The sequence below is a fragment of the Pongo pygmaeus genome, chromosome 2 (assembly GCF_028885625.2).
Source record: "Pongo pygmaeus isolate AG05252 chromosome 2, NHGRI_mPonPyg2-v2.0_pri, whole genome shotgun sequence".
In the NCBI taxonomy this organism is placed as follows: Eukaryota; Metazoa; Chordata; class Mammalia; order Primates; family Hominidae; genus Pongo; species Pongo pygmaeus.
In genome coordinates this window covers 121,006,365-121,150,543 of record NC_085930.1, presented here as the reverse complement: position 1 = coordinate 121,150,543, position 144,179 = coordinate 121,006,365, and the positions used below count along the sequence as shown (strand labels likewise).

General features: G+C 43.3%; 1 protein-coding gene, 1 long non-coding RNA gene and 2 pseudogenes across 7 annotated transcripts; 3 read left to right on the top strand and 1 right to left on the bottom strand.

The window, feature by feature from the left end:
- Positions 1-23,105: 23,105 nt before the first annotated feature.
- On the top strand, positions 23,106-113,291 carry CNOT10 (CCR4-NOT transcription complex subunit 10). 6 transcript variants are annotated; one of them, XM_054481259.2, is made up of 19 exons: positions 23,106-23,439; positions 43,899-43,993; positions 44,839-45,000; positions 48,682-48,832; positions 53,239-53,381; positions 56,233-56,319; positions 57,163-57,246; positions 60,140-60,257; positions 65,202-65,351; positions 67,411-67,613; positions 72,839-72,960; positions 74,216-74,392; positions 76,845-76,925; positions 98,852-98,965; positions 102,147-102,277; positions 103,861-103,896; positions 104,088-104,215; positions 109,299-109,374; positions 112,875-113,291. In XM_054481259.2, the coding sequence occupies exons 1-19, from the start codon at positions 23,418-23,420 to the stop codon at positions 113,027-113,029; spliced, it is 2,235 nt and encodes a 744-aa protein (XP_054337234.1). In that variant the 5' UTR covers positions 23,106-23,417; the 3' UTR covers positions 113,030-113,291. The 6 variants fall into 6 exon arrangements, 5 of the variants coding, with proteins under 5 accessions (XP_054337234.1, XP_054337236.1, XP_054337235.1 ...); XR_010125755.1 differs by lacking the exon at positions 112,875-113,291 and adding an exon at positions 107,415-107,555 and having other exon boundaries at positions 23,153-23,439; XM_054481260.2 differs by having other exon boundaries at positions 23,153-23,439; positions 76,848-76,925.
- LOC129033174 (uncharacterized) lies at positions 51,390-137,476 on the bottom strand. The gene is made up of 3 exons (XR_010125756.1): positions 137,296-137,476; positions 98,714-99,249; positions 51,390-52,203 (listed from the first exon to the last, which is right to left on the bottom strand). It is a non-coding gene; the product is annotated as an uncharacterized LOC129033174 (long non-coding RNA).
- On the top strand, positions 92,103-93,593 carry LOC129033171 (protein SGT1 homolog; annotated as a pseudogene).
- Positions 125,089-125,555, top strand: LOC129033173 (large ribosomal subunit protein uL23-like; annotated as a pseudogene).
- Positions 137,477-144,179: the final 6,703 nt, after the last annotated feature.

Below are 144,179 nucleotides of genomic sequence, written 5' to 3'. Positions count from 1 at the left end.
AAGCTAATCACCATGACAGGAAGTCAGATAACAAGCCTTGCCAGTCTACAAGTGCTTTGGGACAAGATGTAGGGACAGCTGAGTGGGATTTCCCAGCATTTCCTGCAATTGAGCAAGGTCCAACTGCTTGCAAGGTTAATGAAATATGGCTAGTCACCAAAGGAAGTTAAACAGTAGCAAAGATCGAAAACAAAGTTACCTGCAGGACAAGATACCTAGGTTTATTTCCATTTGCATTATTTGCTATAAATAGTGAGGCCTTGGCCTCCTCGTACCACCCTAAGGAAAAGGACTATTGTTCTTTCTTTGGTTTTATTGATAAATGAAAGGGCAAAGGTAGAAGGTGTACTCACAGTCGGTAAACTTCTCAGACTGAACCAGCTGGACTGAGGAAGAGAAACAAGAGATGGTATGCATAGGGATATCTGGTAGTCCAGACAGAAGTAAGTGAGAGAAGAGATATTTCTTCTCTGAGATATATCAGAAAGATAGTAGCTAATCCATCACAGACACAACAAATACAGGTTGAGTGAAGGAACACAGACCCCAGTCAGTCTCACTATGTGGTTACTTATGTATGTAGTTCAGCTAAGTTATTTACATTCATGTTGGAACTGGACCCACAAGGTTTAAACCTGACAGTTTTGAGAGAGACATTATCAGACACTCAAAAAAAGAAACCTGTTTAAAAATGCCTACCCTGGCTGTAGAATAACTTGTGATATGGTACCACCTAGTGGTCAATGGTAAATGTATGTTTTCAAGTTAAGCATGCACAAGCAAAGGCACAAAGATATTCAATACATATGTAAAATGCATGTCCACAAGGATCACTGTCCTTTATAACCTGATGGTCAATGTTTTGAAAACCATTGTTTTTCATATATATTTTCCCCTTTTAAATTGTTTTCTCTACCTTTTCCTTAATGGTAGTTAGTATTCCATGGTATGGCGTTGTCTTCATTTATTTAGCCAATCTTCCACAATGATCTTGTGAGATATTTTCCAATTTTTTGCTATTTCAAAGAATGTTACAACCACCATCTTTTTACATGTAACTTGTCTTCCTTTACATGATAACTGTGCAGACACATGTCAATAGAGGGCTCTGGCCGGGCCCGGTGGCTCACGCCTGTAATCCCACCATTTTGGGAGGCCAACGTGGGCGGATCACCTGAGGCCAGGAGTTCGAGACCAGCCTCACCAACATGGTGAAACTCCGTCACTGCTAATAAAACAAAAATTAGCCAGGAGTGGTGGTGCACGCCTGTAATCCCAGCTACTTTGGAGGCTGAGGCAGGAGAATTGCTTGAACCCAGGAGGCAAAGTTTGCAGTAAGCCAAGTTCGCACCATTGCACTCCAGCTTGGGTGATGAGCAAAACTCCATCTCCAAAAAAAAAAAAAGTTCATTTCTTTCTTGTGCAGAAATAAAGTATAACACATACAATTATGTACAGCACATAATACTTGGTAATGATATTTTAAAATTATGTTACTAGTTTATGTATTTACTATGCTATATTTTTTTTCATTATTTTAGAGTGTACTCTTTCTACTTATTACAAAAAAAAATTAACTGTAAAACAGCCTGAGGCAGCTTCCTCAGCAGGTATTCCAGAGGAAGGCATTGTTTTTGTTTGTTTGTTTTGAGACAGTCTCGCTCTTTCGCCCAGGCTGGAGTGAAGTGGCACGATCTCAGCTCACTGCAATCTCCACCCCCCAGGTTCAAGCAACTCTCCTGCCTCAGCCTCCCAAGTAGCTGGGACTACAGGCATCGCCACCATGCCTAGCTAATTTTTGTATTTTTAGTAGAGACAAGGTTTTGCCATGTTGGCCAGGCTGGTCTCAAACTCCTGACCTCAGGTGATCCACCTGCCTTGCCCTCCCAAAGTGCTAGGATTACAAGTGTGAGCCACTGCACCCAGCCAGGCACTGTTATTATAGGGTTAACTAAGGTTAATTTATCATTGAAGATAAATTTCTGGACAGGTGCAGTGGCTCACACCTGTAATCCCGGCACTTTGGGAGGCTAAAGTGGGAAGATTGCTTGAGCCCAGGAGTTCGAGCCTAGCCTGGGCAACATATTGAGACCCTGTCTCTTTTTTTTAATTAAAAAATTAATAAATAGCCCGGGCGCGGTGGCTCACGCCTGTAATCCCAGCACTTTGGGAGGCCGAGGTGGGCGGATCACGAGGTCAGGAGATCTAGACCATCCTGGCTAACACGGTGAAACCTCGTCTCTACTAAAAATACAAAAAATTAGCCAGGCGTGGTGGCAGGCACCTGTAGTCCCAGCTACTTGGGAGATTGAGGCAGGAGAATGTGTGAACCCAGGAGGCGGAGCTTGCAGTGAGCCAAGATTGCGCCACTGCACTCCAGCCTGGGCGACAGAGCGAGACTCCGTCTCAAAAAAAACAAAAAAAAACAAAAAAAAAAACAAATAATGCCAGGTGTATTGGCTCACGCCTGTAATCGTTTCACTTTGGGAAGCCAAGGCGGGTGGATCACCTGAGGTCAGGAATTTGAGACCAGCCTGGCCAACATGGTGAAACCCCATCTCTACTAAAAATACAAAAATTAGCTGGGCGTGGTGGCATGTGCCTGTAATCCCAGCTACTCAGGATCCTGAGGCAGGAGAATCACTTGAACCCGGGAGGTAAAGATTGCAGTGAGCTGAGATCGTGCCACTGCATTCCAGCCTGGGCAACAAGAGCGAAACTCTTGTCTCCAAATAAATAAATATATAAATAATACAGAGAAAAATTTGTTTTCTATAAATGTAGTGTAGTTTAAGTGTACAGTGCTTATAAAGTCTACAGAAGTGTACAGCAATGTCGTGGGCTTTCACATTAACTCACCACTCACTCACTCACTCACTCGGAGTAACTTCAAGCCCTGCAAACTCCATTCATGGCAAGTGCCCTATAAGGGTGTACCATTTTTTATCTTTATACTATCATTTACTGTGTCCTTTCTATGTTTAGGTACACAAATATTTACCATTGTATTACAATTGCCTACAGTATTCAGTAAAGTAACATGTTGTTCAGGTTTGTAGCCTGGGAGCAATTGGCTACACCATAGCCTAGGTGTGTAGTAGGATATACTATCCAGGTTTGTGTAAATACACTCTATGATGTTCACACAATGATGAAATCACCCAATGACATATTTCTTAGTAGGTATCCCTGTCCTTAAGCAATGCATTGCTGTATTTCTGTAATATCCTTTCCCAAAATGCATAACCTTATTCTAACCATGAGAAAACATCAAACAAACCCAAATTGAGGGGCGTTCTCCAAATTTCTCCAAACTGACCAGTAGTCTTCAAAAACTGTCAAGATCATTGGAAGATAAAGAAAGACTGAGGACGTTAGAAGACACTCAGAGCCTGGGCGGTATGGCAAGACTCTGTTTCTCAAAAAAAAAGGTTTGAAAAAATTAGCTCAGCATGGTGGCATATGCCTATAATCCTAGCTACTAGAGAGGATGAGGCAGGAGAATCATTTGAGCCCAGGAAGTCAAGGCTGCAGTAAGCTATGATTGTGTGACTGCACTCCAGTCTGGGTGACAGAGCAAGACCCTAACTCTAAAATAACAGCAACAAAAGACTAGGAGAAGGCTGGGCAACAAAGTGAGACCTCGTCTCCACAAAAAAAACAAAAAAATGAGGTGAGTGTGGCGGTGTGTGCGTACAGTCCTAGCTACTTGGGAGGACTATAAGCACACACCACCACACTCACCTCTTTTTTTTGTTTTAGGAGGCTGAGGTGAGAGGATCACTTGAGTCTAGGGGTAGAGGCAGCAGTAAGTCACGATCATGCCAGTACACTCCAGCTTAGGCTACAGAGTGAGGCACTGTCTCAAAAAAAAAAAAAAAAAACACTAAAGAGAAATAATAACTAAATGCTATGTGAATGTGAAATCCTGGAACAGAAAAAGGACATCATTGGAAACACTGCTGAAATTTGAATAAGTTCTATGCGTTAAATAATAGTACAGGCACACCTTGGAGATATTGCAGGTTTTGTTCCAGATCACTGCAATAAAGTATTACAATAAACGAAACCACATAAATTTTTTGGTCCCCCAGTGCATATAAAAATTATGTTTATACTATACTTTAAGTCTGTTAAGAGTGCAATAGTGAGCATGCCACTGCACTCCAGCCTGGGTGACCAGCGAAACCTTGTCTCAAGAAAAAAAAAAATACTTTATTGCTAAAAAATGCTAATAATCATTTGAGCCTTCAACAAATTTGTAAATTTTTTGCTGTTAGAGGATCTTGCCTCCATGTGGATGGCTGCTTACTGATCAGGGTGGTTGCTACTGAGGGTTGGAATGGCTGTGGCAATTTTTAAGGTAAGACAACAATGAAGTTTGTCACACCAATGGGCTCTTCCTTTCATGAAAGGTTTCTCCGCAGCATGCGATGCTGTTTGATAGCATTTTACCCCACAGTAGAACTTCTTTCAAATATGCCACTTCTTTATTAACTAAATGTATGTAATATTCTAAATTATTTTTTGTCATTTCAACAGTGATCACTGGCCGGGTTACAGTGGCTTATATCTGTAATCCCAGCACTTTGCGGAAGCTGAGGCAAGCAGATTGCTTGAGCTCAGGAGTTCAAGACCAGCCTGGGCAACACTGTGAAACCCTGTTTCTACAAAAAATACAAAAATTAGCCGGGCATGGTGGCATGTGCCTGTAATCCCAGCTGCTTAGGAGGCTGAGGCAAGAGAATTGCTTGAACCTAGGGAGGTGGAGGTTGCAGCGAGTTGAGATCACACCACTGCACTCCAGCCTGGGCAACAGAGCAAGACTCCATCTCAAAACAAAAAACAAAACAAACAATGTTCACAGCATCTTCACCAGGAGTAGACTTCGTCTCAAGAAACCACGTTCTTTTTTTTTTTTTTTTTTCCTCAAGACCGAGTTTTGCTCTGTCACCCAGGCTGGAGTGCAGTGGCACAATCTCGGCTCACTGCAACCTCCACCTCCTGGGTTCAGGTGATTCTCCTGCCTCAGCCTCCTGAGTAGCTGGGATTACAGGCGCCCACCACCATGCTGGGCTAATTTTTGTATTTTTAGTAGAGATGGGGTTTCGCCATGTTGGCCAGGCTGGTCTCAAACCCCTGACATCAAGTGACCTGCCCGCCTCAGCCTCCCAAAGTGCTGGGGTTACAGGTGTGAGCCACCATGCCTGGCCAAGAAACCACTCTTTACTCTTCCGTAAGAAACATCTCCTATCTATTCAAGTTTTATCATGAGGTTGCAGCAATTCAGTCACATGTTCAGGCTCTACTTCTAATTCTAGTTATCTTGCTATTTTCTGCCACATCTGCAGTGACTTCTCACTGAAGTCTTGAACTCCTCAATGTCTTCCATGAGGGCTGGAATCAACTTCTCCCAAGCTCCTACGAATCCTGATATTCTGACCTCTTTCCATGAATCATGAATGTTCTTTAATGGCATCTAGAACGGTGAATCTTTTCCAAAGGGTTTCAATTTACTTTGCCCGAATCCAGCAGGGGAATCACTATTTATGGCCTTACAAAATGTATTCTTTAAATAATAAGACTTGAAAGTTGAAATTACTCCCTGATCCATGGGCTGTCTGAATGTTGTGTTAGCAGGTATGAAAACAACATTCATCTCCTTGTACATCTCTATCCGAGCTCTTGGGTGACAAAGTGCATTGTTAATGAGCAGTAATATTTTGAAAACAATCTTTTGTCTGAGCAGTAGTTCTCAACAGTGGGCTTAAAATATTCAGTAAACCAAATGTGTAAACAGATGTGCTGTCATCTAGGCTTTGTTGTTTCATTTGTAAAGTACAGACACAGTAGATTTAACACAATTCTTAAGGGGCTTAGGATTTTCAGAATAGTAAATGACCATTGGCTTCAACTTAAGGTCACCGGCTGCATCAACCCCTAACAAGAGAGTCAACCTGTCCTTTGAAGCTTCGAAGCCAGACATTGACTTCTCCTCTCTAGCTATAAAGGTCCTAGATGGCATCTTGTTCCAATATAAAACTGCTTCATCTACATTGGATATTTGTTGTTTAGTGTAGCCATCTTCACCAATGATCTTAGATCTGGGTAACTTGCTGCAGCTTCTACAAAAGTACATGCTGCTTCACCTTGCACTTTTATGTTATGGAGATGACTTCTTTCCTTTACCTCATGAATCCACCTGTGCTAGCTTCAAACTCTTTCCTGAAGCTTCCTCACCTTTCTTAGTCTTCATAGAATTGAAGACAGTTAGAGCCTTGCTCTTGATTAGGCTTTGGCTTAAGGGAATATTGTGACTGGTTTGACCTACCCAGACCACTCAAACTTCCTACGTATCAGCAATAGGGCTATTTTGCTTTTTTAGCATTTGTGTGTTCACCAAAGTAGCACTTTTATTTATTTATTTGCTACTATTTTTTGAGACAGAATCTCGTCCTGTTGCCCGGGCTCATATGCAGTGGTGTGATCATAGCTAACTGCAACCTCGAACTTCTGGGCTCAAGCTATCCTCCTGCCTCAGCCTCCTGGGTACCTGGGACTACAGGCTCATGCCACCAAATCTGGCTAATTTTTATTTTCTATTTTTTGTAGAGATAAGATCTCATTATGTTGCCCAAGCTAGTCTTGAACTCCTGGGCTTAAGTTATCCTCCTGCCTTGGCCTCCCAAAGCACTGAGATTACAGGTCTGCACCACCATCCTTGGCCTGGAGTACTACTTTTAATTTCTTTCAAGAACTTTTCCTTTGCAATCACAACTTAGCTAACTGTTGGGAGCAAAAGGCCTGGCTTTCAGCCTGTCTTGGCCTTCAAGAAGCCTTCCTCACTAAGCTTAATCATTCTCACTGCTTATGTTCAAAACTGTACTGAAAGTTCCAACTTTTGGTTTAAAGTGAGAGATGTGGGACTCTTCCTTTCACTTGAGCACTCAGAGGCCATTGCAGGGTTATTAATTGGCCTAATTTCAATATTGCTGTGTCTCAGGGGACAGGAAGGTCCAAAAAGAGGGAGAGAGAGCAGCAGTCCCCACCTTTTTGGCACCAGGGACCAGTTTCATGGAGATAATTTTTCCATGGACTGGGGGATGGGGAAGTAGTTTTGGGATGATTCAAGCACATACATTTATTGTGCACATTATTTCTATTATTACATTGTAATAGGTAATGAAATATTTTTACAACTCACCATAACATACAATCAGTGGGAGCCCTGAGCTTGCTTTCCTGCAGCTAGATAGTCTCATCTGGGAGTGATAAGAGCCAGTGACAGATCATCAGGCATTAGATTCTCGTAAGGAGCACACAACCTAGATCCCTCACATGTGCAGTCCACAACAGGGTTCACACACCTACGAAAATCTAATGCTGCTGCTGATCTGACAGGAGGTGGAACTTAGGAAGTAATGTGAGCAATGGGGAGTGGCTGTAAATACAATACAGATGAAGCTTTGCTGGCTCGCCCGCCTCTTACCTCCTGCTGTGCAGCCAGGTTCCCAACAGGCCATGGACTGGTACTGGTCTGTGACCCAGGTGTTGGGGAACCCTGATATAGGGGAATGGCCAATCCATGACGCAGTCAGAACACACATATTGATCAATAACCTTGCTGCCCTATGTGGGCACAGTCCATGGCACCCCAAAACAATTACATAGTAACATCAAGCATCACTAAATACAGATCACCATAACAGATATAACAATAATACTAAGGTTTGAAATATTGTGAGAATTACCAAAACGTGACACCATGACAAAAAGTGAGTACATGCTATTGGAAAAATGGTGCTGATAGACTTGTGTGATGCAGGGATGCCAGAAACTTTCAATTTGTAAAAAAAAAAAAAAAAAAACTATTTGCAAAGCACAATAAAGCAAAGTACAATAAAACAACGTATGCCTGTGTTATACCAAGATTAATTTCCTGGTTTTAATGACTGTACTATGGTTATATAAGAAGGTAGCATTAGATGAAGCTGGTTGAAAGGTATATGGGAATTCTCTGAACTTTTTTCTAAGTCTGAAATTAGATAAAAATAAAAATTTTTTTGGTTTTGTTTGTTTTCCTGAGACAGGGTCACTCTGTCGCCTAGGCTGGAGTGCAGTGGCGTAATCTTGGCTCACTGTAACCTCCACCTCCTGGATTCAAGCAACTCTCCCACCTCAGCTTCCTGTGTAGCTAAGACTACAGGCACACACTAAGCCCGGCTTTTTTTTTTTTTTTTTGTATTTGAAGTAGAGATGGGGTTTCACCATGTTGGCCAGGCTGGTCTCCAACTCCTGACCTCAAGTGATCCGCCTGCCTTGCCTTCCAAAGTGCTGGGATTACAGGCATGAACCACCACATCCAGCCAAAAATAATTTTTTTTTTTTTTTAAAGGTGGCCAGGCACAGTGGCTCACGCTTGTAATCTCAGCACTTTGGAAGGCTGAGGCGGGTGGATCACGTGGTCTGCAGTTTTGAGACCAGCCTGGCCAACATAGTGACATCCCGTCTCTACCAAAAAAATACAAAAATTATTTGGGCATGGTGGCAAGCGCCCGTAAGCCCAGCTACTCGGGAGGCTGAGGCAGGAGAATCGCTTGAACCTGGGAAGCGGAGGTTGCAGTGAGCCGAGATTGCACCACTGCACTCCAGCCTGGGAGACAGAGTGAGACTCCGTCCTAAAAAAAAAAAAAAAAAAAAGTGTGCGTCTACAAATGTCAGTACAGGATTTGATGTAAAAATATTGAATACAGAATGTCAATATTAAAGCCAATAGTTATTTCATATTCTTTTGCACAGGTTTTAAAAAGTATTATGTTTCAGTAAGAAAACATATATGAACTCCCAAAATACGGGAATGGAACTAAGAAATTAGCTAAAACCGCTGCCAACCTGGTGTGACAGTGGACACGCAGCTTTTTCCATTCAGGAGCAGCAGTCTTTTCTCCTGAGGAACTTGACACAGTGAGGGGAGGCAGGGAGAACAGACTATCCTAAATTAATCTAGCCAGCCACTAAATAAATAAACAGAGGAAGGGGACAGTATACAGAGTTACTACAATGTATTGTGTCCGGAATTGTTTCCTTCCAGTGGGTTCTTGGTCTCGCTGACTTCAAGAATGAAGCTGGGGACCCTCGCAGTGAGTGTTACCGTTCTTAAAGATGGTGTGTCCAGGGCTTGTTCCTTCAGATGTTCAGATGTGTCCGGAGTTTCTTCCTTCTGGTGGGTTCGTGGTCTTGCTAACTTCAGGAGTGAAGCTGCAGACCTTCGCTGTATTACAGCTCTTAAAGATGGCACGTTGGGAGTTCTTCCTTCCTCCTGGTGAGTTCGTGGTCTCACTGATTTCAGGAGTGAAACTGCAGACCTTCGCTCTGTTACAGCTCTTAAAGGTGGCAAGTCTGGAGTTGTTGGTTCCTCCCCGTGGGTTTGTGGTCTCGCCGGCTTCAAGAGTGAAGCTGCAGACCTTCGTGGTCAGCGCTACAGCTCATAAAGGTAGTGCAGACCCAAAGAGTGAGCAGCAGCAACATTTATTAGGAAGAGCAAAAAAAACAAACCACCCACAGCCCGAAGGGGGACCCAGGTGGCTTGCAGCCGCTGTCCCGGGTGGCCTGCTTTTATTCCCTTATTTGGCCCCACCCACATCATGCTGATTGGTCCACTTTACAGAGAGCTGATTGGTCCATTTTACAGAGTGCTGATTGGTCCGCTTTGACAGAGTGCTGATTGGTGTGTTTACAAACCTTTAGCTAGACCCAGAGTGCTGATTGGTGCATTTACAATCCTTTAGCTAGACAGAAAAGTTCTCCAAGTCCCCACTCAACCCAGAAGCCCAGCTGGCTTCACGTCTCAGTATTACTAAAATGTTTCTGACGAAAACAATTATAGAACATACAAAGAAACAAGAAAGTGTGATTCACTCTAGAAAACAAACAACAAACAAAAAAATACAGGCAACAGATACTGCATGTGAGAGCAACCAGACTTCAGATTTAACAAACAAATCCTTCAAAGTATAATACTTGTTATAGATATGTTGGAACAAACTAAAGGAAACCATGATTAAAGAAGTAAAGGGGCCGGGTGTGGTGGCGCACGCCTGTAATACCAGCACTTTGGGAGGCCAAGGCGGGTGGATCATTTGAGATCAGGAGTTCAAGACAAGCCTGGCCAACATGGGGAAACAGCATCTCTACTAAAAATACAAAAATTAGCTGGGCGGTAGTGGTGTGCACCTCATCCCAGCTACTCAAGATACTGAGGCAGGAGAATCGCTTGAGCCTGGCAGGCCAAGGTTGCAATGAGCCAAGATCATGCCACTGCACTCCAGCCTGGACAGTGTGAGACTCTGTCTCAAAAAAAAAAACAAAAAACAAGAGAAGAAGTAAAGGAGACTGGGCCCTGTGGCGCTTGCCTGTAATCCCAGCACTTTGGGAGTTCGAGGTGGGTGGATCATTTGAGGTCAGGAGTTTGAGACCAGCCTGGCCAACATGGTGAAACCCCATCTCCACTAAAAATTCAAAAAAAAAATTAGCTGGGCATGGTGGCATATGCCTGCAATCCCAGCTACTTGGGAGGCTGAGGCAGGAGAATCGCTTGAACCTGTGATAAGGAGGTTGCAGTGAGCTGAGATTGGGCTACTGCACTCCAGCCTAAGCGACAGAGCAAGATTCTGTCTCAAAAAAAAAAAAGTAAAGGGGTTGGGAGCAGTGGCTCATGCCCCTAATCCCAGCACTTTGAGAGGCTGAAGTGGCTGGATCACCTGAGGTTAGGAATTCAAGACTAGCCTGGGAAGTATGGCAAAACCTCGTCTGCACAAAAAATTTAAAAATAAGCTGGACATGGTGGCACATGCATGTAATCCCAGCTACTCAGGAGGCTGAGGTGGGAGGATGCTTGGGCCTGGGAGATCGAGGCTGCAGTGAGCCATGACCACGCCACTGCACTCTAAGATGAGTGGCAGAGAGAGATCCTGTCTCAAAAAAAAAAAAAGGAGTTACAGACTAATAAGTCACACCTGTAATAGGTGTGAGCCACCGCACCTGGACTAACCTGCATATTTCTCAATAAAATATCCCAAGGAAATTTGGCAAGCATTGAGCTTTGTTCAATCTGGGTTGTAAATAGACTTGCCATATTATATTCTGTACTTTTCAGTGTTTTGAAATATCTCATAATGATGATGATGATAAAAACATTATTCCTCAAATTCCCCATACTTATAGTTGAAATAATTTATTGGATTTATGTTTTAAAGAGTAATAAAAGTATATCTAAAATATATATTTTTTTCACAAGTAAATTTAAAGTGTCCACAGGAGATGGCACCAATAGATCATTGAAAAACACTCTTCATTGGTAATTGGACACAGAATTACAAAATACAGACACAACAGTGAAAATCCCATTATACTATTAATACTTCTATTAACAATATATATTTTTTTGAGACGGAGTCTCGCTCAGGTGCCCAGGATGGAGTGCAATGGCGTGATCTCAGCTCACTGCAACCCCTGCCTCCCTAGTTCAAGCGCTTCTCCTGCCTCAGCTTCCCGAGTAGCTAGGATCACAGGCACCTGCCACCATATCCTGCTAATTTTTGTATTTTTGGTAGAGATGGGGTTTCATCCTCCTGGCCAGGCTGGTCTTGAACTCCTGACCTCAGGTGATCCGCCAGCCTCAGCCTCCAAAACTGCTGGGATTACAGGTGTGAGCCACTGCGCCCTGCCTTTTTTTTTTTTTTTTTTTTTTTTTTTGAGACGGAGTCTCGCTCTGTCACCCAGGCTGGAATGCAGTGGCGTGATCTCAGCTCACTGCAACCTCCACCTCCCGGGTTCAAGCAATTCTCCTGCCTCAGCCTCCAGAGTAGCTGGGATTACAGGCACCCACCACCACGCCCGGCTAATTTTTGTATTTTTAGTAGAAACGGGGTTTCACCATGTTGGCCAGGCTGGTCTCGAACTTCTGACCTCGTGATCCACCCGCCTCGGCCTTCCAAAGTGCTGGGATTACAGGCTTGAGCCACCATTCCCAGCCTATCAACAATATTTTGTATCTGCATAGAGATACAAATTATAGGGTGCTGTGACTCACACCTGTAATCCCAGTCCTTTGGGAAGCCAAAGGCAGGCTGATAGCTTGAGCTCAGGAGTTTGAGATCAGCCTGGGCAACATAGTGAAACCCCACCTCTACCAAAAATACAAAAAAAAAAAAAAAAAAAATCAGGTGTGAGGCTGAAGTGGGAGGATCACTTGAGCCTGGGAAGTCAAGGCTGCAATGAGCCGAGATGGAGCCACTGCACTTCAGTCTGAGTAACAGACCGAGACCCTGTTTCAAAAAAAAAAAGAAAGAGGGGGAGGGAGCAGGGAAGGAGAGGCAACAAAAGAAAAGAAAAATGATAAAACCACAGACCCAAATGCCACCAAACATTGTAAGACATCTCTACAAAAAATAAGCAAGCTCTCTCAGGAAGCCTTGGGATGAAAGAGGAGACTTATCTGTTAATATGTTTTTTCTAAGTCTTTTGCCAAAGAGTTATATCAGTAAGGATCTAGCCAGGAAAACAGAAACCACTCTAAGCATTTAAAAAACACTTCAATACGTTTTTTTTTAATTAAAAAAAAAAAAGAAAGAATTGAGCCAGACGCAGTGGCTCACGCCTGTAATCCCAGCACTTTGGGAGGCCGAGGCAGGTGGATCACGAGGTCAGGAGTTCAAGACCAGCCTGGCCAAGATGGTGAAACCCTGTCTCTACTAAAAATACAAAAATTAGCCGGGTGTGGTGGCAGGTGCCTGTAACCTTAGCTACTCATGAGGCTGTGGCAGAGAATTGCTTGAACCCAGGAGGCAGAGGTTGCAGTGAGCAGAGATTGCACCACTGCACTCCAGCCTGGGCGACAGAGTGAGACTCCATCTCAAAAACAAATTAAAAAATTAAAAATAAATTAAAAAAGAAGGAATCAAATAGTAGAAATTGGATGGAAGAACTGAGAAACGAAGCAAAGGAGTAAAGCAACCCAGGCCTTAGCAACAGAAGAATACCACCACCACCCTCAGCTACAGGAGAAAGGGAAGGATGGAAGAGATGTTTCTGACATCCAAGGACTGGGGTCACTGAACAAAGCCAGAACCATCATGGGACTGTTTGGGGATAAAGCCTTTGCCAGAAAGACTTCTGAGGCAGACATAGAAAGGGAGAAACACTTTGCCCTTCCTCTTGCCCTGTAATCTCTCACTGATGCCTTCTGTTGACTGAATTTCACTGAAGCCAGCTGACATGGGAGCCTGGGAAGCAGCCTAGAGGAGTGAGCCCTGTGCTACAGAGCAGAGCAGAGCACAACAAGGACAAAATGTAGAGCCAAGGGCAAAGGAAATCCCTCCCATGAGTTATAACCTTATAACTTATGGCTGAACTTTTTTTTTTTTTTTTTTGAGACAGGTTCTCGATCTGTCACCCAGACTGGAATGAAATGGCAAGAATACTTCTCACTGCAGCCTCGACCTCCTAGGCTCAAGTGATCCTCATACCTCAGCCTCCCAAAGTGTTGAGATTACAGGTGTGAGCCACCACACCCGCCCCCACCTACCTTTAAAAACCCTTACTTGCAAGCCATCAAGAAGGTTGGATCTTAAGCATGAGCTGCCCAATTCTCCTTGCTTGGTGCCCTACAGATAAACACTCCTTTCTCTCACCACAAACCCTGGTGTGGGTATTTGGCCTTACTGTGCCAGGTGAAGGGACCCTAGTTCAGTTAGACAACATAAATATTTGCAGTGCATGTGTACTACCCAAGTACATGACTTCATTGACAAATACGTATAATCCCAGGGCTTTGGGAGGCCAAGGCAGGTCAAACAAAATTTACCAGACTTGGGTCCAACAGTTACTACCACACTTTAAGTTAGCAAATAGCTTTCCCTTGGAAGCTTGATTTGAACAGCCAGTGAAAGAGAAGCACAGCTGGGCCAGGGGCTTGATGTCCCTGGGTATGTTACTGCTTTGGAAAAAGGGGCAGAAATTTATGCTTTTGCACCTTTGTAGTATTTCTTGGTAACAGAGTGTTCCTGTGATGAATCAGTTGCAAAACCATTTGTAGTTTCCATCTAAATCTTGATTATGGGAATAATAACACCTTGATTTAACCCTCAGGGACCTAGAAAGAGTCACATCTAGAGTCCAAGAACTCTTTTCAAGTTCTAGTTCTAATACTTACTAGCTGAGCAAGTTGATCTACTGATTTACTTTTCGGAAATCAAAAAAAGCCCCAGTTTCCTTATCTATAAAATGGGTATGAATATCCGTATCACAGGAATGTTAAGGATAAAAAGAGAAATAATTGTACAAACTCTGTATGAAACCACCAAAGGCCATACAAAAGTAAAGACTAACACCCCGATATAGTGAGGAATTATATTTTAAAGTTGTGTGCTTACAGATATTGTAGTGCTTACTACGCATCGGACACATATACAAATCAATGGAAATACAATATTGATAATATTTAAAGGCAGAATTTGGAGATTACAGTTAGAGTGGTGGCAAGGGGATTCGTGCCAAGAGATTGTCCCCAAAGTGTAATAGAAGATTTGAAAGATGTTAGTACAGTCTTTTTTTTTTTTTTTTTTTTTTTGAGATAGAGTCTCGCTCTGTCGCCAGGCTGGAGCGCAGTGGCACGATCTTGGCTCACTGCAACCTCTGCCTCCCAGGTTCAAGCGATTCTCCTGCCTCAGCCTCCCGAGTAGTTGGGACTATAGGTGCACGCCCCCACACCCAGCTAATTTTTGTATTTTTAGTAGAGACAGGGTTTCGCCATGTTGGCCAGGATGGTCTCAATCTCTTGACCTCGTGATCCGCCTGCCTTGGCCTCCCAAAGTGCTAGTAATACAGTCTTTGGCAGTCAAAAAAGTCTTCTTGGGAAAATGACACTCGTCCTTCCTTGGAAGGTGATGGCATTGGCTACACAAGAGAGTGTGTGGCCGGGCGCAGTGGCTCACGCCTGTAATCTCAGCACTTTGGGAAGCCAAGGCAGGTGGATCACCTGAGGTCAGAAATTCGAGACCAGCCTGGGCACATGGTGAGACCCCATCTCCATTAAAAATACAAAAATTAGCCAGGCATGATGGTGCACACCTGTAGTCCCAGCTACTCAGGAGGCTGAGGCAAGAGGATCGCTTGAACCCAGGAGGCAGAGGTTGCAGTGAGCTGAAATTGTGCCACTGCACTCTAGCCTGCGTGACAAAGAGACTCAGTCTTTAAAAAAAAAAAAAGGAGCATGTGGAGTGGAGGCTAAAGAGGATTATAGACAAATGCCACGGCAAATGCAAAAAACAATATGGTGCCTCTGAGGAACCCCAGTAATACGGCCACAGTGGGGAGTATGGAGACATGCTCCCCAGAGGTCACAGCCAGATTGTGAAGGCCCTTAAAAGTCCTTGTAGGTCGGGCACAGTGGTTCACACCTATAATCCCAGCAATTTGGGAGCCCAAGGCGGGTGGATCACCTGATATTAGGAGTTTGAGACCAGCCTGAGCACCATGGGGAAACCCTGTCTCTATTAAAAGTACAAAAAATTAGCCAGATGTGGTGGTGGGCACCTGTAATCCCAGCTACTCCAGAGGCTGAGGCAGGAGAATCACTTGAACCCGGGAGTTGGAGGTTACAGTGAGCTAAGATCTCGCCATTGCACTCCACCCTGGGCAAGAGCGAAACTCCGTCTCAAAAAAAAAAAAAAAAAAAAAGGCCTTTTAAGGAGTTTGGACTTGGTACTAAGAGCATTGAATTGTCTTAAATGGGTGTGGATATAATCCAATTCATATTTCTAAAAATCTTTGGCTAAATGGAAGCATTCTGGAAGAAAACAGACCAGATGACAAGGTTGAAGTGGCATTAGTCTCAGTTGGGATTTAGGCTTAGGAATGGAGTAGCAGTGAGAATGGGAAGATCCAGCCTATTTAAGAAGTAGAATGCACAGACCTTGGTTGGTTGAACTAGATGGGGAAATGAATTAGTAGATGTTTCAGTTACCTGTTGCTGCACAACAAAGCATCTTCAAACTTAGCAGTTTAAAAGAATAACATGGGCCAGGCGCGGTGGCTCACGCCTGTAATCCCAGCACTTTGGGAGGCCGAGGCAGGCAGATCACGAGGTCAGGAGATTGAGACCATCCTGGCCAACATAGTGAAATCCTGTCTCTACTAAAAATACAAAAAAATAGCCCGGCGTGGTGGCGGGTGCCTGTAGTCCCAGCTACTCGGGAGGCTGAGGCAGGAGAATCACCTGAATCCAGGAGGCAGAGGTTGCAGTGAGCCTAAATGGGCCACTTAGAAAATTGACGTTTGGGCCAGGTGCAGTGGCTCACGCCTGTAATCCCAGCACTTTGGGAGGCCGAGGTGGGTGGATCACCTGAGGTCAAGAGTTTGAGACCAGCCTGGCCAACATAGTGAAACCCCGTCTCTACTAAAAATACAAAAAATTAGCTGGACTTGGTGGTGGGCACCTGTAATCCCAGCTACTTGGGAGGCTGAGGCAGGAGAATCACTTGAACCCAGGAGGCGTAGGTTGCAGTGAGCCGAGATTGAGCCAGTCCACTCCGGCCTAGGCAACAATAGTGAAACTTCGTCTCAAAAAAAAAAAAAAAAAAGTTCATGGAAAAATAGAATTAAAAAGATAAACTTCATTTCTTAACATAAGCTTCATTGAGTTTAAGACACTTATAAATGATGATACCAGATCACTTGTGGTAAGGAGTTTGAGACTAGCTTGGGCAACTTGGTGAAACCCTCTCTCTACTAAAAATACAAAAATTAGCTGGGTGTGGTGGCACACACCTGCAATCCCAGCTACTCGGGAGGCTGAGGCATGAGAATGGCTTGAACATGGAAGGTGGAGGTTGCAGTAAGCTGAGATCATGCCCCTGCACTCCAGTCTGGGCAACAGAGGGAGACTCCATTAAAAAAAAAAAAAAAAATCTTAAAGGGCACCCATTTTTATTCAGCTAAAAAACACATGCATTGACATGGTTAAATCCCCAGGCCCCTCAGTTCTTTAGTGATCTGCCTGCCTTAGCCTTAAGGTTAGAAAAAAAAAAAAAAAGAAGAAGCCAAATCATGACTGTAAGGTGGATGCCTAATGATTTCCCACTGAAACTCTCAAAAAATTGCCCTTGTTTGATGAGAGGAATGAGCAGGAGCATTGTTGTGGTGGAGAAAGTCTCTCTAGTAAAGCTTTCCCGTGTGGTTTTGTTTCTTTTCTTTTCAGTTTTTTTGCTTTTTTTTTGTTTTGTTTTGGGACACAGTTTCACTCTGTCACCAGGCTGGAGTGCAGTGGCGTGATCTTGGCTCACTGCAATCTCTGCCTCCCTAGTTGAAGCGATTCTCCTGCCTCAACCTCTCAAGTAGCTGGGACTACAGGCACACGCCACCACACCCAGCTAATTTTTGTATTTTTTAGTAGAGACAGAGTTTCACCATGTTGGCCAGGATGGTCTTGATCTCTTGACCTCGTGATCTGCCCACCTCGGCCTCCCGAAGTGGTGGAATTACAGGCGTGAGCCACCGCACCCGGAATTTTTTTCTTTTTTTCCTAAAACTTTGGCTAACTTTCTTAAAACACTCTCATAATAAGCAGATGTTATTATTCTTTGGCCCTCCAGAAAGTCAACAAGCAAAATGAGTTGAACATCCCCAGTAACTGTTGCCACAATCTTTGATCTTGATTGGTGTGCTTTTGTTTGACTGGACCCCTCCCACCTCTTGGTAGCCATTGCTTTGATTATGCTTTTTCTTCAAAATTGTACTGGTAAAGCCATGTTTCATCTTCTGTTACAATTCCTAGAAGAAATGCTTAAGAATTTTGATCCCATTTGTTTAAAATTTCCATTGAAACCTTTGCTTGTCTACAGCTGATCAGGGTGCAACTGTTTGAGTAACTATTTAATGGAAATTTTGCTCAACTTCAATTTTTTAGTCAGACTTGTGTAAGCTGAACCAATTGAGATGTCTATGGTATTGGCTATTGTTTCTGCTGTTAATCGTCTGTCTTACTCAATTAGGGCACAAACCAAGATAGATTTTTTCCTTGAAAATTGATGTGGATGATCTGCCACTTTGCACTTTGTCTTCAACATTGTCTCATCCCTTCTTTTTTTTTTTTTTTTTGAGATGGAATCTCACTCTGTCACCCAGGTTGTAGTTCAGTGGCACGATCTTGGCTCATTGCAGCTCCACTTCCTGGGTTCAAGTAATCCCCCTGCCTCAGCCTCCTGAGTAGCTGAGACTACAGGCACGCCCCACCACGCCTGGCTAATTTTTGTATTTTTTCAGTAGAATCAAGGTTTCATCATTTTAGCCAGGCTGGTCTTGAACTCCTGACCTCAAGTGATCCACCCACCTCGGCCTCCCAAAGTGTTGGAATTACAGGCATGAGCCACTGCACCCGGCCATCTCATCCCTTCTTAAAACAAGTTATGCATTTGTAAACTAATGATTTGTGGGGGGCATTCTCTTTATAAACCTTTTATAAAGGATAAATTATTTCACCATTCTTCCATCCAAGCTTTACCAGAAATTTGGTGTTTGTTCTTGCTTCAATTTTAGCAGAATTCATATTGCTCTGAAAGGGGCTGTTTTCAAACTGATGTCTTATCTTTCTTAGTGCCTCAAACTGGATCCTATTTTGACATGTTATAATAAGTTAGTATGAATTTATTTTGGTGCAAAAAGAGTTTGAAATTCATGCATAGTTTTTTCATAATACATATTTTCCATGAACTTTTTGAAGACTCCACATATACAATACATCATCATCATCATCATTATTATTATTATTATTATTATTATTATTATTATTGAGACAGGATATTGCTTTGTTGCCCAGGCTGGAGTGCAACCTCCAGCTCCTAGGCTCAAGCAATCCTCCCACCTCAGCCTCCCGAGTAGCTGGGACTACAGGTGCCTGCCACCACACCTAGCTAATTTTTGTATTTTTTGTAGAGACAGGGTTTCACTATGTTTCCCAGGCTGGTCTCAAACTCCTAGGCTCAAGCGATCCACCTGCATCAGCTCCCCAAAGTGCTGAGATTACAGGTGTGAATCACCACACCCAACCTTACAATACATTATTATTAACTATAATCACCATGCTATACATTGGGTTCGACTCCACCTCCTGATGGATGGGAGAAGCAGCACGTGCGTATTGAGATGGTAAGAATTGTCAACCAAGAAGCTAGATGTAAAAGGTCACATATTGTATGATTCTCTGGAGGCAGTCTTCCACAAGCAGTAAGAATCACATATAGGCCAGGCACTGTGGCTAACGCCTATAATCCCAACACTTCGGGAGGCCGAGGTGGGTGTATCGCTTGAGTCCAGGAGTTTGAGAACAGCCTGGGAAAAATGGCAAAACCCGGTCTCTACCAAAAATAAAAAAAATTAGGCCAGGCGAGGTGGCTCACGCCTGTAATCCCAACACTTTGAGAGGCTGAGGCGGGTGGTTCACCTGAAGTCAGGAGTTCGAGACCAGCCTGGCCAATGTGGTGAACTAAAAAAACAAAAATTAGCCAAGCACGGTGGCTTGTGCCTGTAATCCCAGCTACTCGGGAGGCTGAGGCAGGAAGATTGCTTGAACCCAGGAGGTGGAGGTTACAGTGAGCCAAGATCGCGTCACTGCACTCCAGCCTGGATGACAAGAGAGAAATTCCATCTCAAAATAAAAAAAAATAAAAAATAAAAATAACAAAAATATAAAAAATTAGTCAGGCATGGTGGCCTGCACCTGTAGTCCCAGCTACTTGGGAGGCTAAGGTGGGAGAATCACCTGAAACTGGGAGTTAGAGGCTGGAGTGAGCCATGATTACACCACTGCACTACAGCCTGGGTAACAGACGGAAACCTGTCTCAAAACACAGACACAAACAAACAAACCACATACAGTCTAAAGTACTGTGAATGGATAGTGGTATCATTATTAACTGGAGGTAAAGTGACTCACCATAGTTTATGACGGAGCAAAATCCTACTGAGTTTTTCCACCTCCCCACTCCTGAATTAATTATCTTTCATTGATGTCAGCCTGACTGTGAAAAAAGGGAGAGCTGCTGATATGGAAAGTAGAGGGAAGAGAGCCCAAATATCTTCAATATAATAGCAGATCCTAGAATCTAGAATGTAGTGGTTAAGATAATAGCCATTTACCAGTCTTGTGGCTTGGGAAAGTGGATTAACATCTGTGCCTCAGTTTCCCTATCTATGAAATGGGGGACAAGAACCAACATAGATGTGACCACATGTGAGAAAGTGAAAAGGGGACTAAGAAAATAAAAAAAAAAAACAAAAAACAGTTCTGTTAGTAGAATGTTCCCAACTGGACATAAACAGCACTCACAGAATATGAACAATGTTCATAGACAGTTTCACCATGATCGTGTTTTGGACAAGACAGAAACAAGGCCCTCAACAAACACAAAAATGGGAAAACACCCCCTTCTTCTAATATAAGTGATCCTGCTTTTTTTTTTTACCAATGACAGCTCTAGCTTGCTTTGTTCCTCCTTCTGTTTAGATAAAACCAAGACTGAATTGCCTGTTTCCTGACAGCATCCAATTCAAATTTGGCCTCCTACTTTCCCAATCCCTTTAGAATAAGCCCAAATTCTATAGGAGATTCCTCCTAATTTCTTTTCATTAAGAGGCTCCCTACTACACTTCAGGTGTGCCTTTTTATTATTTATTATTATTTATCTATTTATTATATTTATTTATTTATTTATTTTTGAGATGGAGTTTTGCTCTTGTTGGCCAGGCTGCAGTGCAATGGCATGACCTCGGCTCACTGCAACCTCTGCCTCCCGGGTTCAAACAATTCTCCTGCCTCAGCCTGCCAAGTAGCTGGGATTACAGGCACCCATCACAACGCCCGGCTAATTTTTGTATTTTTTTTTAGTAGAGACGGGGTTTCACCATGTTGGCCAGGCTGATCTCAAACTCCTGACCTCAGGTAATCTGCCTGCCTCAGCCTCCCACAGTGCTGGGATTACAGATATTAGCCACCGTGCCCGGCCAAGTATGCCTTTGCCCAGCCAGGTATGCCTTTTTATGGTGGGCACATATTCATCAAAAGTCATACTAGAGTAATCATATTGGCCCTATTCAAAATAGATAAAATATCCAAATGCTCAACAATAAAATGAATACATAAATGAAGGAATATTCACATAATGTAACATTATAATATATAACAATGAGAAACAAATACAACTTTATTCAACAATGTGAATGAATCTCATACTATCGAGCAAAAGAAGCTAGACCCTAAAAAACATATTGCATAATGTATATACATTAAGTTTAAAAGCAGGTGAAGCTAATCCATAGTGTTAAATGTCAGCATAATGATTATCTTTGTGGAGAGATGGGAAGAGGCATGAGGGGAACTCCCAGGTACGGGTAAAGCTCTGCCCTTTCTCTGGGTGCTAGTTATATGTATGTGTTGAGTTGATGAAAAGTCAATAAACTGTACTTATGATTCATGCACTTTTCTTTGTGTATGTTAGCCTGAATTAAAAAGTTTAAGAAAAAACAAATACTTTTTTTTTTTTTTTTGAGACAGAGTCTCACTCTGTTGCCCAGGCTGGAGAGCAGTGGGGCGATCTTGGCTCACTGCAATCTCCGCCTCCCGGATTCAAGGGATTCTCCTGCCTCAGCCTCCCAAATCGCTGGGATTACAGGTGCACACCACCACGCCCAGCTAATTTTTGTATTTTTAGTGGAGACAGGGTTTCACCATGTTGGCCAGGCTGGTTACGAACTCCTGACCCCAAGTGATCCACTCGCCTTGGCCTCCCAAAGTGCTGGGATTGCAGGTGTGAGCCACCGCGCCCGGCCAAAAACAAATACTTTTTTAAAAGAAAGTTTAAAACAAAAGTTAAAAAAAAAAGAAAAAAACAGGTACAAACCTGAAAAATCTCCCAATTAACAAAGCTGGGACAATTTTAGCAACAAAATAATGTAGTATTGGAATGTAACCATTATAAGATAAACATCCATGAGTCCATACTGATATAAATAGCTAAATGAGGGAGAAGAGGCAAACTTCCCTTGGGGAAGAAAATTTATGTACATACTCCCCACTGCAGGAGGTAAAGCTTAAACACCCCGCCTTCCCACCTTGAGTGTGGGTTGCATTTATTGACTTGGTTCCAAAGTAGTGAGGAAGGGTAGGAGGAGTAACTGCACAGTAGAGAAAACTGGCAAGCACTACCTTAGAGAGGTAATCAAGGTTAACATAATCAGTGATGTCATTTTGACAGCATGTACCCTTGATTCTATGTGATGAGAACAGCCAGTCACCTTGTGGTCTTCCTCCTAAACACCCAAAACCCCAGTCTAACCGTGAGAAAAACATTGGCCAAACCCAAATTGAGGCACATTCCACCAAATATCTGAGGAGTAACTCTTCAAAACTGTCAAGGTCATCAAAAACAAGGAGAATCTGAGAAACTGCCACAGCCAAAAATAGCCTAAGACGACATCATGAATAAATGCAATGTGGTGTCCTGGACAGGATCCTGGAACAAAAAAAAAAAAAAAAAGGACATTGAAAGCTGGTAAATGTGAATAAAATGTGTAGTTTAGTGAGTAATAGTGCACCAATCAAACTGGTTTCTTAGATGTGATCAACGTACCATAGTAAAATAATTAAGATGTTCACAATAGGAGAAACTAGGTGAGGAGACAGGAACTCTAGGTGTCATCTTTGCAACTTTTCTGCACAACTACAACTATTCTAAAATAAAAGGCGTTTCTTTTTAAACGGGAATCCTCAACAGCGCCTCTCTCATGGGGTTGCAAGAAATCAATGAGATAGTACAGACCAAGTGCAGGGCTCAGTGCTTAGCACATAAATGTCAGATGTGGCTATTGTAATCTTATGTAACACTGAGGGACAAAAGCTCTGACACCTCGGTGTTTTAATTAGAATAAGCAAAGGACAGAGGCGCGTACGTCCCACCGCGTCCGCCCTGCGAACTTCCAGAGGTTCCAGCCAGAGTACGTCCGGCCGGAGGCGGGGCACGGAGGGGACGTCGGCGTGGGGCGGGGCCAGCAGCAGTTCCCACGCCGGCGCTCCAGGCGCGGCAGGTTGCCGCCCCCGGAAGTAGTGGGTACCGGGACGCCGTGAGGCGGAAGCTGTGTATGGCGGGAGGCTGTGGCGGTCCCTTGGTGGGGAAGCTGTTGCTGTTGCTAGACGACGGGAACTAGCTCTCGTCACTTCCTCAGCCCGCCGTCTGCCCACTCCTCTAGCCGGAACCTGGGGGCCCGGAGCACAGAGTTGTCCTCGGAGGTCCAGGACAGCGGCCAGCCCGGCGGCGGGAGTCAGGGCCACGCCACCTGCAGGGAAGAACCCGAGCCAAAGCGGGAAGATGGCTGCAGACAAGCCTGCAGGTAGGGCGCCAATATCCCGAGCGACGAGACGGCGGGACGTGCGGGGCCGGGCGGACCCTGAACTCGGAGGCGGCGGGGCCCGGGGTGGGGACTCCAGGGCGACTTGAATTTGGGCGTGCATTTCTTTACCCCATCCTCTGTCTCGGCTGTCGCTAACATGAGTCTTCGGGCCCCGGGTCCAATAGTTGTTTTACTCAAGTGCACTATGAAGTCGCCACTGGCCGCCTTTGCCCTGCTCTTCAGAATAACTCCGGCCCAAAAAGCTTAAATGTATTTTGCCGCTTCGCAGAATTTTCCGCTTCTTCGTGGGAAAAGCAGACAAGAGAAAGTCACCCTGGAGCACACATCTGCCTATAATATCGCATGGCTGAGGCTGGGATTCACCTGGGCTGTTTTGACCACATGTGGCTTCCTCTGGTCATTGACTCCTGTGAAATTAACTTTGTAAAAAACACTTTTTTTTTTCTTGATAGAGACGGGCGGGGGTCTCGCTATGTTGCCCAGGCTGATCTCGAACTTCTGGGCCCAAGCGATCCTTCTGCCTTGGCCTCTCAGAGTAAACCACTTATTTAAATAGGCATAAAATCCCGTTGTCTCTCTACAGTCTGTGCTCCTAAAATCTTGCGTTTGGTACCTAATTGCTCTAGTTCCTCGAAATTACTTAATCTCGATGGTTTTCTTTATGGATTATTGCTCCCATCCCTAGAATCTTCCACATTTAGGAATATAAAATTATTTCCTGACCATGTCAGGAATGTTTTCCGCAGGAAATTAATATTCTTTGTGGCATCCAGGTTTTATTGGAAAGAACTTAAGTGACAGGATTTAAAAGTGATGGAACTTAAAATTTTTACAGTGAATTTAATTTAAAATTAAAGAAAAACTCAGTGTGCTGTGGATTTTAGTAGGTTCTGATCACAATAACTGACAAATGAACTTCACTTGGAAATTAAAGTAAGCCAATTCTATTTTAGGTACAGAGGAATAAAAATCATTAGAGGATCTCTTCAATAATCTAAGAAGAAAAACAACAGAACAAAGGCCTTGAGAGGGTATAAGGAATGTGCTGTGAAATTTTGGATAGGTTGGTCAGGGAAGGCCTCTGGTGAGATGATATTTGAGCAGAGATATGAAATAAGTGAGGGAATGAGCCGTATGAAATGAGGAAAGGTGGATGAGGGAGAGACTATTAGGAAAACGGCATGGCCTGTCCAAGGCTGGACCGGGGGACCAACATCTTCCTCCTTATTTTAGAATAGTGTCTGTGTTCCCCGCATTTACCATTCCTACTTGCTCATACCATTGCGCTTGCCCGAAATCACCCTTTTAGACCTAAAGCCCATCCAGTTTTCACATCCTCAGTCATAAAGCCTTCTACTTGTTCATTTATTCATTCGCAAAGATTGAGTGTTGAATAATGGATATGACACACTCCCTGCCTTTGAAGACCTGCTGTTCAGTCTGTTGGAGGAGACACACATATCCTAGTTGCACTCCTGTTTGATAAGAGCTGTGTGGTGTGTGTAGTTGAAGAATAAGGTCCACAGTGATTAGGGGACTGTTTTTTTCATTGGTTTAAGTTTATAGGCCATATTGAAGGAAACTTCCTACTTCAATATAAGATTAAATTTGTATAAAATAGATGAGTGTTTAGTGTAGCTCCTTTGAATCTCTGCTCATCTCCATCTCAATTGCTGTGTTTCTGGCCTTTATCTTTTAATATGATCTATGTCGCATTGAGTATTCTTCTCACTGGTGTTTGTCTCTTGTCTCTTCCTATCCCATCCATTTTCCTCACTGTCGCCCCCCCCTTTTTTTATGTCCTAAGACATTCATTGAATCCTGTCATTCCCCTTCCGATAAAGTTTCTGAGACTACATGCTTTGGGCATCAAGTCATCATTCTTTTAATTTAATTTTTATTATATTTTCTTTCTCCTTTTAAGTCCTCACTGTTTTGTTTTTTTTTTTTGATACGGAGTCTCGCTCTGTTGCCCAGGCTGGAGTGCAGTGGTGCGATATCGGCTCGCTGCAAGCTCTGCCTCCCGGGTTCACGCCATTCTCCTGCCTCAGCCTCCCGAGTAGCTGGGACTACAGGCGCCCGCCACCACGCCCTGCTAATTTTTTTGTATTTTTTAGTAGAGACAGGGTTTCACCGTGTTAGCCAGGATGGTCTCGATTTCCTGACCTTGTGATCCACCTGCCTCGCCCTCCCAAAGTGCTGGAATTACAGGCGTGAGCCACTGCGCCCTGCCGTCCTCACTGTAATGTGGTTTGTGAGCATCTTCAAAATCTATTTCCAGCTGGTTTTTCTGTATCAATCCACCCAGCTCTTCACATCATAAATTACTGTTGTAAAGCATTGTGTTTTTTGAGCTTCTGAGCCGTAGGGTCCTTTCTCTTCTCCGTCTGGTGAACACTATTCATTCAAAGTCTGTCTTACATGCTGCTTCCTCTCTGAGCTCATGAGGTCAGGATATTTGTCACGGAGGGTCTTGTGTGTGTATTCTTCATCAGGTAAGAAAAAAGGGTCATGAAAGGACTTAAGGTGAGTGATCTGATCACACTGACTGTTGTAGGTGGTGGATTTAAATGAAGTAAGATAGGAAGCCTAGAGACCACCTAAGATGAGTTAATGTTGTGATATTAACTTATTCAGTAAATATTCACCAATGGCCTGTTTTGCCAGGTACTACTTTAGGAACTGGGCAGGAACAAAACAAAGTCTGTGTTCTGGAGCTTATGTACTATGAAGGACAGATAAGCATGTAAACAAAATGAAAAATAAGATGATTTCAAGTTGTGGTAGATACTCTGAAGAAGGCCGAGTGCGGTGGCTCACACCTGTAATCCCAGCATTTTGGGAGGCTGAGGGGGGCGGATCACCTGAGGTCAGGAGTTCAAAACCAGCCTGACCAACATGGTGAAACCCCATCTCTACTAAAAATACAAAAATTAGCCGGGCATGCTGGCGCACACCTGTAATCCCAGCTAGTCGGGAGGCTGGGGCAGGAGAATTGCTTGAACCCGGGAGGCAGAGGTTGCAGCGACCCGAGATCGCGCCACTGCACTCCAGGCTGGGTGACAGAGTGAGACTCCATCTCAAAAAAAATAAATAATACTCAAGAAAAAAATGAGTAAGAGAGGCTGTCTGCAGTTGCTCACACCTGTAATCCTAGCACTTTGGGAGGCTGAAGTGGGAGGATTGCCTGAGGCCAGGAGTTTGAGACCAGCCTGGGCAGCATAAGTGAAACCCTGACTCTAAAAAATGAAAAGCCAGATATCGTGGTGTGTGCCTATAGTCTCAGCTCCTAGGGAGGCTGAGGTGGGAGGATTGCTTGTACCTAGGAGTTCAAGGCTGCAGTGAGCTTTGATCACGCCACTGTCTGGGCAACAGAATGAGACCCTCTCTCAAAAAAATAAAAGGCCGGACGTGGTGGCTCACGCCTGTAATCCCAGCACTTTGGGAGGCTGAGGTGGCAGATCATGAGGTCAGGAGATCGAGACCATCCTGGCTAACACAGTGAAACCCTGTCTCTACTAAAAATACAAAAAAATTAGCAGGGCCTGCTGGCGGGCACCTGTGGCTCCCGCCTGTAATCCCAGGACTTTGGGAGGCCGAAGTGAGTGGATTACCTGAGGTCAGGAGTTCGATACCAGGCTGGCCAACATGGTGAAACCCTGTCTTGACTAAAAATACAAAAATTAGCTGGTCGTGGTGGCAGACGCCTGTATTCCCAGCTACTCGGGAGGCTGAAGCAGGAGAATCACTTGAACCCAGGTGGCAGAGGTTGCAGTGAGCCAAGATCGTGTCATTGCCCTCCAGCCTGGGCAACAAGAGCAAAACACCATCTCAAAAAAAAAAAAAAAAAAATTAAGAGAATAGAGGATGACTGAAGGCCTTGTTTTTCAGATAGATTAGAGAAAGGCTTTCTTAGAGTTGACATTTAAACAGAAACCCTAAGGATAAAGAGCCAGCTGTGTTGGGAAGAATGATCCAGGTAAGAGGAGCAACGAATGTACAAAGGTACAGAACCCTTGCTTGGAAAATGTTTAAAGAACATCAAGCAGACCCCTTGAATACAAGCTCCCTGAAGATAGAGACTTTTGTCTGTGTTAGTCATGTTCTAGCTCTAGTCCCTAGAACAATATCTGACAAATAAGAGACACTCAACACATAATTTAAGGCTGGGCATAGATGCTCACACCTGTGGGAGGCTGAGGTGGGAGAATCGCTTGAGGCCAGGAGTTCAAGACCAGCCTAGGCAACATAGCCAGACTTGTCTCCATAAAAAATAAAAAAATTAGCTAGGCATGGTAGCGTGACCCTGAAGTCCTAGCTACTCCAGAGTCTGAGATGAGAGGATGGCTTGAGCCCAGGAGTTCAAGGTTGCAGTGAGCTATAATTGTGCCACTGTACTGTAGCCTGGGTGACAGTGAAACCCTATCTCAAACAGAAAACAAAACAAAAAAGCCAATACACACATAATTTATAGCATAGTGAGCAAAGGCAACATGGCAAGAGATAAAGTCACAGTTGTATCAGGAGTTGGTGTATGTGGGCGTTATAGGCCATGGAGGGAGTTTGAATTCATTTTAACTAATGGGAAGCGAGTGGAAGTTTTCAGTAAGGGCATGATGGTGTGATCTGATTTATATTTAACTGATCCAGGTAAGGAATGGTAAGAGTTAAGAATAGGGCGTTTGAAATCAGATAGTTTAGGTTCATCCTAGCTGTACTACTTGGTATTTGTGTGACATTGGGCAAATTTCAAGAAGCCTTTTTTTTAAGCTTCAGCTTTCCTGCGTGTAGAATGAGAATGATGAAAGTATCTACCTCACAGGTGTGGTAACAGGTTAAATGATATAATCTCAGGCCCTGAGTTTTTTGGGTTTTTTGTTTTGTTTTGAGACAGGGTCTCACTCTTTCACCCATGTTGGTGTGCAGTGGCACCATCATAGCTCACTGCAGCCATGAACTCCTGGGCTTAAGCAGTCCTCTTGCCTTAGCCTCTTGAGTAGTTAGGACTACGGGGGTATACTACCATATCCAGATTTTTATTTATTTTATTTATTTTATTTTTTTTTGAGACAGAGTCTCGCTCTGTTGCCCAGGCTGGAGTGCAGTGGTGCAGTCTCGGCTCACTGCAAGCTCCGCCTCCCGGGTTCACACCATTCTCCTGCCTTAGCCTCCCAAGTGGCTGGGACTATAGGCGCCCACCACCATGCCTGGCTAATTTTTTTGTATTTTTAATAGAGACGGGGTTTCACCATGTTAGCCAGGATGGTCTTGATCTCCTGACCTCGTGATCCGCCCACCTCAGCCTCCCAAAGTGCTGGGATTATAGGCGTGAGCTACCATGCCCAGCCCGTACCCAGATAATTTTTAAATGTTTTGTAGACATGGGGTGTTGCTACTTTGCCTAGGCTGGTCTTGAACTCCTGGCCTCAAGCGATCCTCCTATCAGTTCTTGGTGTTTTCTAAATGCTGACTAATATTACTTTAGTGTAGTGGTAGGATGGAGAGGAGAGGCAAATGGGAAAAATGTTTAAAGATTAAAATTGGCAGATCTTGATGACTGATTAGAAAGCCGTGTGCCTTGGAAAAGGGTATTAATTGAGCCTCAGTTTCCACATTCATAAAATGGGGATCCTAATAGCTTTCAGTTGTATTTGCTTCACGGGGTTTTTAGCTTGTAAGGTTCACCCGAGGTAAGTTGTATGTTTTAGCCCACATCCTCTGGGAAGCAGAACTCAATGAAGGTGCTACCTTTTTATTTGAAAGATACAAACCCGGCCTAGTGAAAGTGAGGGAGAGAAGAACGTAAGGCAGAGGAAGACACAGTAGGTTACATCCCTGGCTACTGCTTCACTTTGAGCTGTGAAGAGACATAGCAGGTCACTTGTGTGTGAGAGTCTTCTGGAGGGATTTTCAGGAGAAACTTCAGAGAGAAGGGAGGGATGATTTATCTGTCTAGCTTCCTCCCATTTTCGGTTGCCAGTTGGTTAGGACTCACCCCATGGGGAACTAATTTACCTGTGCTTCTGTGTTGCATGCTTTCCCAGTGATGTATCACCCAGCTGATCCCACACCGTGAATTGTATTTCAACCAAAACCTACAGGGAGGAGTGTCTTAGGGTGTAGGTAGGTGCACCAACCAAAAACAAAGGAAGGTTCACAAGGTTTGTGTCTCTATATAACATGGAAAAGTAATATGAAACCAGTGTCATTCTTGACTAAGGAAATAAATACCAACAGTGTTTTAGGATTTTTTTTTTTTTGGTGCTCTTTAGGGTTATTTGAAAAGAGAAAGTAGCTGGAGTTAGGACACAAAATCCCAGATTTGAAGTTATCTGAGAATTTGCACTAGGAAGATGGTGATGGTAGTCTCAATAAGAAAAGATTGATAACATTATGAAGAAGGGAAAAACAGAACCAGATGAGTAATAAGAAATCAAGACAAGAGTACTTTATGATGTTGGTCAGGCATGGTGGCTCACGCCTGTAATCCCAGCACTTTGGGAGGCTGAAGTGGGCAGATCACCTGAGGTCAGGAGTTCGAGACCAGCCTGGCCAACATGGCGAAACCTCGTCTCTACCAAAAATATAAAAAATTAGCCAGGTGTGGTGGCATGCACCAGTAGTCCCAGCCACTCAGAAGGCTGAGGTAGGAGAATCGGCATGAACCCGGGAGGTGGAATTTTCAGTGAACCGAGATCACGCCACTGTACTCCAGCCTGGGCAATAGAGTGAGACTGTCTCTCAAAAAAAAAAAAAAAAAGAAAAGAAATTTTAAGCCAGGACGACCAGAAAAACTGTAGGAAGAACGAACAAATGAGACTATTTTAAGTCAAGACTATTTTTATTTAGGCCGGGCACTGTGGCTCATGCCTGTAATCCCAACACTTTGGGAGGCCGAGGCGGGTGGATCACCTGAGGTCAGGAGTTCAAGACCAGCCTGGACAACATGGTGAAACCCCGTCTCTACTAAAAATACAAAAATTAGCTGGGCGTGGTGGTGTGCCTGTAGTCCCAGCTACTCTGGAAGCTGAGGCAGGAGAAACACTTTAACCCGGAAGGCAGAGGTTGCAGTGAGCCTAGATGGTGCCACTGCACTCCAGCCTGGGCGACAGAGCAAGACGCCGTCTCAAAAAAACTCTATAAAACCAAATGTAATCCCAGCACTTCGGGAGGCTGGCGGGCGGATCATAAGGTCAGGAGATCGAGACCATCCTGACTAACATGGCGAAACCCCGTCTTTACTAAAAATACAAAAAAAAAAATTAGCCGGGTTTGGTGGTGGGCACCTGTAGTCCCAGCTACTCGGGAGGCTGAGGCAGGAGAATGGCGTGAACCCAGGAGGTGGAGGTTGCAGTGAGCCAAGATTGCGCCACTGCACTCCAGCCTGGGGGACAGAGCAAGACTCCGTCTCAAAAAAAAAAAAAAAAAAAAAAACCCCAAATGTGTAAGTTTTCCATACCTACCTACCTAGTTTCTCTTTCCAGCGAACTAGTACCAAGTTTGCCATTCTTCCACACTTTTTCTATTCCTACACAAGTTCATAGACATAAAATACATATTTTAAGTCATCTATATATAATATACAGAGATGAGTTAAGTATACTACAGCAACACTGTCCTGCTATTTGCTTTCTTCAAGGTCCAGTGAGGAATCTGTGCATTATTTGTTTTTTGTTTTTTTTAAGATGGAGTCTCCCTCTGTTGCCCAGATTGGAGTACAGTGGCGGGATATCAGCCCACTACAACCCCCGCTTCTTGGATTCAAGTGATTCTCCTGCCTCAGCCTCCCAAGTTGCTGGGACTACAGGTGCATGCCACCATGCCTGGCTAGTTTTTTTGTATTTTTAGTAGAGAAGGGGTTTCACCATGTTGGCCAGGCTGGTCTCTAACTCCTGACCTTGTGATCCGCCTGCCTCAGCCTCCCAAAGTGCTGGGATTACAGGCATGAGCCACCGCGCCCGGCCTTATTTGGTATTTTTCCAACTTTTTATTATGAATGATTTCAAACACCTAAAAAATTTAAAAAATAAAGTGAATATCTATATATCTACTCCCTAGTTCAGCAATTGTTATATTTTACCATATTTGCTTCCTCTATCACTAGCTATGACTTTTTTTTTTTTTTTTTTGTGAGATGGAATCTCACTCTGTTGCCCAGGCTGGAGTGCAGTGGTACGATCTTTGCTCACTGCAACCTCCACCTCCCAAGTTCAAGCGATTCTCTTGCCTCAGCCTCCCGAGTAGCTGGGCTTACAAGCACACGCTACCACAGCCAGCTATTTTTTTTTTTTTTTTTTGAGATGGAATCTCACTCTGTTGCCCAGGCTGGAGTACAGTGGTGTGATCTCAGCTCACTGCAACCTCTGCCTCCTGGGTTCAAGTGATTCTCCTGCCTCAGCCTCCTGTGTAGCTGGGACTACAGGTGTGTGCCAGCACGCCTGGCTAATTTTTTGTATTTTTAGTAGAGACGGGGTTTCACCGTGTTAGCCAGGATGGTCTCGATCTCCTGACCTCGTGATCCACCCGCCTCGACCTCCCAAAGTGCTGGGATTACAGACGTGAGCCACTGTGCCTGGCCATGCCCAGCTAATTTTTGTATTTTTAGTAGAGACGTGGTTTGACCATGTTGGCCAGGCTGGTCTTGAACTCCTGAGCTTAAGTGATCTGCCCCCCTTGACCTCCCAAAGTGCCGATGTGAGCCAACACGCCCAGCTCTAGCTATGACTTTTAATGTTGAATCATTTCAAAATAGGTTATAAACATCATAACACTTCATCTCTAAATATTTCAACATGCATTTCTTAAAAATAGGGACATTCACCTATGTAACCACAATACCATTGTCATAGTTTAGACAATTCATGTTTTAATATATTAAAAATTTCCTGCCAGCCAGGCGCGGCGCCTCACACCTGTAATCCCAGCACTTTGGGAGTCTGAGGTGGGAGGATCAGTTGAGTTCAGGAGTTAGAGACCAGCGTAGGTAACATGGTGAAACCCTGTCTCTACCAAAAATGTAAAAAATTAGTGGTGGCGCACGCCTGTAGTCCCACCTACAAGGGAAGGTGAGGTGGGAGGATCACTTGAGCCTGGGAGGCAGAGGTTGCAGTAAGCCAAGATAACACCACTGCACTCCAACCTGGGTGACTGAGTGAGACCCTGTCACCAAAAAAAAAAAAAAGCCAATTTCCCACCAGGCATGGTGGTTCATACCTATAAATCCTAGCACTTTGGGAGGCCGAGGTGGGTGGATTGCTTGAACCTAGGAGTTCAAGACCAGCCTGGGCACCATGGTAAAACCCTGTCTCTACAAAAAATACAGAAAGTTAGCTGGGTGTGGTGACATGCGCCTGTAGTCCCAGCTATGGCTATACTTTTAAAATTTATTTGTAGGCACAGGGTCCCAATATATTGCCCAGGCTGGTCTCAAACTCTTGGGCTGAAGGAATCCTCCCAGCTTGGTCTCCCAAAGTGCTGGGATTACAGGTGTAAGCCACGGCACCCAGCTTTATCTCCTGTATTTTCTTAAACTCTAACTTATTACAGGCTTGATTAGATATAGGTTCAACATATTTTTGAGAAATTTTGTAGGTGATGATATATACTTTATTTTCTGTATAAAGTACATAATGTCAGGTTATCCAGTATTAGTGATGCTAAATTTGATCAATTTGAGGTGCTGACAGGAACATCTTTTTCCATTTTCAGTTAGAGGTAATTTATGGAGTAATTGGCATTTCGTAAATATCCACTGTTGTTGATTCTTTCCTCAATCAGTTGTATTATTGGGGGTTACAAAATGATTTTTACCTAGTTCTATTGTAGTTTCTACCTTTGTTAGTGAATGTTCTTCTTTAAAGAGTAGCTCTCCTGGGCTGGGTACAGTGACTCATGCCTATAATCCTAGCACTTTGGGAGGCCAAGGTAGGCAGATCGCTTGAGCCCAGGAGTTCAAGAACAGCCTGGGCAACATGAGAGCCCGTCTCTACAAAAAGATTGAAAAAACTTAGTTGGTGTACTACTGCATGCCTGCAGTCCCGGCTACTTGGGAGGCTGAGGTAGGAGGTCACTGGAGCCCGGGAAGTCGAGGCTGCAGTGAGCCGTGATCACACCACCGCACTCTAGCCTGGGCTACAAAGTGAGACCCTGTCTCAAAAACAACAACAACAAAAAAGAATAGCTTTCCCATATTGACTGTTAGTCTTCCCAGAAAGCCATGTTAAATGCTAAAAGCTTAATTCATTATTTTCAATTACCAGTTTTCAGAACAAGGAATTGATGTGGTAGTGACCTATGTTTGATATTTAAAGTGGTTTTTTTTTCTTTTTAAAATTTAATTAATTTTTTTGAGGCAGGGTCTCACTCCGTTGCCCAGGCTGGAGTACAGGGGCATGATCTTGGCTCACCGCAGCCTTGACCTCCCGGGTTCAAGTGATCCTCCCACCCCAACCTCCCAAGTAGCTGGGACTACAAGTGCATGCCACCACACCTGGCCAGTTTTTCTATTTTTTTTGTAGAGACAGGGTTTTGCCATGTATCCCAGGCTGGTCTCAAACTCCTGGACTCAAGCAAGCCTCCTACCTCGACTGCCCAAATTTGCTGGGATTACAGGCGTGAGTAAGTGTTTTTAATATTAGAATTTAGAGTAATACATTGGTCTTTTTTTTTTTTTCCAGACAGGGTCTCACTCTGTCACCCAGGCTGGAGTGCAGTGGCATGAGCACTGCTCACTGCATCCTTGACTTCCCAGGCTCAAGCAGTCCTCCCACCTCAACCTCCCAAGTAGCTGGGACTATAGGCATGCGCCACCACACCTGGCTAACTTTTGTATTTTTTGTAGAGATGAGGTTTCGTCATGTTGCCCAGGCTAGTCTTGAACTCTTGAGCTCAAGCCATCCTCCCACCTTGACCTCCCAAAGTGCTGGGATTACAGGTATGAGCCACCATGCCCGGCACTTATATTAGTCTTATGATTTCAATTTAAAATGTATAATTGACTGAATATTGATTTATACTTGTGAATTTAAATTGAAACCTTATTGTAGTTATTTTATTTTGTGGCTTTATTTTAAAGCACGCTGATATTGTTTTTTCTTTTCTGCTTTGCCTAGCTTCCTTAAAGCACACGGATACTGTTTTTTCTTTTTTCAGTTTTGTGTTTTTTTGTTTTGAGACAGAGTCTTGTTCTGTTGCCTAGGCTGGAGTGCAGTGGCATGATCTCGGGTCACTGCAATCTCTGCCTCCTGGGTTCAAGTGATTCTCCCGCCTCAGCCACCTGAGTAGCTGGGATTATAGGCGCGCACCACCATGCCCGGCTAATTTTTGTATTTTTAGTAGAGATGGGGGTTTCACCATGTTGGTCAGAATGCTCTCAAACTCCTGACCTCGTGATCTGCCTGCCTTGGCCTCCCAGAGTGCTGAGATTACAGGTGTGAGTCACCGCGCCCAGCCTAATTTTTGTATTTTTAGTAGAGATGGGATTTCACCATGTTGGCCAGGCTGGTCTCAAACTCCTGACCCCAGGTGATCCTCCTGCCCTGGCCTCCCAAAGTGCTGGGATTACAGGCCTGAGCCACCGTGCCAGCCATGCTGATATTGTTGATTTGAATTTCTGTTCCTTTATTTCTGCACTACTGGGCAGGATGCTCAATTCTGTAGCATTGCTTGTTACAAATGGTTTATTCTTTGGGCTGCGAAGTGTGTGCTTTCCCATTTCTCCAGCTCCTCTTGTCCAGCTTATAGTGGAGGGAATATGGTTTAGTGAATAAACCATTTGAGGTTTTGGTAAGTCAAGTGTACTTGTTCAGATGATAGAAATCATATGTGAGGTGTGTTAACCTAGCTGTATGGTGACGTTAGTGGGCCTGAATTGTTTTTCTTCGAAGTGGCATCCTTCTTAAGATTTAAAACTTTCCTTCACAAGGGCATCATTGGTATTTTGTGACTGTGATCGTTGATTTCCTTAGGTCTTTTAACATTTCTTTTTTCTTTGGAAAAGTTTTCTTTTCTTGATATATCAGTGGAGCTGTATTTTGATGAGTGTAGCTTGTAGTCTCCACCAATCAGATTTGAATGATTAACGTTCTATATTGGAATGTGTCTGTGCTTTCAGTTAACTGATGATTTTCAGTTTTGAAAACGTGGTGCATTTCTTTTCTGCTTAGTTCAAACCTAAAGGCAATTGTTTGATTAGAAATGAAGTCTATTGGGGTAAAGACTGTCAAGGTTTGTGGGTCAAAGAGCTCTGTACGCATAGAAGGTCAGCCATGTTCATTAAGCCAGAGTAAAAGGAAAGTCAAGCTTATGGGTGAACGGTCGTATACTCTTTCAATTGGCAATGGAGACTACTTTTGGACAAATAAAGAAATGCTGTGGGATTATGTGCAGACTCTGTCTGGTAAGAAGTCAGTAGTTATAAATGTTTTTAAAACATTAAAAAAACTGATTACAAAAATGAATACCCATTTCTGGCAGAAAACTTGAGAAATGTACAAATATTTAACAGGGAAAATAAAAATAATCCTGTTGAAGTGTGTGTGTGTGTGTGTGTGTGTATTTGAAGAGTGTGTGTGTGTGTGTGTGTGTGTGTGTGTGTATTTGAAATGGGGTCTTGGCCAGGCGTGGTGGCTCACGCTGGTAATCTCAGCACTTTGGGAGGCCGAGGCAGGCGGATCACTTGAGATCAGGAGTTCAAGACCAACCTGGCTGACATGGTGAAACTCCGTCTCTACTAAAAATACAAAAATTAGCAGAGCATGGTGGCGGGCACCTATAATCCCAGCTACTCAGGAGGCTGAGGCAGGAGAATCACTTGAACCTGGGAAGCAGAGGTTGCGGTGAGCTGGGATTGTGCCTCTGCACTCCAGCCTGGGCAACAGAGTGAGACTCCGTCTCAAAAAAAAAAAAAAAAAAGAAGAAGAAGAAATGGGGTCTCACTGATTGCTCAGGCTGGTAGTCATATACTGGGCTCAAGCAATCTTCCCTCCTAAGCCTCCTGAGTAGTGAAGTGTGTTTTTTTAAAAACATAAAATTTTTATCCTGAAGTTAAAGAATGTAGGTAAAATAATGGTTTGTTAACATGTAAAAGGTTATTTATTGAGCTCAGTTCTGTAAAACGTGTGTAGAAATGGGAATTTCAGAGGCTCTTGTCAGCCTTAGAGTCCAGCTTATCTATTTATTTATTATTTATTTATTTTGAGATGGGGTCTCACTGTCACCCAAGCTGGAGTGCAGTGGCACAGTCTCAGCTCACTGCAACCTCCACCTCCTGGGCTCAAGTGATCCTCCCTCCTCAGCCTCCCAAGTAGCTGGACTACGGGCATGTGCCACCACACCTGGCTAAGTTTTGTGTTTTTGGTAGAGATGGGGTTTCGCCATGTTGCCCTGAGCTCAAGATCCACCCTCCTCAGCCTCCCAAAGTGCTGGGATTACAGGCGTGAGCCAGTGTGTCCAGCCCAGCTTATATATTTATCTTAAATTGGCTTCTCTCCTTTTCTGGAGAATTTTAGGAGACTTACATTTTCTTTTTCTTTTCTTTTTTTTTTTCTGAGATAGAGTCTCGCTCTGTCACCCAGACTGGAGTGCAATGGCATGATCTCGGCTCACTGCAGCCTCTGCCTCCCGGGTTCCAGCAATTCTCCTGCGACAGCCTCCCAAGTAGCTGAGATTATAGGCATATGCCACCACGCCCAGCTAATTTTTGTATTTTTAGTAGAAACGGATTTCACCATGTTAGCCAGGCTGGTCTGGAACTCCTGACCTCAGGTGATCCGCCCACCTTGGCCTCCCAAAGTGCTGAGATTATAGGCATGAGCCACCATGTCCAGCCTGAGACTTCCATTTTCTGGGGTTGCTGACAGCAGTGGCCACATGAACTACTCTACTTTTAGTGGAGAATAGAAGCTCAAAATTTTCAACACCTGGGTGAGTTGTTGGGTTTTTTTTTTTTGTTTTTTTTTTTTTTTTTTTTCCCCTTTGCCCTGTATTTCTAAGGTGCTCTTACAGTTGGGCCCAAAAGTCCCATTAAAGAATGTCATCTAATCTAGGGCATATTTTACTTATTTATTTTATTCATATTTATTATTATTATTTTTGAGACAGGGTTTCACTCTGTCACCCAGGCTGGAGTGCAGTGGCATGGTCACGGCTCACTGCAGCCTCAACCTCCCAGGCTTCAGTGATTATCCCACCTCAGCCCCCCAAGTAGCTGGGACTACAGGCACATGCCACTATGCCTGGCTAATTAAAACAATTTTTTAAAATAGAGACAGGGTCTTGTTTTGTTTCCCAGGCTGGTCTGGAACTCCTAGGCTCAAGCAGTCCTCCTGCCTTGGCCTGCCAAACTTCTGGGATTACAGGTGTGAGCCACTGTGCCCAGCCAAGGGGCATATTTTAGAAGAAGCTTTAGAGAAAACTTGATGGCAAACTAAGAATTTTTGGCATTTGGTTTAAATAATGCTTCTTTATGAGAGAAGACACATTTTTTTAAAATGTTAGGTTTTCTAAAATCTTTAATAATAAAAGAAACATGAAAGGTATTTATATTCTTTGTTAAAATTTTATGGTGACAATATGTGGATTGAGGATTCTGTTTCAATCTAAACTTATAACTTGCTTTCTGAGGTCCTAAAGTCCTGTGTCACATTTTTACACGTTTTTAAATAATTGGTCCTTACCTTTTTTGTGCACCTGACAGTTTTGCAAAACACATGTATTGGATAAACAGTATGTTCTTGCAGTGAAACTCATTGTTATTGGCTTTCCAAAGGAAAAACTGTTTAACATTGTCCTTTGAAACTGGCAAACTTTATTCACTTAACTCTTAGCTTTTCCTCCTCCCTGTCGTATGCTAAAGTGGAAATAAAATACTAATTGACCTGCTAACTTTAATTATCAGAAGTAACACTTTTTAATAAGCCCAAATACTGGAATGCCTTTTTTATACGGCAGATAAGTTCTTAGGTGAGTTTGTTTAAGTTCAAGTTATACAGTATTACATTGTTATAAGTTGTGGCTCTCAAAAGGGTGTGCAGTCTTCTGGGGGTTTCGTAGTGATCTAAAGAGCTGTTTCATAGTCAAGTCACATGAAATTGAATTTTACTGTTAATTTTTATGTTTAAATTCCAGACATAAATATATTTTTTAAAATATAACTACAAGAATTTTTAGTTCTGGTAAAAGGAAAGTGGGGAAGTGAGCTATATTTATTTAGCATCTCCAATTAAAGACAGGCCAAAGGAAGACTGGACTGAAAATGTGACTGATTCTAAGACTTGTGCTCTTTTAATTATGTCATATTGCCTTCTTGGAAAAGGGAAGTTGGGAATCTTCACTGACTGCTGACGTGCCAGGCTAGGACTTCCCAAAGTTAGTTCTGTTGACAACTGGTTCTTTTATTTTTAGTTTATTAAGATGGGGTCTTATTCTGCTGCCAAAGCTGGAGTGCTGTGGCACAATCTCAGCTCACTGCACCCTCTACCTCCTGTGTTCAAGCAATCCTCCCACCTTCGCCTTGCTTTTAGCTGGTACTACAGATGCATGCCACCATGCCCAGCTAATTTTTGTATTTTTTGTAGAGACGGGGTTTCACCATGCTGCCCAGACTGGTCTTGAACTCCTGGGCTCAAGTGATCCACCCACCTTGGCCTCCCAAAATGCTGGAACTACAGGTGTGAGCCACGACACCTGGCCAACAACTGGTTCTTTGAGATGCTCCTGGTGTCTAGGCAGTTATCAAAAAGTGCCCAGATCATAAGTGCACATACAGTTTGATGAATGGTTTGCTGTGTATCCTTGTAGACTTTATACTTATTCAGAGGTACATATTTGTGTATATATTTTTATAAAACATGGGATTCAGTTGTACAAAGCAGTTTGCAATCTGTTTCTTTTATTTAACATGTTGTAAATATTTTTCCACATCAAGTTATATAGACTTAATAACTGTTAATGTGCCATTGTATTCCTATACCATGATTTCGTTATCAAGTCTCTTGAAGAATATTTATTTCTAGACATTTAGTATTATCGTTTTAATTTCCAATTATTTAATAAATAATGAGGCTGAATTTCATTTCATGTTATTAAGCCATTCATATTTACTCTTCTTTCAGCAAGTTTCTGATGTTTGAGGAACACTATGAAGGACTCTGGCAGGGTTCTTGAGGATAAGGGAGTTTGTTTATCTAGGCAACTCCTGGAAGCCATTATAGAGGGAGTCACACTTCCCAGTATCCTGGAAGGGGGCTTGTGATGGATGAGGTGCGAAAGTGGAGGCTACTATGACAGATGCAACTCTGGGGCACCATACTGGGGGAACATTCCACTAGCTCTAGCCCCAACTTGAGTCCATGTTGGCAGATCTATAGAAGGAGAGGGAAGAATGGAAAGGAGACAGTAAGCAAAAGAACCCCATGACCAGTGTGATTCTTGACAACTTTCTGGAAAGTTGGTTGTAGGCACTCTTGAAGGTTAAACTCGGGGACAAGGTGGTCTACTATTTCTCATGTGGGTATTTGTCTTCCATAGAAACCTTAATTGGATATGAGTGCTGCTTTAGGAACAAACATATCAGTTTCTTTTTTTTTTGAGATGAAGTCTTGCTCTGTCACCCAGGCTAAAGTGCAGTGTCATGATCTTGGCTCACTGCAACCTCCGCCTCCCAGGTTCAAGTGATTCTTCTGCTCCAGCCTCCCAAGTAGCTGAGACTGCAGGCATGCACCACCACGCCCAGCTAATTTTTGTGTTTTTAGTAGAGATGGGGTTTTACCATGTTGTCCAGGCTGGTCTTGAACTCCTGACCTCAGGTTATCCGCCTGCCTCGGCCTCCCGAAGTGCTGGGATAATGGCGTGAGCCACTGCGCCCGGCGTCAGTTTCTTTATAAAAGCATGTTTGGAGTTACTGAATCTGAGTTGGAAGGGATGCTAAAAACTATTTAATACAGACTCTCATTTTAGTAAATAGGGAAGCTGAAACTTGCCCCAGTTCCACTTTGTAGCATCTGTTTAATTTCTGAAGTGACATTAAAGTTTTAGTCTTATTTCAATTCTAAAAATTGTCTGTACGTCACTGTGCAACCTGCCTCCCGTCTGTATGTTGAAAATGATAGAATCTGCACTATTGTGCTACGTATCGGGGTTTACTCTGCCAGGTACATGCCAATTACTTCACATATATTCTTACTAAAGCCTTACAGTAACTTGAAAAAGGGTTTTCTTATCCCCATTTTGCAGATAGGTCCAAGCTTTGGAGGTCTTTGAGTTTCAGTCTGAAGCAACAATTCTGTATGAAAAAAGTTCCTGTATAAATAAGAAATTCAAATATTGTGAGACTTTGAAATTTAATAAAGTCATACACAGTGACATTGCCATCACCTACCTATGTTTGCGGTCCATGACATCACATTTATGCAGTGGTCACATTTCCTTTTAATGATATTTCCATTAGTGGTGTGTGGAGTTTTTGCTGGTGAGTTGAACCAAGAAACAGAATATTCTTTGGGAGATAGTAAAATATAAAAGGCACCTTTTAAAAACAAATGGCAAATTTTTGCAGAAAAGAAAACTTAACATTAAAAATGACTAGGCAAAGCGCAGTGGCTCACACCTGTAATCCTAGCACTTTGGGAGGCTGAGGCCAGCAGTCACCTGGGAGGTCAGAAGTTTGAGACCAGCCTGGCCAACATGGCAAAACCCCGTCTCTACTAAAAATAAAAAAATTAGCCAGGTATGGTAGCAGGTGCCTGTAGTCCCAGCTACTCGGGAGGCTGAGCCAAGATTGTGCCACTGCAGTCCAACCTGGGTGACAGAGCAAGACTCCATCTAAATAAATAAATAAAATAAAAAATAAATAAAAATGACTAATATTTACATTATCTATATAGTATTCTTGCCAGAAATGTTAAACTGCATGTAATATTGAGGAAATAACCAGAAAAATTCAGAATGTAGGACATTGTAATTCTATTTAATTAATTCTAATTGGCTTAGACTCTTTGAAAAAAATAAAAAACCAAAAAACAATGACCTAATGATATCGTGTAGCTCTGTGTCCCCAACCAAATCTCATGTTGAATTGTAAATCCCCAGTGTTAGGGGAGGGACCTGGTGGGAGGTGACTGGATCATGGGGATGGATTTCCCCCTTGCTGTACTGGTGATAGTGAGTGAGTTCTCACTAGATGTCGTTATTTAAAAATGTGTAGCACCTCCCCCTTTGCTCTCTCTTCTGCTGACCATGTGAAGATGTGCTTGCTTCCTCTTTGCCTTCTGCCATGATTGTAAGTTTCCTGAGCACTCCCTATATGTGCTTTCTGTACAGCCTGTGGAACCATAAGCCAATTAAACCTCATTTCTTTATAAATTGCCCAGTCTCTGATAGTTTTTTTTGTTTGTTTGTTTGTTTTTGACAGAGTCTTACTCTGTTGCTCAGGCTGGAGTGCAGTGGCGCAATCTCGGCTCACTGCAAGTTCTGCCTCCCAGGTTCACGCCATTCTCCTGCCTCAGCCTCCTGAGTAGCTGGGACTATAGGCGCCCGCCATCACGCCCAGCTAATTTTTGTATTTTCAGTAGAGATGGGGTTTCTCCATGTTAGCCAGGATGGCCTCGATCTCCTGGCCTCGTGATCCACCCGCCTCAGCCTCCCAAAATGCTGGGATTACAGGCGTGAGCCACCACACCTGGCCTTTTTTTTTTCTCAAGACAGTCTCACTCTGTCGCCCAGGCTGGAGTGAAGTGGCGTGATCTCAGCTCACTGCAACCTCTGCCTCCCAGGTTCAAGCAATTCTCGTGCCTCAGCCTCCCAAGTAGCTGGGATTATAGGCATGAGCCATCACGCCCAGCCAACAATGACTCTTGAGAGAACTATAAAAAGTATTGAAGCATTTGTTAGAGTACTTAACACACTTTTGTTCTGAGTAGTTTTAGGTTTGGTTCAGCTGAGATTTTTACCTTTATTTTGGAATTCTATTTTCAAATTAAAACAAAAAGCAAAACATCTAATATTTAAAATAGTAAATTATAGAGGTAGGAGGTAGTTTTCCCAGCTAAACAGATTATTAACCTTTACTGTGAATTTATATGGACACTTAACGTATTAAAGAAATTTTTTAAATGTGTTAATATTTTGGATTTCTGAGCCTATGAAAGTATTCCTTGCCTGGAAATTAGCTGTAAGCCCTTATCAATGCAGTTTTCTGATTGTTACTACTTTCCAACTAAATTATAAACCTCTTAAAGGCATCGTAGGTGTGTTTATATCTCCAGCACCTGGCATAGTTGCTTGACTATGTGGGACTATATATTGCTGGGTGGCAGATCATATATTTTTTAAAGAACACAATATTCTCAGCTTGAATGTCCTCATCAACAGAGCTTGTGGTCTTTATTTAAGTGGGCAGCTTTTCATTGTGTTTCAACTTGGCCAAAGGAACCTTTTCAAGTTTTCAGAGGAGTAGCTTCTTATTAGCTTATAACATTAATCAGTCATTGTTTTTTTTTTTGAGACGGAGTCCTGCTCTGTCGCCCCAGCTGGAGTGCAGTGGCATTATCTTGGCTCACTGCAAGTTCCACCTCCCAGGTTCACGCCATTCTCCCGCCTCAGTCTCCCAAGTAGCTGAGACTACAGGTGCCCGCCACCACGCCCAGCTAATTTTTTTTTTTTTTTTTTGTATTTTTAGTAGTGATGGGGTTTCACCATGTTAGCCAGGATGGTCTCGATCTCCTGACCTCGTGATTTCCTGCCTTGGCCTCCCAAAGTGCTGGGATTACAGGCATGAGCCACCACGTCTGGCAACATTAATCAGTCATTGTTGAGAGAGCCCTAACTTTGGCCACTTTATTAGGAAGAACACAAGATGAAAACTAGGGACAAATTCACTATACAGTAGTCCCCCACCTTTTCCTCAGGAGATACATTCAGGGTCCTCCGGTGGATACTTGAAACCACAGATAGTACTGAACCTATGTACTGCTTTTTTTCATACATACATAACTATGATAAAGTTTATAAGTGAGGCACAGTAAGAGATTAACAACAACAGTAATAAAATAACAGTTATCTGAATGTGGTTTCTCTTTCTCAAAATATCTTACTGTACCCTACTCACCTTTCTTCCTATGACCTATTGATCTGATAACCAAGATGGCTACTATGTGTCCAAGGGGGAGGTATCTTATACAACATGGAATGCTGGACAGAGGAATGATTGACTTCCTGGATGGGACAGAGCGGGACACTGCAGGATGGCAAGAGATTTCATCATGTTACTCAGAACATTGCTGTTTAAAACTTAAGTACTGCTTATATCTAGAATTTTCCATTTGATATTTTCATACCATATTTGACCTGGGTAACTGAAACTGCAGAAAGTGAAACTGGATAAGGAGTGACCACTGTACAACTTTTATTTCTAAAGAACTGTAAAATTTGTATGTTTGCAGATCAGGGAGCAGAGAAACATGAAGGCACAGGTCAGTCCTCTGGGATCACTGATCAAGAGAAGGAGTTATCCACCAATGCTTTCCAAGCTTTCACAGTAAGAAATGGCTTCTCTTAATCTGCTCAAGTTGTAGGGTTCTGTCAAGTATGAATCTTTTCATAGTGAATTTTTAAATTTACAATTTTTACTCTGTAATAATTCAAAAGTTAATTTAGAGATAAGTAGGTTTAATTTTAAAAATAAATGTTTTAGAGTTTAAATATGGTGAAAGGAATGGGAGTAATTGGAGCCATTCCCAAGTTTTTGTAAACATGTTTTAACTCATATACTGTTGTTTTTAAGTCTTTTAAATTTAGATTTGTAAGTATGTGGGTCAGTCTTTTCATTTCACATGCTGTTCAATTCTTTTATTTATTTCTGAAAATATCAGATTCAAAAATTATTTTCTTGAAGGTACTTTAAAATGGAACCCCAAAACTTTATTGGCAGAATTTTAACTTTTTCTGACATTAAACAATATGAAAGAAAACTTTATTTGGTTGTCAGGTTACGTGCATGTAAGCAGAAGAACTTGATGCTTGGGTATTCAAAATATATTTACTAGAAAATAAAATTTGGAGTGATTATATTACCTTTCTTGACTAGCCTCAGCCATTAATACCCTGCTAGCACTATATGTATATACCAGTATATTTATCATATCAATATATGTGTCTTATATGTGTCAATGTCAGGGTTTTGAGTCTTAGGAAGTAAATATCCACAGTTTCTTAACTGACATGAATATTGCTTTAGTGACTTTGATTAGTATATGTAGGGAAACTACATCTTTCTTTTTAAGAACTTTTAAGATAAAGATGAATGAAATATATTTGGAATGATATACTGTTCTTAAAGCTGGTATGTAATTGTGTGTGTGTGTGTGTGGTTTTTTTTTTTAGTCTGGAAATTATGATGCCTGTCTACAACACCTTGCCTGTCTACAAGATATAAACAAAGATGATTATAAAATAATTTTGAATACAGCAGTAGCTGAGTTTTTTAAAAGTAACCAAACAACAACAGATAATTTGAGACAAACACTTAACCAGCTGAAGAATCAGGTGATATACAAATGAATTTAACTATAAAAAATATTGTTCTGTTCTTTAATTTATGAAATACAAATAGTTAAAGAAAATAAATGTGATTTGTCTGGTATTTCTTGTCTGAAACATTTGTTGGCATTAATTTTATTTCCGTAAAATTATTATTCCAGGAGATAAAAGGTATGTTGTGAGATTTTTTTTTTTAATTGGGGTTTTAATTAACTTGAACAGAACATACTAATATACCAAATTTGAATGAGCTTTGGAGTTTTGAGAAAGAACTATATGAAGAAGTTTAGCTGTGGAGATGTATCTTGTTTATAATTACAAAAATATGATTAACCCTAATGTCAAGTTGTTTTAGCATTTGGATCAGGAGATGATTAATTAAATAGAGGATATTCTGCTTTGTATCTGGCTTGGGGCTTGAATTGGGGATTGGTCTGGTGATAACGGCAATGTTTCTTGAATCCTGGGGCTAGACTTTTGGTGTTCAAGAGGGCTGATAACAGTGATGGTGCTGATAGGATCAGCTAGCGTATGTTAAATGTTCACTGTGTGACAGGGCTCTGCCAAGAGCTTGTATGCAACTTCTCAGCTTGTTCTTCTCAGTAGCCCTATGAAATAGCTATATAATTTTTCTTATTTTAAAAGTGGGAAAGCCAAGGCACAGATAGCTGTGTAAATTGTCCAAAGACACAAAGTTTTTGAGTAGTAAGAGCTACATGAACTCAGTTGTATTTAACTCTAGAGCCTGTAATTTTAGTTACTGCTTCATGCTGTTAGGGAGCCATGAGACCTTTCCTGTAATCATGAGTACCATGATACTCTATAGTATCACCCTAAAGTGTGACACAGGTAGAAGCAAGTTGTCCCTTCAGGCTCTCTATAATCCTTTATAGGCATAAAGTAATTTTTAAACCCCATTAAAATTCAAAAATGAGAATAATAGCTACCATTTATTGAATGCATACTTGGTGCCAAATTCTGTATTATGTGCTTTTTATGCCTTATCTCATATAATCCTCACATTCAACTCTTGAGGCAGTAGGTGCTTATTATCTCAGTTTTAAAACCAGGGTTTAGGAAGTCTAATTTAAATTTACACAACTAGGAAGGGGAAGAACAGATTTAAACCAGGCCTTCTGACTCTTGAGCCTGTTCTCCTACCTGTCTCAGTCTTCATAAATTTATATGTCCTCACGTTTCCTCATTACTCCAGTATTATTACTGATGACTTTATCTAGTGTTCCAGAATCAAAAGAAAGATGATGCTTACTGATAATCTAGTACATGCACCCTATGACCCCATAGACAGTTTCTTCCAGGACAAATTTGTTTGGTTTTTGAGAATAAGTTCAGCCGTTAAACTTTTTTTGAGTAAGCAATTCCTGCAAACTTCCAGTTAGGCCAAAAAAACTTTGTGAAGTTCTTTCACTAGCTTTTATTGTTTATAAGGTTTGTTAGGGCCTTCCAACTCTTGAGTTTCCTAGAAGTGTTTGTACTTGTGGTTACTGGCTTCTTTAAATCATACTTCTGTTCTCAGTCACATTGGGCACAGTGACACACCTTTTCAACCTATTCCATTTTAATTAACAAATGTCTAATTTCACTTAATGAGTAGTTTTTCTTTTGGCTGGAGCAATTACTAGACTATTTTGGTGAGTCATAGAATATGTGGCAAAGTTATTCGTGTGATAATTATTCAACCATTGCTGAATCCAAAACGCCATAGTTTATCTAAAAGCTTTTCTGGCTAAACTCTTCTTAACTCAGTCTCTCTGCATTACATAACTACAGAAAGAGTTGCCTTTGGAAATTGAGTTTTCACTGTTTGAAGATACTGTTTTTAATCTCTTTAAGATAGTGACTTGATAAGTGAAGATTATAAAAAGTTCCCAAACTCATTGAGATGCACATATTGGTCAGCTAGGACCACTTGGCTAACATTTGAATCATGTCAAGCTTAACCACGTGGGTGGTTGACGTCTGTTGAAGTCCAGTTACAAAATTTACAAATCATTGTGTGTTGTGAACCTTCAGGTTCCTTGCCATTAGTCAAACCAAGGCTGTTAAATCCATGTACTGTATATCAGAGTTCTACGGAAGTGTTGGTCTTAGAGTTAATTACTTAATATTGAACAATAATTTATTGCAATCTTCATAATGGCAAAGGTCAGTTTTAAATGTGTTATATGGAATTGTGCAATGGTTGTAAAGCTTAATTAAAATTTAAAAGCCCGTTGCTACAGCTTACAGAAGGGGGTATACAGTTTGAGAATGCAAAATGTCATGCTTTTTTTTTTTCTTTTACTGTCAGTTACAGATGTTAGCCTTTAGTGAAGCCCATAAAAGCCTTTTCTAACCATCATGTGTACAATAATATATTTTTGTTATTGAGTACTTTAAAAAAATCTATTCTTTTTTACGGGAACAAAACCTGAAAATATACTTTCTAGCCCTATGGCCTTGGGCAAGAAAATTAAGTTTTCTGTGCTGGTTTCCTTATGTATAAAGTGGAAATGAAATTATATATGTCCTCGGCCAGGTGCGGTGGCTCATGCCTGTAATCCAAGCACTTTGGGAGGCCGAGGTGGGCAGATCGCCTGAGGTCAGGAGTTCAAGACCAGCCTGGCCAACATGGTGAAACCCCATCTCTACTAAAAATACAAAATTAGCCAGGTGTTGTGGTGCATGCCTGTAGTCCGAGCTACTCAGGAGGCTAAGGCAGGAGAATCACTTGAACCCTGGAGGTGGAGGTTACGCTGAGCTGAGTTCATGCCACTGCACTCCAGCCTGGGTGACTCCATCTCAAAAAAAAAAATTATCTATGACCTTGAGGTATGGTGAGGATTAACCTGTAAGAGTTTTAACATAGCAAGTCTGGCACATGGTAAATAGTTAACTATTTTTGTTTTGTTTTGTTTGATACAGAGTCTCGCTGTGTTGTTCAGGCTGGAGTGCAGTGATGTGATCTTGGCTCACTGCAGCCTCTGCCTTTTGGATTTAAGCAACTCTCCTCCCTCAGCCTCCTGAGTAGCTGGGACTACAGGCACGTGCCACCACACCCAGCTAAATTTTTTTTTTATATTTTGTATTTTTAGTAGAGACAGGGTTCACCATGTTGGCTAAGCTGGTCTCGAACTCCTGACTTCAAGTGTTCTGCCTGCCTCGGCCTCCCAAAATGCTGGGATTATAGGCATGAGCTGCCACGCCCAACCAGCTATTATTAATGTTTAAATTTTACCTTAGTTTTTAGAAAATGAAATCAAACTATGAATACTACATGACATTTTTATGGGAAAAGTCATTTTGAGTTTGTTGCACGCTTGGTGTAGCTTCTTGTAGGTTGTGAGACTAGGAGATGGGAATCCTACTCAGAAGCTGTGTTACCAATTGAAACAGGGAAGATAGCTTCACAGTGACAAGGAAGATAATTGTCTAGCCATGTGCTGGGTACTTAATAAAGTCTCATCAAAACATTTTACCTAAAATTTTATTATGTGTGGCACAGAAGAATGAAAATAATTTTTAGTATGTGAGAGTAATTAAAATCTAAAGATACTGTTGAAAGTATGGAAAAATTCAGAATAAGAATGTTGGCCTATGTTCCTTTTTATTCATATGAATTCTTTCACTTTTGCTTTTTATTTCCTTAATGTTGTTAAAATATAATCTCTGTTGATTGCTTTATAGGTCCACTCAGCTGTTGAAGAAATGGATGGATTAGATGATGTTGAAAACAGCATGTTGTACTATAATCAAGCAGTCATTCTTTATCATCTGCGGCAGTATACAGAAGCCATATCAGTTGGTGAAAAACTTTATCAATTCATAGAGCCTTTTGGTATGTTATCTGTCAAGTCAAAAATTTCCCTATCTTCCCTATACTTGCAAAGTTCTGTGGTACTTTTACCTAGATAACCTAAATCTGAGAAGTCCATGTCAGTATTCAAAGAAAAGCCGTATCAGCTTTGCTTAATGGTTAGAAAAGATAAAAATGTAATCCAGGTTTTCTTTGAGTGTCCCTTCCCAAATTTTGAAGATAACTGTTAAAAATGCTGTTGGAAAGTGTTGAAAACACTTAGTGATGTTTGTGGGGTTTTTGCTGTTTCAACACTATTTTAGTGTACCTGATCCTTTCTTACTTTAGTACATTAAGGAAGTAGCATTTTGGAATGTTCGGGGACAGTGAGGTATTTCGTTTTTGCCTATTACCTTACTGAAATTTTTGGTGGTAATTATGGAGTAGGAAGTATAGAACAGTTAGTTTTTTGCTATCTTAATTAGCTTACTAACCTCAAGTAGGAGTAGCAAGAAAAGTAAGGGCAAAGGAAAAAAGAAGAGCCAAGGAGAAAGCTGGATCCTGGAAATGGTTGTTAGAGAAGGCTGTTGGTTTCTAGCCCACAAGCAGTCAAATTCCATTTGTGAGTTACATATTTGTCTTTTTTTTCCATAATTGCTTTCTTTTACATTCAAAACACAAATGAGAATTCCTAATTTATCAGGAATGCCTGATTGCTGATGTGGTTACCACAGGACAAGTGGTGGGGTGTGATAGCGCTCTGTGGTGCTTTGGGAAGAGGTACAGAGTCCCCTTTTGCTGACAGCTGGTTGAACAGCTGATTACTATGGCTCCAGAGAGCCATTGTGAGGTGCTTCTCTTCTTTCCCTCAATCCTGAGAGCTTGGTAGCTGGACAGACTGGGCAAGAGAGACACCAGTGGTAAGGGATTATGTAATTAGTGACCAGGTCCTTCTGTATAGCTAGAAATCAGAGTTACACTTTTAGGACTGTACACATTTTTCTGTAAAGTTACTGTTATTGATGCTTCTTAGAATTTCAATATGGAGAAACTGTCTTTAAAGGCAGCTATTAAAATATAAATATGCCCAGCGCAGTGGCTCACGCCTGTAATCCCAGCACTTTGGGAGGCTGAGGCGGGCAGATCATCTGAGGTCAGGAGTTCGAGACCAGCCTGATCAACATGGGGAAACCCCGTCTCTACTAAAAATATAAAATTAGCTGGATGTGGTGGCACATGCCTGTAATCCCAGCTACTCAGGAAGGCTGAGACAGGAGGATCACTTGAACCTGAGAGGCCGAGGTTGCAGTGAGCCAAGATCGCACCACGGCATTCCAGCCTGGGCAACAAGAGCGAAACTTGTTCTCAAAAAAAAAAAAAAAAAAAGAAAAAATAATTTCCGGAATTCATGAAACTCTATTAATCTGCACTGTGGCTGAACAGAATATATTAATAGTAATCAATTAGTCAGTATTCACATCCATTTTTCTTTTAAAATATTATGGCTTTTTTTTTTTTTTTTTTAACTTTTACTGCTTGGATTTTTTTTAAAGACTGTTTTTTTAGAGAAGGTTTAGATTTACAGGAAAACCAAGTTTCCTCTTGTACAGAGATTTCCCATGTGTCCTCTGCCCCAACACATCCATAGCCTCCCTCATTACCATTATCCCCCAACAGTGTGGTGCATTTGTTATAATTGATAAACCTACATTGATACATCATAATCATCCAAAGTTCATAGTTTACGTTAGGGTCCACGCTTGGTGTTGTATGTTCTATGTGTTTGGACAAATATATTCATTATAGTATCATACAGAGTATTTTTCACTGCCCTAAGAATTCTGTGTTGTGCCTGTTCATTCCCTTTCTACCTATAACCACTGATCTTTTTACTGTCTCTATAGTTTTGCCTTTTCTACAGTGTCAAACTTGGAATCATAACTACTCAGCTTCTTTTTTTTTTTTTTGAGATGGGGTCTCTTTCTGTTGCCCAGGCTGGAGTGCAGTGGTGTGAACTCCACTCACTGCAACCTCCACCTGCCAGGCCCAAGCGATCCTCCCACCCCAGCCTCTTCAGTAGCTGGGATTACAGTCACGCGCCACCACACCCAGCTAATTTTTGTATTGTTTTGCAGAGACTGGGTTTCGCCATGTTGCCTAGGCTGGTCTTGAACTCCTGGGCTCAAGCAGTCCACCCACCTTGGCCTCCCAATGTGCTGGGATTACAGGTGTGAACCACCATGCCTGGCCAGTACTCAGATTCTTCATACAACATATGCTAATTGAGCACATGGGCCAATACTGTGGGCCAGACACTGTTCTGGGTCTGGAGATAATGCAGTGAATGAAATACAGAAACTCTTTACCCCCGTTAAGCTTCTATTCTAATAGGAGAGAAAGCAACATAATTAAAAAACAGCCATCCCTTGGTATTCAAGGGAGATTGGTTCTAGGACACCCCTCTTCAGATACCAAAATCTGCTGATACTTAAATCCCTTATATAAAATGGTGTAGTATTTACATACAGTCTCTGTGTACGTCCTCCTGTACATTTTAAATAATCGCTAAATTTCTTATAATATCTAATACACTGTAAATGCTATGAAAATGTTTTTATACCATATTGTTTAGGGAACAGTGATGGGGAAAACATCTGTACATATTCAGTGCAGATGCAACAATTCTTTTTTTTTTCTTTTAACATTTTCAATCTGAGGTTGGTTGAATCTGTGGGTGCAGGTCAGATACAGGGAGCTGGCTGTATACTGAATGCTATGAAGTAAAGCTAAAATTGAGTGAGAATGTAGGGATTGACTGGGGATGTTTTAAGTAAGGTAATCAAGCAAGGCCTGGGATGAGATGGTATTTGAAATGAGACCTGAATAAAGAAAAGACATTATCCTTGCTACTGTTTAGAGGGAAAGCATTCCCACTGGAGGTAATGGGATATGGAGAAGACTTGAGGTGAGAGGCTGTGTTTGATGAGAGCAATAGCAGCAAGATCATTGTGACTGGAGCTAGGTAAGGAGGATAATAGGAAATAAAGTCAGAAGTAGCCACAGGCAGAACAGGTAAAGCCTAGGGCAGGGCTTACTGTCTTAGGTGCAGTGAGAAGCCCTTGGAGATATATGACCTTTGCACACCAGCTGTGTTAATTTCAGTTTTTAAATGAATTCCACTCTTTAAAGGCTTTTGAAATTTTCTCTTCTAGACCTTATTTTTCCTTTTATCTTCTTTTTTGAAAGGAAAGATAGTTTTATGTCACACCAGGTTAACTTTCCTCTCTTCATTGGGTTCTTTTTCTTTTGAAGGTCTTGTCTCTTGGCAGTCTCAATTTTCTGATATACTCCAGCCCATACTTTGCTTCTTTTGCTTCTGTAATCAGATTTTTTTTTTTTTCCATCTCCGTGACCTAGAAAAGAAATGTATTTCATGGAGTCATAGACTTTTTTAGTTAGAAGGAACGTCACAAGATCCCCTGGTCTAGCCCTCTGCCTTCAGGCAGGTAAAATATTCTCCTCATTTTACAGGTCAGCCAGCTGAGGTCTGAAAAGTTAAACGATGTACAGAGACCACACATACCTAGTTAGTGGCTGAGTAGGTACAGATTGAGTATCCCTTATCCAAAATGCTTGGGACAAGAAGTGTTTCAGATTTGGGATTTTTTTTAACTTTGGAATATTTGCATTATACTTACTGGTTCAGTATTCCTAACCTGAGGTCCAAAATGCTACCATGAGCATTTTATTTGAGCATCATTTGTGCTCAGAAAGTTTTGGATTTTGAGGCTGGACACAGTGGCTCACATCTGTAATCCTATCCTTTGTGAGGCCAAGGTGGGTGGATCACTTGAGCTCAGGAGCTTGAGACCAGCCTGGGCAACATAGTGAAACCTTGTCTCTATGAAAAAATTAGCCAGGCATGGTGACACATGTTTGTGGTCCCAGCTACTCAGGAGGCTAAGATGAAAGGATCTCTTAAGCCTAGTAGGCAGAGGTTGCAGTAAGCCAAGATTGCAACACTGCACTCCAGCCTGGGTAACACAGTGAGATACCATCTCAGAAACAAAAAAAGTTTTGGATTTTGGAGGATTAAAAATTTCAGATTTCAACATTTCAGGTTAGGAATGTACAGCCTCTATTGGAATTCAGGTTTCTTTCTGCCTAAAGTAATATTCCTCATTACATGTGCTAGTGTTTAGTAGATATTTTCCCAAGGAAGATTTAATCACTGGAATTTCTGAAATGAGAGGCCTTGCAGTGCCTAGTAAAATGATATTGTTGGCATTGCAAGTTGCTTTCATTCATGGCTCTAGGTGATAGGTATTCATTTGAGTAAAGACTTGTGCTTTGCTATTTAAAGCTTTGTATCCTATTTTGGAGGGTGGTCTGAGATGTGTGCTTTACTTTAGGTTGTGACTATTCTTTTCTGTGTTTTTTTCTCCCAGAAGAAAAATTTGCCCAAGCAGTGTGTTTTTTGCTTGTAGACCTGTATATATTAACCTACCAAGCTGAGAAAGCTTTGCATCTTCTTGCTGTCCTAGAAAAAATGATTTCACAGGGTAACAATAACAAAAATGGAAAGAATGAGGTGAGTCTTTAGAGATGATCAGACTAAAATCTAAAATATGATTAATTCTGTCTACTTGTTGGTTTACTGGATTAAAAAGAAAACAATTAAAATATGATTAATATTTGTGGTTATGAACTATTAACAGCTTTAAGATACAATTTTCATATTATAAGCTTTACGATTTTAAAGTGTAGAGTTTAGTGGTTTTGAGTGTACTCACATTTGTACAACCATTACTACTATCTAATTTCAAAATATTTTTATCACCCCAAAAAGAAACCCTGTACCATTTGCAGTCACTCCCCATTTCCCCCTTTCCTCAGCTCCAAGCAGCCGTTAATCTACTTACTGTCTCTGAATTTACCGTCTGGACATTACATATGAATGGAATCATAATATGCGGCTATTTGTCACTGGCTTTTTTTACTTAGTGTAATGCTTTGAAGCTTCATCCATATTGTAGCATATACTTATTTTTTTTTCATGTACTTCATGCCTTTTGTGGCTGAATAATATTCCATTCATTATATGAATATGCCACATTTTAAAAATTTCTTTATCAGTTGGTGGACATTTGGGTTCTTTTCTACTTTTTGGTTATTATATATAGTGCTTCCGTGAACATTCATGTACAAATTTTTGTGTGGATATATGTTTTCAGTTATCTTGGATATAATATTTAGGAGTAGAATCACTGGGTTATATGGTATCTTAACTCTATATTTAACCCTATACAAGACTGTTTTACAGAGTGGCTGCACTATTTTAAATTCCCACCGGCCACTTGTGAGGTTGTAATTTCTCCACATTGTTACCAACACTGGTTATTGTCTATCTTTAAAAAAAAATTAGCCATCTTAGGGGGTGTGAAGTGGTATCTTGTTACAGTTTTGATTTATATTTTCCTAATGGCTAAGGATGTACATTGACTATCTTTTCATATATGAGCTATTATTTTTATAGAATTGAAAGATTGGAATTAAGACAATAGAATCCATAACCTGGATAAACACTATTGCTTTCATTAGGGAAAATTTCATCATTAAAGTTCTTAAAAAAAAAAAAAAAAAAATACATGGCTGGGCGTGGTAGCTCACACCTGTAATCCCAGCACTTTGAGAGTCCAGGGCGGGTGGATCACCTGAGGTCAGGAGTTTGAGACCAGCCTGGCCAACATGGTGAAACCCTATCTTAACTAAAAATACAAAAAATAGCTGGGCATGGTGGCACACAACTGTAATTCCAACTACTCAGGAGGTTGAAGCATGAGAATCACTTGAAACTGAGAGGCGGGGTTTGCAGTGAACCAAGATTGCGCCACTGCACTCCAGCCTGGGAGACAGAGCAAGACTCAAATTCAAAAATAAAAAAGCATACATTTATGATGTTTAAGCTTCACCATGTTCTGGTGAGAGACTTGGTGCCCAGTATGAGTATATCCTGGGTCTCATGTTTTTCTTTTACTTGTGCTTCTGGTTATCAAGGGATGACCCGTCTTTCTTCCATTTTCTGCCCCTTTGTTTTAAAAGGAGTGTTTGCAGGAAACGTTGCCAATACCTTTTTGCCTGTGTACATTCTTGATGTTTAAAAAGCAAATAAACATCTGGCATTACTTTTTTCAATTTAAGTGTGTATTCATAAGGGATTTCAGTTGAATAACCTTAGCATTATACCGAAATATTGTGTAGTAAAATATTTATATCAGTACTTGTAATATTTGATTAAATATAATTTAATTTATCAGATGCTTATGTGCTCTGCCAGGTTCTAAGGTACTCTGCTAGGTACTAAGGTGACAAAAACAAAAACATTGCAGTCCTTGCTTTCAAGGATCTCAGGTCTAGGAAGAGATAAATTGGGCAACATCTGGTTATGGACAAAGAGGAAAGAGGTGAAAGAGGTTAGGGAATGTTTCAAAGGAATTTGGATGTTTGTTTTGGGCCTTGGAAGATGGTTAATAGTTTGACAAGTCAGAAAAGGAGGGGTAGAGCAGGATAACCAGCCTGGCAGAGAATATCACAGAAGGTATGAGCTTATGGTGTGCTGGAGACCTTTCTGGTAATGAAATGAACAGTACCAGAGAAATGCAGAGGAGAGCAGTGGGAGATGATGTTGACAATATGAGTGTGAGTGATAGCTTGAAGAACTTTGAATACTAGAAAGTTCAAATTTGATGTGATTGGCAGTGTTCATAACAGATAAAGTTTTAAGAAGTGGGTGGATCTGTTCTGGGTTTTAGAAAGATATTCTGAGTTTTGCTTAAAGTAATATTCATGCTTTTTAAAACAAGCCCAGGCTGGCCACAGTGGAGACCCCTGTCTCTATGAAAAATTAAAATTGTAAATAAATAAAACCAGCTCATCATTACGTTCGACTGTGAGCTTCTCATGAGTAGAGCTTCCTGACACCCACTCTAGACTACTGAACCTCAGTCTCTAGGAGTGGGACCTGGGATTCTGCATTTTTTAAAGACAGGGTCTTGCTCTGCCACCTCAGGCTGGAGTATAGTAGCACAATCACGGCTCACTGCAGCCTTGATCTCCTGGGCTCAGGTAGTCTTCTCACCTCAGCTTCCTGAGTAGCTGGGACTACAGGTACATGCCACCATGCCCAGCTAATTTTTGTATTTTTTGTAGAGATGGGATTTTGCCATGTTACTCAAGCTGGTCTCGAACTCCTGGGCTCAAGCGATCCGCCCGCCTCAGCCTTCCAAAGTGCTGGGATTACAGGCATGAACCACCATGCCCCACAAATTCTACATTTTGAAAATGCTCTCTAGGTAATTTAGATTAGCTCACTTGTAAATCACTGATTTAAATTATGGTCAAAAATATTTAATTTTGATAAACTTTGTTTCATCACCCTACAGACTGGTAATAACAACAACAAAGATGGATCTAATCATAAAGCTGAAAGTGGAGCTCTAATAGAAGCTGCAAAATCAAAGATACATCAGGTAGTATAAATTTTAAAGGGGGGGCAATACATCACATATATTTAATTGTAGTTAAGACAAATGAAGCAATGAGATAGATCATTGGAAGCAGTCAATAATTCAAGGTGCATATATTTGTTTGTCTTTTGAAGTATTGTAGTTTAAAAGCACATTTATCCTAAGTACATTTTGCTTAAGAGGATAATATAATTTATTTAAATTGCTCTATAAATAAAGTTTGAGAGAAATGACACGGGAATGTACTGCATGATACAATCAACTGGAATTTTAAAAAGTCATTGTTAGCCATGTGCAGAAGAGGATTGATAGGATTTTTGCCTGGAACTTGAGTATTTAAGTTTTTTGTTTGTTTTTTGAGACGGAGCCTCACTCTGTCACCCAAGCTGCAGTGCAATGGTGCGATCTCAGCTCGCTGCAACCTCTGCCTCCCAGGTTCAAGCGATTCTCCTGCCTCAGCCTTCCTGAGTAGCTGGGATTACTGGCACACATCACCACAACCGGATAATTTTTTGTATTTTTAGTAGAGACAGGGTTTCATCATGTTGGCCAGGCTGGTCTCAAACTCCTGACCTCAGGTGATGCGCCTGCCTCGGCCTCCAAAGTATTGGGATTACAGGCGTGAGCCACCACATCTGGCTAAGTTTTTATTCTACCATGATTTTAGTATTTTGAAGTATATTCGAAGAGTACAGTGAAAATAGCATATTTTCTAAAATTGTAAACTTGATTTAGCAAGTAATTAGTGTAACTGTGTTGTAAATAGATTGGGTTTTCTTAACTAGAAAGTAAAACTTTATGTAAATCCACCATAGTTTTAACATACTAACATTTTCCCTTTGACAGTACAAAGTACGAGCTTATATCCAAATGAAGTCTCTGAAAGCATGTAAAAGGGAAATCAAGTCAGTCATGAATACAGCTGGAAATGTAAGTTTCTTCTGGACTTTTGTTTTTCAATTTGTGTCTTTCTTATTTAGACTATGGGTATTGTCAGGTTTAAATAATTTTTCTTAGTCTTTTACATATACTGCCAGATACAAACCTTGCTATTTTAAAGTTGGGAAGTAGTAATAATACTGTGTCTACAGTTTAATTTTTTTTTTTTTTTTTACTTAAAATTACAACAAGCACTTTTCTATTTTATGTAACCTTCAAAACCACCATTTTAAATAACTGCCTATTTTTCTGTGAATGGTTTATCACAACTCACTTAAACATTTTGCTAATATTAGACATTTAGGTTATTTTAGAATTTTTTAGTATTATACTCAAAACATTTATGGCCAGGCATGGTGACTCACCTGTAATCCCAGCACTTTAGGAGGCCAAGGTGGGTGGATCACCTGAGGTCAGGAGTTCAAGACCAGCCTGGTCAACATGATGAGACCCTGTCTCTACTAAAAATACAAAAATAAGCCGGCTGTGGTGGTGTGTGCCTGTAGTCCCAGCCACTGGGGAGGCTGAAGAGGGAGGGTCACTTGAACCCAGGAAGCAGAAGTTGCAGTGAGCTGAGATCGTGCCATTGCACACTAGCCTGGGCAACAGGGTGAGACCCTGTCAAAAAAAATTTTTGAAATAAAAAAAATTTATTAAAAATCTAACAAGTCAAATTGTAGCCAAAACCTGCCCTTTCCAAATGACTTTTGGCTTGACAGTACCTTCGATTTAACTGAGATAGAATTACTTCCTCCTTCCACTCCCTCCACCCTAATCTTTCATTGATAATTTTTAAGATGGTATAGGAAAGAAACAGAATTGTGAACAATCTTGATGCTTCTAGAAAAACTATAAATTTAGAAGTATAAAGTCATGAGAAAATATGGTTAAAAATCTCAGGCAGGATCCAGATTAGTCACTGAGTTAGTTAATGTGCTAGTGATTTTTGAGAACAATTGTGGCCTAGACCTGAGCCTAAGAGGGAAAGGCCCAGTTAGCCAGCCAGCCATTATCAGACTTTTTTTTTTTTTTTTAATGATAAAAGACATAATTCATAGCCAGGCGCGGTGGCTCACGCCTGTAATCCCAGCACTTTGGGAGGCTGAGGCGGGCGGATCACGAGGTCAGGAGATCAAGACCATCCTGGTTAACACAGTGAAACCCCATCTCTACTAAAACTACAAAAAATGAGCCGGGCGTGGTGGCGGGCACCTGTAGTCCCAGCTACTCGGGAGGCTGAGGCAGGAGAATGGTGTGAACCCGGGAGGCGGATCCTGCTGTGAACTGAGACCGCGCCACTGCACTCCAGCCTGGGCAACAGAACAAGACTCCGTCTCAAAAAAAAAAAAAAAAAAAAAAGACATAATTCCTGCCTTAAAGGAGACCACAGTCATAGAGGAAAGACAATTGAAAATTAATAGTCATCCTAAATCAGCGAAAACTTCAGGAGGAATAGCTACCACTAAGAATAAGCACTAAAAGCCCTTGTTTCTTTAGTGACCAGAACTTTGGGATGGGCGGGAGGCAGAGCAAAGGATAAACTAGGATTTAGAAGGAAAGCCTGTTGCTAAATTAAGTGAATAAATAGGCCAGGCGTGATGGCTTATGCCTGTAATCCCAGCACTTTGGAAGGCTGAGGCAGGCAGATCACCTGAGGTCAGGAGTTCGAGACCAACCTTGCCAACATGGGGAAGCCCCATCTCTACTAAAAATAAAAAAATTAGGTCGGGCACGGTGGCTCACACCTGTAATCCCCACACTTTGGGAGGCTGAGGCAGGAGGATCCCAAAGTCAGGAGTTTAAGACCAGCCTGACCAACATGGTGAAACCCCATCTCTACTAAAAATACAAAAATTAGCCAGGTGTGGTGGCATGTGCCTGTAATCCCAGCTACTCAGGAGGCTGAGGCAGGAGAATTGCTAGAACCCGGGAGGCGGAGGTTGCAGTGAGCCGAGATCACGCCACTGCACTGTAGCCTGGGCGACGGAGCAAGACTCCATGTAAAAAACAAAAACAAAAACAGAAACAAAAATTTGCCTGGCGTGGTGGCGCATGCCTGTAATCCCAGCTACTCAGGAGGCTGAGGCAGGAGAATTGTTTGAACCCGGGAGGCGGAGGTTGCAGTGATCCGAGATCATGCCACTGTACTCCAGCCTGGGCGACAGAGCAAGACTCCGTCTCAATCAATCAATGACTCAATCAGGATTTCAGATGTCCTCCTGGATGGATGTTTAGTCTCCAGAGCTCTCTGCATGCTTTCGTACTCTAAACAGGTGGTACTATCTAGGGTCCTCCACCATGAGGATTCTTAGGAGAAGTGAAAGGTGATCTACCATTCAAAAGATCTACCATTCTTTGGAACAGCAAGATTAGTGCTTGCAAATAAGGCATTCTGTTGAAAATTCTTCCATTTGTAGAATGGCACTTTTTTTTTCCTATTTGGAAAAGTATTTGATTATTTATATCTCCGTAGGTTCTAATGAAAGGTGCATTTGTATCCTAAAAAGTAAGAAAGATCACCAGTCTCTCTAATAACTATTAAAATGAAGGACATACATTGTGTTGTCAAATTGGTTTTCAGTTAGTAGCGTAGTAGATGAACACAATCAGTTGGTAATCTACAGACTGTATTCTTATACATATACCTATATTTATTTTTTCAGGTGGACCCTTAGTAATTCTTTTTACAAAGTGCTCTCTGACAAATTTCAATTTTTTTGATTGTGAGAGCAATGAAAAATTTAGAGACTATATATTTTTTTGTGACTGTGACTTAATTGATTCATGTATGGTTTTGAACACATGTCAGTACAACAGTATAATTAAGATCTTACATTAGGCATCTGAAAACAAATTATAAGTAACTTTTATATTTTCTCTACAGTCTGCACCCTCTCTCTTTCTTAAAAGCAATTTTGAGTACTTAAGAGGTAATTATCGAAAAGCCGTGAAGCTATTAAATAGTTCAAACATTGCTGAGCATCCAGGATTCATGAAAACAGGTAAAAGAAAATTGTGAAATTTTAACTTTTTTTTGCCTTGCTCTTTTACCCCTTCTTGCTTGTCCACCTCCCAACACCCAGTCTTTTGAGTGATTTATGCTAATTTTTTAATGAAAATGTTTTAATATTTCTGGTGCAAAAATTTCCAGGAATTCTTGTTTCTACTTTAGAAGAAACCTCATTACTTCTTGCTTTCACTTTGCTTTCTTTCTTTTTTTTACTTTTCCAGGTTGGATCGCTTTCCTCCCCTCCCCTCCCCTCCCCCACCTTCTTTTTTTCTTTTTTTTTCTTTTTTTTTTTTGGAAATAGGGTCTTGCTTTGTCGCCCAGGCTGAATGCAGTGCCACAATCACAGCTCACTGCAGCCTCAACCTCCTAGGCACCAGCGATCCTCCCACCTCACCCTCCCAGGTAGCTGGGACTATAGGCATGCACCACTATGTCTGGCTTATTTATTGTAGAAACAAGGTCTCATTATGTTGCCCAAGCTGGTCTCAAACTCCTGGGCTCAAGTGATCCGCTGACCTCAGTCTCCCAAAGTGCTGGGATTACACAGTGCACCACTGTGCCTGGCCCAGATAGCTTGTCTTTTTTCTTTAACCTGACTTGCCCTCCCTCCCTTCCTCTCTCTCTCCCTTCCTCCCTTCCTTCCTTCCCTCCTTCCTTCTTTCTTTTCCTTCTTTTCCTTCTTTTCCTTCCTTCCTTCCCTCCTTCCTTCCCTCCTTCCCTTCCTTTCCTTCCTTCCCTTCCTTCACTTCCTTCCCTTCCTTCCCTTCCCTCCCTTCCCTCCCTTCCCTCCCTTCCTTCCCTTTCTTCCCTTCCCTTCCCTCCCTCTCTTCCCTCTCTTCCTTCCTTCCCTTCCTTCCCTTCCTTTCTTTCCTTTTTTTTTTTGACAGAGTCTTGCTCTGTTGCCCGAGCTGGAGTGCAGTGGCACCATCTTGGCTCACTACAGCCTCCACCTCCCTCCCGGGTTCAAGTGATTCTCCCACCTCTGCCTCCTGAGTAGCTGGGACTACAGGCATGCACCACCATGCTCAGCTGATTTTTGTATTTTTTGGTAGAGACAGGGTTTCCATGTTGCCTAGGCTGTATCGAACTCCTGACCTCAAGTGGCCCGCCCACCTCAGCATCTCAAAGTGCTGGGATTACAAGCGTGAGCCACCGCATCTGGCCCTTTCATTTGTTTTTATAAGATCCTTGGACTTTTGCTTTGTGAAGTGAGACTTTTTTTCTTTCATCTTTTTTTTTTTTTTAGTGAATTACCATCTATACCAGAAAAATGAGACCTTTTAAGTAAATAATATAATGTTTTTACTTTTTTCTGCCATAAAGGCAGTTAATAATATAATTTTTTTCAGTAACTTGCCCAATTAATATGACTTCTTTAGATCATTTCTTATATCAAAAATCTTTCTATAATGCTAGGAAGATAAGTATTATTACATATTCTTGCCTCTATTTAGACTAAAAAGTCTTACAAATCCTTTGGTATTAATGATAATATGAAAGTAAAAATTGTGACTGTCATTTAGGTTTATATCATCAGTATTTGATGAGGCAGGAGAAGGAAAATCACTTATTCGAGAAATGAGGATAAACTATTGAAAATGTATGTTTTGCCTCAAGTTTAAAATGCAAACAATTAATATGTTTTTTGGTACGTTTTGTCTTGTTTTTTTTTTGGGTTCTATTCAGATACACACACAAAATACACACGCAAACATACTGAGACCTTCCCCTATTTACCCTTTCAGTTCACAGGCGTGATGGAGGATGGAGAAAGGCACTTTGTTCCTTATAATTCTCTTGTGGGTATTATTTCTGTTCTAAATACCCATTTCTAATTCTGCTCAATTTTAGTGTTTTGTTTTCATTGTCATAGTTTCTCCTCAGAGGTCCACTAACACACAACATGCAATGATCCCTCAAACTAAAAAGATAATATACTTTGAGAAAATTTTGCTTAGGATTTTCTTGATGTAGATGTCAGTATTGACATTGTCAATCTTTAAAATGGAGGCAGGAGCTGGAAGCAGTGGCTCATGCCTGTAATCCTAATGCTTTGGGAGGCCAAGGCAGGAGGACCAGGAATTCGAGGCTCCAGTGAATCATGATCATGCCACTGCACTCCAGCCTGGGCAACAGAACAAGGCCTTGTCTCTAAAAATAAATTAATAAATAAAGATGGCCAGGCGTGGTGGCTCACACGTATAAGCAATCCCAGCACATTGGGAGACTGAGGCCAATGGATCACTTGAGGTCAGGAGTTCAAGACCAGGCTGGCCAACATGGAGAAACCCCGTCTCTACACAAAATACAAAAATTAGCCAGGCGTGATGGCATGTGCCTGTAATCCCAGCTACTTAGGATCCCAAAGTGCTGGAATTGTAGGTGTGAGCCACAGAGCTCAGCCTAGTTTTTCTCTTTTAAATATTGTCATTGCTTAATTTAAAAATATGTCAGAAGATTACCTTTAGATTTTAAGTGCTAAACAATAAATATCCTGATTATTAATTTTGTCATTCTAGTCAGGCATTTTATACCATTAAGGGCCATTGTTTTGGAATGTTTGGGTAGCTATTTAGAAAAAGAATATTAAAGGCCGGGCGTGGTGGCTCACGCCTGTAATCTCAGCACTTTGGGAGGCTGAGGCGGGCGGATCACAAGGCCAGGAGATCAAGACCATCCTGACTAACACGGTGAAACCCCGTCTCTACTAAAAATACAAAAAATTAGCCAGGCGTGGTGGCGGGCGCCTGTAGTCCCAGCTACTCGGGAGGCTGAGGCAGGAGAATGGCATGAACCTGGGAGGCAGAGGTTGCAGTGAGCTGAAATTGCGCCACTGCACCCCAGCCTGGGCGACAGAGTGAGACTCCGTCTCAAAAAAAAAAAAAAGAAAAGAGAATAATAAAGCTTAGATTACTTTCATTATGCCAAAATAAAATTCAGAGAGATGAAGGATTAACATTTAAAAATAAATAAAAGCAGTAAGATAAAACTTGGATGAATATTTTAATTTTGTGATGGGGAAGGCCTGAGTAAACATTTTCCAAAATCTAAGTACCATAGAATTTAGAAAACATGGCTAAATTTGATCACATTAAAATGTTAAACATTTTATGATTAAAAATGTAAACACACATACACATACTGAACCAAGTCACAAAACAAATGACAAACAGAAGTAGGCAGGAATATTTGAAACAGATGTGACAGAAGGTTTCTATAACATATAAAACAACTAGTAACCAACAGAAAAATCATCTGTAACCAAATAAAGAAATAGATGAGCCAGGAACGGTGCTCACGCTTGTAATCTCAGCACTTTGGGAGGTCGAGGCAGGAGGATCACTTGATTCCAGGAGTTTGCGACCAGCCTGAGTAACATAGGGACCCTGTCTCTACTAAAAAATAAAAAAATTAGCTGGGCACGGTGGCCCATGCCTGTAGTCCCAGCTACTCAGGAGGCCGAGGCATGAGGATTGCTTGAGCCCAGGAGGTTGATGCTGCAGTGAGACCTAATTATGCCACTGCACTGTAGGCTGGGCGACGGAATGAGATCCTGTCTCAGAGAAAGAAAAGAAATAATATGGGTGAAAGACAAGAAGAGGCAACACAGGCTGAAAAATACAAATTCCCAAACATGAGACGATGCTTAGCTGCAGTGGTATTTAAAGAAGTGTGAATTAAAATCAGTGGAGACTTACGGTTTAATAGACATACTCTGTTCTGTTCCTTTTTTTTTTTTTTTTCTTTGAGACAGTCTCACTCTGTCACCCAGGCTGGAATGCAGTGGTATGATCTCGGCTCACTGCAACCTCTGCCTTCTAGGCCCAAGCAATTCTCCTGCCTCAGCCTCCTGAGTAACTGGGATTACAGGTGCCCTCCACTACGCCCGGCTAATTTTTTTTTTTTTTTTTTTTTTGAGACGAAGTCTCACTCTGTCACTCAGGCTGGAGTGCAGTGGTGCGATCTCGGCTTACTGCAAGCTCCGCCTCCCAGGTTCACGCCATTCTCCTGCCTCAGCCTCCTGAGTAGCTGGGACTACACGCGTCCGCCACCACACCCAGCTAATTTTTTGTATTTTTAGTCGAGACGGGGTTTCACCATGTTAGCCAGGATGGTCTTGATCTCCTGACCTTGTGATCCGCCCACCTCGGCCTCCCAAAGTGCTGGGATTACAGACGTGAGCCACTGTACCCAGCCCAATGCCTGGCTAATTTTTGTGCTTTTAGTGGAGGTGGGGTTTCACCATGTTGGCCAGGCTGGTATTGAACTCCTGACCTCAAGTGATCCACCCGCCTCAGCCTCCCAAAGTGCTGGGATTACAGGCGTGAGCCACCGTACCTGGTCTCACTCTGTTCTTTTCTATATATTCTTGCTATTCACTTAATATACTTTGGTTGTTTCCGTGCATACTTGCTTCCTTGTTTCTAATTTCTACATAATATTTCATTAGTGGATGCAATGCATATACATTATATTACTGATAAACACTTTTTGTCTTTTGCATTTTTGTATCATTTGTCTACAGTTACTAAAAATTAGCTGGGCATGGTGGCTCATGCCTGTAATCCCAGAACTTTGGGAAGCCAAGGTGAAAGGGTTGCTTGAGCCCAGGAGTTCGAAACCAGGGTAGGCAATATAGTGAGACCCTATTTTAAAAATTGTTTTAAAAAAGGAAAAAAAAATCAGAACAAAATTAGACTAACAAAATAAGACTGGTTTTTTAAAATAATTTGTATCACCTTTAATAAAAGAGATTTTAAAAGGAGTTTTAAAATATTTCAGATATTTCCTAAATTTCAAATGCCTTGTGAACTGTTCTTTAGGGAGTAAGTGGAATGGTAACAGTGTTAACTCATGCAAGATGAGCCCAATTCTTGTCTGAGGGACGTCAACATTAAAATTTTTCTGTGGACAAATTTATTTGCATTTTTTTCAGGTGAATGCTTGAGATGCATGTTCTGGAATAACCTTGGTTGCATCCATTTTGCCATGAGCAAGCACAATTTGGGAATATTCTACTTTAAAAAGGCTCTGCAGGAGAATGACAATGTCTGTGCACAGCTCAGTGCAGGTAGCACTGATCCAGGTAAGCCCAGTACTGGGGGACAGTTTGTATTTACTACTTCAGAAAAGCATGATTTAAAAAACATGAATGTGGTTAAAATACCCACCATATAGACTTGTGTATAGTTAACTCTGATCTTACCCAACAAGTTTGGCTCTGGGGATTTTTAGTAGATATTGCTACTTTGAATAGCAATAACAAGGTGTTAAGAGTAATTTTGAATTAATCCAGAAATTTAAGTTGCATTCCATTTTTCATTGATTTGAGAATGAGTAATTCCCTGTGGTAATGTTATATACCAGAATGTTTGATTAGTCACAACATGACTGTGCCAAACTAGGTTTATTATAGATTTTTTTTTTTTTTTTTTTGAGACAGAGTCTAGCTCTGTTACCCAGGCTGGAGTGCAATGGTGTGATTTCAGCTCATTTCAACTTCTGCCTCCTGGGCTCAAGTGACCCTCCCACTTCAGCCTCCTGAGTAGCTGGGACTACAGACACATGCCACTGTACCTGGCTAATTTTTGTGTTTTTTGTAAAGATAGGGTTTCGCCATGTTGCCCAGGCTGGTCTGGAACTCCTGGCTTAAGTGATCCTCCCACCTCAGTCTTCCAAGGTGCTGGAATTACAAGCGTAAGCCACTGTGCCCGGCTTATTATAGATTCTTTGCAGAGTTTTACATGTGATACTACTGGCAGCATCTGACAGTCTTTAAGCAAATTCCTGACATTTATCCTTTAATATTCATTATCATATGGATCCTTGATCTGAAATGCCTAAAATCAAACAATTATTTAGCTTGTAAAAATAATAACCTATTTAGGCCAGGTGCAGTGGCTCATGCCTGTAATCCCAGCACTTAGGGAGGCCGAGGTGGGCAGATCACGAGGTCAGGAGATCGAGACCATCCTGGCTAACATAGTGAAACCTTGTCTCTACTAAAAATACAAAAAAAATTAGCCAGGCGTGGTGGCAGGCGCCTGTAGCCCCAGCTACTCCGGAGACTGAAGCAGGATAATGGCATGTACCCAGGAGGCGGAGCTTGCAGTGAGCCGAGATTGCACCACTGCACTCCAGCCTGGGCGACAGAGCGAGACTCTGTCAAAAATAATAATAATAATAATAATAATAATAATAACCTATTTAATTGATGACAAATGTATTATAAATCAAGGTAGACCGAAACATTGAATAGGTAATAACACATGACAATAAAATGGTTGACCAAGATGATTTTTTTTTTTTTTTTTTTTTTTTTTTTTTTTTTTTTTTTTTTTTTTTTTTCTGAGACGAAGTCTCACTCTGTTGCCCAAGCTGGAGTGCAGTGGTGTGATCTTGGCTCACTGCATCCTCCATGTCCCAGGTTCAAGCAATTTTCCTGCCTCAGCCTCCCGAGTAGCTGGGACTACAGGCACATGCCACCATGCCTGGCTAATTTTTGTATTTTTAGTAGAAATGGGGTTTCACTATTTTGGCCAGGCCGGTTTTGAACTCCTGACTTCGTGATCTGCCCGCCTTGGCCTCCCAAAGTGCTGGGATTACAGGCGTGAGCCACTGTGCCCAGCTGAAAATTTTAAAAAGTGGAAACTATACAGACTCTAAAAATGTTGGCTAGGCAAGATGGCTCATGCCTGTAATCCCAACATTTAGGGGAGGCCAAGGTGGATCACTTGAGTCCAGGAGTTCAAGACCAGCCTGGGCAACATGGTGAGACCCCCCATCTCTACAAAAATAAAAATAAAAAATAGAATAAAGTAAAAATGTAGAAAAGTAGTATAAGGTGCAAAGGATTGAGAGCGGGTCCCATCTCTTATCTTTGCCTTCCTGGAATGTTGTTGCCTAGGGAACTGGCAAATGAGAAGAGACATCTCTGGCTCTGCCAGCATAGACAACTGAGATGACTCTGGAGAATATTTGTGGGGTTGAGGATGGAGACCACCATTGGTGAGAGCTATTAAACCTCGGATCAGGATTATTGGTGTTAAACATGGTAGTGACTAAGTACTTAATGGAGTAAATGTTTTCAAGATTACTATTACTGTAAATCTAATGATGTATTCTTATCTAATTTTTATCACTAGGTAAAAAATTTTCAGGAAGACCCATGTGTACGTTACTAACCAATAAGAGATATGAGTTGCTGTATAACTGTGGAATTCAGCTTCTTCACATTGGAAGGCCTCTTGCTGCCTTCGAATGTCTGATTGAAGCTGTTCAGGTTTATCATGCAAATCCTCGCCTCTGGCTACGGCTGGCTGAATGCTGCATTGCTGCCAATAAGGGGGTGAGTGCTACTTGGGTATCTTTTTGAACCCTGTCTTCTCCCCACTTACTACATGGAATGGTTAAAAAAAAAAAAAAAAAAAAAAACCTTGGAAACATACAGAAGACATTTCCCTTTTTTTTTTTTGATATGGAGTTTCTCTCTTGTTGCCCGGGCTGGAGTGCAATGTCACGATCTCGGCTCACTGCAACCTCCACCTCCCGGGTTCAAGCGATTCTTCTGCCTCAGCCTCCCAAATAGCTGGGACTACATGCACATGCCACCACGCCCAGCTAATTTTGTATTTTTAGTAGAGACGAGGTTTCACCATGTTGCCCAGGCTGGTCTTGAACTCCCGACCTTATGTGATCTATCCACCTCGGCCTCCCGAAGTGCTGGGATTACAGGCGTGAAATGTATAGATAGTCTTCTCTTCTTCACTGGGGAAAAAAAATTAGTTTCAAAAAGTCATTTGTTGGCCATGCGCAGTGGCTCATGCCTGTAGTCCAAGCACTTTAGGAGGCTGAGGCGGGTGGATCACTTGAGCTCAGGAGTCCAAGACCAGTCTAGACAACATAGTGAGACCCCCATATCTACAAAAAATTATTGGGTGTGGCAGTGAGCTCCTGTAGTCCCAGCTATTCAAGAGGCTGAAGCGGGAAGATCGTTTGAGCCTGGGAGGTGGAGATTGGAGTGAGACCAGATAGAGCCACTGCACTCCACCTTAGGCAACAGAGCGAGACCCTGTCTCAAAAAAAATAAAAATAAAAATTTAATAGGTCATTTGTTAACATTCTCATTCTTGGTAAGTAAGTATGGCAACATGAAAGAGTTGAAGCCAGTGAGAAAGTCATGTACGTTGGAACAGTGGTCTGCTAGCTGCTCCAGGGGTCAGGATACATGCATCTGCTGGCATAAGAATAGTGTGTAGCCTGGTGATTAGAAAAGGTCTGATAACAGCCAGGTGCAGTGGTCATGCCTGTAATCCCAGCACTTTGGGAGGCCGAGGCGGGTGGATCACGAGGTCAGGAGATCAAGACCATCCTGGCTAACACAGTGAAACCCCCGTCTCTACTAAAAATGCAAAAAATTAGCCGGGCCTGGTGGTGGCCGCCTGTAGTCCCAGCTACTCGGGAGGCTGAGGCAGGAGAATGGCGTGAACCCAGGAGGCGGAGCTTGCAGCTAGCCAAGATCGCGCCACTGCACTCCAGCCTGGGTGACAGAGAGACTCCGTCTCAAAAAAAAGTTCTGATAACATAATGTGGAAAGAGCTGCATTAAGCTGGATTTCCTTCAATGCCTGAGAGTTTTACTTTGGTTTCAGTAAATGATAGAGAGTTTATGGATTACCAGGCTGTTTCTCTCTGACACATGATTGCCCATGGTAGCTATGAGAATAGGCCAGTTTACATTGATTTCCATGCTTAGATTATCTCTAAATGGCAATTGGTGGAAGCCTTTTGAATTTCAATTTGGGAGGGATCAGTAGGAGATAGGGGAAAGATGGGTTGTATCAGAATTACCAGATATGTGTGTCTTCCATTTGCTACCCCACGCCCTGCCCTTGCTGTGCTTTTTGGGTGTGTATAAACATTGGGAAGTTATGGTACCTGGAGGTTTTACCTTGCGTGCCTACCATAGGTGATAAAAGATGTTGAGGCTCTCCTCCTGCTGAACAGCAGTTTCTGAGAAGTACAAGAACTAAGGGAATTAAAGAAGTGTGTTTGCTAGTTTTCATACATGGTACTTAGGTAGTTTATGATTTGAGTATACCAACAGAGGAAGAGATGAGTGATTTGTCTTTGAAAGACTTTAATGATTTAATTATACTTTGCTTTTTAAAAGACAACTTTCTTATTGGTTAATTCTTAACTGATAAACAGTTCCAGGCAGAATTTATACTTAAAAGAAGCAAATAGAAATTGCTTATTCTCTTTAATCTGTTTATAAATTTAAGTGTTGGGGGCCTTTCTTTGGTATTTACTGGAAACCAGGGAGTTACCTTTTTCTGGGACTAGGGAAAGATTGTAAAGTTTAATATTTTCTTTTTAAATTAACTGGTTTTAGAAATAGTACTTTTAGGATTGTGTTCTACAGAAGCCATTGAGCTTACAAGGTCTCCTCCTCTCCCCCTAGAGGAGAAGGAGCGGGAGGGGAGGATAAGTATTTTCCATATTAATATGCTGCCAGTCCTGTTTTTTTTTTTCTAGAAAAGTTGTAAATTTGTAATTTTTAAAAAATGGTAAAGATGACTTTTGGTTGCCATAACTTCATGAACACACACAATTTGTGCTGCTAATAGGAAACTTGCCACCAGTAATATCTTTGTCTGTGCTTTTCCTCCTCCTAAAAAAAACTGTAGGGTAACCTAAAAAACAGTAAAAACAAGCCCAAAACACTAATAAAATCAGAGGACAAATCCCAATACGAGTAATTGTAAACTCCAAATAAAATTTCATAAAATTTGTTTTATTTAGTCAGGACAGGAGGTATGCTGAACAAAGTAGTTTGTACCTTCAGAAATAAATTCATTTTGGATTAAAAAAAATTAACTTGTTTATGCTAAGGAGGACATTTTGTCCTGAATATCTGGTACATATTATTTCAGACTTTGCAGAGGCAAGGCTTGTATTTACCTGGGCAGTGTATAAATATGGGAAAAGATCTGCTAAACAAAAATAGTCCTAATATTTTAATTATGTATGATCCTTTTACCTTAAAACTTATCTGGCACACTTTCTGGCTATCGGTGCTTGAAGGTATGGATTGTTATTCTATGTTTTTTAGTTCCATTCCATCATGGGCCAGTTTGTTTTTATCTGTTGCATCTTCGTATCTAGCCATTTGAATCAGTTTTCATGGCCTTAGCAATAAGAAAAGAGAAGAGAATGTGGATGAATCCATGTAAATTTATCACCACAACTAGGAAAAGAAGTCAGAACGGAAGTCCTCATAATAATGGTTTAAAATATCCACTTTTTCATTAATATTGCATGGCCTTCTCTATACACAATTAGTTTTGATCAGAGCAGTTTTATTGTATTTTTTAGCACTGTGTAGTATGTTCTTTATTAAAAGTCATATATGGAAGTGCAACTATAAGTTACATTCAGGAGCAATACGTAACAGTACAGAAACATTTGTGTTTAGAGAAAAGACTTTTTGCAGGGCAGAGATTAGTTTTGCAAATTCATATTGATTGACTCCAGTTTGTTCTGGTATGTGAGAATTTGGATGTCATTGTAAGATAACTACTTGGGATTCCACCTGCAGGTAAGTTAGAGACTTGTTCTATTTTATTTTATTTTTGAGACAGGGTCTCACTCTGTCACTCAGGCTTGAGTGCAGTGGCGTGATCATGGCTCACTGCAGTCTCGACCTGCCTGGTGTCAAGCAATCTTCCCTCCTCAGCTTCCCTAGTAGCTGGGACTATAGGCATGCATCACCGCACTTGGCTAATTTTTGTATTTCTTTGTAGAGGTGGAGTTTCATCACATTGCCCACACTGGTCTCTAGTTCCTGGGCTCTAGTGATCCACCCGCCTCAGCCTCCCAAAGTGCTAGGATTACAGGTGTGAGCCACCTTGCCCAGCTTAGTTTTATTTTTTAAATTAAAAAAGATTTGGCCTAGAGCAGTGGTTTGCGCCTGTATTCCCAGCACTTTGGGAGGCTGAGGCGGGTGGATCAGGAGGTCAGGAGATCAAGACCATCCTGGTTAACACGGTGAAACTCCATCTCTACTAAAAATACAAAAAATTAGCCAGGTTGTGGTGGCACCCACCTGTAGTCCCAGCTACTCAGGAGGCTGAGGCAGGAGAATTGCTTGAACCCGGGAGGCAGAGGTTGCAGTGAGCCGAGATCGCGCCACTGCACTCCTGCCTGGGTGACAGAGTGATACTCCATCTCAAAAAAATAAATAAATAAAAGATTTTTTCTGGCTGGGCACGGTAGCTCACACCTATAATCTCAGTACTTTGGGAGGCCGAGGCGGGCGGATCAGTTGAGGTCAGGAGTTTGAGACTAGCCTGGCCAATGTGGTGAAACCCCATCTCTACTAAAAATTAGCCAGGTGTGGTGACAGGCGCCTGTAATCCTAGCTACTCAGGAGGCTGAGGCAAGAGAATCACTTGAACTCAGGAGGTGAAGGTTGCAGTGAGCCAAGACTACACCACTGCACCCAAGCCTAAAAAAAATTTTCCAGCCTCAGCAACTTGGCAAAACCCTGTCTCTAAAAAAAATAAATAGAAAAATTAGCCAGTCATGGTGGCACACACCTGTACCTGTAGTCCCAGCTACTTGGGAGGCTGAAGCAGGAGGATCACTTGAGCCCAGGAGGCTGAAGTTGCAGTGAGCCGAGATCATGCCACTGTACTCCATTCCATCCTGGGCAACAGAGCCAGACCTTGTCTTAAAAAAAAAAAAAAAAAAAAAAGGAAAAAAAAAAGTAGATACAGGGGGGTCTCACTATGTTGCCCAGGCTGGTCTCGAACTCCCGGTTTCAAGTGATCCTCCTGCCTTAGCTTCCCAAAGGGCTGGGATTACGGGCATGAACCACTGCACCCAACCAAATTAGAGACTTAGAATGAAGGGGGATCATAAATCAAATTATCACTGTGAGCTCTGTAGTGAGATAATACATCTTGATCAAATATCCTGAAGTACTATGTACGTGTAAGTAGCTTTTATTATTTTCGGTTTAATGTTTATTCATTTGGTTTGGGGATTTTAATTTCCTAGAAGGCAAGTATTGTGTCCATGTAAATTTTCACCATGTACAGCTTATTAAAGTTTATATATTGTTGACAATATAATTAATACTTTGAATTAAGAAGGAAATGATCTGTGTTTAGGAAGTGGAGCTGCTTCCTTTTTCTTTTACACTGTTTTGGGCTCTCTTATTTTCCTTACTCTGATGTCAAAGTACCTGTAATATGTAGCATGGTACTGGAGGTCTAGAATATTCTAAGTAAATGATTCTAAATAAATTATTGGGACATAATTGAATTGGATTTTGTTCTTAGAATTTTCTCCAATCTCATGTAAACAAAATGTAGCACATATCCCGGATTTTCAGCCTTATATACTTTTTCCACTAATACCAAACATGTTTCCATTATCACCAAAAAAAGTCTTCATTGATTTTAAGAACTTTCTTAAATTTAGAGTAATTGTGAGAGGTATTCCCTTATTTTTTATACCACATCTTACAATTCCCTTAAATTTATTGGAAATTATTTGTATTTTGCAGACTTCTGAACAAGAAACTAAAGGCCTTCCCAGCAAAAAAGGAATTGTACAGTCTATTGTTGGTCAAGGCTATCATCGTAAAATAGTTTTGGCATCACAGTCTGTACAGAATACTGTTTATAAGTAAGTATTTTGCAAAGAAAAAGTGTATATATATTTAATACTAGTTTACATGATGTTACTTATATATAAAAGTATGATTAGGATTTATCATTGCATAGGAGGAACCACTTTGTAACTAGATTTTATTGCTATTTCAACAAACAGACCCTCATGTATAGGTCCATAGTGAATGTTATCTAACGTGATTTTGGTTTATTACATCCATGGGTGCTGCAATTATTGATGGCCTAGGAAACCCTAGTCTGTTCAGTGCCATTATTAAGAATGTCCAGAAGAGGGCATCTTGGTATTTCCCTTTTATGTAGTTTTGGTTATCGTTGATACTTTTCATTTAGGTATTTTCTTATGGTTCCTAGGACTGAAAATACATGAAAGCGAATTCTTACTATTCAGAGAAAAAAGGTGTATTAAAACATAAAGCAACCAAAGCAGTATAGAAGCTGTCACATGTATAATCTTCATTTGACAATTTGGAATTGCCATTATTTGTAAAGTGGCAAACTTTGCAAATAATTAGCTGCCTTAATTTGTTTTTGTCAAAGAAGAAAATTGTTCTCTACCATTTAAAAATTTTTCCAAAGTTTAAAAAATATCTGATACACAATAATTTAGTCTTAATTTAGTTAAACTGTAATGCAAGAATATTTTTTAAAACTATTATGATAAAGCATTTCAAAGTTTTAAAGCAATTTCAAAATTGTTACTACTTTTCAAAATTTTATTTTTCTCTAGTAAAGATTCTGTTTGGTTATATCAAACCAACAGAAAGTTGTATAAAATGTCAGTGAAATTATAAGACAAAAAGTAATGTTGCTATTTCAAAGTGTATAGAGGCATTTTTTAAAGCAAGGATCAACCAAAGTAAGGCTCAAACGTGAAAATCTGTTTTCTTCCCTTTCATCCCATTCTTAATATACCTCTCCTTGCCCTCATTACAGTTGCCCTTGTCTGCAGTTTCTCTAATATGTTAACATTAACATTGTGATATACATCAAATTGTCTCTCCTCCTTGGTCTCATTCCTAGAGACACAGTGTATGTAATTTATATACTTGCAATCCATTATTTATACTATTTACAACCTATACTTAGGATTTGGGTTCTTTAGCATGCTTTTATAACTGCTTATATTAAAATTTCTACCTATCAAAAGGCATAGCTTTCATTTATAATCGATTGGTTTTATTCCTCATGATAAAAAAGCCTTATTTTAAAATATTTTATCCACTTAGCTAATTTGGTTTTGTTCTTTTAAGTGATGGGCAGTCTTCGGCCATTCCTGTAGCCAGTATGGAGTTTGCAGCCATATGTCTCAGAAATGCCTTGTTGCTGCTACCTGAAGAACAGCAAGATCCAAAGCAGGAAAATGGGGCTAAAAATAGTAATCAATTAGGTGGGAACACAGAGAGCAGCGAAAGCAGTGAAACTTGCAGGTATTCTAATCCTTGTGACCTCCCTTGGCAAAATCCTTTTAGGACTTCTTTAGTAAACCCTTTGTTCTTGAAGTAAATTCCTAAAATCTTCAACCTGAGTTTCTGAAATTCTCTGTTTTGCATAACAAGAAGGGAAAGTATTTATGTTTCTGAGTCTTTTTGGAAGAGAGAAATAAGGTGAAGGCTAAGTTAGGAGAGATCCTTGAAAAAGAAAAGTAGAAAGTAGCAGCTTTGGCCGGACGCAGTGGCTCATGCCTGCCTGTAAAAGGCTGAGGCAAGAGAATTGCTTGAACCCAGGAGGCAGAGGTTGCAGTGAGCCGAGATTGTGCCACTGCACTCCAGCTTTGGCGACAGAGTGAGACTTCATCTCAAAAAAAACAAAGTAGCAGCTTTTCATTGACAAGAGGGATATTTGTAAGAAGTCCTGTTGTCAGACATCTTTAAAAAAAATTTGGCCAGGTGTGGGGGCTCACGCCTGTAATCCCAGCACTTTGGGATGCCACGGTGGGTAGATCACTTGAGGTTAGGAGTTCAAGACCAGCCTGGCCAACATGGTGAAACCCCGTCTCTACTAAAAATACAAAAATTAGCTGGGCATAGTGGTGGGCACCTATAATCCCCGCTACTGGGAAAGCTGAGGCAAGAGAATCACTTGAACCCGGGAGGCAGAGGTTGCAGTGAGCCACGATCATGCCGCTGCACTCCATCCAGCCTGGTGACAGAATTAGACTCCATCTCAAAAAAACAAAAAATTTATTAAAATAAACACTTAACTCCTAAAGCTGCTCATTTCTTATTATCCTCTGTCTATCCTCTTAATATACTATAATGAATAACCTCCAGAATATTTTTGTATATTTCTGGTTTTCTAGTATAAATTCAAAATTATGCAAATCTAGGCAGGGTGCTGGAGGAGGCCAAGAGTTCAAGTCTAGCCTGGGCAGCATAACAAGACCCCATCTCTTCAAAAAAATTAAAAATAAATAAATAAATAAAAATTATGTGACTATGGAAATTGGGAGAACTTTTGGTAAGGACAAAACACATACCATTATATATAGGAAATTCAGCTTTTTTCTTTCTTTCTTTCTTTTCTTTTGTTTTCTTTTTGTTTTTTTTTTGTTGTTGTTGTTGTTGTTTTGAGACAGAGTCTCCCTCTGTCACCCAGGCTGGAAAGCAGTGGCACGATCTCAACTCACTGCAACCTCCACCTCACAGGCTCAAGTGATTCTCCTGCCTCAACCCCCTAAGTAGCTGGGATTATAGGCCCAGCGCCACTATGCCTGGCTAATTTTTGTATTTTTAGTAGAGATAGGGTTTTGCCATGTTGTCCAGGATGGTCTTGAACTCCTTACCTCACGTGATCTGCCCTCCTTGGCCTCCCAAAGTGCTGAGATTGCAGGCATGAGCCACTACACCCAGCTGGAAATTCTGCTTTTTATACATGGCATCGTTAAACTTACATCTCCCATCCCAGCATTTTTTCTTGATTATAATAGCAATCAATACATGTTTACTATAGAAAATTTGGGCCAAGCATGGTGGCTCACACCTGTAATCCCAGTGCTAAGGGAGACCAAGGCTGAAGGATTGCTTGAGGCTAGGAATTCGAAGCCAGCCTGTCCAACATAATGAGACCCCATCTCTACAAGAAATAAAAAAATTAGTTGAGTGTGGTGCCAGGCACCATTAGTCCCAGCTACTTGGGAGGCTGATGTAGGAGGATTGCCTAAGCCCAGGAGTTTGAAGCTGCATTGAGCTATGATCATGCCACACTGCACTCCAGCCTGGGCAACAGAGTCTCAAAAATCCAGTCTCAAGAAAAGGCAGGGGTTGGGGGGTCAGGGTAATTAGAATAATGAGAAATGTGTGAAATTTTTCAGTTATTTCCTTTCTATAGTAAAGATATTGTTTTCAGTTAGAGATTTTTTAAAGCAGTGTTGGAGGGGTGGGGGCAGTGGGGGAAGAAACTAATATACAATATAGCTTTAACATGTTAGTGTTACCAAATTACTAAGCATTTCCATTGTTTAACTCTTTTACACTTTTGTTGTAAAAAGTTACATGGGAGGCCAGGCGAGGTGAGACACCTCTGTAAATCCCAGCACTTTGGGAGGCCAAGGCAGGCGGATCACCTGAGGTCAGGAGTTTGAGATCAGTCTCGCTAACATGGTGAAACCCCATTTCTACTAAAAATACAAAAAATTAGCTGGGCGTGGTGGTGTGCGCCTGTAATCCCAGCTACTCGGGAGGCTGAGGCAGGAGAATCACTCAAACCTGGGAGGCAGAGGTTGTGGTGAGCCGAGATCGTGCAGTTGCACTCCATCCTGAGCGACAAGAGCAAAATTCTGTCTCAAAAAAAAAAGTTGGGAGTAAGGACAGGGAAACAAAATTTTACATTTAATTATTTATTTGTTGCTCTTCATAATTAAGACTCTTACCTCTATTTTAGCAGTAAAAGCCATGATGGAGATAAATTCATTCCAGCTCCACCTTCTTCTCCATTGAGAAAACAGGAATTAGAAAACTTAAAGTGAGTATCTAAACAAAATTAGCATTGCGTCTATTGAAATGAACATATTCATGGCTGGGCACAGTGGCTCATACTTGTAATCCCAGCACTTTGGGAGGCTGAGGCTGGTGGATCACTAGGTCAGGAGTTTGAGACCAGCCTGGCCAAGATAGTGAAACCCTGTCTGTACTAAAAATACAAAAATTAGCCGGGCGCGGTGGCGGGCGCCTGTAATCCCAGTTACTTGGGAGGCTGAGGCAGGAGAATTGCTTGAACCCGGGAGGCGGAGGTTGCAGTGAGTGTACCACTGCACTCTAGCCTGAGCAACTCCGTCTCAAAAAAAAAAAAAAAAAAAAAGGAACACATTATTTTTTATCTTGTTTATACTGTTAATATGATGAATTACACTGATCAAATGTTAAACCAATCTTTCAATCTTGTGATAAACCCTACTTGGTCAGAACGTATTTTCTTTTGTATAAATTTTTAGATTTGATTTGTTAATACTTTGTTGGGAATAAGTGCTTCTATATCCATGAGGAAGATTGGTCCATACTTTTCTTTCCTTGAAATGATTTTGTCAGATTTGGTTTCAGGATTATGCTGACCATATAAATGAGTTGAGAAGTGCTTCATCTTCCTCTGTTTTCTGCAAGAGTCTGTGTAAGATAGGTATTTACTCATGGACACAAAAAGGGGAACAACGGGCGCTAGGGCCTCCTGGAGGGTGGAGGGTGGAAGAGGATCAGAAAAAATAACTATTGGGTACTAGGCTTCGTACCTGGGTGACAAAATAATCTGTACAATAAACCCCCATGACACAAGTTTACCATATAACAAACCTGCACATGTACCCCTGAACTAATAAAAAGGACAGGTATTACATCTTCCTTAAGTATTTGATAGAATTCAACAGTGAAACCATCTAGCTTAGGATTTTCTTTGCAGGAAAATTTTTGATAATGAATTCAACTTGTTCAACAACACTTTTTTCAGATTTTGTATTTCTTTTTTTTTTTTTTTTTTTTTTTTTTGAGATGGATTCTCGCTCTGCCAGGCTGGAGTGCAGTGGCGCGATCTCGGCTCACCACCATTCTCCTGCCTCAGCCTCCCGAGTAGCTGGGACTACAGGCGCCCACCACCACGCAGGGCTAATTTTTTGTATTTTTAGTAGAGACAGCGTTTCACTGTGTTAGCCAGGATGGTCTCGATCTCCTGACCTCATGATCCGCCCACCTCGGCCTCCCAAAGTACTGGGTTTACAGGCGTGAGCCACAGCATCCGGCCTGTATTTCATCTTATCTCAGTTTGGTAAAGTTTTATTTTTCAAGGAATTTTCTAAGTTGTCAAATTTATTGGCTTAACATTGTTCATAATATTTTTTTTACCTTTTTAATGTCTGTAGAATCTGCAGTTATACGTCTATTTTCTTTCTTTCTTTTTTTTTGAGACAGAGTTTTACTCTCTGTCCCAGGCTGGAGTGCAGTGGTGTGATCTCGGCTCACTGTAACCTCTGCCTACCAGTTTCAGGCGATTCTCCTGCCTCAGCTTCCCAAGAAGCTGGGATTACAGGTGTCTGCTAGCACGCCTGGCTAAATTTTTGTGTTTTTAGTAGAGACGGGGTTTTACCATGTTGGCCAGGCTGGTCTCGAACTCCTGACCTCAGGTGATCCACCCGCCTCAGCCTCCCAAAGTTCTGGGATTACAGGCATCAGCCACTGCGCCCCGCCAGTTTTAATTTGTGATATTTGTGGGATCTCTTGCTTTCTCTCTTTTCTTTCCTAAGCAGTCCTGCTAGCAATTTACGTATTGGATTGATGTTTTCAGAGAATAGACTTGTACTTCATTTTCTGTTTTCTATTTCATTTCTGCTCTTTATTTTATTCTTCTACTAACTCTGGTTTATTTTGCTCTTTTTTTAACCTCTTATACTGGTCACTGATTTTTAGATGGTCCTTTTCTACACAGTTCCCTTTAAGCCTGCTGTGACTTCATTCCACAAATAGTTTTGTTTTATTTGTTTATTTCACTCCATGGTGTCTTTTTTTAAAAATTAAACTTCATTTAGAGACGATTGTAGATTCACATAATAGTCTAAAAAGTAATACAGATGCCTGGGCAACATAGTGAGACCCTGTCTCTAAAAAAATCAAAAAATTAGGCCAGGTGCAGTGGCTCACGCCTGTGATCCCAGCACATTGGTGGGATGCAGAGGCAGGCAGATCAGCTGAGGTCAGGAGTTCGAGATCAGCCTAGCCAACATGGTGAAATCCCATCTCTACTAAAAATACAAAAGTTGGCCAGGTGTGGTGGTAGGTGCCCATAATTCCAGCTACTTGGGAGGCTGAGGCCGGAGAATCACTTGAGCCTGGGAGGCAGAAGTTGCAGTAAGCCAAGACCGCGCTGTTGCACTCCAGCCTGGGCAACAAGAGTGAAACTCCCTCTCAAAAGAAAAAAAGAAAAAAAATTATCTGGGTGTGATGTTGCATGCTTGTGGTTGCAGGTAGCTGGCAGGCTGAGGTGGGAGGATCACTTTAAGCCCTGGAGGTCGTGGCTGCAGTAAGCCGTGATTGTACCACCAAACTCCAGCAAGGATGACAGATTGAGGCTCTGTCTCTAAAAATAAAAAATAATATAGAGACATAATCTACCCTCTACCCAGTTTTCTCAAAGGCAACTTCTTACAGAACTTTAGTACATGCTGGGCGCAGTGGCTCATGCCTGTAATCCCAGCCCTTTGGGAGGCCGAGGTGGGCGGATCACAAGGTCAGGAGTTCAAGACCAGCCTGACCAATATGGTGAAACCCCATCTCTACTAAAAATACAAAAATTAGCTGGGTGTGGTGGCATGTGCCTGTAGTCCCAGCTACTCGAGAGGCTGAAGCAGGGGAATGGCTTCAACCGGGGAGGCGGAGGGAGGTTGCAGTGAGCCAAGATCACGCTATTGCCTAGGCAACAGACTCTGTCTCAAAACAAAAAAAGAACTTTAGTACAATATCACAGTCAGGATATTGACATTGATACAGTCAAGATACAGAACTTTTTTTGTTTTACAATATTTTCATTACATTCAATTTCTTAAAATTTTTTTTAAATTTTGTGGCCAGGAGCAGTGGCTCATGCCTGTAATCCCAGCACTTTGGGAGGCCGAGGCGGGCAGATCACAAGGTCAGGAGATTGAGACCATCCTAGCTAACACGGTGAAACCCTTTCTCTATTAAAAATACAAAAAATTAGCCCTGCGTGGTGGCGGGCGCCTGTAGTCCCAGCTACTCGGGAGGCTGAGCCAGGAGAATGCTGTGAACCCAGGAGGCGGAGCTTGCAATGAGCTGAGATCCCGCCACTGCACTCCAGCCTGGACGACAGAGCGAGACTCTGTCTTTAAAAAAAAAAAAAAAAATTTGTATAGTTGTGAGGTCTTGCTGTCCTGCCCAAGCTGATCTCAAACTTCTGGCCTCAAGCAATCCTCTCACCTTGACCTCCCAAAGCACTGGGATTATAGTTGTGAGCCACCGTGCCTAACGCAGAACATTTTTATTACTACGAAAGATCCCTCATATTGCCCTCTTATAGCCATACCCACTTCCACTCCTGCTCCTGCCCCTTATTTAACCCTTGGTTACGACTAATCTCTTTTTAATTTCTATAATTTTGTCTTTCAAAAATGTTATATAAATGGAATCATACAGCATGTAACCTTTTAGGATTGATTTTTTTCATTCAGTATAATTCTTGGAAATTCATTTAAGTTTGCTGAGTAAATCAATTGTTGTTCCTTTTTATTGGTGAGTATTATTCCATGGTATGATTGTACCTCAGTTTAATCATTCACCTTTTGTAGGACATCTAGCTTTATTCCAGTTTGGGGCTGTTACAAATAAAGCTGCTAGAAATATTCACAGGTATTTATGTGCACATAAATCTTTGTCTCTCAGGATGAACGTCCAACAGTGCTGCATAGTAGGGGAGTTACATATCTAATATTTTAAGAAACTGCCAAGGCCGGGCGCGGTGGCTCACGTCTATAATCTCAGCACTTAGGGCGGCCGAGGCGAGCGGATCATGAGGTCAGGAGTTCGAGACCAGCCTGGCCAACATAGTGAAACCCCATCTATACTAAAAATACAAAAAATTAGCCGGGCATGGCGGTGTGCACCTGTAGTCCCAGCTGCTCTGAAGGCTGAGGCAGGAGAATCATTTGAACCCAGGAGGCAGAGGTTGTGGTGAGCCGAAATCGTGCCACTGCACTCCAGCCTGAGCAACAGAGTGAGACTCCATCTCAAAAAAAAAACAAAAAAAAAAACAGAGAAGAAAAGAAACTGCCAAACTCTTTTAACAGAGTGACTGTACCATTTTACACTCCCACCAGTGATGTATGAGTGATCCAGTTTCTTTACCACAATATTTCATATTTTCTTTTTTAAAAAAATTTATTTTTTCATCACATACTTGTTTTGATATTTGTGTGTGTTGTAGGTATTTTTTTTTTTTTTTCACCAGGCTGGAGTGCAGTGGCATGATCTCGGCTCACTGCAACCTCCGCCTCCTGGGTTCAAACAGTTCTCCTGCCTCAGCCTCCCGAGTAGCTAGGACTACAGATGTGTACCACCACGCCCAGCTAATTTTTGTATTTGTAGTAGAGACGGGGTTTCACCATGTTGGCCAGGATGGTCTCCTGACCTCATGATTCACCCTCCCCAGCCTCCCAAAGTGCTGGAATTACAGGCATGAGCCACCGCACCTGGACTGTTGTAGGCACTTTTTACTTTACTCATTCTAATAGGGAAGTAAGATGTGTAGTGCTATCTCATTGTGATTTGTATTTGCATTTCTCTAATGAACTTCTTTTCATGTGGTATAGCTTTTTGTTTTGTTTTGGTGTGTTGTCGTCTTTGTTGCTGTTGTTCTGAGACAGTCTCACTGTGTTGCCCAGGCTGGAGTGCAATGGAGGGAACTCAGCTCACTGCAACCTCCACCTCCCAGGTGCAAGCAACTCTCATGCCTCAGCCTCCTGAGTAGCTGAGATTACAGGCATGTGCCACCACACCCAGCTAATTTTTCTATTTTTGGTAGAGATGGGGTGTCACCATGTTGGTCAGGCCGGTCTCAAACTCCTGAGCTCAAGTGATCTGCCCACCTCAGCCTCCCACAGTGCTGGGATTATAGGCGTGAGCCACCGCATCTGGCCTTTACCAGTAATTTTGTAGTCTGTAAACTGCTCTGTACCTTACTTTGTTCCCATATCAGCACAAAGCTTTGTTTCACTCTTTCCCATGGGTGCCTAGAGTTGCATTTTGTGGATATGATCTAATTTATCTAACATTGCTTTCTATTGAGCTGTTTATAATGTTTTCAGCTTTTGCTGTTACAAATAATGCTGCAGTGAATATGGTTATACACATTTAAAGGGAATCCTTAATGAAGAAGACATTTGAAACAGTTTTTCAAACTTGATTTAATTTTTACAAGTTTACTTGAATGAATACTAATCTTTTTTTTTTTTTTTTTTTTTGAGATAGATTTTTGCCCTTGTCCCCCAGGCTGGAGTGCAATGGTGCGTCTTGGCTCACTGCAACATCCGCCTCCCGAGTTCAAGCAGTTCTCCTGCCTCAGCCTCCCAAGTAGCTGGAATTACAGGCATATGCCACCATGCCCGGCTAATTTTTTGTATTTTTAGTAGAGATGGGGGTCTCACCATGTTGGTCAGGCTAGTCTCGAACTCCTGACCGCAGGTGATCCATCCGCCTCAGCTTCCCAAAGTGCTGGCATTACAGGCATGAGCCACCCACCCGGCTTAATGAGTACTAATCTTAGGATTGCTTTATTTATGTGTGCAATTTAAGAAGTATATTGTTTCTGCCAGGTGCGGTGGCTCATGCCTGTAATCCCAGCACTTTGAGAGGCCAAGGCAGGCAAATCGCCTGAGGTCAAGAATTCCAGACCAGCCTGGCCAACATGGCAAAACCCTGTCTCTACTAAAAATACAAAAAAATTAGCTGGGCATGGTGGCACACACCTGCAGTCCCAGCTACGCGGGAGGCTGAGGCAGGAGAATTGCTTGAACCCAGAAGGCAGAGGTTGCAGTGAGCCGAGATCGTGCCACTACACTCCAGCCTGGGCAACAGACTGAGACTCTGTCTCACACACACACACACACACACACACAAAAAGTAGTATATTGTCTACAGTGGTTAAACATCTGCAGAGTTGTGTAATTTAACTTTACCTTCTGAGAATGTCATTAAAGAGAAGTGCGCATACAGGGTGGGATTCCTCTCCAAGAGTTTTTTACCTTTCATGGGTGCAGCTGTTTGCTTTCCATATGTCGTAGGAAGAGGATTGATGATTTTCAGAGAAAATAATATTACTTCCATTTTTTGTGTGTGTGAAAAGGAGCATAGGGCTTCCATAGGGAATGCCATCATCATAAAGTGAGGCAAGGGTGGATTCTGTAGTATATATATATCTTTTTCTTATGGAGCAGATGGGAAGGAGAAAGGAAACAGTACAAGATGGAAGGAGCCTTAGGGTAGATTTATAAAAAGGACTGTTATGCCAGACAGTAGCAATGGTAATGTGAACACAAATGGTGAAGGGGAGGAGTTGTAAAAGAATTGTGTCGTAATTTTCAAAGCCATAAAGCTCACAATGCAGTTGGGTGTGTTAAAGGGCAATTCTGTGGCAGGAGCCAGCTGTCTTCTATGTGAGAGCCTGAGCACTGTGTTTTAAGATTGTGAAATTCTTTGAGATTTCATCTGTTTCTGACCTGAACTCTTTTAGGTTATTGAAAATGTGACTAGTATATAGTTAACTTTTATGGGCTATTATATTTGACCTCTTGTGCTCAATAATACCCAAGACACCAATGCAAAGCCCCATTTTCTGTTTCCAGCATAACTAATATGCAGTAAATTATCATGACTTTTCCAGTGGCCACTTTTTATGATATGGGTTTATAGCCCCTTGAGTATTTTTGTTTTTTTTCATTTGCACATAAATTAAGGTAAGTCCAAAAAATTTCATTCTAACCAATTTACCAAGTATATTTTTAGAAGGCAGATAATAATTAAAGAAGTTGTGAGATTCTATATTAAATCAAGGTAGTTTTCAGAAAAATATTCTCACAATTGAAATTAAAATGTGGCCCCAAATTAGGAAAATGTCGCAGAAATCAGCTAACTAGTTTAACTGTAAGGTTTGGATGAACTTAGAGATACTAATATAATGGATCAAGAAAGTTATATAGTCATCCTTTGGTATCCTTGAGGGATTGGTTCCAGGGCCCCCAACAGATACCACAATCCTCAGATATAAAATTCCTTATATAAAATGGTGTAGTAATTACAGGTAACCTGTGCACATCCTCTCATATACTTTACTTATTTTTATTTTTTTTATTTTTTTGAGACATAGTTTTGCTCTTGTCGCCTAGGCTGGAGTGCAATGGCTCAGTCTTGGCTCACTGCAACCTCCGCCTCCTGGGTTCAAACGATTCTCCTGCTTCTGCCTTCCAAGTAGCTGGGATTACAGGCGTGTGCCACAACGCCTGGCTAATTTTTGTATTATTAGTAGAGACGGGGTTTCACCATGTTGGCCAGGCTGGTATTGAACTCCTGGCCTCAAGTGATCCGCCCATCTTGGCTTCTCAAAGTGCTGGGATTACAGGCATGAGCCACTGCATCCAGCCTTCTCTCATATACTTTAAGTCATCTTTAGAGTACTTATAATACCTAGTGCACTATATATGCTATATAAAGTTATCATACTGTATTGGTTTTTAATTTTAAAAAAATTATTGTAGTGTTTTTTTATTATTATATTTTAGAATATTTTCTATTTATAGTTGGTTGAATCTACAGATTTGGAACCTGTGGATTCCAAGCACCAACTGTACACATAATGACACTTTTAGAAATTTGCTTCAGTTTCTGAACCACTCAATGCTGTATGAAGCCATAAGTTTTATTCAATTAAGGAGATAACATACTCACACAAACATTCTGTGCCCTGGAATTAAATAAATGCTATGACTTTGAAATTTTAAGGTGATTCTGTTCCTAGATGTTTACCAAAGAGAAACAGAAACTTGTCCACAAAAGAATTTTATAGCAGCTTTACTCCTGGTAGACAAAACCTAGACATAGCCCAGATATTCATCAGTAGAAGAATGGATAACTAAGTTGTATTACACTTGTATTTTGGAATACTAGTCAGCTATAAGAAAGAACCAATGAGGTCGGGCACAGTGGCTCATGCCTGTAATCCCAACGCTTTGGGAGGTCTAGGCAGGCAAATTGCTTGAGTCCAGGAATTTGAGACGAGTGTGGGCAACATGGTGAAACCCCGTCTGTACAAAAAATTGGCCAGGCATGGTGCTGCACGCCTGTAGTTCCAGCTGCTCGGGAGGCTGAGGTGGGAGGATCACCTGAGCCCTGTAGATTTGAGGCTGCAGTGAGCTGAGGTTGCACCAATGCACTCCAACCTGGGTGACAAAGTGAGACCCTGTCTCAAACCAAAACCAATTACTAATGCACAAGTTAACATGGATGAATCTCAAAACATTTTTCTGTTTCTTCTTTTCCTTCGCATAAGGTATCTACTGTGTGATTCCATTTATACCATTTATATGACAAACAAAACTTTGCAAATAGACAAAACTAATTTATATTGCTAGAAATCAGAAGAGTGGTTGCGGGAATTGACTGGAAAGAAATATAAACGCATCAATTTAAGCAGCAGACCCCAACCTTTTTGGCACCAGGGACCAGGATCATGGTAGACTATTTTTCTGTGGACAGGGTTGCAGGGGAGGTGATTTCAGGATGATTCAAAAACATTACATTTATTGTGCACTGTATTTCTATTATTATTACATTGTAATATATAATGAAATAATTATACAACTCACCATAATGTAGAATCAGTGGGAGCCCTGAGCTTGTTTTCCTACAACTAGATGGTCCCATGTGGGGGTGATGGGAGACAGTGACAGATCATCAGGCATTAGATTCTCATATGGAGCACACACCCTAAATTCCTTGCAGGCGCAGTTCAGGATAAGATATGCACTCCTGCTGGGCGTGGTGGCTCACGCCTGTAATCCCAGCACTTTGGGAGGCTGAGGTGGGTGGATCATGAGGTCAGGAGATCGAGACCATGCTGGCTAACATGGTGAAACCCTGTCTCTACTAAAAATACAAAAAAATTAGCCAGGCGTGGTGGTGGGCACCTGTAGTCCCAGCTACTCAGGAGGCTGAGGCAGGAGAATGGCGTGAACCCAGGAGGCGGAGCTTGCAGTGAGCCGAGATCGCGCCACTGCACTCCAGCCTGGGCGACAGAGCGAGACTCCGTCTCAAAAAAAAAAAAGAAAAAGATACGCACTCCTATGAGAATCTAATGCTGCTGCTGATCTGACAGGAGGCAGAGCTCAGGCAGTAATACAAGTCATGGGAGCAGCTGTAAATATAGATGAATATAGCTGTAAATATAGGTGTGGTGGCGGGCACCTGTAATCCCAGCTACATGGGGGGCTGAGGCAGGAGAATCACTTGAACCCGGGAGGCGGAGGTTGTGGTGAGCCAAGATTGTGCCACTGCACTCTAGCCTGGGAGACAGAGCAAGACTCCATCTCAAAAAAAATAAACATAATAGGCTGGGCGAGGTGGCTCACACCTGTAATCCCAGCACTTTGGGAGGCCAAGGCAGGTGGATCACCTGAGGTCAAGAGTTCGAGATCAGCCTGGCCACCATGGTGAAACTCTGTCTCTACTAAAAATACAAAAAAATTAAGCGGGTGTACTGGCGCATGCCTGTAATCCCAGCTATTAGGAGGCTGAAGCAGGAGAATCGCTTGAATCCAGGAGGTGGAGGTGGAGGTTGCAGTGAGCCCAGATGGTGCCATTGCACTCCAGCCTGGGCAACAAGAGTGAAACTCCGTCTCAATAAATAAATAAATAAATAAAAATAATTTTACGTGTTTCTTTTAATGTTATTTTTTAAACGTGTCTGTTAGAAAAATTTAAATCATATTTATGGCTTCAATTATATTTCTTCCTTTTTTTTTGTCTTTTACAAAAAAATCTATACCACAAACTTTCACTACACCACACACAAACTTCTGGCCTCAAGCAATTCTCCCACATCAGCCTCCTGGATAACTAAGACTACAGGCATGGTCTGGGCTCGGTGGCTCACTCCTGTAATCCCAGCACTTTGGGAGGCCGAGACGGGCAGATCACGAGGTCAAGAGATTGAGACCATCCTGGCCAACATGGTGAAACCCCGTCTCTACTAAAAATACAAAAATTAGCTGGGCGTAGTGGTGCGCCCATGTAGTCCCAGCTCCTCGGGAGGCTGAGGCAGGAGAATTGCTTGAATGCAGGAGGCAGGGGTTGCAGTGAACTGAGATTGTGCCACTGCACTACAGCCCGGCGACAGAGCAAGACTCCGTCCCAACGCTCCCTGCCCCCCCCCCAAAAAAAAGACTGCAGGCATGTACTGCCATGCCCAGCTACTTTTTTATTTTTTGTAGAGCCAGGGTCCCACTGTGTTGACCAATCTAGTCCTAACACTCCTGGGCTGAAGTGAAACTCCTAGGCTAAAGCAGTCTTCCTACCTTGTCCCCCCAAAGCATTGAAATTACAGGTGTGAGCCACTGCAGTTGGCTATGGCTCTAATTGTATTTCTCTTGAACAGAGCTGCTCTAAGGTTTTAAGACAAGTGTGTTTGAATGTTTGTATGCTATTACATGATTTTTACATGTGTGAATGTTGTTACTATGCCACAGTTTTTTTGTACCACAAATTTTAACTGAATTATTTATCTCTTTAGAAAATATTTTTTTGTTAAAAGTCCTAATACCCAAAGGAATCTTAGAACACAGTTTCTTGGGCAGGATTGATATTTTGGCTATATTCTTTGATTTAGATGTGAATGTTTGCTGCATACATTTGGGAGATGATAGGTTTTTGAAATAACAATGATTGATCATAATAGAATAATATATTTTTCTTCTGATATGTTTTTTGGTATTTATTTATTTAGAGATGGAGTCTCACTCTGTGGCCCAGGCTGGAGTGCAGTAGCGCAGTCTTGGCTCACTGCAACCCCTGCCTTCCGGGTTCAAATTATCCTCCTGCCTCAGCCTCCCGAGTAGCTGGGATTACAGCTGCCCACCACACCCAACTAATTTTTGTATTTTTTGTAGAGATGGGGTTTCACCATTTTGGCCAGGCTGATCTCAAAAACACCTGACCTCAAGTGACCTGCCCACCTCTGCCTTCCGAAGTGCTGGGATTACAGGTGTGAGCCACCATGCCGGCCTGTTTTTGTTTTTTGTTTTTGAGAGAGAGTCTCACTCTGCCGCCCAGGCTGGAGTGCAGTGGCACAGTCTTTGCTCACCCACCTCCAGGTTCAAGCAATTTTCCTGTCTCAGCCTCCCGAGTAGCTGGAATTACAGACGTGCATAACCACACCCAGCTAATTTTTGTATTTTTAGTAGAGATGGGGTTTCACCATCTTGGCCAGGCTGGTCTCGAACTCCCGACCTCAGGTGATCCACCTGCCTCGGCCTCTCAAAGTGTTGGGATTACAGGCATGAGCCAACACATCCGGCCAAGAGTTCTTTATATGTCCTAGATACAACTATCAGATATATGACTTGTAGTTATTTTCTCACATTCTGAGGGTTGTCTTTTCACTTTTTTGAAGGTGTCCTTTGAAGCATAAACGTTTTTCATTTTGATGAAATTTAATTTCTTATTTTTGTTGTTGCTTGTGCTTTTCATGCCATATCTAAGACTTCTTCACTAAATCCAAGATCATGAGGATTTACCATGTCTTCCTCTAAGAATTCTAAGTTTTAGCACTTACATTTAGGTCTTTGATCCATGTTGAGTTAAATTTTTTTTTTTTTTTTTTTTTTTTTTTTTTTTTTTGAGACTGAGTTTTGCTCTTGTTGCCCAGCTCAGAGTGCAGTGGCGTGATCTCGGCTCACCTCAACCTCCACCTCTCAGGTTCAAGTGATTCTCCTGCCTCAAGCCTCCCGAGTAGCTAGGATTACAGGAATGTGCCACCACATCTGGCTAATTTTATATTTTTAGTAGAGACAGGATTTCCCCATGTTGGTCATGCTGGTCTCGAACACCCGACTTTCGGTGATCTGCCTGCCTCAGCCTCCCAAAGTGCTGGGATTACAGGCATGAGCCACCGCGGCCTGCCTTATTTTGAGTTGATTTTTATAGATGAGGAGAGAGAAGGCTCAACTCATTTTTTTTTGCATACTATGATGTTGTTAATGGTAGAGAAATATTGGGTGATGGGTGCACCAAAATTTCACACATCACCACTAAAGAACTTGTGTAACCAAATACCTGTTCCCCCAAATACCTATGGAAATAAAATGAAGGAAGGAAGGAAAGGAGAGAAGGAGGAAGAAAGGAAATAACTGGGTGTGGTGGCTCATGCTTGTGATCCCAGCACTTTGAGAGGCTAAAGTGGGAGGATCCCTTGAGTCCAGGAGTTCAAGATCAGCCTGGCCTACATGGTGAGACCTTGTCTCTACAAAAAATTTAGTCTGGGCATGATGGCGCACGCCTGTAGTCCTAGCTACTTGGGAGACTGAGGTGGGAGGATCGCTTGGGCCTAGAAGGTAGAGGCTGCAGTGAGCCGAGATCACACCAGCCTGGACAACAAGAGCTAGACACTGTGTCAAAAAAGTAAGGGCTGGGCACAGTGACTCACATCTGTAATCCCAGCACTGTGGGAGGCCAAGGTGGGTGGATCACCTGAGGTCAGGAGTTCGAGACCAATCTGACCAATATGATGAAACCCCATCTCTACTAAAAATATAAAAATTAGCCGGGTGCGGTGTTGTGTGCCTATAGTCTCAGCTACTCGGGAGGCTAAGACAGGAGAATTGCTTGAACCCCGGATGCCGAAGTTGCAGTGAGCCAAGATCGCACCACTGCACTCCACCCTGAGCGACAGAGCAAGACTCCATCTCAAAAACAAAAAAGAGTAAAGAAGTAATTTCATAGATTTAGTCATATAACAATATTTCTTCCTTTTTTTTTTTTTTTGAGACAGAGTCTCACTCTGTTGCCCAGGCTGGAGTGCAATGGTGCGATCTCGGCTCCTGCAACCTCTGCCTCCTGGGTTCAAGTGATTCTCCTGTCTCACCCTCCCGAGTAGCTGGGATTACAGGCGCGCGCCACCAGGCCCAGCTAATTTTTGTATTTTTAGTAGAGACTGGGTTTCACCATGTTGGTCAGGCTGGTCTCGAACTCCTGACCTCGTGATCCGCCCACCTCAGCCTCTCAGAGTGCTGGGATTACAGGCGTGAGCCACTGGGCCCAGCTATATAACAATATTTCATTGTTGCATAGTGGTTTAATAACTGTCATGGGTATGAACTGACTCTTACATGTTGCTTATTATAGAACATCTTTGTTATTCGTTCTGAGATTGTGATATTAGCTGAACTTATGGAAGCTATTCAAGAGTCTGATAAAGAGTGTAACAGAACTGAAAAAGGTAGGAAATAATGTTGGAGCCAACATGGGAAATGTCTGTACAAGAAATTAAAATCAAAGCATACAAAATTTAAATGAAAAAAAAATTTTTTTTTTTGAGGCAGGGTCTTGTTCTGTCGCCCAGGCTAGAGTGCAGTGGCACAATCCTGGCTCACTGCAGCCTCTACTTCCCAGGTTCAAGCAGCCCTCCCACCTCTGCGTCCCAAGTAGCTGGGACTACAGATGTGCACCACCATGCTCTGCTAATTTTTAATTTTTTTTTTTTTTGTAGAGACAGAGTCTCACTGTATCGCCCAGGCTGGTCTCAAACTGCTGAGCTTGAGCAATTCTCCCACATCAGCCTCCCAATGTGCTGAGATTATAAGTGTGAGCTACAGCACCTGGCCTGAAAATGAATTTTTAATTTAATTGGTCATTTCTAAAATGGGAGGCCACAAAAGGGATAAAACGAAATGTTTGGAGCAAATTTAATTAAGCCCAGTTATTCCACAAGTATAAATTATAAAGCTTAATTCTTTCAGACTCTAATGTGACAGTGAATTATTTTCCATTCAGTTGAAAGGGACCTCCTGTGGTCCAGTGTTTATAAAAGAAGATGAACCAAACAAATGGTTGATAACATAAATATTATAGACAGTTTTAGTGTGCTTAAGAAACCATATTTCTTCTGTTGTTAGCCCAGTGGTGATATTGTAGCCCTTAAGACATAACTAAAAGAGGATTATGGCTAATAATCTTTTGAGTCTTATATTGCTTTTGCTAGAGATCCAGCCCCATTTCAGTCTTACGACTGAGTGTGGTCCTCCTGAAACTTGTTCACCTAACGAACTCTACCATAGAAGGATCCTACCGGTGTGACATTTCCTTCACACTATCAGCAATTTGTGTTCACGTTGGCATGATTCACATCTGCCTCCAAGGATCTCATTTAGATGAACTGGTGATCAGATTGATCACAAACCAGGGTTAAAATAATTCTTCAGGCCAGGTGGGATGGCTCACTGTAATCCCAGTACTTTGGAAGGCCGAGGCAGGTGGATCACCTGAGGTTGGGAGTTCAGGACCAGCCTGACCAACATAGAGAAACCCCATCTCTACTAAAAATACAAAATTAGCCGGGAGTGGTGGTGCATGCCTGTAATCCCAGCTAGTCGAGAAGGCTGAGGCAGGAGAATCTTTTGAACCCAGGAGGCGGAGATTGTGGTGAGCCGAGATCATGCCATTGTACTCCAGCCTGGGCAACAAGAGCGAAACTCCGTCTCAAAAAAAAAAAAAAAATTCTTCAGTGGTCTGCCACTCTGTGGAAACCCCACAGGGCCACTAATGTGGATAAATCATTTAACCCCTATGGGCCACCTTTTCCTTTTCTGTCAAATAAAGCAATTGGATTAGGTGATCTTAAGGTCCTGTCCGTGTGTAAAATGCTAAGTCTCTGTGACTTTATATTTTATTTGCTGCCCAGGATAAGACTGGGTTCTTTGGGATGCTAGATTTGATAAAGATAAAACTTTTTTAGCTTTTTTGTGTTGGACTTCTGTTTGTGTTGGATTTGGACTATGTTTGTCAATAAGATTCTTTTTGCACAGAACTGTTATTAGCAAAATGTTTACAGAAGATAAAAACTAATTAAACATCTAAACTTCAACTTTAACAGTTGAAAGTTGGCTGGGTGTGGTGGCTTATGCCTGTAATCCCAGCACTTTGGGAGGCTGAGGTGGGCGGATCACCTGAGGTCGGGAGTTTGGAGACCAGCCTGACCAACATGGAGAAACCCCTTCTCTACTAAAAATACAAAAATTGAGAAGTTTCCCCCTTGGGCAGTGGCGGAGGTGGTAACCGTGATAGTAGCAGCTCCGGCGGCGGCAGCAGCAGTGACTACGAGGATGGCGGCAGCTGCAGCAGGACCTACAACTTCCCAGAGGTTTTTCCAGAGCTTCTTGGATACTCTAATCGACGAGGACCCCCAGGCGGCATTAGAGGAGCTGACTAAGGCTTTGGAACAGAAACCAAATGATGCATAATATTAGTGTCAAAGAGCTTATTGTCACATTCTTCTTGGGAATTACTGTGTTGCTGTTGCTGATGCAAAGAAGTCTCTCGAACTCAATCCAAATAATTCCACTGCTATGTTGAGAAAAAGAACATGTGAATACTATGAAAAAACTATGCTGCTGCCCTAGAAATTTTTACAGGAGGACAAAAATTAGATAGTGCAGATGCTAATTTCAGTGTCTGGATTAAAAGATGTCAAGAAGCTCAGAATGGCCCAGAATCTGAGGTGTGGACTCATCAGTCAGAAATCAAGTATGACTGGTATCAAACAGAATCGCAAGTAGTCATTACACTTATGATCAAGAATGTTCAAAGAATGATGTAAATGTGGAATTTTCAGAAAAAGAATTGTCTGTTTTGGTTAAACTTCCTTCTGGAGAAGATTACAATTTGAAACTGGAACTTCATCCTATAATACTAGAACAGAGCACATTTAAAGTAGTTTCAACCAAGATTGAAATTAAACTGAAAAAGCCAGAGGCTGTGAGATGGGAAAAGCTAGAGGGGCAAGGAGATGTGCCTACACCAAAACAATTCATAGCAGGTGTAAAGAAGCTACATCCATCATCATCTCCTTATACAAGAAATTGGGATAAATTAGTGGATAAAATCAAAGAAGAAGAAAATAATGAAAAGTTGGAGGGAGATGCAGCTTTAAATAGATTATTTCAGCAGATCTATTCAGATGGTTCTGATGAAGTGAAATGTGCCATGAACAAATCCTTTATGGGAGTCTGGTGGTACAGTTTTGAGTACCAGCTGGTCTGATGTAGGTAAAAGGAAAGTTGAAGTCAATCCTGATGATATGGAATGGAAAAAGTACTAAATAAATTAATTTGCTCTCACACACACAGAAATACAAAAAATTAGCTGGGCATGGAGGTGCATGCCTGTAATCCCAGCTACTGGGAAGGCCAAGGCAGGAGAATTGCTTGAACCCGGGAGGCGGAGGTTGCAGTGAGCCAAGATCACACCATTGCACTCCAGCCTGGGCAACAAGAGCAAAAAACTCTGTCTCAAAAAAAAGTTGAAGGTTGACAAGTTTAACATTTTTTGGATTATTGTAGACAAATTAGCATTAATATTTTTTTCTTTAGAAATTTTGTTTATTGGCCAGGTGCGGTGGCTCACGCCTGTAATCCCAGCACTTTGGGAGGCTGAGGTGGGAGGATCACGAGGTCAGGAGATCGAGACCATCCTGGCTAACACGGTGAAACCCCGTCTCTACTAAAAATACAAAAAATTGGCTGGGCATGGTGGCGGGCACCTGTAGTCCCAGCTACTCCAGAGGCTGAGGCAGGAGAATGGCATGAACCCGGGAGGCGGAGCGTGCAGTGAGCCAAGATTGTGCCACTGCACTCCAGCCTGGGTGAAAGAGCGAGACTCCGTCTCAAAAAAAAATATATATATATATATATTTTTTTTTTTTACTTTTTTTTTTTTTTTTTTTTTTGAGACGGAGTCTCGCTCTGTCTTCCAGGCTGGAGTGCAGTGGCGTGATCTCTGCTTACTGCAACCTCTGCCTCCTGGGTTCAAGTGATTCTCCTGACTCGGCCTCCTGAGTAGCTAGGACTACAGGCATGCACCACCACGCCCAGCTAATTTTTGTATTTTTGGTAGAGACGGGGTTTCGCCGTGTTAGTCAGGCTGGTCTCAAACTCCTAATCTCAGGTGATCAGCCTGCCTCGGCCTCCCATAGTTCTGGGATTACAGGCATGAGCCACCGTGCCTGGCCTCTTTTGAAATTTAAAAATCTCGGCTACTCTGGGCATACTGCCTGTGGGGTAGCCCTGCTCTCCAAGGACCATTACAAAAAAAAAACATAGATATTTAGTGTATACTTTCCCATATTCAGTTTGTTGAAAGAAATTACATTAACCGGGCACGGTGGCTCACGACTGTAATCCCAGCACTTTGGGAGCCCAAGGCAGGCAGATCACCTGAGGTCAGGAGTTCGAGACCAGCCTGGCCAGTATGGTGAAACCCCATCTCTACTATAAATACAAAATTAGGCGGGTGTGTTGGTGCATGCCTGTAGTCCCAGCTACTCGGGAGGCTGAGAGGAGAATCACTTGCAGCCGGGAAGTGGAGGTTGTGGTGAGCAGAGATCATGCCATTGCACTCCAGCCTGGGTGACAAGAGCGAAACTTCGTATCAAAAAAAAGAAAAGAAAAGAAATTACATTATTAGATTTTTTTTTTTTTTTTTTTTGAGATGGAGTTTCGCTCTTGTTGCCCAGGCTGGAGTGCAATGGCATGATCTCAGCTCACTACAACCTTTGCCTCCCAGGTTCAAGCAATTCTGCCTCAGCCTCCCAAGTAGCTGGGATCACAGGCATGTGCCACCACGCCTGGGTAACTTTTTGTATCATTATTGGATTTTTTAAGCAAATTTTTCAAATGTTTGCTGTGAGGCTACTTTGTAAATTTATTTTCCTTTGACAAATGGTGACTGACTGGATTTACCCTCATTTTAGCCTTTTTAAATAAGGGTTAAACTATTTCAGATATTTGGTTTAGATTTCTTTAACTCACAGGATCTATGGCTTGACAAATTTTAATGCCTAGTCTTGCATAGCTTGTTGTAACTTGGTGCTTGAAGAAAATGTTTACTCCTTTCTTTTCCTTTCCTTTTTTTTTTTTTTTCTTCTTTTTTTATCTTCTTTTCCAAGGGTTGGCATTCTGGGGACCTAGAGCTAGTTCCTTCAGCATGTGAAGGGGAGAGTGGGGTTTTGTCAGATCCTCCACGGGGGGGAAAAGCTAGTGTCTCTTCCCTTGAGGTATAGTTCTTCCAGTCTGATGAACTGTCAGATCCACTGAGTGATTGGTAAAGCAGATTGGACAGTGACTCGAGGAAGTGGGGGTGGGGACAATATTTTAAGTAGTAACTATCAAAAGTAAAGTGATTCTCTGGGGGCTCAGTAGAGCCATGTGTGCTTCTAGCGTTAGCAGTCTGCAGGAATTGTGCAGAGTGCGGTGTTTTCTAAAAGGAAAAGGAGGATGAGTGTGAGAGTGATGAGAGGTGAGTTGGGATGGATTGTAACGCACCAAGAGAAGGGAGCATAAATGTTGGTTTGAGTTTTGGGCAATGAAACTTGCTTAATCCTGATGGCTCTTAATCAGAATATCAGCCCTAAAGTTTCATATTCACAGTTGAGAACTTTTAATTGAATGATTATTTTTTTATAGAGTCTTTTACCCTGTTTTGATTTAGAATTTGAAGAAAGCAGATTTTTATATTGTACGTAATTATAGTTTGGGCTTCCTGGGAAACAATCCTGCTGCAAATCTTACATGACTGATTTCTGGACCCAAAGTGGGTTTGACAGTGGGCTGGAGCAGTAATAGCCCACCTACTGTCGGGAGAGGCCAGGGCAGGCATTTCCCAGCAAGCCTGCCTGAAGTGGGTCTTGTCCTAGACTCTAGGACCTAGATCATCCAGGAAAGGTCCCGTTTGTGGGAGCTGGAAAAGAGTTGGCTTCATTAGCAAAGTGACCTACCAACAGGAAAGGTGGGGGTCTGGAGAAGCAGATTTAAAATGTTGAAAGCTGTGTTTCTTTAACAAATACTTATTAAGCACCTACTGCCTATGTGAGATATTGCTCTAGTCTGTGTAGGAAACCACAGATGTGTGCTTCTGCTTTTAAGGAGCTTATGTTTTACACTGACCTTTGGCAGAGTCACATATGAAAATGGATATCGGGCCGGGCGCGGTGGCTCACGCCTATAATCCCAGCACTTTGGGAGGCCGAGGCGGGCAGATCACAAGGTCAGGAGTTTGAGACCAGCCTGGCCAACATAGTGAAACCCCATCTCTACTAAAAAAATACAAAAAAATTAGCTGGGCGTGGTGGCGGGCGCCTGTAATCCCAGCTACTTGGGAGGCTGAGTCAGGAGAATAGCTTGAACCGAGGAGGCAGAGGTTGCAGTGAGCCGAGATGGCACCACTGCACTCCAGCCCAGGCAACAGAGCAAGACTCCGTCTCAAAAGAAAAGGATACTAAATTTTGTAACTGTCATTCACATAGGCCCTGAACTAATTTTTTTTTTTTTTTTTTTTTTTTTTTTTTTTTTTTTTTGTGACAGAGTTTCACTCTTGTTGCCCGGGCTGGAGCGCAATGGCGCAATCTCAGCTCACCGCAACCTCCACCTCCCGGGTTCAAGTGATTCTCCTGCCTCAGCCTCCCAAGTAGCTGGGATTACAGGCATGCGCCACCACACCTAGCCAATTTTGTATTTTTAGTAGAGATGGGTTTTCTCCATGTTGGTCAGGCTGGTCTCGACCTCCCGACCTCAGGTGATCGGCCTGTCTCAGCCTCCCAAAGTGCTGGGATTACAGGCATGAACTACCGCACCCAGCCACTAATGGTCTTCTTGAGCCTCTGGAGACCGGACCTTTAATAGTCTTTTTTTGTTCATAAGTAGTACATATCTGATATGTTGTAGTTACTCAGTGTACTTCTTGAATGAATGAATGTCATTGCCATTTTAAAATTAAAAATACAAATAAGCCAAAAGGAGAAATTAAGTCACCAGTCTTGCCACACAGACCTAACTACTAACATTCTTCTGAAGATGGGAGATAACTAGCCTCCTGCCTCTGGTCCCTGAGTCTTCCTTCATTGGGAGAGTTCATTGTAGGGACTGTGGCCATGGGACAACCTTGCTGGTAAAGCCAGCTGTTGAAGAGCCAGAAATATTGATAGTAGGCTTGCCAGGAAAATTCCTTTGAAAGTGGCACTACTTGCTTGCTCTCAAATTACTATCCTCTGTAACAAGGGTCAGATTTAAAATTATATACTCAGGGACAAAATATAAACTTGTGTTTGGATTAAACTTTTTCTACCTGTTTAAAAAGACAAGTTAGAATACCTATGTTGTATATGCCTAGAACTTAGAAAAATTATAACCTACAAGAATCTTTTCTGTTGTGTTTTTTGTAAGTGGTCTTGTGAGTTAATAAAGAAGCAATGTGATTGGATGGGAAGAACAGCGGATTGGGAGTCTACAATGTCAAATGTTAGTCCTAACTAATCACACACTAAGCTAAAGACTATGTTTACTCACTTTGAGTCTCTGTTTCCACATCAGTTAAACAAGGAACCACACTAGACAGTCTTTCAGCCCTCCCATGGTAGTATAAGGCATAAACCTCAATTTCCTTATGCTTCTCCAGGACCAATCTACTTTTCTGTGTTGTTAAGAGTTGAGGGGCTGTCTTTCTAAGATTCTAGGAACCAAATTCTAGGGTAGTTTTCTAAGATTCTAGGAACCAAAAATTAGCAAGTGAAGAGGAAACAGAATACTTTTGAATTTGCCCAGCTATGCTTTTTATAGGAAGAGCCATTTCTAGTCAGAGGATTTCAGAACATTTCAAAACTCTGTGGTGATATACTGGTTACATTCTTCCTTAGACTAAAATTACAACCTGAATGCACTTAATGATACATATGTATATTGTAATTTGTAAACATAACTTAAAACCCTGTATCTGAGTCAGGTCATTTGTGGTTAGCCATTCAGACTTCATTTCTATTTGACAAGGGTTTATTTTAAGATTGCTTTGTGGAGCAGTTGTTTAACATTCAAGTGATCTATTAGTGTTAAGTCTTTAACCAGACTTGTTTTAAATGAGCTGTCTGTGAAGTAGAAAACCAAATATTATAGAAACTTAGATTTCCAATCCAACTTAGCAAAATCAATGTAACTTAAATGTTGTCTTCACATATGTTTGTTTAACCTGTTTTTCTTCCTTCAGTATTCCTTTAGAAGAATAGTAACTGTGTGAATAAAACTTTTTAGTTACTCTTGATACTGTTGTTTAGCAAGAACTGTAGACTTAATTGGTTGAGAAAAGAACATTTAAAGTAAAGGAATGCTTTAGTAAGTTAATTATTTCTTAGCATATCACAAATATATGTAGAAAGAATAAGATCTCATTCTATAGCTTTATTCCTAGGTTATTAAAAGCAAACTTCTATGGAAGTTAGTTCTCATTAGGATATATATATATATATATATATATATATATATATATAGTGTGTGTGTGTATGTGTGTGTGTGTATTTATCTATACATGTATACATACATACATACAGGCTATGTATTGTAATCCATTTGATTATTTTGTTGGGGATGTGGGTCAGTTGGATGAAAGCTAAAGATGACTTATGTAAATAGCCAAACTGTGCTTCAGAATTGTTTTATACATCAGTCTAATTCTTACCATTAGTACCGTGGCGTCCTCTCCTCTTTCCTGGTGTCCAGATCGTCACAGCTAAAGGGCATTTCTTCCTATTTAGCAAATATAACCATTATCAATTTTTAAAATGAGATTTTCGGCCCCTTCCCTTTTGTGTTATAGGTGCTCCATACTTGCTTGCAGTGCCTACGTGGCTCTGGCGTTGGGTGATAACCTTATGGCTTTGAATCATGCAGATAAACTTCTTCAGCAGCCCAAGCTGTCAGGATCTCTTAAGTAAGTGTGACTTGCCCTGTGTGTCCCTGGTTTCTTTTGTTTTGAGGTTTCTCCTTGGTTTGTGGTTTATGCTGCTTCTTTTGACTTCTCCAGTGGAATATATATTTGTAAGGAAAGCAACTGTTTAAAAGAACTTTTTTTAACCCATGCCTCGGCAGTGAAAATGTTTTCACTTGTGCTGTACTGAGCGTTAGGAGACAAAAACTTCGGACTCTAGTATCCACTTCTAGGCTTCACTGCAGCACTTTAATTCTCCAAATGAGTCAAGTCCTCAGAGAGAAGACCTACAAAAAAAGGAGTTTGGTCAATGTGATAAATCTACTTTGAGGGACCAGGCGCGGTGGCTCACGCCTGTAATCCCAGCACTTTGGGAGGCCGAGGCAGGCAAATCACGAGGTCGGGAGTTGAAGACCAGCCTGGCCAACATGGTGAAACCCTGCCTCTACTAAAAATACGAAAAATTAGCTGGGCGTAGTGGCGGGCACCTGTAATCCCAGCTACTCAGGAGGCTGAGGCAGGAGAATCGCTTGAACCCAGGAGGCAGAGGTTTCAGTAAGCTGAGATCGCACCACTGCACTCTAGCCTAGGCTACAGAGCAAGACTCTGTCTCAAAAAAAAAAAGACAAGAATTTGAAAAATCTTTCCAAGCTACTGTATCATTCCAAAATCAGCTAGTTTTAGTCAAACTCCAAATACTTTTGCATTAATATCATTATCATCCTAAAATTTTCCAAAGCACATTATCTTTTCTTTTACCAAAATTGAGTAAAATACAGGCCAGGTGTGATGGCTCATGCCTGTAATCCCAGCACTTTGGGAGGCCGAGGTAGGCAGATCATTTGAGGTCGGGAGTCTGAGACCAGCCCAGCCAACGTGGTAAAACCCCATCTCTACTAAAAATACAAAAATTAGCCAGGCATGGTGACAGTCATCCATAATTCCAGCTACTTGGGAAGTTGAAACAGGAGACTCACTTGAGCCTGGGGGGCGGACATTGCGGTGAGCCAAGGTTGCACCATTGCACTCCAGGCGGAGTGACACAGCAAGACTCCCTCTCAAAAAATAAAAATAAAAATAAAATACAGCTTGAATTTTTGTATGGTGCTGATCCTGGAAATTTTATCAAAAGCCACGAGTATTCTGCACAACATTAGAACAGTTCTTTCATTCATCGTATAGGTGTATACTTACAAATGCCAAAATATAACTACTTACTCTTTTGCTTTTTAGTGATCCCCAAACATACCTAGTGTTTTTTGTTTGTTTGTTTTGTTTTTCAAAGTAATTAAGGCCAGGCGTGGTGGCTCACACCTGTAATCCCAGCACTTTGGGAGGCCTACGTGGGCAAATCATTTGAGGTCAGGAGTTGGAGACCAGCCCTGCCAATATGGTGAAACCCCATCTCTACTGAAAATATGAAAATTAGCCGGGCATGGGGGCGCACTCCTGTAATCCCAGCTACTCGGGAGGCTGAGGCACGAGAATTGCTTGAGCTTCTGCCGAAGCTGCAGTGAGCCAAGATTGTACCACTGCACTCCAAACTGGGTGACAGAGTGAGACTCCATCTCAAAAAAAAGTAATAATAAATCATTCAACTATATAAGAGACTTTGTCACAATTCAAATATAAGGGAGCTCCTGTTCTTCTGCAAGAAAATGTTGTCCAATATTCAGGCCTGGAAATGGGGAAGATCCTAATTTTCAGTTCAAGGCATTTGGGTTGCCTCTAAAGTACCTTCCATCCTTACCATCGCCCAACTCAAAATGCCAATGTTGGGAATTGCGGCTGATGCTGGTGTTCAGATTGTGGTGTATACGGCCATTATGAGAGAACTGGACTTTGTGTGTGTGTGTGTGTGACTGAATCTCTCTCTGTCACCCACACTAGAGTGCAGTAGCGCAATCTCAACTCACTGCAACCTCCACTTTCTGGGTTCAGGTGATTCTCCTGCCTCAGCCTCCTGAGTAGCTGGGATTACAGGAGCCCACCACCACACCCGGTTAATTTTTTTTTTCTTTTTTTGAGACAGAGTTTCACTCTGTTACCCAGGCTGGAGTGCAGTGGCATGATCTCAGCTCACTGCAACCTCTGCCTCCCCAGTTCAAGGGATTCTCCTGCCTCAGCCTCCTGCGTAGCTGGGATTACAGGCGCATGCCACTATGCCCTACTAATTTCTTTTTTTTTTTTTCTTTTTTTGAGACGGAGTTTCATAGGCATGAGCCACCGCACCTGGCTAATTTTTGTATTTGCTCTTATTGCCCAGGCTGGAGTGCAATGGTGTGATCTCGCCTCATCACAACTTCCGCCTCCTGGGTTCAAGCGATTCTCCTGCCTCAGCCTCCCGAGTAGCTGGGATTACAGGCATGCACCACCACGCCTGGCTAATTTTGTATTTTTAGTAGAGATGGGGTTTCTCCATGTTGGTCAGGCTGGTCTCGAACTCCCGACCTCAGGTGATCTGCCGTCTTGGCCTCCCAAAGTGCTGGGATTACAGGCGTGAGCCACCATGCTCAACCTGGAGAGTTTTAAAACTATAAAAGTTTAGTTTGTGTTGTTGTTGTTCTTGTGTAGAAAGTCATTAAGATTTTGAGCAGATCAAAAGGTCCCCAGTTAAAAAAAAAAAAAAAAAAAACTGGGCATGGTGGCTCACGCCTATAATCCCAACACTTTGGGAAGCCGAGATGGGCAGATCACGAGATCAGGAGATCGATCTTAATTTTTATTTTTATTTTTTTTGAGATGGCATCTCACTTTGTCATTCAGGCTGAGGTGCAGTGTCATGATCACTGCTCACTGCAGCCTCAGTCTCCCAGGCTTAAGTGATTCTCCCACCTCAGCCTCCTGAGTAGCTGAGACTACAGGTGTATGCCACCACGCCCAGCTAATTTTTGTATTTTTTTTGTAGAGACAGGGTTTTGCCATGTTGCCCACGCTGTTCTCAAACTCCTGGACTCAGCAGTCCACCCACCTAGGCCTCTTGAAGTGTTGAGATTAAAGGCATGAGCCACTACACCCAGCCAGTTGATTCGTTTTACCTAAATAAATTTAGATTTCAATTTAAGGACATGAAATATGAGACATATATCCAATGTATAATAACATAATATACCCAGCATTATTTTACATTGGGTATTTTTGTGATGTTGGACTTTTCAGTTTGGAATCTGTTTTTTCATTTTAGGTTTTTGGGACATTTATATGCTGCAGAAGCCCTCATCTCTCTCGACAGAATATCTGATGCCATTACTCACTTGAACCCGGAGAATGTCACTGATGTCTCCTTAGGGATCTCTTCAAATGAGCAGGACCAAGGTTAATGAGGACACCTTTGATCAGAACTGGTCACTGTTTCCATTTCCCTCCTGTCATAATTCAGGATGTGTGGAAATTTAAGGGCATGGTGGTAATGAGAAGGAAGTTTTAGGTTGGCTTTCCACATTTTTGTCTGTGCTTACTTTGTAGCAGTTGTTGCTAAGTAGACCTGAGAGTTAATGATCACATCATCTAAATTCTCACTTTTGAAAGGCTGGTACTGTTAGAATGGTTAATTTTGGTTCTGATATTATTTATTTGTTTTCCTTTGGAGTGATTCTAAAATCCATAAGGGAGTAAAAATATTGCATTCAAGAGTCAGTTTTAGTCCAGGCGTGGTGGCTCACTCCTGTAATCCCAGCACTTTGGGAGGCTGTAGCAGGAGGATCACTTGAGCCCAAGAGTTCGAGACCAGCCTGGGCAACCTGGTGAGACCCTGTCTCTATTTTAAAAATAAGGAAAGAAAGAAAAGTTTGTTTTAAATCATTGCTAAATTTCTAAATAATTGTTGGGTGTGGTGGCTCACACCTGTAATCCCAACACTTTGGGAGGCCGAGGCGGGCGGATCACCTGAGGTCAGGAGTTCAAGACCAGCCTGGCCAACATAGTGAAACCCCGTCTCTACCAAAAATACAAAATTAGTAGGGCATGGTGGCGCAAGCCTGTAATCTCACCTACTCAGGAGGCTGAGACAGGAGAATCGCACCCGGGAGGTGGAGGTTGCAGTGAGCCAAGATCACGCCACTGCACTCAGCCTGGGTGACAGAGCAAGACTCTGTCTGAAGAAAAAAAAAAAAAATTAAATAATTAAAGCTATGTGATATTCATTTTACTCAAGATTAGTGCTCAGGTTTGAGATGGTGGTGGGTGGTAGCATTCTGACATTTTTTAATGGAATCTCCACTACATGAAAAGTAAATAAATTGCTTTATATTAAATTTCCATTTCATAAAGAAAGTTAGGTTTTTAGAAAATATGCTCTCAGCTGGGCACAGTGGCTCACGCCTGTAATCCCAGCACTTTGGGAGGCCATGGTGGGTGGATCACCTGAGGTCAGGAGTTCAAGACCAGCCTGACCAACATGGTGAAACCCTGTCTCTACTAAAAATACAAAATTAGCCAGGCATGGTGGTATGCCCCTGTAATCCCAGCTACTCAGGAGGCTGAGGCCAGAGAATCACTTGAACTCAAGAGGCGGAGGTTGCAGTGAGTCGTGCCATTGCACTCCGGCCTGGGCGGCAACAAGAGCAGAACTCCATCTCCAAAAAAAAAACCAGCCTGACCAACATGGTGAAACCCCCTCTCTACTAAAAATACAAAAATTAGCCAGGGATGGTGGTGCACGCCTATAATCCCAGCTACTCAGGAGGCTGAGGCAGGAGAATCGCTTGAACTCAGGAGGCGGAGGTTGCAGTGAGCCAAGATCACGTCACTGCACTCCAGCCTGGGCAACAGAGTGAGGCTCCATCTCAAAAAAAACAAAAGAAAAGAAAATATGCCCTCTACCTTCTGAGCCTGAGGAGAAAAAAAAGAAAATATGCTCTGTTGTTCTGCCCCTCAGATTTATTTTCGTGTTTTTGTAGGATCAGACAAAGGTGAAAATGAAGCAATGGAATCCTGTAAGTAAGAAGTTTTGTGATACTTAAGTAGCCTGGCCTGCATCCCAAAAATTTAGATTCTAAATCTTCTGTGTTCATTTTTCTGCCTGAGGAATACTGCTGTGCCAAGTGGCTCCTCAAGGCGATAGATTGGGTTGCTCCCTTGCTGTTGGCATGGCCTCTTCACCAGTGTCTACACTCTTTTTCCCCAGCTGGGAAGCGGGCCCCTCAGTGCTACCCCAGTTCCGTCAACTCTGCCAGGACTGTGATGCTGTTCAACCTTGGCAGTGCTTACTGCCTGAGGAGCGAATATGACAAAGCCCGAAAGTGTCTCCACCAGGTGAGTCCAGAGTGGGAGGAACTGAACCTTGTAAAGCAGCCAACACAAGTTTGAGGTTTATATTTTTTGTTACTTTGTTTGAGGCATCTGATCAGTTTGTTAAATATTGGAATATCACTTTCCCAGATACAAAAATATTCTTGCAAGATAAACAACTGATCAACATTGTAAATGAACCTAGACACTTAATGGAGAGTTTTTCTTGATGATTTTATTTTAAAAAAAAATTTTTTTGCCAGGCACAGTGGCTCATGCCTCCCAGCACTTTGGGAGTCCGAGGCAGGCGGATCATAAGGTCAGGAGTTTGAGACCACCTGGCCAATATGATGAAACCCCATCTCTACTAAAAATACAAAAATTAGCCAGGTTGGTGGCACGCGCCTGTAGTCCCAGCTACTCAGGAGGCTGAAGCAGGAGAATCGCTTGAATCCGGGAGGTGGAGGTTGCAATGAGCCAAGATTGTGCCACTGTACTCCAGCCTGGGCAACAGAGCGAGACTCCATCTCAAAAAAAAAAAAAAAGAATGTTTAAATTTCAAATTAGCAGAATAAAAAGCAACTTGGGGCCGGGCACAGTGGCTCACATCTGTAATCCCACACTCTGGGAGGCTGAGACAGGCAGATCACTTGAGTCCAGGAGTTTGAGACCAGCCTGGGCAACATAATGAGACCCTGTCTCTACTAAAAATACCAAAAATTAGCCAGGCATGGTGGTGCATTCCTGTAGTCCCAGATACTTAGGAGACAGAGGTAGGAGGATTACCTGAGCCTGGGAGGTCGCGGCTGCAGTCAGCCAAGATCGTGCCACTGCACTCCAGCCTGGGCAACTGGAGTGAGACCCTGTCCCAAAAAAAAAAGAAGTAACTTGACAGTTTTAATTATTAAAATTCCAAGAGATGGAAAACTGTCTAAAAGATCAGTTATATAAATAATAGTGCATCTGTACAGTTGAAGACAATGCAGCTATAAACTCTAGGTACTAAAATGGAAAGATGTCCAAGACATACTAAATGAAAACAGCAAGGTGTGAAACAGTTTCTGTATAAGCCTGTATACATGCATAAAAGATCTCTGAAAGGACACACCAAGAAGAAACTGCAAACATTAGTTGTTGGGGTGGCAGGATGAATACTACATGGCTGGAGCAGTAGAATGGGAGACTTTTCACTGTATACTCTTATGCTTTTAATTTTTTTTTTTTTTTTTTTTTTTTTTTTTTTTTTTTGAGACGGAGTTTTGCTGTTGTTGCCCAGGCTGGAGTGCCATGGCGCGATCTCGGCTCACTGCAACCTCCGCCTCCCGGGTTCAAGCAGTTCTCCTGCCTCAGCCTCCCAGGTAGCTGGGATTACAGGCATGTACCACCACGCCTGGCTAATTTTGTATTTTTAGTAGAGACGGGGTTTCTCCATGTTTGAGACTGGTCTCGAACTCCTGACCTCAGGTGATCCACCCGCTTCGGCCTCCCGAAGTGCTGGGATTACAGGTGTGAGCCACCGTGCCCGGCTGCTTTTAAATTGTGAATTGTGTAAATCTTTTTTCAAAATGCGAATTATAGGCCGGGCACGGTGGCTCATGCCTGTAATCCCAGCACTTTGGGAGGCCGAGGCGGGCGGATCATGAGGTCAGGAGATCAAGACCATCCTGGCTAACACGGTGAAACCCCGTCTCTACTAAAAATACAAAAAAATTAGCCAGACATGGTGGCATGTGCCTGTAGTCCCAGCTACTCGGGCAGCTGAGGCAGGAGAATGGCATGAACCTGGGAGGCGGAGCTTGCAGTGAGCCAAGATCGCACCACTGCACTCCAGCCCGGGCAACAGAGCGAGACTCTGTCTCAAAAAAATAAATAAATAAATAAAGTGAATTATAAATCCACCTTTCAGAAAGCCAATACTAGAGAAACTCCATACACACTAAAGAAAGCTACTGGCAATATATAACTAAAATAAACCTCTGAATTCTACCACTGAAATGTTGCATCATGAAGCTTCAAGGAAGATTTTGATTGGATCTCTTTAGTAGGTCACCTGCTAATCCCTGTACCAATCATGGGCATTGAGCCATACCTGTAGTAGGGGTATGGCTGCCCCAGAGGAATCTCACAAAATTAGAAATAATTCCTCAAAAGGACATTCATCCAGCAAATATCTGTTGAGCACTTACTTCTGAGCTAAACCATGGGAATAAGACTGCACATAAGCAGACATACTACAATCTTGCCCTTGCTTGTAGACCTTTGCAGTTAGGAGACACCTTCCTAAAAAGGGAATTGCATGGTCAGAGGATATGCAGGATTTTAAGACTTCTGATATAGAAAGTTTGTATCAAATGGTACATTCTCCAGCAGCAGATGAGAAGGCCCACATTTCCACATGCTTGCCACAGCAACTAAAGTTGATATTAAACCTCTTCTCAGGAGATAGGGTGGCTTTCAGCCGGGCGCGGTGGCTCACACCTGTAATCCCAACACTTTGGGAGGCCGAGGCAGGCGGATCACCTGAGGTCAGGAGTTCGAGACCAGCCTTACCAACATGGAGAAATCCTGTCTCTACTAAAAATGCAAAAATTAGCTGGGCGTGGTGGCACATGCCTGTCTGTAACCTCAGCTACTCAGGAGGCTGAGGCAGGAGAATTGCTTGAACCCAGGAGGTGGAGGTTGTGGTGAGCCGAGATCGCACCATTGCACTCCAGCCTGGGCAACAAGAGCGAAACTCTGTCTCAAAAAAAAAAAGGCCTATGTGGCTTTCACATAGGTTCCTGCTTATGTAAGCAACCTTGTTGTGCCTAGAAGTGATGATGCTTTACCATGTGAAAAATAACTACAAATTCTGTTTAGTCAACTTCGTGGCATCTGGTCAGCATTTCTGATCCCAAATCAGAAAAGTTAAGTGACAGGCTGTCCAGGGTAACATGTTTGATATTATCTAGGCATTGAGTGTATGAGTTAAACCAGTAAGAGTTAAAATGTTTCATTCTTCTCAGTAGCAAGGCTAGGGTGTTAAGCAGCCCCTCTCAAAGTGCCCCCAGACCCCAGTCACTGCAGCAAACAGAGCTTTTGATCTAAAGTTACAGTGTGTACAGTCCAGCTCAGGTTCTCATACAGCAGGTGGCCATGGCTGCTGCCACGCTGGGAGAGACAGATGGGGTCAGGCCTGGTTCAGGGTCTGAAGGGGGTTTTGTTTTGGTCCCTTGGTTTTTAGGTTAATCCAATGGCTGGACCTTTGTTAATTGGGAGGCCCACCCTGCCTGGGAGGGAAGAACAGTGATGTGAAGAGTTGGAAAGGGCTCCGAGTAGATGTTTCCAAGGTTGCCTGCCCACCACTAACCATTCTGAACAGCCAGTAAGCAAAATGCCATTAAGTATCATAAAGATGTTGCCTTGAATTCTTGTATTTTAAAAAAAGCTTCAGACTGTGGTCATTGCAAAAAACAGTAAATAAAATGTGTTACTAGCCACTTGGATGGAAAGTAGAGATTTTACTATCCGCAAAATGGGCCGGGCACAGTGGCTCATGTCTGTAATCCCAGCACTTTAGGAGGCCAAGGCGGGTGGATCATCTGAGGTGAGGAGTTCAAGACTAGCCTGGACAACATGATGAAACCCCGTCTATATTAAAAATACAAGAAATTAGCCAGGCGTGGTGGCAGGAGCCTGTAATCCCAGCTACATGGGAGGCTGAGGCAGGAGAATCGCTTGAACCCAGGAGGCGGAGGTTGCAGTGAGCCTAGATCACGCAATTGCACTCCAGCCTGGGCAACAAGAGCAAAACTCCGTCTCAAAAAAAAAAAATCCACAAAATGGTATAAAGACGATCTTGCCCATACAGCTTGCCTAGAAAGCTAGGCTTAGATGTATAAAATCTCATTTTCTGAAAAGAGTTGTTATAGCTCAGTGTTGTGGCGAGAGGAATAAAAGCCGCCCCACCTCATTCATGAGGAACTTCTTAGAAGCACATGCTCTGGGCAACATGCCCCGCTAGTCTTGAGATTTCTCCTAATGCTGCCCAAAACCAACCTAGTACACGTTTCTGGTCTTCCCCAACATCTCCCACGTTCAAGCTGCTACCTTCAGTACCATTTCTCCCCATTTTCTACCTGTGAGATATCTACCCTGCAAGGACTAAAGCAGGCCTCCCTTACCCCAAAGCTCTGTTTGAAAGAAACTTCTTTCTTTCTCTCCATATTCACAGCACATTCACTGCCTTTCTCCCTGGCATTTACGTAACTTTGTTTGGATTATTGTTAGTTATTTGCATGCTTGTTTATTATCAGGGGAAGTCCCTGTCTTATCTCCATACCCACCTCTGTTCAATAAGTATTTGTAGAAATCTATTATCTGATTAGATTAAGAGAAGAGGCAGAGCTGTCTGGAAGCAATGAGCAACTAAAACTAGATGGGGAAGTACAAGTTGATAATAAGGTGAGGAATATTTTGGCTGTAGCCCAAAGAGGCCCAGACTGAGGAAATAAACCTGTAATTTCAGCACTTCTGTCCAGAGCAGTCCAGGCTTCTTTCTTCAGGACTGGATCAGAGAGAAACTGCTGGCCGATGCTATTGCTCTTACTCAGATCTAAGGGCAGCATGTTGCCTAAACTAGTAAATTATTTTATTGGACTAAATTGAACTGTGTTTCAGTCCTTAAGAATGGAGACATCAAACATGCTACGTGGTACATTTTTTCTGTATTACTATTTAAGTTTGAATTATTATTCCTGACATTGACAACTTACAGTTTGTAATACTGAAGTGTTACTTAGGAAAACAAATGGGCATGCAGATTTTGATGTCATTGCAACTGTATGTGTCTGTTGTGAAAGCCACCAGCAGAATTGGATGGTTGACTATAGTATCGGGGTGTCCAGTCACCCATCTCAAAACCCAGAGTATTACATGTCTAGCTTAATTGGTAGGTTTTAAGACAAAAGGAACTGAGGCTCATCAGAGCAGAACAACAGGTAGTCCCTAGGAAGTCACGTGGGAATGAGCTTGAATAAGTTTGTTACCTTGTTGGTTGACAGATGTACTTGGAGTGTGTATCTTAAGCTGTTGTTTTTTCACGGGCATCTTTCTGTTTTGAGCAAAGGCGGCTTCAATGATCCATCCTAAAGAGGTGCCCCCTGAGGCCATCTTGCTGGCAGTCTACCTTGAACTGCAGAATGGTGAGTAATTCTGTTTAGGACTTTATTCCTTGAAAGAGCCTGAGATTTTTTGGTTGGGAGACAGGGTCTCACTGTGTTGCCCAGGCTGGAGTGCAGTGGTACCATCAGAGCTCACTGCAGCCTCCAAACTCCTGGGCTCAAGCAGCCTTCCCACCTCAGCCTCCCAGGTAGCTGGGACTACAGGTGCACGCCACTGAGCCCAACTAATTTTTTAAATTTTTTGTAGAGATGTGGTCTCGCTTTGTTGCCCAGGCTGCTCTCGAACTTATGGGCTCAAGCAATCCTCCCATCTTACCCTCCCTAGTAGCTGGGATGACAAGCATAAGCCACCATGCTCAGCCAAGGCTGAGATTTTTTTTTTTTTTTTGAGACAAAGAGTCTTGCTCTGTAGCCCAGGCTGGAGTGCAGTGGCGCAATCTCGGCTCATTGCAAGTTCCACCTCCCGGGTTCACACCATTCTCCTGCCTCAGCCTCCCGAGTAGCTGGGACTACAGGCGCCTGCCACCACGCCCAGCTAATTTTGTGTATTTTTAGTAGAGACAGGGTTTCACCGTGTTGGCCAGGATGGTCTGGATCTCCTGACCTCATGATCCGCCCACCTCGGCCTCTCAAAGTGCTGGGATTACAGGCGTGAGCCACCGCATCCGGCAAGGCTGAGATTTTTAATGTCTGTTTTTTCTCTTCAGACATTTGACCCATCAAATTCTTTTCAGAATTTGACCCATCAAATTCTTTTTTTTTTTCTTTTTTGAGATGGAGTCTCGCTCTGTCACCCAGGCTGGAGTGCAGTGGCACTATCTCAGCTCACTGCAACCTCCGCCTCCCGGGTTCAAGGTTCGAGAGATTCTCCTGTCTCAGCCTCTCAAGTAGCTGGGATTACAGGCACCCATCAACATGCCTGGTTAATTTTTGTATTTTTAGTAGAGACCGGGTTCACCATGTTGGCCAAGCTGGTCTTGAACTTCTGACCTCAGGTGATCTACCTGCCTCGGCCTCTCAAAGTGCTGGGATTATAGGCATGAGCCAGAGCGGACGACCCATCAAATTCTACATAAAAATATAGTTAGGAGCTGGGCACAGTGGTGCATGCCTATAATCCCAGCACTTTGGGAGGCTTAGGTGGGCTGATCACCAGAGTTCAGGAGTTCAAGACCAGCCTGGGCAACATAGCAAAACCCCATCTCTACAAAAAATACAAAAATTAGCTGGGTGTGGTGGCGTGCACCTGTAGTTCCAGCTACTCGGAAGGCTGAGATTGGAGGATCACTTGAGCCCTGGAGGTTGAGGCTGTAGTGAGCTGAGATCATGCCAGAATGAGACCTTGTCTAAAAAAATAATAATAGGCCGGGCACAGTGGCTCACGCCTATAATCCCAGCACTTTGGGAGGCCGACACGGGTGGATCATTTGAGGTCAGGAGTTCAAAACCGGCCTAGCCAACATGGTGAAACCCCATCTCTACTGAAAATACAAAAATTAGCTAGGCATGTTGGCGCATGCCTGTAATCCAGGTACTTAGGAGGCTGAAGCAGGAGAATCGCTTGAGCCTGGGAAGTGGGAGGTTGCAGTGAGCCGAGACACACCACTGCACTCCAATCTGGGTGACAGAGTGAAACCCTGTCTCAAATAATAATAATAATAATAAATACCTATATCTAGCTAGATAGATAGATAGATAAATAGATAGATAAATAGATAGATAAATTGATGGATAGATATAGTTAGGGAGTTCTTGGTATCCTACAAATACTCCTTACAAGTTAAGCTTATCTCCTTTTATCTGAGAAAATACAGAATCATAACTTCAGACACTTAATTATAATTAATCACTATTAATTAACCTTTCTCCTAGGCCGCTAAATGACTAACTGAGAACATGAGTTAGAATGCAGTTGCTTTGAGTTGTACACCATAGTATTTCGAACACAGATATTAACAAGTTTTACAGTAAGCCAGTTCTTGCTGAGAATTATTTATTCAAACATAAATTCAGGTCATGCCTCTAGGGCATATACGATCTCCAAGATGTATCTCACTAGAAGAAAGGCTGTTGGCTCTAAATATGAGATAGCATGAAGTAGAAAAGAGACATGAATGAGAGAGATTAGAAGGGACAGAAATAGGCGGGGTGCAGTGGCTCATGCATATAATCCCAACACTTTGGGAGGCCAAGGCAGGCAGATCATGAGGTCAGGAGATCAAGACCATCCTGGCTAACATGGTGAAACCCTGTCTCTACTAAAAATACACAAAATTAGCTGGGCGTGTTGGCATGCAGTTGTAGTTCCAGCTACTCAGGAGGCTGAGGCAGGAGAATTGCTTGAATCCGGAGGCGGAGCTTGCACTGAGCCGAGATTGCGCCACTGCACTCCAGTCTGAACGACAGAGCGAGACTCCCATCTCAAAAAAAAAGGGACATAAATGAAGTCACAGCCAGGCGTGGAGTCCTAGCTACTCTGGAGGCTGAGGCGGAAGGATTAAGGTCAAGAGCTCAAGGCTATAGTGTGCAGTATTGCTCCTGTGAACAGTCACTGCACTCCAGCCTGAGCAACATAGTGAGACCCTGTCTCTTTTTTAAAAAATTAAAAAAAGGCTGGGCACAGTAGCTCATGCCCGTAATCCCAGATACTCTGGAGGCTGAGGCAGGAGAATTGCTTGAATCTGGGAGATGGAGGTTGCAGTGAGCCATAATCGCCCCACTGCACTCTAGCCTGGGCCACAAAACAAGACTCTGTCTCAAAAAAAAAACCCCAATGTTCTAAGGCATAACTCCTTGTTGACCTTGGGAACTCTTACAAGGCTCCCCTTTTTTTAATAGCTGAAGAAGGGGTCTTAAGTGCCTGGCACCCAGCGGGCCTTAGCCTCCTTAAAGATATGATTAGGGTTAGTGCATTGCCCTAGATTGTTTCATTGTTTTTTGTTTGTCTTGAGACAGGGTCTCACTTTGTCACCCAGGCTGGAATGTAGTGGCGTGATCTCGGCTCACTGCAGCCTTGACCTCCCAGGTTCAAGCAGCCCTCCTGCCTCAGCCCCCCAAGTAGCTGGGACTACAGGCATGCACCACCACGCCCAGCTAATTTTTGTATTTTTTTGTAGAAATGGGGTTTCACTATGTTACCCAAGCTGGTCTCGAACTCCTGAGCTCAGGCGATCTGCCCACCTCGGCCTCCCAAAGTGCTAGGGTTACAGGCATGAACCAACCCTCCCAGATGATCGTTTCTTTTATACAGCCCACCTATAACAAGTTCTCTACCTGGGCTGTACCTTAGAATCACTGGGAAGCTTTTAAAAATTCCATTGCCCAGGCCATGCCCTACATCACTTAAATAAGAATTTCTGGGGATAAGATGGAGGCTTTATGGGATTCCAGTGTACAGCCAAGGCTGCAGATGACAGCTCTTCTAGATCATCTTTTACCTCCCTAGCAGGATTTTCATGTCTTGCTTTGTGTGTGGTAGTATTGTTCTGTGCTTTGTTTTTTAACGGGAAGTGTTTTTATAGGTAATACTCAGCTGGCCTTACAGATCATCAAAAGGAATCAGCTGCTCCCTGCAGTGAAAACACACTCCGAAGTGAGAAAGAAGCCGGTGTTTCAGCCTGTCCACCCGATCCAGCCCATCCAAATGCCAGCTTTCACCACTGTGCAGAGAAAGTGATACTTCACTTTTGGAAAACTGTTACCTGAGACCCAGGGGAGTATTTACTGGCCATTTTAGTTGTATCACAGCAGAATGAATAAAAGATGGTGAAGGCTGTTAATTTTGAGACGATTCTACCCCTGACTTTTGGCCAAAAGCTTACTTAAAATTAAGGATTTACTAAGTCATCATCAGCTGTTTTTCTTAATTTCAGCCAGACTATTAATTTTGAGCCATTATGTAATATACGCCATAGGCAATTAAAACAATTTTATCAGAAGTCTTATACAGTCTTTTATTGACTATTAGATTATTTTAGCATCTGAGGTTTTGTGTTAACGTTCAAAAATTGACAAAGAACATCAGTAGTAGATAAATAGCCAGTTCAGAAGCTGACCTGGGGGTGAAGGGGAGGGAAAGAGAGTTGATGTGTTTTATGTCTAGTTATGACTGAAAAGACCAGAAAATGTGTTGAGAAATTAGGTTAAGAAGATACAACTGGGCCAGGCACAGTGGCTCATCCCTATAATCCCAGCACCTTGGGAGGCTGAGTTGGGCAGATCACTTGAGGTCAGGAGTTTGAGACCAGCCTGGCCAACATGGTGAAACCCCATCTCTACTAAAAATACAAAAATTAGCCAGGCATGGTGGCACACACCTGTAGTCCCAGCTACTCAGGAGGCTGAGGCAGGAGAATCACTTGAACCTGGGAGGTCGAGGTTGCGGTGAGCCGAGATTCCACCATTGCACTCCAGCCTGGGCGACAGAACAAGACTGTCTCAAAAAAAAGACACAACTGATCTGTTAGGAATCATTTGCTTAAAAAGTGCAAATACAACAGGGTTCAGTGTATTGGCCTTGTTCACTCTCCTAGGTTCTGGAGTCTGTTAGCAGGCAGTTTAAGGTTCATTACTAACCCTTTTGCAAATGCAAACAAGAATTTAATAGCTTCTTCCCAAGAGACAGTTATGTGTTGTGGGATTGACACTGACAAAATTTGCCAATAGGATGGATATACACTAACATTAAGTAGGGGGGAAAAAAAACAATACAAGTGGGTGCAGTGGCTCACATCTGTAATCCCATTGTTTTGGGAGACCAAGGCGGGAGGATCGCTTGACGAGTTCAAGACCAGCCTGGGCAACATAGCAAGACTCTGTCTCTGAAACATTTTTAAAAGCTGGACATGGTGGCCCATGCCAGTAGGCCTAGCTATTCTGGAGGCTGAGGTGGGAGGATTGTTTGAGCCTAGGAATTCAAGGCTGCAGTGAGCTATGATGGCACCACTGCACTCCAGCCTGAGTGACAGAGTGAGACCCTGTCTCAAACAAACAAAAGACAATGTAGATTTGCTCTAGTAAATTGGGTGTCCCCCTCGTTAAGATGGTGTTTGGTAGATTCATCGAAGCTTGCCATTTAGGAACATCCCTTAACGTCACAATGCTTCACTTCCCTAGTTTGGAGACACATTAGCTGAATCTACGTGTAACCTCAGTTTCAGAACTAGAGAGACAAGTGTGTGGATAAGCACTGATTTATCTGAAACTTTATCTGAATTATTCTTTTTTTTTTTCCTTTGAGACGGAGTCTTGCTCTGTCTCCCAGGCTGGAGTGCAGTGGCACAATCTCAGCTCACTGCAACCTCTGCCTCCCAGGTTCAAGTGATTCTCCTGCCTCAGCCTCCTGAGTTGCTGGGATTTCAGGTGCCCGCCACCACGCCTGGCTAATTGTTGTATTTTTAGTGGAGACGGGGTTTCACCATGTTGGTCAGGCTGGTCTGGAACTCCTGACCTTGTGATCCGTCCGCCTCAGCCTCCCAAAGTGCTAGGATTACAGGCGTGAGCGAGCCACTACTGCACCTGGCCGTTTTTGTTTGTTTGTTTGTTTGTTTGTTTGAGACGGAGTTTTGCTCTTGTTGCCCAGGCTGGAGTGCAATGGCGCAATCTCGGCTCACCGCAACCTCTGCCTCCCAGATTCAAGCGATTCTCCTGCCTCAGCCTCCAGAGTAGCTGGGATTACAGGCATGCGCCACCATGTCTGGCTAATTTTGTATTTTTAGTAGAGATGGGGGTTTCTCCACGTTGGTCAGGCTGGTCTCAAACTCCCGACTTCAGGTGATCCGCCCGTCTCAGCCTTCCAACATGCTGGGATTACAGGCGTGAGCCACCGAGCCCAGCCTATCTGAATTATTCTGTTGCTGACAGGAAACGGAACTCAGGTAATGATATATACTAGAACTGAGTATTTGTGACTGAGATAGGCATTACCAACAGACTCAAAGAAGGGGAGAATATCCTCCTCTTTTTAAACATGGATGGATGGATGTAGGGGCTCCATTGATCGAGTACCACATTGTAGTTGTTTTGTACACAGAGTAGATCTTTACAGGTGGACATAGAAAGCAGAGATAGCCTAGCTTCCTTGGACCTCTTGAAGCCCCTTCTAAGTAGGACCATAGGACCCGTAATCTGCACTGTTGTTGGTTTAAGTCTGCCGTCTCTGCTTTCCCATACTCCAGACCGACAACAGTACTGTGAGACCCACTCAAATGAGCAGAATTGCTTAGCCTGGGAAGTTTCTGGAGAGTGAGTCCACAGACTTCATAAATCGCTAGGAACTCACATAGTCATGGTAGTATGAAGGGGAAAAGCCCTATAATTGTACTTCAAAAAAACACATCTTTAGAGAAATCAAGAAATTAGAACTTTCTCTGCATGCTGGTTTGTTTATGGGAAAGTAGGCAATACCTAGTAAGGGTAGGGCAGGTCCTATGTTAAATAAAACTATATTTGGCTGCAAGTCGCAAAAAATAGGTCTGTGACTTAAACAAAGATTATTTTTCTCTCACTTGAGAAGGGGATACGAAGGCAGCTGCTGGCCTGGGTTCTAGTGTCCCGTGATGCCATCCAGGACTCAGCTCTGTTTTTCCATGCCACTGTCCTCAGCATTTGGGCATTTGTTTCCATAGTCACAAGATATTCCAGTATCACATCAACATTGAAGGCAAGAAAAATAGGGCAAAAACTAGCTAATCTTGATGGGAGACTATCTGGAACAAAACTTTCTTAGAAACCCCAGCAGCCTTGAGCTTAACATCTCTTTTGATACATCATGTCATGGAGCCATCCTAAGCTGCAGGGAAGCCTGGCAAAGATGTCATAACCATGTCTGCTGCAGTTGCTGGCATAGCCCTGCACATCCTAAGGGAGGCCAATTCAGTGTTTTCAGATTAATGTTCCAGCAGCTCAGCTTTTCCTTCCACTGCCGACTGTCAGCAGAGCCCAGCAAATTAAATATAAGTTCTTCACCTCTGTGTCTGGACTCATACTGTTTCCCATAGCCAGGAAGGCTTCTTCCCACCTATTTTTCCTGCCCCAATTTGTTAAAGCCACCTCTGCTAACTGAGGTAACTCTGTCAGAGGGGTTTGAACCAGAGCAACTCCATCCTAAATGGGAGCTGGGTAAAATAAGGCTGAAAGCTACTGGGCTGCATTCCCAGGTGGTTAAGGCTTAAGGCATTCTGAGTCACAGGGTGAGATAGGAGAGCAGCACAAGATACAGGTCATAAAGACCTTGCTGATAAAACAGGTTGCAGTAAAGAAGCCAGCTAAGACCCACCAAAACCAAGATGGCGATGAGAGTGACATCTCACTGCTACACTCCCACCAGCGCCATGACAGTTTACAAATGCCATGGCAACATTGGGAAGTTACTCTATATGGCCTAAAAAGGGGAAGCATGAATAATCCACCCATTGTTTTGCACATCATCAAGAAATAACCATAAAAATGGGCAACCAGCAGCCCTCAGGGCTGCTCTGCCTGTGTAGTAGCCATTCTTTGTTCCTTTACTTTCTTAATAAACTTGCTTTCACTTTACAGACTTACGCTGAAGTCTTTCTGAATTCTCTTGGAGTCTAGATCGGGACTCCTTTCTAGTAACAACCCTATCTATACAAAAAGGCTTTTGGCCAGGTTTGGTGGTTTACGCCTGTGATCCCAGCACTCTGGGAGGCCAAGGTGGGTGGATCATTTGAAGTCAGGAGTTCGAGACCAGCCTGGCTAATATGGCGAAATTCCCGTCTCTACTAAAATATAAAAATTAACTGGGCGTGGTGGCGGGTGCCTGTAATCCCAGGTACTCGGGAGGCTGAGGCAGGAGAATCACTTGAACCTGGTAGGTGGAGGTTCCAGTGAGCCAGGATCGTGCCACTACACTCCAGCCTGGGTGACAGGGCAAGACTCTGTCTCAAAAAAAAAAAAAGGCTTTAAATGTCACTAAAGTTTTTCCTGGTTGTTCCTAGTTTCTTCCCCCTTTGTATCTTCCCTGGTAAATACAGTTTCTTCTATGGTATATGGTTTTCTGTAATTCAACAGGTATGAGACCCATAGGCATCAGTCTCAAAATATGGCAACTTATTTGCTGGGGTTTGCATTTTTAGGTTTTTGGGTTTTGTTGTTGTTGTTGTTCTATGGTCTTGCTTTGTTGCCCAGGCAAATGTTGCAGTGGCTCTATCAAGGCTCAGTGCAGCCTGGACCTCCTGGGCTCAAGTGGTCCTCCCACCTCAGCCTCCCGAGTATCTGGGACTACAGGCAAGAGCCACCATGCCCAGTTTTGTATTTTTTGTAGAAGCGGGTTTTCGCTATGTTGCCCAGGCTGATCTCAAACTCCTGAGCTCAAGCGATCCACCTGCCTCAGCCCCCCAAAGTGCTGGGATTACAGGCATGAGCCACCGTGCCTGGCCTTTGCTGGGGTTTTGAATTCTGAGAGCCATTAGGTCTATTCAAGCTCTACCACTCATTCAGCTGCATCATCTACAATATGGGACAAAATCGACCTCGTGAATTTCTTCATGGACCCAGGAGGATGTTGTTGCAAGTGTCTCCCAAACCACATGGCATGAACCCTCAGAACAGCTGTAGTAGTCTTCCCTTGTGCCCTCTGGCCCTTAACCCATAATTTGGCCCCCTGCAGAGCTCTGTTAAAGCCATGCCCTTGACTAGAACATAGGCCGGCAACCTTGCATGGCCTTACCCAATGCCCTGCCATCTGCCTGCATGTGGATACTATGGACCCTCCGCCTCCTATTTCATATCAGAGTATCACCTCTCATAGTCCCTTTCTGACTAGTTTTCTGACAGCTCTGCCCTTACTCAATCTAAGTGACTTCGAGCAAATGACTTCGAGCAAATGACTTCATCTCTCTTGAGGTTTTTTGACCAGTTTGTAAAATGCTTTTCTCCAGGGCCTAGTGTGAGGATTAAAATGAGATGATGCATGCAAAGTGTGCCTGGTGGACACTTAATATAGGTGAGTTCACTTATCCCTCTTGTTACCGAAAGGGCCTGCTCAGCCCAGTCTCCCTCTGTACTTCCTTCATCTCAGTGCCACCTCTGAGTCTCTCATTCCTTCCTGTTCTTGGAAGCCACCTGGAGAAAAGTGACTGATGACATCATGGACCCTCTAGCCAGACTGTTTGGCTTCAAATCTTGGTTCTCTCTCTGGAACAATTTTGATATGAAACAAGCTGCTTTGCTTCTTTGTGCCTGAGTTTCTTCATCTGTAAAATGGGGATACTAATTCATAGGATTAGAATGATGTTTAAGGGTGAGGCCATTGTACCATTGCTGAATGTGCCTTGAACTCCCAAATGTTTGAAAGGGAACACCATAGTTTTCACTGTATCATGTAAAAGTGATATCAAAGCAAAGATTATATAACAGTAGCACTGAGGCTGGACAGTGGGGAATGGAGGGGGACTCCTTGAGATAAATTACCACCTCCTTCACTTTTTTTCTGAGACGGAATCTCACTATGTTGTCCAGGCTGGCCTCAAACTCCTGGGTTCAAATGATCTTCCCACCTCAGTTTCCCTAGTAGCTGGGACTACAAGTGCAAGCCATTGCACCCCGTCCTCCTTCACTTTTGATTTGCTCAACACCTAGTGGCATCCTGTGTTCTCATCCTATTCTTTCCTGCCTTGCCCAGGACCTCATCTTGTGATGACAAGAGATACCAGGTCTCCTTGCCTCAGATTCCTTCTCCAACCCTTTCTTCCTCACCACAGCCTGTAACTTCCTATAGCACAGCTCAGGCTCCTGCCTAGGGGTTGCTTCAGGGATACCTGAAGGTCTCTTTCTGCCCTTCCTACTTAGCCTTTTTTTTTTTAAAGCAGAGACAACGTCTCACTATGTTGCCCAGGCTGGTCTCCAACTCCTGGCCTCAAGTGATCCTCCCATCTCCCAAAGTGCTGGAATTACAGGCATGAGCCACCACACCCAGTTTAGCTAGTATTAATCCCTCCCTTATGCCCCATTTGTTCCACCACTGGATTCTCTGTCATCCCCTAAAAGGAGTCACCATTTCCTACCCTCAGAGCTTTGCTTCAGTCTCTTCTGCTGCCTAAAATTTTCTCCCTTCCAGTTTTAATGTGTCAACATCCTGAGCATCCCACACTGCCTCTCCATAGCCCTAACCTCCTCCAAGGGATATCCTCTTATGCCCCCACTCTTCATTTCACACATGCTTACTGAGGGCATGCTCTGGTCCCAGAAGCTTTTTTGTTTGAGCCCCATAGTAACTAGGCAAATCTGCAAGTGCATGTCTTTCATGACGTGTTCTTTGTTGACCATTTTCTTTCCCCTACTGGATTGTAAGTACCTTTGAAGACAGGCTGTGCATTATACGGTGTGTGGATTGTTGTAGGTGAACAATAAAGTCTGCTAAACAGAATTTTTGGTGACATGTCCTTTCTAGGCCTGGCAACGACACCCAGGGCCTACTTCTTTCAAGGTGGTGAAGGCCTATTAACATAAGCCCAAGATTCACAGGGCCTCAGCATCCTTGACCTCTGCACCTTTATGGAGTGAGAGTTAAATAGTAGCCCGGGATGGGTGCGTTAGTTACTGGTCAAAGTCAATCCTCCAAGTCAACTTGGCCCGGCCTAAAGTAACCAAACCCATGCAGAAAACTTGCAATTTAAAAATTCATCTTCCCTTTCTTCCTGGGAAGGACTGGGCAGAAATGCAGGCTCCAGGGTGGGAGTGGGGCTGCGACGGGAGGAGGCAGCGAAGTTCATTAGCCCCCTCATTTGGGGCAATAGGAATCCATGTGGTGACAATCCATGAGGAGGATTTAGGGGGATTTGGCCAAGTGTCCCTGTGGGCCCCCAGCCTCCTCCTAATCCCGTCCACATTTCAGACTACTTAGGATCGCATTAAATGTCAAAGCCGGCGTTTAGGGAAATATCTACATTTCGTATGCATCGCTCGGATGAAAAGAAAAGCTGAAACGAACCTCGGAGCTTTTGGCGCGAGAGGCGCTCTGTGTGGTCCCGAGTGTGAATGGGAAGAGGGGGGCGGCACCCCGGGGGCCTCCCCGCCCAGGAATGCAGGCCTTTCACATGTAGAAAATGCTAATGCTTTGTTCCTGCCTCGGCCTCCCGGAGGCGCAGAGGCGCCCAGCCGGATTGTCCCGGCCGCATTTGCATGTGAGCGGCCCCAGATCCCAGTCCCCACCCGCGGCCCTCCCCCACCCCAGCACGGCTGGCCGGGGACTTCTGTCCTCGGGCTGGGGCCGCCTGCAAACGTCCTCTGCCGTCATTTATTTCATCCCGGTTAAAGCCACAAATAGCTACTTTCCGAATGGATAACCTTTCCCCTGGGGCGCCGGGCAGGTGAACATTTTTTACTCCATACTTGGGACACTGACAGAGTTGTATCTGGAACAACCTCTGTTCCAGCGAGGAAGGGCACGGCGTTGGCTGAGTCATGCCCTGCTCTAGCATCACATTAATGTCCTGTGGCGGACACGCTGTGTTTGGCGTGACACTAGCGGCTCCAAACTACCCATTACGTGGTTCGTCTTCAGTGGCATCCAAGCGATCGCAGGTGGCGGGGCCGAGGGGTAAGGGTATTTCATGCACGTTTTACGGAAGAAGACACAACCCAGAGTTGAGGGGCCACCGAGGTCCCTCTCTTGAGCACAGGCGCCCGGAGCGCAAATGCGCGGACTGACCGAGCGGCCGGCGCGGCGGCGCCGGGAGGACTTAATCGCGGGCGCAGCGCGAGGCTCGGGACTCAGAGCGCCACCTACCGGCGGCACGGTCGGCGCAGCAGGCCCCAGAAGGGCGGGGGGACGCTGTCAAGCCCAGGGGCACTTCGGCGGGGAGCCCCACCCGCCCTCCAGCTGAGCCTCAGCTGTGGCCCACATCCGGGGCCCAGAGCGAGGCGGAAACGCCGAAGCCGGGCCGGCAGGTACCCGCACGTTTCCTCCTGCCACCGCGGAGCTTGCTTCATTAACTCCGTTTCATGTGTCTTATTTTATTTTTTACTTTATTTTTATTTCATTTTATTTTATTTCACTTATTTCACTTCAATGTTTTATTTGGTTTATGGTTTTACTTCATTAATTTTACTTCATTAATTCTCTTTTCCCCATTATTTAATTTTATTCTGTCTCAGTATTTATTTGTTTCACTACTTTATTTGTGGGTGAAGGGAAAGGGCGGATACATTTTTTGTCTTATTTTTCGTTGTTGTTATTGTTGTTGTTGTTTTTGGAGACAGGGTCTCGCTTTGTCGCCCAGGCTGGAGTGTAGTGGCGCGATCTCGGCTCACTGCAACCTCTGCCTCCTGGGTTCAAGCGATTCTCCTGCCTCAGCCTCCTGAGTAGCTGGGATTACAGTTGTGCGCCACTACACCTAGCTAATTTTTGTGTTTTTAGTGGAGACGGAGTTTCCACCATGTTGGCCAGGCTGGTCTCGAACTCCTGACTTCAGGTGACCCGCCCTTCTCGGCCTCCCAAAGTGCTGGGATTACAGGCCTAAACCACTGCGCCCTGCAGGGCTCAATCATATTTTTTTAAACCCCTTCCAGGTGCCTGCTCTAGGCAAGATACCTTGCCCAGTGTACAGGGCAGAAAAGAGGAGATGACCACATAGTCCTAGGCTCAAGAGCCCCAAGCCAAACTGACAAACAACAAAGACCCAATAATTCAAACCAGGCTCCATGGAGCAGGTGTCATTTCAGGTGGGCAGATACAAAGGGATAGGAAGCTGCTTCACCTGCCTGGATAATAGGGGCCATGTTCCATATCAATACAAGGAAGGAAGAGTTCCGTCACACTGTGGAGAGTCTCTTGTGCTGGAGCGAGCTGTCTGCAATTTGAGTTAGGCCAGGAAAGTCTCAGGCCTGGGCCCTGATGGTTCTGTGGTTTCCATGGGAGGGCCTTCAAGGTTGTGACATCTGCCCCCCATACCATGTACAGTATGGTGTGTGTTATGTATTATTTTGAGGATAGGGAAGATGATTCCCTATTTATTTGCTATCAGTTCTCTAAAAAGCGCAATGAATTGCATTTCTGAATATTCACCTTATTTTCCCCCAATCTTTAATTTTGAAAAATATTAAATATGTAGAAAAGATGGATGGCCGGGCCCAGTGGCTCATGCCTGTAATCCCAACACTTTGGGAGGCCGAGGTTGGCGAATCACCTGAGGTCAGGAGTTCAAGACCAGCCTGGCCAACATGGCGAAACCTCATCTCTACAAAAATACAAAAAGTAGCTGGGCATGATGGTGGGTGCCTGTAATCCCAGCCGCTCAGGAGTCTGAGACAGGAGAATTGCTTGAACCCCAGAGGCAGAGGTTGCAGTTAGCCGAGATCACACATTTGCACTCCAGCCTGGGCGACTGAGCAACAATCTGTCTCAAAAAAAAAGGATGGAAAAGTCGCTTAATGAAACTCTTTATGTCCTAGATCCACCAACTGATTCTTTGCCAGCATTTACTTTAGCATGCTTCCTCTCTCTCTCTCTCTGTCTCACACACACACACACAAACACACACACACACACACAAACCTGTATGTATGTATCTATCTTTTCTTTTTTTAGTGAATTTTTTTTTTTTTTTTTTTGGGAGACCGGTCTCCTTCTGTCACCCATGCTGGAGTGCAGTGGTGTGATCTCAGCTCTCTGCAACCTCCGCCTCCTGACTTCAAGTGATTCTCCTGCCTCAGCCTCCTGAGTAGCTGGGACTACAGGCATGTGCCACCACAGCCGGCTAATTTTTTTTTTTTCTTGAGACGGAGTTTCACTTTTGTTGCCCAGGCTGGAGTGCAATGGCGCAATCTCAGCTCACTGCAACCTCCGCCTCCGGGGTTCAAACGATTCTCCTGCCTCAGTCTCCCGAGTAGCTGGGATTACAGGCGCGCACCACCACACCTGGCTAATTTTTGTATTTTTGGTAGAGATGGGATTTCACCATGTTGACCAGGGTGGTCTCGAACTCCTGACCTCAGGTAATCCTCAGCCTCCCAAAGTGCTGGGATTACAGGCGTGAGCCACCGCGCCTGGCCTAATTTTTGTTTTTTTGTTTATTTATTTTTTTTAGAGACAGAGTCTCGCTCTGTCGCCCAGGCTGGAAGTACAGTGGTGCGATCTCAGCTCGCTGCAACCTCCACCTCCCGGGCTCAAGCAATTCTCCTGCCTCAGCCTCCCGACTAGCCGGGACTGCAGGCACACACTGCCACGCCCAGCTAATTTTTTGTATTTTAGTAGAGACTAGGTTTCACCATGTTGCCCAGGCTGGTCTCGAACTCCTGAGCTCAGGCAATTCGCTCGCCTCAGTCTCCCAAAGTGCTGGGATGACAGGCATGAGCCACCGTGCCCGGCCTTAATTTTTGTATTTTTAGTAGAGACCAGGTTTCACCATGTTGGCCAGGCTGGTCTCGAACTCCTAACCTCAGGTGATCCACCCGCCTCGGCCTCCCAAAGGCCTCAGCCTCCCAAAATGCTGTGATTACAGGCGTTAGCCACCACCCCTGGCCTACTGAACTTTTTTTTTTTTTTGAGACGGTCTCGCTTTCGTTGCCCAGGCTGGAGTGCAATGGCGCCATCTTGGCTCACTGCAACCTCTGCCTCCCAGGTTCAAGCGACTTTCCTGCCTCAGCCTCCCAAGTGTCTGGGATTACAGGCATGTGACACCACGCCTGGCTAATTTTGTAGTTTTAGTAGAGACGGGGTTTCTCCCTCTTGGCCAGGCTGATCTTGAACCCTGACCTCAGATGATCCACCTGCCTCAGCCTTCCAAAGTGCTGGGATTACAGGCGCAAGCCACCTCCCCCAGCCCCTGCTAAACTTTTTTGTTGTTTTTTTTTGTGTTTTTTTTTTGAGACGAAGTCTGGTTCTGTTGCCCAGGCTCGAGTGCGGTGGCACAATCTCGGCTCACTGCACCCTCCACCTCCCAGGTTCAAGCGATTCTCCTGCCTTAGCTTCCTGAGTAGCTGGATTACAGGCGCCCTGCATCAGCTTCCCAAGTAGCTGGGATTACAGGCTCTCGCCACAATGCACGGCTAATTTTTGTATTTTTAGTACAGACGGGGTTTCACCATGCTGGCCAGGCTGGTCTTGAACTCCCGACCTCAGGCGATCAGCCTGCCTCGGCCTCCCAAAGTCCTGGGATTACAGGCGTGAACAAACACTTTGGGAGGCTGAGGCAGGTGGATCACCTGAGGTTAGGAGTTGGAGACCAGCCCGGCCAACAGGGTGAAACCCCATCTCTACTAAAAATACAAAAAGCCGGGTGAGATGGCCGGCTCCTATAATCACAGCTACTTGGGAGGCTGAGGCAGGAGAATCACTATAACCCGGGCGGCAGAGGTTGCAGTGAGCCCAGATCGCACAACTGCACTCCAGCCTGGGCAACACACAGCGACACTCCCTCTCAAAAAAAACAAAAAATAAAAAATAATTGAGGCCAGGCATAGTGGCTCACGCCTGTAATCTCAGCATTTTGGGAGGCTGAGATGGGCAGATCACTTGAGCTCAAGAGTTGAAGTCCAGCCTGGGAAACATGGTGAAACTCTGTCTCTACCAAAAATATAAAAATAAAATAAAATCAGCCAGGCATGGTGGCGCTTGCCTGTACTCCCAGCTACTCAGGAGACTGAAGTGGGAGGATCACTTGAACCCAGGAGGCAGAAGTTTCAGTGAATCGAGATGGTGCCACTATACTCCAGCCTGGGGGAGAGAGCGAGACCCTGTCTTAAGAAAAAAAAAAAAAGCCTTTTCACAAGATGGCACGGAAAGTGAAGAAGGAAGTTCCTGCCCCTCCTAAAGCCGAAGCCAAAGCGAAGCCTTTAAAGGCCAAGAAGGCAGTGTTGAAAGGTGTCCACAGCCACAAAAAAAAGAAGATCCGCAAGTCACCCACCTTCCGGCGGCCCAAGACACCGCGACTCCGGAGACAGCCCAAATATCCTCGGAAGAGCGCTCCTAGGAGAAACAAGCTTGACCACTATGCTATCATCAAGTTTCTGCTGACCACTGAGTCTGCCATGAAGAAGATAGAAGACAACAACACACTGTGCTCATTGTGGATGTTAAAGCCAACAAGCACCAGATTAAACAGGCTGTGAAGAAGCTCTATGACATTGATGTGGCCAAGGTCAACACCCTGATTCGGCCTGATGGAGAGAAGGTGTATGTTCGACTGGCTCCTGATTACGATGCTTTGGATGTTTGCAACAAAATTGGGATCATCTAAACTGAGTCCAGTTGCCTAATTCTAAATATATATATATATCTTTTCAGCATTAAAAAAAATAAATAAATAAATAAATAAAAGCCGGGCCCGGTGGCTCACGCCTGTAATAACAGCACTTTGGGAGGCCGAGGCGGGCAGATTGCGAGGTCGGGAGACTGAGACCATCCTGGCTAACACGGTGAAACCCCGTCTCTACTAAAAATACAAAAAAATTAGCCGGGCGTGGTGGCGGGCGCGTGTAGTCCCAGCTACTCGGGAGGCTGAGGCAGGAGAATGGCGAGAACCCGGGAGGCGGAGCTTGCGGTGAGCCAGTATCGCGCCACTACACTCCAGCGTGGGCGAGAGCGAGACTCCGCAAAAAAAGACTAATGTCAAAATCCCCCTTCTAGGAAATTACAAACATTTTCATTTCTCTTAGATACCAAATGGAATGCCTTCCTGATGATTTGCTATTGTATATCTTCGCTAGTTCTGAAGGCCACAAGTCAAGATCAAGGTGCCAGCGTGGTCAGGTTCTAATGTGTCTCTCTTCCTGGCTTATAGATGGCTGCCTTCTCCCTGTGTCCTCACTTAGCCAGGAGAGAGGGCCAGGAGGACTGGTTTCTTTGTTTCTTTTCTTTTTTTTTTTTTTTTGAGACAGGGTCTCACTCTGTCGCCCAGGCTGGAGGGCAGTGGCATGATCTCGGTTCACTGCAACCTCCGCATCCTGGGTTCAAGCGATTCTCCTGCCTCAGCCTCCCGAGTAGCTGGGATTACAGGCGTGTATCACCACGCCCAACTTTTTTTTTTTTTTTTTTTTTTTTTTTTTGTATTTTTAGTAGAGACGAGGTTTCACCACATTAACCAGGATGGTCTTGATCTCCTGACCTCGTGATCCGCCCGCCTCAGCCTCCCAAAGTGCTGGAATTACAGGCATGAGCCACCGCGCCCGGCCGCTCACCCAACTAATTTTTGTATTCTTCGTAGAGACGAGGTTTCACCATGTTGGCCAGGCTGGTCTCAAACTCGTGGACTCAAGTGATCCACGCACCTTGGCCTCCCAAAGTGCTGGGATTACAGGTGTGAGCCACTGCGCCCAGCTGGTTGCTTTAAAAGTTTGCTCTTGCAAACTCTCACCGGGCGTGGCGGTGGGCGCCTGTAGTCCCAGCTACTCGGGAGGCTAGGCAGAATGGCGTGAACCCGGGAGGCAGAGCTTGCAGTGAGCCGAGATCGCGCCACTGCACTGCAGCCTGGGCAGCAGAGTGAGACTCCGTCTCAAAAAAAAAAAAAATTTGCTCTTGCTTTTCTGTCTATTTAGCTCCCAGCACTCCTATCCCCACACTGCTTCCAAAACAATCCAATAAGGAAAGCACAACGACATCCAAATTTCCCTTTGTAAAAATGGCATGTTTTCTAGGTTGAGAAACTCCGATTTCCATTTAATCATTGTGACTTTCATTAGCGCTGAACATCAGAAAGGGAGGAATCTGGGAGATTTGGGAGATGGCTGCAGATGCAGGCAATGGCCAAAACACTGGTTAGAGGAGCCCTGTTAGGATGAGGAGATGCAGCACAGTGTTGAGAAGTGGTTAGTGTGGCTGCTCTTGCTTGACTCACATCTGGTGAAATGCAGGGTGGACAGCAGTCCTGAGGTGGGCATTAATCCATCATCATCTGGTGGGGGCAGGTTTGTAAGGTCCTCTATCTCAGATAGGGTTTAATGGCAGGGCGGGAAAGGAGCATAGATGGGAAAGGTTGTAAACAAAGAAGTCTTCGGCCAGGCGCAGTGGCTCACGTCTGTAATCCCAGCACTTTGGGAGGCCGAGGTGGGCGGATCACTTGAGGTCAGGAGTTCGAGACCAGCCTTGCTAGCATGGTGAAACCCCATCTCTACTAAAAATACAAAAATTAGCCAGGCATGGTGGTGCGTGCCTGTAGTCCCAGCTATTCAGGAGGCAGAGGTGAGAGAATTACTTGAACCTGGGAGGCAGAGGTTGCAGTTAGCCGAGATTGCACCATTGCACTCCAGCCTGGGCGACAGAGTGAGACTCTGTCTCAGAAAAAAGAAAGAAAAGAAAGAAAGAAGCCTTCTTCTCGTGCCACACTAAGTGGTTGGGTCAAGGAGCCTACTTGGACAAGATTCCTGCTGTCCCCCTGAGAAAAGCAACACTAGCCACAGGCCCAGTGATGACACCACCAGGCATGTGAGTCCTGAGTCCCACCAACACAGGCTCCTATCACTCAAGTCAGGCAAAAGGTGGGTTCTTTTCCATGGACTTTGGATTTTCACTTTGCTGCTTTCTAATTTCTTTGTGATGCATCCACTTGGATGCTTCCTTCTCCTCCTGGATAGCACTTCAAGGAAGGTGGGAAACATATACTGGGAACCAAACTACTGATGTCCAGTTCCCAGCCCTACTACCTCCTGTGTGACCTAGAGCAAGTTACTTTACCTCTCTGTGCTGCAGTTTCCTTTTTTTTGAGACGGAGTCTTGCTCTGTCTCCCAGGCTGGAGTGCAGTGGTGCTTGCTATCTTGGCCCACTGCAACCTCCACCTCCCGGGTTCAAGCAATTCTCATGCCTCAGCCTCCCGAGTAGCTGGGATTACAGGCATGCACCACCACACCCAGCTAATTTTTGTATTTTTAGTAGAGATGGGTTTTGCCATGTTGCCCAGGGTGGTCTCGAACTCCTCAGCTCAGGCAATCTGCCTGCCTCAGCCTCCCAAAGTGCTGGGATTATAAGCGTGAGCCACTGCGTCCAGCCAATTTCTTTATTTGTAAAATAGGATGATAATGATACAGACCTCATAGACCTGTTAATGAAGCTTAAATGACGTTGTATTTGTAAAGCTCAAGAAACGGTCAGTCCCTAGTACCCAGTATTATACTAGATCAGTGAAAGTTACATAAATGAAGTAAATGCAGAAGCTACCATCAATGCCCTGTAGAGCTCCTGTATCCGGATCTCCCTTGCAGACTTGGAAGGGAAGCAGGATGGGTTCATGGAAAAGTCTTGGGCGTTGGGATTAGACACTCCTGGATTCAAATCCCAGCTCTGCTACTCCCTGGCTGTGTGAGCATGTGTAAGCTTCTTGGCCTCTGAACCTCAGCCTCAACACCTGTAAAATGAAAATAATGCTCACTTTGCAGGGCAGTGGTAAAGAAAAGAGCTTCCTTAGCTAAGGCTACACAGTAAACGGCCTCTGCTGTTGTCAGAGTGGTTCCTGAGGTTTTCTGGTTTTTGCCTATGAAAATCCAGGCCACTAGAGATGGCAGCTACCACAGGTGTAGGAGTGGATAAGAGGGGACCTTCCCTGGCCTATCCTTTCCCTGGATCCCCTGAAGTTTCCAGGCCTTCTTTCCCAGAATGGGGGGGAAAATAGGCTTTTTCTTCCTTCTAGCTTTTCATAAGAGCAGTGTGGCCGAGTGTGGTGGTTCATGCCTGTAATCCCAGCACTTTGGGAGGCCGAGGCGGACGGATCACGAGATCAAGACATTGGCTGGGCACAGTGGCTCACGCCTGTAATCCCAGCACTTTGGGAGGCCAAGGTGGGTGGATCACCTGAGGTCAGGAGTTCGAAACCAGCCTGACCAACATGGAGAAACCCCATCTCTACTAAAAATACAAAATTAGCTGGGCATGGTGGTGCATGCCTGTAATCCCAGCTACTCGAAAGGCTGAGGCAGGAGAATCACTTGAACCCGGGAGGCAGAGGTTGCAGTGAGCCGAGATTGTGCCACTGCACTCCAGCCTGGGCAACAAGAGCAAAACTCCGTCTCAGAAAAAAAAAAAAAACAAGACATTGAGACCAGCTGGGTGCAGTGGCTCACGCCTGTAATCCCAGCACTTTGGGAGGCCGAGGCGGGTGAATCACGAGGTCAGGAGATCGAGACCATCCTGACTAACACGGTGAAACCCCCGTCTCTACTGAAAATATAAAAAATTAGCCGGGCGTGGTGGTGAGCGCCTGTAGTCCCAGCTACTCAGGAGGCTGAGGCAGAAGAATGGCGTGAACCCAGGAGGCGGAGCTTGCAGTGAGCCAAGATCACGCCACTGCACTCCATCCTGGGCAACAGAGCGAGACTCCGTCTCAAAAAAAAAAGAGATTGAGACCATCCTGGCCAACATGGTGAAACCCCATCTCTACTAAAAATACAAATATTAGCTGGGTGTGGAGGCAGGCGCCTGTAGTCCCAGCTATTCTGGAAGCTGAGGCAGGAAAATTGCTTGAACCCGGGAGGCGGAGGTTGCAGTGAGCCGAGATCGCACCACTGCACTCCAGCCTGGTGACAGAGCAAGACTCTGTCTCAAAAAAAAAAAAAAAAAAAAAAAAAAAGAACAGTGTGAAAAACTTTGAAAATCACAGGATTTTGTGGTCAAAAACCTGAAGTCACATGCAGCCCCTCATTTGGCCCGTAAGCCCCTCACAGGCCCCAAAATTGGGGCAGCTGTTGTGGAGCCCAGTATTGCTATGACAATTGCCCATTCAACTTAGAGTCTGATGCTCTATATAACTCTTGAGTATGGGTTTTATCTGTCTGTCTATCTATCTATCTGTCTATCATCTATCATTTTTTACTACAATCCAGGCTAGACTAATCATTAAAATAGAGAACAGGATTCTTGGAGGAGATGACAAGCTGTGGTCCCTCCTTCACTGATTCCTGCAGTAAAATTCATAGAACAAAAGGATTCAAGGCTGGGCGAGGTGGCTCACGCCTGTAATCCCAGCACTTTGGGAGGCCGAGGCGGGTGGATCACTTGAGGTCAGAAGTTTGAGACCAGCCTGGCCAACATGGAGAAACACCATCTCTACTAAAAATACAAAAATTAGCTGGGCATGGTGGCGGGCAACTGTAATCCCAGCTACTCAGGAGGCTGAGGCAAGACAATCACTTGAATCCAGGAGGCAGAGGTTGCAGTGAGCTGACATCCTGCCATTGCACTCCAGCCTGGGCAACAAAAGCGAAACTCCATCTCAAAAAAACAAAAAGCAGTTTGGGAGGCCGAGGCGGGCAGATCACCTGAGGTCAGGAGTTCAAGACCAGCCTGACCAACATGGAGAAGCCCCATCTCTACTAAAAATAAAAATACAAAATTAGCCAGGCGTGGTGGTGCATCCTGTAATCCCAGCTACTCAGGAGACTGAGGCAGGAGAATAGCTTGAACCTGGGAGGCAGAGGTTGCAGTGAGCCGAGATCGTGCCATTGCACTCCAGCCTGGGCAACAAGAGCAAAACTCCCTTTGGAAAAAAAAAGGATTCAGCAGAAACAGGTAAACATGGTGAAATTGAGGCCAAAATTCGAGAGATTGGCCTAGACTTTTTTTTTCTTTTGGAAATTTTAACCAGGTTTGGCTGTTCATGAAAACTTTTAATAGCTGAGTTTTTTCTGTGTTTTGTTTTAAGTGGGAGTGAAGTTCTGAAAGGGTCGGGAACAAATGGAAGAAAATGGAGCTAACAGGGGGGACGTGGGGCACAGCAAAGTGTTCTTAGGCCCACTGAGTCAAAGGCACAAGAATCAAACTGGAGAGAGTGAGGAGCTCAAGCCAGACAAAGCCAAAGTGGTAGATTTCCTTTCTTAGGCCAACTAGGTTTTCCTTTGCTGGGAAGGAAGAGGGGCTTTTAAATTTTTTATCTAAAATAGAGGTGAGTTTAGGGTGCCATACGGCTGCATTTTTCACCCCTCAGAATCCCTTCTGCTTGAAGAAGGTCTTAATGAGGTCTAGTGGCCCTAACTCGACCTGCTTGGTCAGTGTTTCTTTCTTTAGAGAGTGATCCTGCTGAATTAAAATTCAATTAATCCAACTTTAAGGGCAAGAAAAACTATTTGTGAAAAATCATTAAACAGCACATAAAATCCTTTGAGGAAGACTGAATACTAGGAGAAGTACAGCCTGGCTTTTGTTAAGGTACTTTGGGCCCAATGAGTTAACTTTTTCAAGGAATTTTAACAAGATAGTGGTCAAAGTGGAATTTGTTCGTGAAGTTTATTTAAGGTTTTACAAGGCCCTGCAAAGAGTCCCTCCCCTAAGTCTGGAGGAGAAGAGAGTTTGTAAAAACGTGGTGAGAGGTAAAATCTTAGGGGGGCATTTTTAGACCTGGGAGGAAACAAAACAACTGGCCTAGATGCTTCAAAAATATCAGGGTCCTGGCCGGGCGCTTAAACACTTTATGGCAGGGCGCGGTGGCTCACGCCTGTAATCCCAGCACTTTGGGAGGCCGAGGCGGGTTGATCTTCTGAGGTCAGAAGTTCGAAACCAGCCTGGCCAACATGGCAACCACCCGTCTCTACTAAAAATACAAAAATTAGCTGGGTGTGATGGCACACACCTGTAATCCCAGCTACTCGGGAGGCTGGGGCAGAAGAATCACTTAGAACCCAGGAGGTAGAGGTTGCAGTGAGCCCAGATCGTGCCATTGCACTCTAGCCTGGGTGACAGAGCAAGACTATATCTAAAAAAAAAAAGCCAGGGTCCTTAAAGACAAAGGAAGGCCAGAGAACTGCCACAGATGAAAGGAAACTGGGCTGGGCACAGTGGCTCACGCCTGTAATCCCAGCACTTTGGGAGGCTGAGGCAGGTGAATCATGAGGTCAGGAGTTCAAGACCAGCCTAGCCAACATGGTGAAACCCCATCTCTACTAAAAATACAAAAAAATTAGCCGGGCATGGTGGCCGGCACCTGTAATCCCAGCTACTCAGGAGGCTGAGGCCAAGAATTGCTTGAACCTGGGAGGCAGAGGTTGCAGTGAGCCAAGATTGCACCACTGCACTCCAGCCTGTGTGACAGAGCGAGACTCCGTCTCAAAACAAAAAACAACAACAAAAAAAGGAAACTGAGGAGACTTGACAACTGAATGTAGCATGTGATCATGGATTGGATCCTGGGAAGGGAGAAACAAATTTGCCCAGAAAGGACAGATTTGGGACAACTGGTGAAACATGAATCCAGTCTATGGATTAGATAATGGTACTATATCAACATTTAATTTCCTGACTTTGAGAACTGTACTTTCGTTGTGTAAGATAATGACCATGGTCTTAGGAAATGCACAAGGAAGTGATTAGACATAGGGGGCATCACCGGGAGCGCTGGTTCACGCCTGTAATCCCAGCACTTTGGGAGGCTGAGGTGGGCGGATCACGTGAGGTCATGAGTTCGAGAAATAGAAGGGCATCATATCCACAACTTTACTCCCAGATGGTTCAAGAAAAATAGTATATGTGGGTATAGCTATATATACTCCACTTATAATACACACATATGTACATATCCCAACATATACATACCGTGTACATGTAACACAGGTATATAATATATAGATATAGTAATATATATGTAAATATATGGGAGAGAAGAAGTGATAATGCAAATTGGGCAAAGTGTTAATATTTGGGGACTCTAGGTTAAGGATATATTGGAGTTTTTTGTACTATTACAATTTTTCTCTAAATTTAAAATTATTTCAAAATACAAGGTAAGCTAATATAAAAATAAGTAAAACTAAATAAATTTAAGAAGAGATAAAAGCTTTAAAAAAAAGCCAGGCATGGTGGCTCATGCCTGTAATCCCAGCACTTCCGGAGGCTGAGGCAGGAGGATCATTTGAGGCCAGGAGTTCAAGACCAGCCTGGTCAATACGGTGAGACCTCATCTCTATTAAATAAATAAACAAACAGGCTGGGCTCAGTGGCTCGCCACCTGTAATCCCAGCACATTGGGAGGGCGAGGTGGGTGGATCACAAGGTCAGGAGATCGAGACCATCCTAGCTAACACGGTGGAACCCCATCTCTATTAATAATACACAAAATTAGCTGGGCGTTGTGGCAGGCGCCTGTAGTCCCAGCTACTCCGGAGGCTGAGGCAGAAGAATCACTTGAACCAGGGAGGCGGAGGTTGCAGTGAGCTGAGATTGCACCACTGCACTCCAGCCTGGGTGACAGAGCGAGACTCCGTCTCAAAAAAATAAATAAATAAATAAAATAAAAATAAATGAATAAATAAATAATAAACAAATAAATGAAAAGAAACCTAAAAAGAAAAAAAAAAGAAACAAAAAGGAGGTAGATAAGGAAGAAACAATCTGTGACATTTTTTGATTTTCTCTTGCCCCATAATATATCAAGACAGGTGCTAATAGGATACACAAGAATTAAGAATCACCCCAAAGAGGTTTGTAACCAAACTAGGAAGACCTAAGGCACTTGCAATAGTTGAAAACCTGTGGTCATCCATGTATCCAGGAGCCATCATTCAACAAAGAGTTACTAAAGACCTCTGGTGCCCAGGCCAGAGTTTGTGACTTAGCTCCTGCCTCCAAGGAGCTGGCAGTTTTATGCAAGAGACCAACACATACAAAATTATTGCAGTGTCCACAAGAATTGTGACGGTAGCATGAATGTGGGAGTGTGCATCTCAGTCTGGGGAGGGAACCTGCCAGAAACAACTTACTTCTCAGAAGATGTGACACTGAAAGTAGGTTTTGAAGGCTGAGTAGGAGTCAGAGAAGGGATTTGTGAGCCTTGGTAGAGGAGACAGTCTGCAAAGCACAGTGATAGGAGACAGTATGCAACAGCCAAGCAACAAGGGCGCATTAAGCAAAGTGGGTGCTGAAAAGCATCAGGCAGGAGGCTGGACAGGCGAGTCATGGCTGAAAGGCTTAGAGGAGGCTAGAGTTTCTGAGCTAGGATTTGAAGAAGGAGACTGTCAAGGATTCGTGAAAACCACGTATTATAGACAAACAGAGGGAATGAGCACACAGGTCAGGAATGAGCAAATCCCAAGGCTAAGGGGACGGTAAACACTCTGGAGCCTGGGAGTCTGCACAAGGTGGGGTTGTGCAAGGTGTTTGCTTCTCACCTGAGCCTGCAGGCTTTCACATGAGGCCTCAGCCTATAGTCCCATGGTCAGGGTCAACTCAGGAAAACAGAAATGACTTTACATATTTATAACAGAGAAATTTAGTGGGGGGATTTTGTTGGACAGGTGAGGGAATTAAGAGGTCAGCTAAAGCCGGAAGCCACTGCCACTCCTAGGCTGGAGGGTCAAGGGAGGAAGTGATGTTACCTGAACCCAGGGTTTGAGGTCACCTGCTGGAAGCTGAAGCCACAACAGGCCTGGAACTGGAGCTGTGGAAGAGATGCAGCCACTACTGAAGACAGGAGTTGCTACCCAAGGCAGAGGGAGGAAAGAATACCCTGGCTTTTCCCTTCTCATCCTCTCGTCAACTGCTATCCTCCTATTGGCTAAACCCAGCCAAAGCCAACTGACATAGGAACTGAGGGAGTATAACTGAGGATCAGCCTCGCTGTGATCTAGGACAGAGCAGGGGAAGGGCTGGGAATGGATCTGAGGGCACCCAGACCCAGAAGCAGTCCATATGGGAGCTGTTTTCAGTCCCACACATAAATTGGGCAGTCTTTTCTGTCCACGTATCAGCACTGACCCATTCAATCCCCCAGTGTTCTTCAGCTCAGGAAATGGTACCATCATACATCCAGGTGCTCAGGTAAAAACTCTGGAGTCAACCCCACTCTCACCTTTTGACTTCTGTCTTTCATCCAACCCATCAACAAATCCTAAGGGCTCTACTTTATTTTGTTTTTTGGTTTTTGTTTTTTGTTGTTGTTTTGAGACGGCGCCTCGCTCTGTTGCCAGGCTGGAGTGCAGTGGCTTGTAAAATGGAGAAATCAAAAGTGCCATTTTCTGGATATTTAGAACCATTATCGAGTTTGTATTGGGGCCAAGCAGTGTTGCAGAAGAAAATAAGACGCTTAGGTTTTAGGTCAGGCGAGAGTTGAAGAGGCTTTAAGTTTTTGAGAACACAGGCTAAGGGAGAAGAAGGAGGAATGGAGGGTGGAAGGTTGCCCATAGTGAAGGAGGCAAGTCCACAGAAAAGAGAGGGTAGAGACATGGAGAAGGGGGGTTAGTGAGCAGCCCTGGGCTGCAATGCGGGTGAGCAGCCAACGCAGGCATCCCCACAATTGACTTGCCACCAAAAGAATGTGGGTGAATGACCAAGGCAGGCGTCCCCACGGTGATCAGACACCAATACAGTGTGGGTGAATAATCAGGCAGGGGTCGCCGCAGTGATTAAACACCAAGAGAAAACTGTCTTCCCAAGTCCGTGACTGGCACCAGAGTTTTGGGTCCACGGATAAAATGTGTCTCCGTTGTCTCTACTACAGAGGAAAAAGAACTGGAATTGGAAGGACAGGGAGACTGAAGGGTAGCAACAGAGGCTGGAGAAGAGAGTGAAAAGACCGCTTACCGGATTTGAAATTGGTGAGATGTTCCTTGGGCTGGTTGGTCTGAGGACCCGAGGTCATAGGTAGATCTCCTCACGGAGTGACGGTGAGGACAGGGGACTGGTCTCCCGAAGAAGTCCTCCCGTCCCAGGTCTTCGGCACCAAATGTCACGCGCGTCCGTGTGAAGAGACCACCAAACAGGCTTTGTGTGAGCAACAAGGCTGCTTATTTCACCTGGGTACAGGTGAGCTGAGTCTGGAAAGACTCAGCCAAAGAATATAGGGGTGGGGCCATTTTATAAGATTTGGGTGGGTAGTGGAAAATTACAGTCAAAGGGGGTTTTTCTCTTATGGGCAGGGGCAGGGGTCACAAGGTGCTCAGTGGGGGAGGTTCTGAGCCAGGAGAAGGAATTTCACAAGGTTAATCGCTCAGTTAATGTGGGGCAGGAACAAATCACAATGGTGGAATGTCATCAGTTAAGGCAAGAACCGGCCATTTTCACTTCTTTTGTGATTCTTCACTTGCTTCAGGTCGTCTGGACAAATACATGCAGACTTGGGCTCAGAGGCCTGACACAAGCGATTCTCCTGCCTCAGCCTCCCCAGTAGCTGAAATTACAGGGATGCGCCACCATGCCCAGCTAATTTTTGTATTGTTATTTTTTATTTATGTATTTATTTTTTTGAGACCGAGTTTTGCTCTTGTTGCCCAGGCTGGAGTGCAGTGGTGCAATCTCGACTCACTACAACCTCCGCCTCCCAGGTTCAAACTACTCAGCCTTCCTGATCTGCCCGCCTCAGGCCTCCCAAAGTGCTGGGATTACAGGCGTAAGCCACGGCGCCAGCCAATTTTTGTATTTTTAGTAGAGACAAGGTTTCACCATGTTGGCCAGGATGGTCTCAATCTCCTGGCCTCACGATCCACCCGCCTCGGCCTCCCAAAGTGCTGGGATTACAGGCATGAGCCACAGCGCCCCGCAAGGGCTCTACTTCAAAAACATTGTGTATTTCATTAGTTTGAAAAGGCACATTTTTCTTTTTCTTTTTTTTTTTTTTTTGAGACAGAGTCTCACTCTGTCGCCCAGGCTGGAGTGCAGTGGCGTGATTCAGCTCACTGCAAGCTCCGCCTCCCGGGTTCACGCCATTCTCCTGCCTCAGCCTCCCAAGTAGCCGGGGCTACAGGCACCCACCAACACGCCCGGCTAATTTTTTGTATTTTTAGTAGAGACGGGGTTTCACCGTGTTAGCAAGGATGGTCTCAATCTCCTGGCCTCATGATCCACCCGCCTCGGCCTCCCAAAGTGCTGGGATTACAGGCGTGAGCCTCCACGCCCAGCGAAGAGGCACATTTTTCACTTGACATTTCTGAAGTTGGGATGAAGTTTTCAGAGCATTAAACTAGTGGAGTTTTTCCTTGTGTGGTGGTAATAATGGTATATGCTTCAATTATTTATTGCTGCTTAACAAACCACTTGAGAACTGAGCTGCATAAAACAACCACCATTTTACCTTGCTCACAGATTTTGTGGGTCTGGAATTGAGAGAAGGCACAGCAAGAAATATTTGTCTCAGTTTCACAATGCCTGGAGTCTTAGCTGATAGCTGGGATGACTGTAAGGGCTGGAGGCTAGAGTCATCTGGAGAGGAGTCACTCACATGTCTGGCTCCTAGGTTGGGATGACATGAATAGCTGGGGGCTCACTGGATGGCTGGCTATCTATCTATCATCTATTGTTACATATTCTCGGAACTTCTCCATGTGGACACTCCACATGGCCTCTCTATTATGGCAGCTCATGGTTCTGAGGGCCAGTGTCCCAGCTTCTTATTCTGATTGGACTGCTATAATAAAATACCATAGACTAGGTAGCCTGTAAACAACAGTTTACCTTTCTGAAGGCTAGGAAATTGAAGATAAGGTACCAGTAGATTTGGTTTCTGGTAAGGGCCTGTTTCTTCATAGAAGGCATCTTCTCGCTGGGCGTGGGGGCTCACGCCTGTAATCCCAGCACTTTGGGAGGCCGAGGTGGGTGGATCACAAGGTCAGGAGTTTGAGACCAGCCTGACCAACATGGTGAAACCCCGCCTCTATTTAAAAATCCAAAAATTAGCTGGGTGTGGTGGCACGCACCTCTAACCCCAGCTACTCAGGAGGCTGAGGCAGGAGAATCGCTTGAACCTGGGAGGCAGAGGTTGCAGTGAGCCAAGATCGCGCCATTGCACTCCAGCCTGGGCGACAGAGTGAGACTCCAACTCAAAAAAAAAAAAAGAAGGCATGTTTTCATTGTAACCTCACAGGGTAGAAGGGGTGAGGGATCTCCCTGGGGTCTCTTATAAAGGCACTAATTCATCATGAGGGCTCCATTCTGATGACCCCATCACCTCCCAAAGGCCCCACCTCCTACCTCCTAATACCATCACCTTGGGGGTTAGGATTTCAACATATGAATTTTGTGGAGACACACCAACATTCGGATCACAGCGCCCAGTGAGCAAGATGAAAGTTTGCCTCCGAAGTCATATCGCATCACTTCCACTGTATTCTGCTGCTTGAAGCAGTCATAAGCCCACCTAAATTTTAGGCAAAGGCACACAGACCCCTGACCTCTCCATAAGAAGAGTGTCAAAGAATTTGGGGCTATGTTTTAGAACTGCCACAGTGTATCTTAAAATTAGTGGAGTCTTAGAGTCCACAAAATACGTTATCTTGAATTTGAGCACCCCTCACAACCTCTACTGCTAACACCCTGGTCCAAGCTATAATTACCATCCATCTGCCTCAGTGATTCCACTCCATCCCTCCCAGGCACCCTCACCATCTATTCTCTACACAGTAGCCAGAGTGATCTTTATAAAACATAAATCATGGCCGGGCATGGTAGCTCATGCCTGTAATCCTACCACTTTGGGAAACCGAGGCAGATGGATCACTTGAGATCAGGAGTTCAAGACCAGCCTGGGCAACATGGTGAAACCCTGTCTCTACTAAAAATACAAAAATTAGCTGGGCATGGTGACTCATGCCTGTAGTCTCAGCTACTTGGCGGGGCTGAAGCAGGAGGATTGCTTGAACCTGGGAGGTGAAGGCTGCAGTGAATTGTGCCACTGCACTCCAGCCTGGAGGACAAAGTGAGACTCTGTCTCAAAAAAACAACAATAAAAACCCACAAACAGGCCGGGTGTGGTGGCTCATGCCTGTAATCCCAGCACTTTGGGAGGCCGAGATGGGTGGATCACCTGAGGCCAGGAGTTTGAGACAAGCCTGGCCAACATGGTGAAACCCTGTCTCTACTAAAAATACAAATATTAGCCGGGTGTGGTGGCGGGCACCTGTAATCCCAGCTACTTGGGAGGCTGAGGCAGGAGAATCGCTTGAACTCAAGAGGCGGAGGTTGCAGTGAGCCAAGATCACGCCATTGCACTCCAGCCTGGGTGACAAGAGCAAGACTCCATCTCATAAAAAGAAAAAAACCCACAACAAACAAAAACACTTAAATGATATAATAGACTGCCTTGATCTTAATCTTCTATTGGCTTCTTATCACCCAGAAGAAAATCCAAAGTTCTAATTTGGACTTATAAGGCCTTATATAATCAAACCCCTGACTTTATATCTGACCTTACTTTCTGCCAGTTTACCCCCCTGTTCATTCCATTCTTTCACTGGCAACATTGCTGTTTCTCAAAGGAATCTATCATATTCACACCTCAGGGTGTTTTAATTTGTGGTTCCCTCTTTCTGTTACTCTTCTCCCCTAGATATCTACATAGATATCTTTCACCTCATTCTGGTCTCTACTCAGATGTCATCTCTTCAGACAGGCCTTCCTTGACCTCTCCATCCAAAAATAGCACACTCAACTCTATCACTCTGTCCCCACACCCAGCATGGCTTTGCTGTGCTTTGCTTTACAGCCTTGATCACAAAAGGCTAATCTGCTCCACATTCATTTACATGTGCATTGTCTGTCTCCACCTTCAAGGCAGGGACTGTTTTGTTCACTGTTGCTTTCCCAAAGCCTGGTATATGGTAGGTGCTCAATAAATACTCATTGGATGAATTCACTTATTGCCTCATTTCCTCACTGCATAACCTCGGGCAAATAACTTCTCTGGGCAGTTGGCAAGCAGGCTGGTGGATGGCTGTTCCTGCAGGGTCTCACTCACATAGTTGTTAGTTGGCCAGCTGTCTGTGGGGAGATGGAGGTAACTGAGCCACATGTCTTTCATCCTCCAGCAAAGTAGCCCAGGTGATCACATAGGTTGAATAGCAGCAAGAAGGCAAGCTTCACATTCTCTTCTGCTTGTGTCATGTTTGCTATTGTTCCATTGGCCAAAGCACGTCATGTGGCCCTTCCCAGAGTCATGGTGAGAGGGCACAGTCAAAAGGCAAGCATACAGGGAGGCGTGAACAAATCGGGGGCCACGATTACAACAGTCTACCCCAACAGCTCATTTCAGAAGAGAGGACTAGCTTAAGTGTAGCAAAGGTGGGAGGTGGCAAGGAGGAAAAACAACTTCTGACCCAGCGCTCTGGAAAAGCAGGGGACTTTGAGTCAGTTTTTTTTTTTTTTTTTTTGAGACGAAGTCTCGCTCTTGTCCCCTAGGCTGGAGTGCAATGGCACGATCTTGGCTCACTGCAACCTCTGCCTCCTGGGTTCAAGCGAGTCTCCTGCCTCAGCCTCCCGAGTAGCTGGGATTACAGGCATGCACCACCACACCCAGCTAATTTTTGTATTTTTAGCAGACATGGGGTTTCACCATGTTGGCCAGGCTGGTCTTGAACTCCTGACCTAAAGTGATCCGCCCACCTTGGCCTCCCAAAGTGTTGGGATTACAGGCGTGAGCCACCACGCCCAGCCAGGTTTTTTTGTTTTTTGTTTTTCAGACAGTCTTGCTCTGTTGCCCAGGCTGAAGTGCTGTGGCATGATCGAGTCTCACTGTAGCCTCAACTTCTTGGGCTCAAGTGACCCTCTCACCTCAGCCCCCTACTAGCTGAGACTATACGTGTGGGCCACCACGCCCAGCTAATTTTTTGTGTTTTTTTTGTAGAGATGGAGTTTCACCATGTTTCCCAGGCTGGTCTTGAACTCCTGGCCTCAAGTGATCCCCCCGTCTTGGCCTCCCAAAGTGGTGGGATTACAGGTGTGAGCCACCGTGCCCAGCAATTTTTGTATTTTTTGTAGAGAGGGAGTTTTGCCATGTTGCCCATGTTAGTCTCAAACTCCTGGGCTCAAGTGATCTGCCCTCCTCGGCACCCCCCAAAATACCAGGCATGAGCCACCATTACAGCCTAACATCTGTTATTTTATTTATTTATTTATTTATTTATTTATTTATTTATTTTTGAGACCGAGTCTCCCTCTGTCGCCCAGGCTGGAGTGCAGTGGCGTGATCTCAGCTCACTGCAAGCTCCGCTTCCCGGGTTCATGGCATTCTCCTGCCTCAGCCTTCTGAGTAGCTGGGCGCCCACCACCACGTCTGGCTAATTTTTTGTATTTTTAGTAGAGACAGGGTTTCACCATGTTAGCCAGGATGGTCTCGATTTCCTGACCTCATGATCCGTCCACCTCGGCCTCTCAAAGTGCTGGAATTACAGGCGTGAGCCACCGCGCCTGGCCCTATTTTTTTATTTTTTAATAGTGGCCATTTTGATCGATGTGAGATGGTATCACACTGTGGCTTTGATTTGCATTTCTCTAATGATTAGTGATGTTCAACATTTTTTAATGCTTGTTTGCCATATATATGTCTTCTTTTGAGAAGTGTCAGTTCATGTCCTTTGTCAATTTTTTAATGGGGTTGTATGTGTTTTGCTTGTTGATTTGTTTAGGTTCCTTATAGGTTCTGGATATTAGATCTTTGTCAGATGCATACTTTGCAAAAATTTTCTCCCATTCTGTAGATTATCTGTTTACTGTGTGATAGTTTGTTCTGTGTGCAGAAGCTTTTTGCTCTAATTAGGTCCCACTTGTCAACTTTTGTTTTTGTTGCAATTGCTTTTGGAGTCTTTGGCATGAAATCTTTGCCAAGGCCTGGGTCCAGAATGGTATTTCCTAGGTTTTCTTCTAGGGTGTTTATAGTTTTGGGTTTTACATTTAAGTCTTTAATCCATCTTGAGTTGACAAGGAAGGGATCCATTTTCACTCTCATGCATATGGCTAACCAGTTATCCCAGCACTATTTATTGAATGGGGAGTCCTTTCCTATTGCTTGTTATTATCAACTTTTTCGAAGATCAGATAGTTGTAGATGTGCAGCTTTACTTCTAGGTTTTCTATTCTGTTCCAATGGTCTACGTGTCTGTTTTTGTACCAGTACGACACTGTTTTGGTTACTGTAGCCTTGTAGTACTGTTTGAAACCGGGTAGTATGATGCCTGTGGCTTTGTTTTAAAAGCACTATCTCATTTAATTTTCATAATCACCCAGAGCACTAGGTTCCATTTTCATCTCTTTTTTTTCTTTTTCATTTTTGAGATGAAGTCTTGCTCTGTTGCCCAGGCTGGAGTGCAGTGGTGCAATTTTGGCTCACTGCAACCTCTGCCTCCTGCGTTCAAGTGATTCCCCTGCCTTAGCCTCCCAAGTAGCTGGGATTACAGATGTGCACCACCATGCCCAGCTAATTTTTGTATGTTTAGTAGAGATGGGGTTTCACCATGTTGGCCAGGCTGTTCTCAAACTCCTGACCTCAAGTAATCTACCTGCCTCAGCCTCCCAAACCTGGGATTACAGGTGTGAGCCACTGCTCCTGGCCACAATCTTGAGCAACAAGAACAAACCTGGAAGCATCACACTACCTGATTTAAAAATATACTGCAAAACTATAGTAATTAAAACAGCATGATATTGGCATACAACAGATATATAGATAAATGGAACACAGTATAAAGCCCAGATATAGATCCATGTATTTATGCTTAATTAATCTGCAACAAAGGTGCCAAGATCACACAATGGGAAAAGGACAGTCTCTTCAATAAATTATGTTGGGAAAAGTGAATGTTTACAGGCAGAAGAATGAGATTGGACCTTTACAGCACACACAAAAATCAACTAAAAGTGGATTAAAGACTTAAAATATAAAACCAAAAACTGCAAAACTACTAAGAAGAAACAGGAAAAAGCTTATTCACATTGGTCTGGACAATGATTTTTTGGGGTATAACCCCAAAACCACAGGCAACGAAAGCAAAAATAGACAAATGAGATTGCATCAAACTAAAAAGGTTCTGCACAGCAAAGGAAACCAACAACAGAGTTGAAGAGAATCTATAGCATGGGAGAAAATATTTGCAAACCACACATCTGATAAGAGTTAATATCTAAGATATATAAGGAATTCAAGTAGTTCAACAGCAAGAAAACAAATAACCCAATCAAAAAATGAGCAAAGAGGCCAGGCACGGTGGCTCATGCCTGTAATCTCAGCACTTTGGGAGGCCGAGGTAGGTGGATCACCTGAGGTCAGGAATTTGAGACCAACCTGACCAACATGGTGAAACCCTGTTTCTACTAAACATACAAAATTAGCTGGACGTGGTGGCATATGCCTATAATCCCAACTATTCAGGAGGCTGAGGCAGGAGAATCATTTGAACTCAGGAGGTGGAGGTTGCAGGGAGCCGAGATCGCACCATTGCACTCTAGCCTGGGCAACAAGAGCGAAACTCCATCTCAAAAAAAGAAAGAAAAAAAAAAAAGCAAAGAGCCAGGTACAGTGGTGTCTACCTGTAGTCCCTCCTACTTAGGAAGCTGAGGTGAGAGTATTGCTTGAGCCCAGGAGTTTGAGGCCGGCCCAGGCAACATAGCGAGACCTCATCTCTAAAAAAATAAAAATAAAAAATTTAACGGGCAAAGGACCCAAATAGATATACCTCGAAAGAAGATATATAAATGGCCAATAGATGTATGAAAAAATATTCAACATTGGCAGGGCACGGTGGCTCATGCCTGTAGTCCCAGCACTTTGGGAGGCCAAGGCAGGCAGATCATGAAGTCAAGAGATTGAGACCATCCTGGCCAACATGGTGAAACCTTGTCTCTACTAAAAATACAAAAATTAGCTGGGCGTGGCAGCACATGCCTGTAGTCCCAGCTACTCAGGAGGCTGAGGCAGGAGAATTGCTTGAACCCGAGAGGCGGAGTTTGCAGTTAGCCGAGACTATGCTACTGCAGTTCAGCCTGGCGAGAGAGCGAGATTCCATCTTAAAAAAAAAAAAAAAAGAAAAATACATCACCACTCATCAGGGAAATGCAAATCAAAAGCACAGTAAGATATCACTCACACTTGTTAAAACGGCTATGATCAAAGAGACAAAAGATAACAACATGTGGAGAAATGGGAACCCTTGTACACTGTTGGAGGGATTATGAATCGGTAGAGCTGTTACG

Excerpts from the sequence above, each read along its gene's own strand:
- CNOT10 (XM_054481257.2), top strand. The coding sequence starts at position 35,656 with ATGAAGTCTATTGGGGTAAAGACTGTCAAGGTTTGTGGGTCAAAGAGC. Across the intron at positions 67,614-72,838 it reads GCATTGCTGCCAATAAGGGG|ACTTCTGAACAAGAAACTAA; the intron begins GTGAGTGCTACT and ends TGTATTTTGCAG. Across the intron at positions 102,278-103,860 it reads TTCAAATGAGCAGGACCAAG|GATCAGACAAAGGTGAAAAT; the intron begins GTTAATGAGGAC and ends GTGTTTTTGTAG.